The 127,721-nt window shown below is 48.8% G+C and overlaps 1 protein-coding gene and 2 pseudogenes across 1 annotated transcript; all 3 read right to left on the bottom strand.

The window, feature by feature from the left end:
- Window positions 1–4,202: 4,202 nt before the first annotated feature.
- On the bottom strand, window positions 4,203–10,586 carry LOC124109707 (protein SET-like; annotated as a pseudogene).
- Window positions 10,587–54,788: 44,202 nt separating this feature from the next.
- Window positions 54,789–60,608, bottom strand: LOC124109702 (vasodilator-stimulated phosphoprotein-like; annotated as a pseudogene).
- Window positions 60,609–64,779: 4,171 nt separating this feature from the next.
- On the bottom strand, window positions 64,780–120,704 carry Slc9a1 (solute carrier family 9 member A1). The gene is made up of 12 exons (XM_046469152.2): window positions 119,598–120,704; window positions 77,555–78,015; window positions 74,683–74,933; window positions 73,196–73,413; window positions 71,826–72,028; window positions 69,644–69,733; window positions 69,117–69,187; window positions 68,820–68,993; window positions 68,451–68,565; window positions 68,167–68,268; window positions 67,298–67,370; window positions 64,780–66,556 (listed from the first exon to the last, which is right to left on the bottom strand). The coding sequence occupies exons 1-12, from the start codon at window positions 119,932–119,934 to the stop codon at window positions 66,219–66,221; spliced, it is 2,433 nt and encodes an 810-aa protein (XP_046325108.1). The 5' UTR covers window positions 119,935–120,704; the 3' UTR covers window positions 64,780–66,218.
- Between the last annotated feature and the right edge of the window lie 7,017 nt (window positions 120,705–127,721).

The following is a 127,721-nucleotide window of genomic DNA, read 5'->3' as shown; positions in this document are numbered from 1 at the left end:
ACCGAAACCAGCTTTTAATTGTTCCCTTGAATGGAGGGGAACATTGGCTGAGGAATATCCTCATGAATTCAATTGACCTCCCAATGTTATAGAGGAGCCTTTCTCCCACATCCCCCCAAACTCCCATCTTAAGACCCTAATTGATATTGAAAAGGAACTTATTTTCTATGATAATTGATTCTTAATGACATAGGTAAGTGATTTCCTTGTCTGGACATCATTTTCCTGTTCTGTAAAATGGGAGTGAAATGGGAATCAGGTTCTTCCATTCACTCCTTCTATGACTTGAGGTAGTGGGGAGGGAGAATGGGTCCTGGAAAGAGTCTTGGTCCCTACAATGGCTCCTCCTTGGCTTTAAGACCCCAGACACAAGAGCATTCTGGGAACTGTACTTGGAACTAAACCAGAGCTTTCCACAGTCTTATTGGATTTTCAGAACATTTGCCAGGTGGTGTGTAGCACTTGCCTGTAATTCCAGCTACTCAGGAGGCTGAGGCAGAAAGATCACAGGTTTGAGGCCAGTCTGGGCAATTTGATTTCAAAATAAAAAGTAAAAGGAAAAAAGGGCTTGGGGGTATAGCTCATTGGTAGAGTACCCTGAGTTCACAAGAAAAAAAAAAGTTTTTCAGAACAATATTCTATGACACAGAAGCAACCTCTTACTTTTCAGGAGAGGAAACTCTGAAGCTCAGAGAAACAGTAATCTGTGAAGGGCCCCACAGTGGAAAGAGACTTCAGAACAGGTTTGTCTGAATCCCAGGCCCAGGCCCTACCCAGAACCTTGCCTATGAGAATGGCGGAGTAAATGTACACACAGATGGTTCTCCCCCATGGAGATCACCTTACCTCATGCCCACATGGCCAAAGTAATGGACCTTGTCATTACTGATAATTGTACCCCACCCTGCATAATTTCAATATCAACATCACCTCCTGTCTTTTCTGCTCACTTCTTGTAACACCCAACTCCAATAAATCCTTGACCCACCAGACCTTTAATCTACTGATCCTCCCACTTGGGTCTCTATTCCTCCTCTCTCTCATGACCTGACTTTCCTCCTGAACTAACTTGGAGTCCATGGACCATTGCTGTAATTACCTCCCTGCATACACCGGGAACCCCTTGCTCCCCTCTCATTAAATTGCATCCACCTGGCAAAACCACACCCTGGCTAAGCCCACACAGCTGATGGAAGCTGGAGGCCAAGGCCCTCTGACTGACCTCACTTTACCATCAGGCCCACCACTCCAGGGCGCTCCTGGCGCTGTCTGGAAAGCCTAACAGATGACCCAGTCTTTTCACTCTCCCACTATCCCAGAGGACAGGGTCGTACCTTCTCTCTCCTCAGTCCCTGGAAGTTCTGCTTACATCCTCCTCTCAGCTAATGACCTTGCTTCCTACTCCACTGAGAAAGCAGAAGCAACCTGAAGAGCATTTCCAGGCCTTTCCACACCGTTTTACCCATCTGCCTGGCTCCTCCGTGCTTCCTGTTCAGCCTCCCTCCTCCACATGGGGTGAGCCTGCTCCCTTCTCCCTGAGCCCACTGCAGGCCCTATCTTTCTCACCTGCTCAAGGGCTTCAATTCTAGCCACTTTTCCTCACTTGCTGACTGGATCACTTTAATCAGCATTGAAACAGAACTTCTGGCATCTCAAATCAAAAACCAAAACCCACAAGAAGAAAGCAAAGTGTTTCTTGACAGCCCCTCCTCCCTTCTGACAGCAACACTCCAAAAATGTCTACACACGCTGCTGCTTCCAAGGTTCCCCTGCTCCCTCTTGAACACACTTCAACACTCCACCAACACTGCTTTTGCCAAGGTCACGTTGCTAAGTCAAATCATCAAATTTCTGTTGGTTACAACTTTTTTGAGCTATATTTCACATGACATATAACCCACCATATAAAGTGTGTAACTCAGGGGTTTTTAGTGTACTCATAAAGTTGTACGACCAGCACCACAATCAGTTTTAGAACATTTCCATCACACCAAGAAGAAATGTTGTACCCTTTAGCAGCCACTCCCCATTTCCTCAGTGTCCTTAGCTCCCAGCCCCAGGCCACTGCTAATCTACCTTCTGTCTCTGTGGATTTCATATACTGGACATTTCATATAGGTGGAGTCATACAATATGTAGCCTTTTATGACTAGTTTCTTTTATTTGGCTTTAACGTTTTCAAGGTTCATTATGTTGTGGGATGTGTCAGCATTTCTTTCTTTCTTCTTCTTTTTTTTTTTTTAATTATCCGTGGTGGTAGGGATTGAACCCAGGGCTGAGAGCTAGACCCAAAGTCCCATTTTTTCCCTTTATTGTCAACTATATTCTATGACTATATGAGATACCACATTTTATTTATCCATTCATTGGTTGGTGGATATTTGGATTGTTTCCACTTTTTGGCTATTTTTGAAGAATGTGCCACTGACATTCAAGTATAAGTTTTTGTATTTATATATGGTTTTTATTTATCTTGGATATATGTTCAGGGCTAGAATTGCTGGTCATAAGGTAATTTTTTGTTTTGCCATTTGAGGAATTGCCAGAGTGTTTTCCACAACAGCTCTACTGTTTATATTCTCATCGAGAGTGCATAAGGACTCGAATTCCTCTGCATCCTCACCAGCACTTGTTGTTATCTGGCTTGTCTTTTTTTTTTTTTTTTAATGGTGTTGAGTATTGAACCCAAGGTCTTGGATATACAAAACAAGCACTTTATTAATGAGCTATACATCCAGCCTCCTCCCCAGTTTTTTTGTTTTGTTTTTTGTTTTTGTTTATTTTTTGAGATAGTCTTGCTAAATTGCCCAGGCCAGTTTTGTGTACACATTTAGTTTTATTGTAACAAAGCAACTTGTACACTTTCAACATTTAAAAGTGAGCATCATGTCAAGAGCTTTGTAATGTTTTGAACAACGAATAATAAAAAAAATTTAAAAAAAAATAAAGGTGAACATCACTTTCCTTTCCAGTGAAAACAAAAAAGAACATTAAAAATAAACAAACAAAATTACAATAGAGAATGTCAATTCCCAATAAGATCCTACAGATTCTGCTGATTCTCCCATCTAGTGGCAGAGCTCAAGTCATCATTAGGAGAGAATTTTATTTTAAAAGTGTCATCTTAAGCTGCAAGGATGTCCTTTAAGCATCACAATTAAACATGCCAAAGGAGAAGCCATATGGTCAGAATGCCCACTTAACCCACCCAACATCTCAAACCCACCCTTTGCTAACCTTCTATAACCCCATTTTTTAAAAAAATCATAGTTGTAAATGGATAGTGAGCCTTTATTTTATTTTTTTATGTGGTGCTAAGGATTGAACCCAGTGCCTCACACATGCTAGGCAAGCGCTTGCCACTGAGCTACAGCCCCAGCCTATAACCCCATTTTTTAAAGTTTTTTTTTTTTTTAAACAAGATTTAAAACAGATACATGCTGGTAAATGCTAACTGTCCATATTCACAAGGAGACACAGTGTAATAATATACAGAGAAAGGAGGAAAACGGCTAGAATTCCATGCACTATTACACAGGGGCCTAGAACCCTCCAGCCTCTGGCAGAGCGAAGAGAGAAGAAGGTTTTTCTTTTTCCCCCACAGAGCACAGTGGTGTACATTCCATACAGGCTTTTTGTTTCTGTTGTTTGTTTTTTGAGACAGAAAGGGATAAAAATGAATTTAGAACAGAAGGATGTAGCGATTTCTTTTCCCATTGTACTCTGCTCAAGGTATTCCCTCCCTCCCAATAAGTTGAGAACCATGGATTGAGAAAACAGACCTCAAGAACAGGGCCACTGAGCATAAGTGGGGCAGGGAGGGTCGGGGGGAAAGCACTAAGCAACTCAGTGAGACCATCTCTATTTTTGTTTATTTATTTATTTTGGTACCAGGGATTGAACTCAGGAACACTCGACCACTGAGCCACATCTCCAGCCCTATTTTTTTTTTTTTTTTTGTAGTTTATTTAGGGACAGGGTCTCACTGAGTTGCTTGAGGCTGGCTTTGAACTCCTTTCTCAGCCTCCCAAGCTGCTGGGATTACAGGCTTGCACAGCCACCCCGCCTGCAGAGACCCTGTCTCTAAATAAAATACCAAATAGGGCTAGGGATGTGGCTCAGTCGTCCAGTACCTGCCCCACACCCCTCAAAAAAAAAAAAAAAAAAAACATGAAAACAAAAAAGGTTGGAATCCATCCGTGTTCAGTTAGTTATCTTTCCATTTATCATCATCTTCTTCACCTTCATCCTTATTGCCTTCTTCATCAATATCTTCCAGTCCTTCTTCATTATCCATGTCAGGAACCACCGAGTAGTACTGCAATGGATTAGACCAAATATCATCTTTGATGATTTGATGTCCTCTTCTACCTCACCTGCACCTGCGTCAGGATGGTCAGTAAACCAGGTAGAGAAGCTGTCAGTTCCTGCTGCCTCTTCCTGCTGACTTTATTCTGCGTTGGACTTGAACATCAAATCCTTTCCAGATTTCCATTTGATTTCAGTGGAGTTTGAAGATGGATCGCCACTCTCATTCAGATGAAATTCTTTGGAGAGAACTTTATATTCAAAGTAAGGATTTTCATCAAAATAAAAATCTATTCTGTAACCTGATTTGATCTCTTCAAATTCTGTCACTTCAACTCTGATCAAATCATGCAACGCCGCTTCGTCTTCCTCCCCAAGCGGCGTGGACACCTGTGGATGGTTGACAAATGTTGTTACCCCCAAATTGGGGATTTTGGCGATCAATTCTGACCTCTCCTGAAAAAAATGATCGGCGGAGTTATATTTCTGTTCTACTTTCAACATCTCCTCACTGGCTTGCTCAGTAAGTCTGTCTGTTTCATTCTGTACCTCATCGATACGATCAATTGCTGCTTGTTCTTTTTCTGGGGTCTCGTCCGCCGTCGTGGTTGGAGTTGAGCTCCTTTCTACTGACTGTCCTTTTGCGCTGCTCTCTGAGGTGTGTGGGGGTGGTGACCGGCCAAGCAGGGAGGGGGGAGGGGCGGATAGGGGGCTTCCCCTTACCACCCGCACCTGCGCTCCCTCGCAGCCCTCCCTCCTTGTTTGCTAGCTCCAGCTGCCCTCGCAGCAGGGGGCGTGCAGCGTACCGGCCAGGCTGGGGCTCCTGCCTGCGGAGGGAGGCGGATGCCCGGGCTCCCTTATTGGCACTCCTGCTCACTGCTCCGCCCAGGCCAGTCTGGAACTCAAGATCCTCCTGCCTCAACCTCCCAAGTGATTACAGCTGCACTACCATGCCCATTTTATCAGTCCTTTTATTTTGTAGCCATGTTAGTGGTGTGAAATGGTATCTTACTTTTGTTCTCCCTTTCTTTTTTCCCCTTCCTTTTCTTTCTTTCCCTTTTTCTTTTCTGCTTCCTTCTTCTTCTTTTTTTTTTTTTTTTTGCAGTGCTAGGGGTTGAACCCAGGACCCTATGTCGAGCTACACTCCTAGCTCCTTACTCAATCTCTATACTGTTTGTGACGTGAGGGATCATTCCCTCTTGGAATACTTGGTTTCTAAGACCTCTCATTGTCCTGGTCGCCTCCTTTGTCCCAGTGGGTCCTCCTTATCTGTTCAACCTCTCCGCAGTGAAATACCCTAGCACGCACTCCCGGGTTCTCTTGCCTTTTCTGTCAACACCACTCCCTTGGCAACCTTGTGCAGTCTTAGTGGGCTCTCAATGCCCTCTGTGCACCAGCCAACCCCAAATTCCAGAGATCTCTCCTGGACTGTAAAGCTCATTTACTTAATTTTATTCCACATCTCTCCTTATATGTTTATCATCTTCTCAAACTTTGCATATTCAAAGCTGAATTCTTGAACTGAATTGCTGCTCCTCCCTATCAAATAAAAGGCAACTCCCAGCTTGGGGACTGAAAACTAGAAGCTGTTTTTCACTCTTTTCTCCCTCTCTTCTTTGCTGTGCTGGGAATGGAACCCAGGGTGAGCTCTACCCCTGAGCCACACTCTCAGGCCTACTCCTTTTTCTCTTGCACCCTACATTCTAGTTGGTCAGCAAGTCCTGGTGACCCTACCTTCAGAACAGACAGCATCAGACCGCATCTCACCCACATCCACCCCCCCACCCCCTCATTCCCTGTTTTCTGCCATCTCCATGGCTCAGGCCACTGCTTCTCCAGAAGGGCAGGGATTTTATCTATTTTGTTTTCAGGGTAATCCAGTGCCTGAGAAGATGTTGATGTTCAATAAATATCCATGGAAAGAACTTGAAGAAGGCAGGTAAGAGCCAGATCTTAGAGGGACATGGTAGCACCTACCTGTAATCCCAGCAGCTTGGGAGGCAGAGGCAGGAGGATCAGAAGTTCAAGGCCAACTTCAGCAATTTAGCAAGGCACTCAGCAATTTAGTGAGACCCTGTTTCTAAATAAAATATAAAAAAGAAGGGCTGGGGGTGCTGGGGTTGTAGCTCAGGTAGGGTGCTCGCCTAGCATGCAGGAGGCACTGGGTTCTATCCTTATCTGTTCAGCACCACATAAATGTAAAATAAGATATTGTGTTCACCTAAAACTTAAGAATAAATATTTTTAAAAAATATATTAAAAAAAAAGGACTGGGGGTGCGTTTGTGGCTTAGCGGTAGAGTGCTCGCCTCACATGTGTGGGGCCCTGGGTTTGATCCTCAGCACCACATAAAAATAAATAAAATAAAGGAATTGTGTCCAACTACAACTAAAAAAATAAATATTTAAAAAATACATATATATAAAAAAGAGCTGGGGATGTGGCTCAGTGGTTGAACGCCTCTGGGTTCAATCCCTGGTATGGGGGGAAAAATCATCAACAACAAAACAAGCCCAGATTTTGCAGGGAATGGTGGAGTGTGGCCTTAGGAGGGCCATTGGAAGTTCCTTCCTATTTTCCCAGCCAAGGAAGCCTGGTGTAGTAGAATCCCAGGGCTCCTGTTCTTATCCCATCTTGGCCTCTTGGGGCACTGTGACCTGGGTACAAATTACTCCCCCTTCACTGAGGCTTGGTTTCCTCATCTGCTCATCAGGGCATTATGACCTCCCTCCCTGGCTGGTGCGAAATACCTGGTGTGTGAGCAGTGTCTAGCATATAGCCAACACGGAAGGCTTTTCCTTCACAGAAACAGTGCTAATTTGGAGCAAATTTCAGACAGGAGTGCAGATTTTTGTTGTCAAAGATGTGAGATGTGGTCTGATGCTGGTGGTGGTAGGGAGGTAGAGAAGGAAGAGGGAAGAGAAATGGAGAAAGAGTAGGAGACAAGGCTCTGAGATCCGAAGGACAGGGAGAGTCCAGGCTGCCGGCAGGGATCTGAGCAGGGCCGGTTTTCCACCTCTCTTGGATTCAGATCTCCCTTTCCTCAGGGTGGTGTAAAAGCCTCTCCACCCTGGGCTCTGTTCAGCCCACCCTAAGCGATAGGGAGGCACATAGATATGACAGGTGAGTAAGGCCATTTCATGGTGAGGAAACAGGCTCAGGAAGGCACAATTTGCCTTTGGCTCCTCTTCTCTGCTCCTCCGGATGTTCAAGGGCTGTCTTGCTCCCATTCCTACCTCCTCAGGGCATACACCTGAGTGGGTGCTCTTGAGTGGGTCTCCAGCCCTTAGCCCATTCCACACCCCTTCTGTAACAATAACATCGAGATGCCTCTTTCCTGTAGTACAAGTCTTAAATTTCCAAAATGCGGAAATCAATGCCATAACCAAAATGTGAAGAAATAAAAGGAAAGTAACCTATACTGTCTCTCTCTTTTTATCCTATAAATACTCAGGCAGACTTTCGTAGATCAGCGCTTGTTGGATTCACGCTTATGAGTCACCCGGGCACCTCATTAAAATGCAGATTCTGAGCCAGCAAGGCTGGGGAAGGAGCTCAGAGTCGACTCTTCCAACCAGCTCCCTGGTGTTACCCAGCTGCTGCTCCACTGGCTGGAGGGAGAGGGCCCCGTCTGCAGAGGTGGGCGGCCCGTTGAGCCCGGGGCGCCCTGTTCCCGGCGGGATCATCCGCCCAGAGCCTACCCGTCCAGGGCCCTAGTGAAGGGCAACCGGGTCCGGGCCCGCCCTGCAGCCCAGCCTCATTCCTGGCATCAGGGCGGCGAGCGCCTCGCTGCAGAGACAGCAGTTCCCACGGGAGGAGCCCGCCCCGGGAACCGGCCTCGGGGCAGGGAGGGAAGCCCTGAACTGCCCGTCCAGCGAATTGACGTGCGAGGGGCGGGGCCTGTCAGCCCCACCCTCTTCCCTGTCCCTGCTTGGATCTGTAAAGCCCAGGTGCCTCTCCTTCCTCCTTTCCTCCCCATTCCCTCTGCCACAGTCTAGGCTAGGCACCTGCAGTGGTCAGCCCAAGAGGACCCAGCTGTTCCCTGCCATCATCCTTGCTGGTTCTGGCGAGGGCAGGGGTTCTGGGGAAGTCTTCCACCCTTGAGAGCCAGGCCAGACTGATCCTCATCCTGGTCTATTCACTAGTACAAGGTATCAGAGCTTGGAGGATGTCCCGGGACTGGATCCTGTTATGCCTGGCATGTGTCAAGAAAAGCTTGCAGGTCTCCTGGGTCTGCATCACCCAGGAAGTACAGCACTGCCCATGTGTGCACGTGGAGCTCCAAATTTCCTTCAGGATCCTTAACTCTGGATATCAGAGCTGGAAGGCTAAATCTCTCATTCTAATTTGGGGAAACTGAGACCCAGAGAGGGGAAGGGTCTTGCAGCTCACAAGCCTGATAAGGTTCTGGTCCCGCTCCTTCGGTTCTTAGATGAAGTCTCTGGGGTTTTCACAGCTCCCTCTGCTGCCTGGGACCTGGGGCCAGTGTTTGACCAGAGCCTATTTCTTTTATTTTAGTGATGGGGTGGGGGATTGAACCCAGACATCCTTTGTCACTGAGTTACATACCCAGCTCTTTTTTTTTTTTTTAAACAGGGAGAGAGAGAGAGAATTTTTTAAAATATTTATTTGTTTTTAGTTTTCAGCGGACACAACAACATCTTTGTTTGTATCTGGTGCTGAGGATCGAACCCGGGCCGCACGCATGCCTGGTGAGCGCGCTACCACTTGAGCCACATCCCCAACCCACTAATGGCCTTTCTAAGTTGCTGAGGCTGGCTTTGAACTTGTGATCCTCCTGCCTCAGCCTCTCTAATCAATGGGATTGCAGGCATGTGTCACCCTGCTTGGCTATTAGGGTCAGTGTTTGGATACAGTAAACCCCTCTCTCCCCAAGGCTTTACAAGAGGCACCAGGGCTTTACAGATCCAAGGGGTTAAGGGCAAGAGTGAGGCAAATCAAAGAGAGAGCCCAGCAGGAAAGGGAAGGAGATTTAGTGCCCTATAAAATATACTTTGCCTTTAGGTTTCATTTCCTAAAACAAAGTTGTGCCACTAAAGCAAGAAAGAGACAATGGGGACTTAATTTGGTTTTACTTTTCAATGTCTTGCTTCCTAGACAGAAGGCTCAAGCTCTGACTACAGAGTAGAGACAGAACCAGCCATGCTGGGGGCCTGTTAGAATGGCTGTCACTATTCTAAGATTGAGTTTGGCCTGTGTCAGTCCCACATGGAGATAGGAGTGTATTTGGCTCCATCATGGCCTAGCCCACAAGAGATGAAGCTCTGTCTAGGCTTGGGTGGAGATCTTTGTCATCAGGCTCAGGTTCAAGTTTATGTCCAAGGTCAGGGCTCATCCTAGGATCAGGGAACAGGGAGAAGCAGACCTTGGTCCCTGTCAGGACAGACCCAGCCCAGGATTCCTACTCCAGGAGGGTGAGTCAGGCAGCCAGTGTGGAGCCACAGCCTTAGGCTCCAGGACTGGAGCAGAGAGGCCCTGGTTGCAGTGACATCCCAGGGCCTGTGGCTCACCATGACTGGTTCTTGAGGGCAGGCTGAGGGTTGTCACTGAATCCCTCCCCATACAACTTCCCCACAGGACCCTAGGGTTGTGTGGATGCCCTCCTTTCACTTTTCTACTCAAAGGTTGCTTACGGAGGCCATTGGCACCGTAGCCAGCTCTGCCTATGGGCAGCAGGACTCAGGGATGGAGGTCAGGTTTTCTCGTGGTCTCAGGGCTCTGTGCAGGTGTGCGTGCTAGGAAACAGGTTAGCTGGACAACAGGAACTGTGAGCTCCGGAGCCCCTACCAGGGCCGATTTCCAATACCCACATCACACTGTGCCCTGGCTCTGTCCCAGCACAGTCCCCTTGTCTTCCACAGGGCCCAGAAGGGACTGGGGCCCAGTTGGCCCATGAGGTCAGGGTTCCCCCAAGGGTTCTTTGCCCTGTCCCTGTGCCTATTGGTGTGAAGGTGACTGTGTTCATGATGTGGCTTTGGCTGACATTGTGGTTGTCATGGTTGAGTCTCTTCTCAGTGATGGGAGGGGACAGTCAAGGAAGTGTTTCTGTCCCTCAAAAACAAACAGAAAACCTACCAGGTTCCCTAGTAGCATGGGGACCCTGGAAAACCTGACGTAGCCTAAGAGCCTCACCTGCTGCCACTCTGCCCTCCTGCTCCACGCAGCGGGGACCTCGCCTCGTGCCACATTCAGGAGCCGACTCTCGGGTGCCCTCACCTTGCTGTCCGAGTCCACGTGCTTCCCTGCACTGTGGCCATCTTTCAAACCCAAGTCATTCCTGAGGACAAGTCCTTCTTCTTATTAAGGGACAACCCTCGGTGGCTTCCTGGCAGTGGGAATAAAATGCCAATCCTTTCAGTTCTTTTCCCAGCTGACCTTCCCCTCATCTCCTCCTCCAGCCCCTGGCTCCTATGCACGTGCTACAGCTGGCCACCTTCTGTGCTGCAAACACAGCGAGCTTGTCCTTCCTCGGGGGTGTCAAGCCCACACCCTTCCCAGCTCTCCACCTGTCTGGTTGCTCTTCCCCCAGCCTCAGCTCAACTAGACCTTCCCTGACCCCCCTTTAGAAGGGGCTCCCTCAGTCACTCTTTACTTCGTCACTCCCATTTCTGCCTACCCTGCCAGTCCCATCCACAGTCACCTTGTTTATATGTGTTACCTTTTTATTTTTTATTTTATTTTTTTAAGAGAGAGAGAGAGAATTTTTTTAATATTTATTTTTAAGTTTTCGGTGGACACAACATCTTTGTTTGTATGTGGTGCTGAGGATTGAACCCAGGCCACACACATGCCAGGCGAGCGCGCTACCGCTTGAGCCACATCCCCAGCCCTGTGTTACCTTTTTAGGATGCAGGATCTCAAACTCCTGAGCTCAAGTGATCCTCTCACCTCAGCCTCCCAAGTGCTGGGTCTGCAGATGCCCGCTACTCATACCTGCATCACTTGTATCCCTGTCTTCCCCACCAGAATGCAAACTCCAGAGGGTGGGGACCAACAAGTGGCTGTAGAATAAATGAAAAAATGGCTATGCTTATTTACTCTTTGTCATGCCTGGGTCATTGATAACATCTTGTTTGAATGTCAGGCTTGCCGTGGCGCATGCCATTGTATCTCAGTGGCTCTGGAGGCTGAGGCAGGAGGATCTCAAGATCAAGGCCAGCCTCAGCAACTTAGTGAGTCCTTGTCTTAAAATAAAAAAACAAAAGGCTGGGGATGTGGCTCAGTGGTTAAGACCCGCTGGGTTCAATCTCCAGGAAGCCCCCTCCCCCCAAAAAAATTATGTCAAGCCTGCTTTCTGTTCTTCACTGGGGTAGAGGGGCAAGGGGCAAAGCATCTTCATTCTGGGGAGGACCAGGAAGCTGGGTTTAAGAAGCTGCTGGCACTGCTCTCCCCACTGCAGCGGCTGCTGGGTAGCCAGGAAGCCAGAGATCTAAAAACTGGTGACTTGACACCAGGTGGCTGCTGCAGAAAACCCTCATGTCACTGCGACCTTGCTGGCTGGCAAAAATGGCCAAAAGGGGTCAAGAAATAATACAAGATGAAATAGCAAAATCACAGCCACAACCAGCATTTTACAGCGCTTGCTCTATTCTCCCTATTTGTAAGGGGGAGAGCCCAGGAGCTGAGGAGGGCGCATCACTCAGCACCAAGCATCCTGCTCCCTGGAACCTAATTGGATTCCAGAGGCGCTCAGGCTGCAGAGGCGATGTCGTTGTTCCCTGGCTGACCTCCCCAGCAGGTTGAGCACACCAAGCCACAGTCCCTGCCCTGTGACATCACTACCACTGTCACCTCTCCATCAATGCCACCATCAGGAACCATCCCTGGAACCACTGTCAAGTCATTACCAGCCCGTCGCCTCCTCTACCAAAGTCAAGATCTAACTGAGCAGTCACCTTTTCCATCATTCCACAGTGTCACCATCAGAGTCACTGCCATCATTGTCATGATTACCCCCCTTAGATTCCTCTCCAGTGGCAGGAAGTGTCCAGATGGTAGTGAGGTCACTCCTTGCTTTGGTGTTCCCAGGGTAATTGCTTAATGTGATGACCATGGCCCTGAGCTTGCTAGATACCCTGCACTACTAGGGAATCTTCCTAGGCTCTGCCGAAGCTGAGGAGGGCTCTGGCTGCATGGTCCCAGAGAGCCTCTGGGAAGCCATTTTGTCCATCCCCCTGTCTCACCAATGCTTTGCCTTTATGGTGGAAAAAGCAATATTATGATTGTTCAGAGTGCTGGTGGGATAAGTCTGGATCAGCAGATGGCATCACCTCTCTGGACTACAGTTTCTTCATCTGTAAGAAGGGAACTGGAGGAGTTACCTTGTAGAGTATGGGGGATTTGAGGGTGTGTAAATGAAGAACCTGCCACAAGTCAACAAATACATGAAAAATGTTCAATATCTCTAGCAATTAGAGAAATACAAATTAAACCTACACAGTCAGAATGGCAATTATCAAGAATACAAATAACAAGCCGGGCGCGGTGGCACACACCTGTAATCCTAGCAACTCCGGAGGCTGAGACAGGAGGATCGAGAGTTCAAAGCCAGCCTCAGCAAAAGCAAGGTGCTAAGCAACTCAGTGACACCCTGTCTCTAAACAAAATACAAATAGGGCTGGGGATGTGGCTCAGTGGTTGAGTGTCCTGAGTTCAATCCCCGATTTAAAAAAAAAAATAGAATACAAGGCTGGGGATGTGGCTCAAGCGGTAGCGCGCTTGCCTGGCATGCGTGCTGCCCGGGTTCGATCCTCAGCACCACATACAAACAAAGATGTTGTGCCCGCCGAAAACTAAAAAGTAAATATTAAAAAAATTCTCTCTCTCTCTCTCTCTTAATAATAAAAAAAAAAGAATACAAGTAACAATAAATGTTGGCAAGGATTTGGGGGGAAAATGTACTTTCATACATTGCTGGTGGGGCTGCAGATTGGTGCAACCACTTTGGAAAGCAGTATGGAGATTCCTCAGAAAACTTGGAACCACCATTTGACCAAGTTATCCCACTCCTCAACATATACCCAAAGGATTTAAAATCAGCATACAACAGTGATGCGGCCACATTAATGTTGAGAGCAGCTCAATTCACAATAGCCAAACTATGGAACCAACCCAGGTGCCCTTCAATAGATGAATGGATAAAGAAAATGTGGTACATATACACAATAGAATAATAATACTCAGCCATAAAGAAAAATGAAATTATGGCTTTTTCGGGTAAATGGATGGAACTGGAGACTATCAAGCTAACTGAAGTTTGGAAAAAACCAAAGGCTGAATGTTTTCTTTGATATGCAGATACTGACACACAACAGTGGGGCAGGGGCAGGGAGGAGTGGAGGTCACCGGATTGGACAGGGGAGGGGGGTGAGGGAGGGGTATGGGAATGGGAAAGAGTAGAATGAGTGGGACATAACTTTCCAAGTGCATATGTGAACACAGGACCAGTGAAACTTCACATCCTGTACAAACACAAGAATGGGAAGTTGTACTCGTACTCGGTGTATGTGGGATATGTCAAAACACATTCAATTGTCATGTATAATTAAAACGAACAACAACAAAAGAACTTGCCAACAGTACCCAGTACCCAGGAAGCTCTCAAATGGAAGCCACTAATGTCTTGTCCTTTTTTTTTTTTGTCAATGATATAGGGTTCATATCATACCAGGCACTGTTGTTAGCACTCTACAAATTTCAATTCATTCATTTAGACCTCATAAGAGCTCTATGAGACAGGTAATGCCATTACTCCCATTTTATAGTTGTGAAAACTGAAGCACAAAGTCAACTGACTTACACAAGGTCTCATAGCTAGTTAGTGAGGGGCCAGGATTTTAACACAGGAAATGTAGCTCTAGAGCCTGAGCTCTTAACCTCATGCTATTTAGCAGCAAGTACCTCTCCCCCACCTACCCAGTGCTCTAAAAATCTTCCTTCTTTGCACAGGCCAGGTTGGAGAAGCCGCCACTCTTTTTGTCCAGCATGTGGAAAAGAGCCTCTAGAAGCCATTGCATCTAGTCCCTTGTCTCTGGACCGAAATGCCCCCATTCACCTTGTCCAGATCTCCCATCCCTCCCAGTCAGGAAGTCCTTCCTGTTGTCTGACTTGAATATGGGCTGAGGCAGCAGTTCCCAGGGAGGAACCTTGTCAGCTGGGACATCTTGTGAGAGGGGCCCCAGGAGATGTGGTGGTAGTGGCTTGAGTCTGGGCTCCTAGAGAAGGAAGTGGGGGCTTCCAGGCACCCGAGTGGGGGCACAGCTCCTGATCAGGAAGTCCTATTAGTCACTCTCATGGCCCTTTGTTTACTCACCTCAGTTTGACTAAGGGCTCTAGGGAGCCTCTCCCACCGCCCAGGCTGGCCCAGGAGGCCCTCTGCACTCTCCTTGGTCCTCATCCCGCTCCCTCCCTGTGTTCCTACCAGCTGTAAGGGTCTGAAGCTCCCCACTCCCCTTCTCCCCTCCAGTCTCCTCTTATCTCCCTTCCTCTTTCCTTGTGGGACTCCCTGGGGATCTGGCACTAGGCCTGGTAGACCCCCATGTCCCACCCCACCCCCCATCTTCTCTTCCCAACTTAGCCTCTGTCTCAGCCAAGGGCCCAAACCACAAACAAAACTGGGAGCCCCTGGACATGGAAGTCCCCACATATACAAGGGATGGGAGGGATTTTTCATTAAGTCTACATTTTCTTTCTTCTTGCTTTTTTTTTTGGTATTGGGGATTGGACCCAGGGTCTCACACAGGCTAGGCGAGTGTTCTACCACTGGGTGACATCCCACACTTTTAAAATTTCATTTTGAGACAGGGCTTCGCTAAATTACCCAGACTGGCCTGGAACTTGCAATCCTCCTGCCTCAGCCTCCCCACTCTGGGCAAGTCTAGCTTTTCCGAAAAAAAGGCCTGGCCTCCTGACCTCAGTTCATGTCAGGGCTGCCTCAGCCTCACGGCTCCCACAGGATGGCTGCGGCCTCTGCTGCAATTCCTCCTGCATGGCACTCGTCCTGTGGGGTGGCCCAGCACCCTGAGGGGCCCCTGTGGGAGAATCCGCAGTCCCCTCTGCACTGGCACCCAGGGCCCAGCACCTGAGACAACCACCATGGCGTGTGGCACATTCAGGTTGGTGCCACGGGAGGTTCACCGAGGGTCTGACTTGCTGCCTCCTCCCCCTCCTCTGCATTTTCAAGGTCACCACAGCTTTCTGAGTGGTCTGTCTCTCTCCCTCTGGTTTCCCTGCCAACCCTTTCCCACAGGGTGGTCCCTCTGCCCACGGGGCTTTTTCCCCGTGATTCATCAGCTCTTTCACATCCTTCAGTTTCAGCTCCAGTGTCTCTTTCTCAGGGACAATGTTGTGTCCTCTCCCCAGGGACAGCCCGTGACTGATCAGTGTGCGGAGGCTGAGAGGCCTGGCACCTTGCCTTAGGATGAGCCAGCTCTGAAGGGCCGTCCTAGCTTCTCATTTCTGACCCTCCCCACCCAGTGAGTGAGGCCCCTGCCCGGCGATCCCAGGCTTCCTGGACTTTCATTAGCAGCCCTTGTCCCTTTGTAACTGGTTTTGTTTATCTGTTTATATTTGTTGAGCACCTTCTATGTCCAGCATGTTATAGGCACCAACGTAGCAGAGAACGAGAGACAAGCATCCCTGCTCCGGACAAGGACACGGACATTAACTGATAATACATAACATGACATGAGGTGGTTCTCGGCCAGGTGGGCGAGGGAGAGCAGAGCCTGTCTGAGCTGAGACAGGAAACCTGTGTGGAATATTCTAGGCCGAGGAACAGCAGGTGGAAAGGGCTGTGGGGCAGGAATGTGCTTGTGAACTTGAGATACAAGGAGACTGTGTGTCTAGGGTGGAAGGAGCAAGTGGCAGGGGGGTCAGGTGGGAAGGTCACTTGTCACCCAGCCCCAGAGTTTGCATTTGATTCTGAGTGGGAGGCCCATGGGGAGCCTGAGGGAGGGTGGGGAGGAAGCTCCTCTGGGCTGTGCGGAGCGGGTGTCTGGGGCCTCATTCTCAGGACAACAAGGTCATCCTGAAAGAGGTGGCTGATGGTGTGGGGTGGAGCAGAAGCCGCGGGACTCCATGTGGAAGGGAGGTGGTGCCTGTGGACTGACTGGCATGTGCAGAAGAGAGATGTTTTGTGTTTAAGGCCTTGAATGGAATCACCATTTCTTTGTGATTCCTTGATTTCTTCCTGTTTAGGAGGGCAGGGACCTTTTCTGGTCTGGTTTAACTTCACTGAGTTTAGCCTTTTACTTGGAATACCACAGATGCTTCATGAATGTTTGTTGAATGACTGAATGAAAGATGTGGGCCCTGTGGGAATTCCAACCCTGTCTTCTAGCTTCTTGCCAATGCCTTTTCTCTCTTGCCAGGTTTTTGGAGATCGAGATACAGGAGCAGGACAAGGGCTTGGCTAGTAGCAAAACAGAGTCCATGGCCACCAAAGGTTGACAAAGAATGACTTACCAGACTCAAGTTGGAGCCAGGCCAGCCTCCAGCCCACTCTGCTGGAAGGTGGGCACATGGCCAGGCCAGCTTGGCACGGCCTCCCTGGGGAGAAAGCCGCCACCACTCACAGCCTGGCTCCCTGGAGCCCAGGGGGAGTCCAAGCTTGGAACAGCTATGCCCAAAGAGGAATGTGCCCAGGCTGTGCCCAGGGGGAGGGAATAGTCACACAGGCCTCTCTGATTTGGGGTCTCCCTCCCAGGCAATGGATGAAGGATAGGCTGGACTAGGCCAGGCAGGTTTGTTGAGCCTGGATGGGGGCCCCTGTGACCCTTTATTATGGGCCTCTTGTGTTTTCCTCCCCTATCCCTTCACCCAGCTCCTGACTACCCCTGTGTGTGTGTGTGGTCAGCTGCTCCGTATCACCAGCTCTCTGGGGGGCAGGGATGGTGCCTGTCCCCTGGCTTTACCCAGGAGGCACTGGGAACACTGCAGGAATGAATGGGGGAGGAGGGAAGGAATGAAAGCCCTTTGTCAACTGCAAGGCCTGGTGGTGGGACAGTGATAATTGTCAAATAACTACTCACTAGGCAGGCAGAGGAAGCCACACAGTAAGAGCCTCAGCCCCATGTGGCCTGGCAGGGTATAATCTGAGCAGCCTCCTCCAGCCCCACCTACCCCACCCCTCACTGCGGGATCATGAGACTTAAAAATAACAATCATCACAATAATCAAGACATCAGTTTCACCCCTACTACCTCATTTAATCTGCACAACAAAATCATGAGGTGGGAACTACCATTATTCCCATTCTAAGATTTGTAAGCGGAGGCTCAGGGAGCCTCATTAATTTGCTCAAGATAAATAATCAGTGGGTCTGAGGTCCCAGTCCACCAGAGTTAGCACTGACTCTCCTCACCCTCTCTTCTCCTTTTTTATTTATTTCTGCAGTCCCGGGGGTCAAACCCAGGGCCTCGCACACGCTAGGAAATCACTCTACCAGGGAGATATGCCCCCCCATTTAAATCTTCCCCATATTCAATCTGTCTCCCCCAGATTCCTGCTCAGCAGCTTTGAGCAGGCACTTCTCAGAGCCTCAGTTTGTCTACCTATAAAATGAACACATTGCATCCACACTGCATGAACTTGCTCCTTTGGAGTGAAGGGCTCTGAGGACGAAAGTACTGAGTGTGAACTGTCAAGAGTTGGGTAAAGCAAGGCCAAGGAGTGGAAGTCACTGCAGTATCCTGCCCGAGGCCACCTCCAGTTGGTAAGGGAGGTCTCTGACTCCCAGCCCTGGGTTCTGTTTGGGCATGGTGGGTGAGTAAGGGTGAGTATGAGTGTGATTGTGGAAGGCTGTGTGCGTATGTGTATGTGAGTGAGTGTGTGTATGAGTGTGAGAGGAGACCCTCCTCTGGGGGCCTCCTGGAAGTCAAACAAACCCCTGCTGCTTCTGATTTAAGGTTTCCAGTATATTAAATAAAAAAGTTATAAAGATTGCAGAAAACATGGTACATTTTAAATGTTTACATTTAACAAATGAATGCTTTTAACACACAAAACGCAATGCAATATAATTGTGCTATTCACAAGATAATTACAGGATTTATAGAAAATATTAATTCATAGTGCACTGTAGGAGGTGTGGCTGGGTAATGAGGCACAAATTTAGAGTTGTCTGATGAGCGGTTCTGTGCTTCTCTCCCATTGTGCATCTTTTTTTTTAAAATTTATTTTTTATTTTCCGGCGGACACAACATCTTTGTTTTGTATGTGGTGCTGAGGATTGAACCCGGGCCGCACGCATGCCAGGAGAGCGCGCTACCGCTTGAGCCATATCCCCAGCCCCCATTGTGCATCTTTGTCGCCACATGTCGCATCCTCCTTTGGGCATCCAGTGGCCTATACTGCTATCCTCCCTCTGGCCCCCTCCTTGCTTTACTAAACAACTCCCTGACCCACCTCCCCTGACTCAGCCCTCTCCTGGGCTTCTTTGCTTCTCCCTGAATCTCGGGCAGGCAGACTCTTGCCCCAGGGCCTTTGCACACATTGTCCCCTCTGCCTGAGCACTCCTCCCTCAGAGGTCCTCTTGGCTTGCTCTACCACATTGTCTGGCTTCTAGTCAAGGGTCTCTTCTCAAGAAGGCCTTCCTAGTGTCCTATTTAAAATTGCAAACCATTCCCGTCTACCCCTCCTTCCTATCTTTTTTCAGCAACTCGCCCCCCGCCCCCCCCCCCCAACATCATTTTGGTTTACCTGCTGCTTCCCTGAGCTCTGCTGGAGCGGGTGCTCCATAAACACCTGTGGGAGGAAGAGGTGACTCTGGCAATGCCAAGCTGCCCTCCAAGCGGGACGCAGTGTGGGCGCTCTTGGGTCTTGGCTGAACGGCCCTGAGGCAGCCGGGGCAGCTCTGCCAGCTCACGGGGGGGGGGGGGGGGCAGGGGGATTAGCCCCAAATCTGGGGCTGCTGACTCAGAAGCCGTGATTTCAACCAACTGGACTCCTGCCGCAGAAGTCCCCATCTTTCCCTGGGACCCGCTACTGGCCCCTGGTGGCCACGACCCCGAAGTTCGTGGGGCGCGGGGATATGGGGCAGGGAGACACACGGCCAGGGTCAGGTGCAGCGATTCCCACTCCGTCCGCCCTCACATCAGGCCTTCTGTGCACGAGGAGCTCCAGGCAGAGTCGAGGGAGGGGTCTGATCTTTATGGTTCACCTGATCAAGTCCCTGTGCGTATCTCTTTCCTTTCCTGTTCCTCCTCGAGGCTCGAGGGTCCCGTGGCTCGCCACACAGGGCTCCCCTCCAGGCCCTGGCCTCTCCCTGGAGGCCTCCCCTGCCTCTCTTCATGGGTCTTAGCTTTGCTGCGATGTCTTCTCCAGCAAGCCTGCCCGGAAGGCCCTGGCCAGGTGCCCTCTCTGGGCTCCCAAAGCTCCTAACTCCCCTCCTTCAACACTGCAGGGCAGTAGAGGTGTGTGGGGCGTCAGGCCTGGTGGGAACCATGTCTGCCCTTCACCAATCTGTCCCCTTCAGTGGACTGAGCTTCTTGCATTTGTTGTTGTTGTTGTTTGTTTTGTTTTGTTTCTGCTTTGCAATGCTGAGGATTGAACCTAGGGCTTCGCACAATCGAGGCAAGGGTTTCACCACTGAGTTATACCCTCAACCCTTTTCTCTCTCTCTCTCTCTTTTTGTGATGCTGGGGATCGAACCCAGGGCCTGTGCATGCAAGGCAAGGACTCTTCCAACTGAGCTATATCTCCAACCCCACTTTTCTCATTCTAAAAAGTTAATTAATTAATTAATTTTGTGGTGCTGGGATTGAATCCAGGGCCTTGCACTTGGCCACATCCCCAGCCCTTTTATATTTTGTTTAGAGACAGGGTCTCTCTTAAGTTGCTTAGGGCCTCACTAAATTGCTGAGGCTGGCTTTGAACATGCAGTCTTCCTGCGTCAGCCTCCTGAACCTCTGGGATTACAGGAGTGCGCCACAGCACTCAGCTTGATTTTTATTTTTGAGACAGGGTCTTGCTAAGTTACTGAGGCTGACCTCAGTAACTTTGATCCTCCTGCCTCAGCCTCCCCAGTAGCTAGAATTACAGGCATGTGCCACCATGCCTCGCATGCCTCATATCTTGTATTCACTCATTGATATTAGTTCATTCAAAAATGTTTGTTGAACACCTATTATGTCTCTTGAAACCCATTTTGAACTTTTGGGTCACAGCAGTGAAGAACACAAGCAAGGTCCCTGCCTTCAGGAAAGTCTTGTGTGGGAGATAGACACTGAACAAGCAAAGGAGGCCATGTAAACAGTAATAAGTGCTGTGAAGGGGACTGAGACAGTGTTACAAGAGGTCCAGTGCCCAGGTCAGAGAATCACAGGGTCAGGACCAGAAGCATTTGAATTTGAACTGAATGGCCCCAAGCTCAGTTGGCTCACTGTCCCTCTCTTCTGCAGAGAAAAGCTGTTGTAGTCCACTTCTCAATTGTGAGGACTTGGGAAATCTATTTCATCTCCTTGTGTCTCATTTTCTACATCTGTGAATGGTATTAAGTATTACCAGTAATTTATTTAATTTTGGCACTGGGGATTAAACCCAGGGGTGCTGAGCTGTATCTCCAGCTCTATTTATTTTTTATTTTGAGACAGAACCTCACTAAATTGCTTAGGGCCTCACCAACTTGCTGAGGCCGTCCTCAAATTTGTGATCCTCCTGCTTCTGCCTCCTGAGTTGCTGGGATTTCAGGCATGCGCCACCACACCTGGTGAGTATTACCAGACCTGTTCCAAGAAATAAATGTACTAAAGGCCTGAGCACAGAGCCTGGCATATCGTCAGTGCTCAATAAATGGAAAGAGATCGAGGGTGCAGCATAGTGGTAGAGAGCTTACCCAGCATGCGTGAGGCCCTGAGTTCAATCTCCAGCACTGAAAAAAATATAACTATGAAAGGAAAGGAGAAGACGGGGAGGAGGAGGAGACAAGACTGGACAACTGGAGAAGTGCTGGCCAGGCTCCCTTTGCCCTTGAACTTCTGGTCCCAGCCTTGTGCAAGAAGTTCCAGAAATGGCCACAAGATGACGCTTGAATCCCAGGAATGTGGGACTCAGCTAGAGCTTCTTAGAGGAAGAGCCCTGAGGAGCAGGGGCCAGAGAAGCAGGCAGGTTCCTCTGGCTAGGGGCGCGTTGGGCCGGGCTGGGCCGGGCTGGGCCGGGCTGGGCCGTGCTGGGACGTGGTCTGTTGGAAATCCAGGTGCTTCCAGGCTCTCTTCCTCCCTTCAGTTTGTCTCTAGGGCTTCCCTGTCCACGTTCACGCATCTAGCTCCTCACGCTTCCCCCCCAGCATTGGAACCCAAGCTGAGCAGACCCGGTTCCTTGAACTCCAGGCCCCTGGGCCACTTTCTCCTCCCCTTCTGGATCAGGAGCCAGGCAGGGGTTCTTAACTGAACACTTCCTACAGGCCTCACAGGGGAGATAGAGGAAATGACCCTGTTCCTGTTCTTAGATTCCTGAGGATGGGGTGAGAGGTGGAAATAGAAACTAAAAGAGAGAAATGGAGAACATGCAGGAGTTATGTGAGTCCTCCTTCCCAAGGGGCATTGGAAATGTTACCCTGGTTTCACAGATGGAGAGACCAGGCTCAGAAGCGTCACACCATGTGCCTGAACTGCCCTTCCTGTCCACATGGCTCTACTGTTCTGAGTGAGGTGTGGGCTAAATGCAGTTTATTCATAAACTCATTTAACTGCTTCAATGGAGCTCTGCAGCTCAGAGTGGGCAGCCCACAGGACAGGGCTGGGTCTGGACACTGGGGACCCCGAGGATGTATTTACTGATCCCACCTGAACAGGTTTGGGAGCAGGAAGTTGTGAGAGACTCTGTAGATTCCTTAGGGACCACGGATGACCTGCTCAATTATAATTTTCAAAAAGGTAAAATCATGACTCTCAGACAAAAACAAACTAACAAAAAATATGTCAAAGATTTTCTTGAACTCACTGATTAACAGGAATCAGCAAGATAGTAAACAATTTATTTGCATACTCTACTGAACAAAATTCCTTTGAGTGGTTATGTAAAGGAATCATTTGTATTATGATCTGCTTTCTACTTGCTGTCTCTATCCACATAAAATTATAAAGTCAGTGAAAGATGATATAGAACACGTACCCCTAAAGAATCAGCTTATTATCAAAGGTCACCTAGCAGATGCCCAGCCCCCCTCTGGAAGGACAAATAACCAGGAATTGCTGCCCCTTTCCAAGGCTTCCATATATATTCTTTTTTTAAAAAAAAAATATTTTTCTTAGTTGTATATGGACACAATGCCTTTATTTTTATGTGGTGCTGAGGATCAAACCCAGTGCCTCACATGTGCTAGCAGCAAGTGCTCTACCACTGAGCTACATCCCAAGCCCCTTGTATGTTTATTCTGTGTGTGTGTGTGTAGATGGACAATGTATTTTATTTTTATGTGGTGCTGAGGATCGAACCTGGGTCCCAGGTTCGCTAGGTGAGCGCTCTACCGCTGAGCCACAATCCCAGCCCCCACCTTCTATGTTTTTTTGACTGACCCTCAGAAGGATCAGGATGCACCTGAGCGGGCAGGTCACCTGAAGACCCGTCCCCCTTCTCCCATTCCCTATCTAGGTGACAGACTACCAATTGTGGCTGGAGCTGACTGGAATTGGTGCCCGCCAGCAGGTGGCTTTGTGGCAAATGCTCAGCCACACCAGAGGGAATCCAGGGCTGGGAGCTGTGAGGCAGGGCCCAATTTTTGACCCTTGCTGACGTCTGAGAGTCAGGTTTTATGATGGCAGGATTTCACAGGGCCTTGTCCGTTGTGAGTTCATATCCTGCCGTGCGTGCAGTTAGTCACTGACTCAGTCACTTTGATAGTTTTGTGTCCAGGCCTCAAATCCCACTCCAAGCTCTCCAGATGGGGATTTCCATGTGTCCAAGAAGCTCCTTCCCCTGGCTTGCCTGGCCTTGCTGCCCTGCCTCCCACTCAGAGCTCTGCCCTCTCTGGTCTCTCCCTGGCCCACCCAGCCTACTCCTATGTGTCCACAACCCCTGGAAACTTACCTCATCTTTTTAATTATTATTATTATTATTATTATTATTATTTGGTACTGGGGATTGAACCCAGGGACACTTAAGGACTGAGCTATATCCCCAGCCCTTTTTTATATTTTATTTAGAGTCAGGGTCTCTCTAAGTTGCTCAGGGTGACTTTGAACTGGTGATCCTCCTGCCTCAGCCTCCCAAGCCACTGGGAGAAACCCGGCTGAAACTCACCTTATCTGAGGTTGAATGAAGGGCTTTACTGTGTGTGTATTTCTGGAGATTGAACCCAGGGGTGCTCTGCCATTGAACTTCATCTCCAGTTCTTTTTTTTTTTTTTTTAATTTTGAGACAGGGTCTTGCTATGTTGCCCAGGCTGACCTTGAACTTGTTATCCTCCCACCTCAGCCTCCCAAGTTGCTTGGATTATAGGCATGCAGTGTCCTGAGGAAACCATGACAAGTCAACAAAGGCTGTTGTTGGAACAGCTGTGGCACCTAGGAAGACAGCTTTGTGGTGCAGTTGAAATTCTCTGCTGAGACACAGGAAGTACAGATCAGCAAGGGGCAAAGGGGGAAGTAAGCCACTGGGAGATTGATGGGTTCTGCATTGGGTGTCATCCTCATTCCTCTTTAGAAAGTCCATTTATGGCATGGAAGTGATGCTTATTAAGATCACTTGAATAGTTCTAGGAGGTGGGGAAACCACAGGGTATGAAGTTCATATTTCTGGAGATTTACCTGAAAGCTAGTGTGGTAGCCAGGTTCCAAGGTGGCTCCAGCCATCCCTACCTCCTGATAGTCACACCCCTGTGTGGTCTCCTGAACATTAGATAGTGTTGACCTGGACTGGGTTGTGGCTCAGTGGTAGGGACTTTGCCTGGCATGTGCAAGGCCCTGGGTCTGATTCCCAGCACCCACAAAAAATAATATTAATGCTAGTATTAATAGGACTGACCTGGGTGACCAATAAGGAGCAGCAGGAATGAAGGTACACAAATTTCTTTTCTTTTTTTAAAAATATTTGTTTTTTAGGTGTAGATGGACACAACACAATGCCTTTATTTCTATGTGGTGCTGAGGATCGAACCCGGGTCCCACCAGTCCTAGGTGAGCACTTTACCGCTGACCCACAATCCCAGCCCCAGTACATGAATCTCAAGGCTAGGTCAGAAAAGATATAGCTGTTTCAACCTATCTTAGATCACCTTTAGGGGGAACCAGCCACTATGCTGTGAGCACATACAAGCTCTATGGAGACACATGCAAGGTGAGGAAGCATAGGCCAGGACCAACACACCATGGCAGTGATCTGCCTTAGAGGCAGCCCCAGTGAAGCCTTAGATGATGGTAATCCCAACTGACAACTGTGCCTTCACGAGAGACCCTGAACCACCAGCTAAGCTGCTCCTGAATTCCTGCTCCACAGAAGCTGGGTGGGAGAATATATGCGTATTGTTTTAGGCTGCACAGTTTGGGGTAGTTGGTGCCCTAGAAAAAGATAATAAGACACTTGAGGATGACGTGCTAGACTGTCATCTCCAGAAAGTGGTCACAGAGAGCGTGGTGAGATAAGGCTGTGTGGCCCAGACTTGCCTCAGTGGACTTCAGGCCCCAACTGCCGCCATGCCTGGCCTCCCAGCTTCTTCTACATTGGGGAGAAGAGGAGGGGAAGCCATTTTGGAACCTGAGGGAAGGAGCCCAAACCACTGGGAAAAAAGCTGCTGACTTCCATATTCTCTCCCGGTGCATCCTGCTCCATCTCTTTGAGAGCTAAAATAAGTTCAGAACCCTTCTGGCCTATCCTACTGATGGTGAGAAGTTCACCTTTTCTTCTCCTGGGTAGGCCTGAGGACTCCAGTGTGTCTAACAATTCAAAGAAGGCGTCTTGGTTAGTTTTTTCCTGGAAAAGGGCAAAACTAGAAAATCTCCTCTAGATCACTGCAGGGTCCAGCCTTCCTCAAAACCAGAAATTCCAGCAGTTTCTCAGGAAATGGGATATTGTTTTTGCAAAACACCCAGGGAAGAAATGATGCAGGGATGTCCTATTTGGTAGAAAAAAAGAAGCCAGGCCATGGTGCAAGCTGTCTTTCAACTGACGAGCTACATCCTCATCATTTTAAAGTTGTGGGGTTTTGTTTGTTTGTTTGACATAGGGTCTCACTAAGTTTCCCAGGCTGTCCTCAAACTTGTGATCCTCCTGCCCCCAGAGTAGCTGGGATTACCATCTTGTGCCACCACAACCAGCTCAAGGCATCCTTCAGGAGTGCTGGGTCGGCTGTGTGCTTCCCAGGGAAGAAAGGAGGCTCCTAGACGGACCGCCATTCCCTCATGGAAAAGTAGGCTCTCCGGTTTCATGATCCTTCTTCATCTGCCTGCCTCCTAGTTTTTTGTGTGCTTTTTAGCTCACTGAACCTCCCTGCCTGCAGGTCCAAGGTGCTCAGAGACCAGGGGCCTTTCCCCCAACTCCAGGATGCGCTCTTTTCTCTCCTGAGCATCTTGACAATAGCACTGTGGTGAACGCTGTTGGGGGTGGGGTGGGGTTCAGAGACCCTCATCCTACCACTCTCACCTCCCATGACAGGAGGAAGGTTTTCTTCCCCATGTCCCACAGTCCAACATCCGGAAGGGTGAAGGAGCCAGGGAAATCCTTCCCAGTCCCAGTGGAACAGATGCATCCTCTGGGGACCCCAGGCCACTCCCTGCCCTCTACTCTTCTGATGTCCCAGCACAGACCTCACATCATGATGGCTATCAGGACCCCACCTGCCACTTCCATCCCCTGGGCCAGCTGAGGAGGGAAGTGTGGTCACTCTAGAGCCCCCTGCCAGTAGAGCTGCGGGGCCACTTGTCAGACCCCTGGGAAGGGCCAGGGAGGCGGCAGGACTCTTGAGTGTGAGTGCAGAGAAGGGCCAGGGAAGTGGTGAGGCCTGAGGGTGGCATCCAGCCAGTCTCTGGCCTCAGCAATGACTGCAGAAGAGAGGTGGAGCGGTGGCCTTCTGCATAGTCAGGACATCTCCAGAGGAGGAGGGGGGAGCCTGCCTCTCACCTGCGGGAATCTTAAGAGCCTGAGAGGAGATGAAGGAAGTAAAGCCCAGTGTGAGACACCAGGGACCCACTAACTCTGTTCCCATCTCTGCAAGCTTGCTGCAGTGAAGGTTCTTTTGGAAGCAGTGACAGAAGCCAACTCAGCTAAAAACGGATTTAGTGGAAGGATGCCAGAGGGTGTCGCAGGGAAGCTGAAGAGTCAACAGGCAGGAAGGGCAGGGACCAGAGCAGAGTGTGGCTCTGAACAGCTGGGGTTCCTGGGCTCTCCCCGTGCAGCACAGTTGGATGTGTCACTAAAGACCCCTGTCTGCGCTCCAATTTCCTGGCAGAATGTGATTGGCCCTGCTGAGTCCAGTGCCCGACACTGGTCCAATCAGCACTGGCCAAGGAAGGGGTGGAACTACAGCAATGATGGTGTCTGGGGCTGGGGCCGGTCCTAGGGCAGGAAATATTGCTGAGATTCAGGGAGGAAGAGGGTTGTTCTGTGTACCACAGGGTATCAGAGATCAGGGCACTTGGAGAGCATAGTCTTGCTTAACACAATGACGCACGTCTGTAATCCCAGCGACTGAGGCAGAGGGATTGCAAGTTCAAGGACAGCCTTGGCAATTTAACAAAACCCTGTCTCAAAAGATAAAAAGGGTTGGGGATGTAGCTCAGTGATAAAGGGCCCCAAGGCCTCAATCCATAGTACAAAAACAAACAACAACAACAAAACCCAAAACAAAACAAACAACAACAACAAAAAAAACCCAAAACATTTGTCCCTATCTCTTTCTAGAATCTTCCTGGGACTTTGAGAGTCACTCAATTCAAGAGTCTTTCTTCACTTATTCTTTCCTTGTGGACATCCTTCCCAGATTGTGGCACTCATTTAGGGATTTCAAAGTCATTTAAAATGTAGTTCAAGCCTGGTGAGGTGGCACACACCTGTAATCCCAGCCGCTCAAGAGGCTGAGGCAGGAGGATCAGAGTTCAAAGCCAGCTTCAGCAATTTAGCAAGGCCCTAAGCAACTCAGTGAGACCCTGTCTCTAAATAAGATATATATTTTTTTAAATTTTAATGTTTATTTTTTAGTTTTCAGCGGACACAACATCTTTGTATGTGGTGCTGAGGATCGAACCCGGGCCGCACGCATGCCAGGCAAGCTCGCTACCGCTTGAGCCACATCCCCAGCCCAATAAGATATTTTTTAAAAGGGCTGAGATATGGCTTAGTGGTTAAGTGCCCTTAGAGAGCATAGTCTTGCTATGCTCTCCAAGGGCACTTAACTTGCTATACCAACAAATAAATAAATAAAAGGTAGTTCAAAGACCACCTGCTTTGGAACCACCCAGGAGGTATGTTAACACAGAATCTAGGGGTCAGTTCTAGGGACCAGGCCTGGGAATCTGTATTGAAGCCTGCTCCCTGGGTGAACCTAATGGACAGCAAAGACCACAATCTGAAAGTGCTTGAGAGGTGGTCTCATCTCAGTTCCACAAGGCACCATATCTCTCTGGGAGGCCACGTCCTGGCTCCCCATCCCCTTCACCATCCCCTGACCATCTCCCTAGCCTTATCCCAGCACTCTCCATTGACCCCATGGCCCTCTCCCAGCAGGAGATGGTCCTCTCCCCTGGACACACATGTTTTGGTCTAACTCTCCTCCTGAAACCATCTTTTCTTTTTTCCCTACCTTCATTTTCTTTCTGTTTTGATTCTCTTCAACACCTATTTTTAATTTTATCATTGAAAACTCTTGTATTTACATAAACAACTCCAAACTTCTTTTTTGTAGCTAGGTGATGAATACCAAATAAGGGAATGAATTTCATCTGCTCCTAATCCAAGGGGTTATTAGTCCCGGTGCAGATGGGCCTAATGAGCATTGCACTGGGATTTCTAATTATCCTTAATGAGCTTCCAAAATTCATGGTGTGTAATAGGGTGAGGTTGATTGTTACTCAAATGGCCCCATGAATCAAGCCCCCTGGTATCCAGCCCTTCTGTAGGCCCCTCCCAAGCTGACTCTGGGTTTGGCCATGTGACTTTGACCAGTGAGATATCAGTTACCACAGGACAGCGGCTGGCAGATGCTCCTGCTTGGGGCTTGCTTTCTTGGAACCACTGTGTGGAAATCTAGCCTGGACTACTTCCTTAGGGATGAAAGTGAACTTGGAGAGGGAGCTCCACCAGCTCCCACCGACCCAGCGAACACAGCCCACCGCCATTCACTCCTCAGCTGAATGCAGCCACACAAAGAAGCCGTGGAAAAGTCAGTAGAAGAATGCAGTTGACCTAGAGAATCATGAGAAATAATAAATCATTGCTGTTTTCCACCCTAAATTTGGTGTGGTTTATTATGCATCCAGCTGATATAGGGTCACAGTGATAATCACAGAGCAGAATTTCTGTGTCATTATTCCTGCCTGATATTCTGCAGCTTTGTATTAGCTTCCATTTCCATCTGAACTACCTGAGGCAATTCACTAATAAAGAGAAAAGGTTTATTTTGGCTTACAGTTCTGGAGGTTCCAGTTCATGATCAGGTGACGCCATTGCTTTGGGCCCCAGGCAGGGTGACGCATCAACTCAGGAGCACATGGTAGAACCAAAACTGCTTACATCAGCCAGGCACAATGGCACACGCTTGTAATGCCAACAACTCAGGAGGCTGAGGGCAGCCTCAGCAACTTAGGGAGACTCTGTCTCAAAAAAAATTGAAAAAGTTCTGGATGTGGGTTAGAGATAGAGCACACCTGGGTTCAATTCCCAGTACCAAAAATCAAACAAACAAAAAATACAAAACAAACTGCTTACATCTTGAGCCTGGAGGCAGAAGAGAGAGAGGACAGGGCTGGAGTATAGCAATCCTGCTGGGGGCGAGCCCTCACTGACCTAAGGACCTCCCACTAGGCCTTGCCTCCTAAACATTCTACCTGTCCCAATAGTGCCACCATGGGGACCAAGCCTTTAACACAAGGACCTTTGGGGAACACTCACCCAAAGCATGGCAAACCTCAAATAAGCCATTAATAAATTGTTGTAATGAAGCAATCCAAAAATATAGCGGCTTAGACAAAATTGTTTATTTCTTGTATGTAGGAGGTCATGGTGGGTGGGTCAGGAGAAGAGCCCACACTCAAAATGGCTCTCCTCTGGATCCAAGGTGAGTGCTCCGGCTCGTTATCTTTCTGCCAGCATGAAGAAAGGAGAGTGAGGTCAGGACATGCAGAACCTTTTAAGGGCAGAGCCCCAGGGTGGCAACATTACTTCTATTCACGTTCTTTGCTAAAATGTGGGCACATGACTTCACCTAGTTTCAAAATGACTGGGAAGTGTAGTCACGTATCCAGCTAATTTACAGCAGTTTGCGTGTATGTCTGCGTGTATTGTTGGGAATTGGGGCCTGGGGTGCTCTACCACTGAGCTACCTCCCTAGCCCTTTAAATTGCTGAATTGCCAAGGCTGGCCCCTAATTTGTGATCCTCCTGCCTCAGACTCCTGAGTAGCTGGGATTATAACATATGCTCCTGAGCCTGACCAGCAGTTCTTTTATTAAAAGGAGAGACTATATATTGTCATGACATTTTAGGCAATAATGGACTGCAATTATTATTATTATTATTATTATTGGTGATGGGGATTAAATCTAGGGCCTTGTGCATGGGAGGCAAGCACTCTACCAGCTGAGCTCTATCCCCAGCCCAGTGGACTGCATTTATGATGGTGGCCCCATAAGATTAAATTGGAATTGAAAAATTCCTATAGCCTAGTGACTTCATACCCATTACAATGTTGCAGCATGTGGCATTATGTAGGTGTTTGTAGTGATATTGGTGTAAACACACCTACTACATTCCCAATTTTACAAAAGTATAGTACCATCTGGGTGTGGTGGTACACACCTGTAATGCCAGTGACTCTGGAGGCTGAGGCAGGATCACAAGTTCAGGGGACAGCCTCAGCAACTTAGAACCTGTCTCAAAATGAAAAATAGAAAGGGCTGGGGTTAGGGCTGAGTGATAAAGCGCCCTTGGGCTCAATCCCTATTACGACCCACCTCCCCACACAGTTGAAAGCTTTATCTTCAGAGGTCTTGAGGTAGACCGTCTTTGAAATCAATAGTTCCCTTTCTTCTTTCTGCCCTCCCATTCGGTGTGAAGTCCTCCTTCCTGGCTCAAAGATGGCTTCAGGGACTCCCAGCATCGTGCCCAGGGATAACGAAATTCTAGTAACGGCTGTTCTTTGGCAAGTGCATACCATGTGCCAGAACCATCTAACCATTTTAAATCATTCGATCTGCACGGCAACCCCATGAATAGGATACAATTATTATTTTCATTTTGCAGATAAGGAAAACGAAGTACAGAAAGGTCAGGTAACCTGCATAAGACAACACAGTCCAGCAGAGCAGGGCGGCTTTTTAGCCGGGTTTGTTATGGAGCCCTCTCTTTGCACTGCTCTGCTGTATCGTCATGGGCAGCACCCTGGGAAGGGAAGTCCAGGGCTCATCCTAAGGCACCTTTCCTTTTATTAGAGAGAAAAATCCTTCCCAGAAGCCCCAGCAGATGCCCGCTTCTGTTTCATTGGCCAGAACAAGTCACATGTCTACCTCTCACCCAATCACTGGTAGAGGGGGAGGAGCAAATCTTTGACCAGTCATTGAAACCCCACCCCAAGCCAGGTAGGTGCGTTGCCCTCTCACCTGATCAAAATGGGCTTTTTTTTTTTTTTAAATCAAGGAAGCAAATGTATTCCCCCATGGTGGAAGCCGGGGTTAGCCAGAGTCGCCAGCCCACTGGGATTAAAATAAGGTTGGCTCAGATCCCATTCCTCACTCTCCATGAGACTTCTGCAATTTCTTAGGCTTCCAATTGTGTGACTCTGGTTTTCTGCTTTGCTTGAATTCTAGCAGCTGTTCCCATTATTGCGCATGTAGGATGTAGCCATTTCTTCTCTCAGAATTTCACTGGAGATTTGTAGGTCTTAGGAAGGTGCCCAGCACACAGGTGAAGGATGTACTGGGACATCCGTGTCCTTAAACCTGGTTCCTCATTCAGCCTGCACCCGCCCCTGCAGAGCCTCGGGCTCCCATCTGCCGGCTGCTCTTCTCCTTTCCCTCCTCCCTTCAGCCTCTGCAGGCCATCTCCATGCCCTGGGGTCTTGCAGCTCTCACGTGTGATGCCAGCAGTTGAGCTCTCGCCCGCCCTCCCGCCCATTCTAAACTCAGGCTGCCTGACTGCCTTTGCCAGGCCAAAACCTACAGGGCCTTAGAACAAAAGGGCCTTTTATTTAACGAAGCAGGATCTACTCTCCTTAGGAGGAAGCTGTGGTTGTGAATAACAACTGTCTGGAATCCTCTAGGAGCACTGGAAATTCAAATTTCAGAATAAGAGGCAGTTAAAGGGGCCCTCCCTCCATGGGGCCAGTCTAGCCCTCATAGTCCCTAGGAGGGTCACAGAGAAGGACACACTCACTTTTGCAGAACCAGAGAAGATAAATCTCATGGCACTAGAAATGCATTGTCCTCCTTGAGTTTAGAATTCCTGTCCTCAAATCTGGTACCTTTGGACTCTTAGAGGGGTTACCTCGCCTGGCCAGCAGGCTGTCTACCCTAGAGGCTCAGAAGACTTAGTGATTCCTTCTACCAGCCTGGGATGAGGTTCTGAGGAGCTGAAGAGACTGGGAGGAAACTCTGTCTTCTTTTGCAGATGCTGTTAACGCTTTCTATGCTCAGGACCTGGATCGCTCCAGCCTGAGGCCCAGTCAGCCCCCACCAATGCCCTCACCCTCGGGTGCTGGCCCCAGGCACTCCCAAACCTCTTGTGCTGGGCTTTGCTCACATCAGGAGCTCCTCTTGCCCAGTGTCCTCAACAGGAGCAATCCCACAACTCTCCTGCCCTGCTCCCTCTGCCAGAATGTTTGGCCACAGGCAGAGGAGGGGCGGAGGGAGCTGAAGCTGCTCAGGTTGCTCAGGGCAGAGAGGAGGAGGGAGCCCTGGGAAAGAAAGGACAGGAGGGCACATGAGCCTGCTGTGGGGTGGCCTCAGGGCTGTTAAGAGCAGGGATGTGCCTTCTGCTCTTTTCTCTTGTGTGCTGTGTTTTGAGTAAAATCCTGCTCATGGCCACAGCTCACACTACACCTCACCCTGTAGTCTTGCACCTGTGGTTTCTCTGGGATCAGGGAGAAATATTCTCCAGTTCTCAATCTGCATTTGGGTCAACTCCAGGGCAGAAATAAAGGCAGCAGCTTCCAGAATGCAGCAGATGCAGGAACACAATCCTGAGAATACAAGCCCTGAGAGCTGGTGGAGACCTCAGTGGCCATGTGCTGGGATTGGCACCCCCCCTTATTCCATTCTCTAGGGGTGGAGCCTACAGCTGTAGCCTGGGTTACAGCTTTGGCCCCTTTCCATGCCCTGATTCTCAAAGTGTGGTCCCTGGACCAGCAGCATCAGCAGCAGCTAGACCCTTGTGAGGAATGCAAGACCTCCCTCAGACCTGTTCAATTGAGCTTCAGGGTGGAGCCCACAAGTCTGTGTTTTATCAAACCCTCAGGCGATTCTGATGCACCTGCATTCTATGCACCACTTGTCTATGCTAACTGAAGCCTGATTTTGTTCAGGTGTTGTGTAACTAAGGTGTTCCCATTATCTCTGCCAATTATTCATGTGAGAGAGACTAGTGGGTCTTGAACCTGTTCTGGTCCATGAGACAGAAGGAGGTTCTAGAAAGATTCCCACCCCTCATAACAAGAAAGACTTTTGAGGAGAAGCTCTGCCCTGTCCTCTGCCTTTGGATGCTGTCACAGGTCACATGGCAGAGGGCTTAGAAGTGAGGGCTCTATAATCAGGCTGCTGGGATATGTGTCCTAGGGTAGAGAACAAGGAGATAAATGGGACAAAATACTAATAGTAAGAGAGGCTATTATTTTTCAAGGCCTTTTCCCAGGTCAGGCCCAGTTATAAGCACCTCACAGTGTATTTTACCCTTGTAACAGTTCTGGAAGGTAGGTCTGAGAATGAAACTCAGGGCCTTGCACATTAGACAGATGAGGAAACAGACACAGACAGGTTTGAATAACATGTCCAGAGTCATACAGCTTGTTGGATTCAGTGGCACACACTTGTCATCCCAGCTACTCAGGAGTCTGATGCAGGAGGATTGCAAGTTTGAGGCCAATCTCCATAATTTACCATGACCAAAGTCTTAGAGTGTTTAGAGGCCAGGACTTGGGTCTGAGCTACGTGGACATGGCAGGCTGGTTAGAGAACTCAGCCTTTTGCTAATCATAACAGGAAGCTGTTGAAAGGTTTTGGACAGCAGGTGGCTCTGAATCTCCTTTTAAATGTTTAGGAAATGCTTTTGTTTATAGGGTTACGGATAAGCCCAGTGCACTTGTGAAGCCTCTTCTTCAGCCTCTTTTCCTGGTTTCTGAGTCATCTACGTCTTAGCAAACCCAGAGCCCTGGTGACAGGGACCAGAGTGACTCCATGGCAGATGCTGATGGGGTGAGGGAACAACAAATGCCAGTCATTCTCTAGGAAAGAAACAAATAGTGCCAAATCATAAATGGTTTATGATACCATTAAATAGAGACTAGAAAGATCATATTTGGCAACTGGAATTGTGGGTGATTTATTTAAAAACTGAATAATAATTTTTTTCTATTATTAATTTTGAAATCAGGCTTCCTGTGCTGCTCAGGCTAGCCTTGGACTCTTGGGTTCAAGTGATCCTCCTGCCTCAGCCTCCTGAGTAGCTGGGACTATAGGTGTGAACATCCAGCTAGGTGATTTCTTTTGGCATTTTTTCTTCTTCTTTTTGGTGTTGAGAATGAAACTCAATGGGCTGGGGATGTGGCTCAAACGGTAGTGCACTCGCCTGTCATGCATGTGGCCCGGGTTCGATCCTCGCACCACATACAAACAAAGATGTTGTGTCCGCCGAGAACTAAAAAATAAATATTAAAAATTCTCTCTCTCTTTAAAAAAAAAAAAAGAGAATGAAACTCAGGGACTTGTGCATTAGACAAGTGCTCACTACTGAACTACACTCCCAGTCTTAGGTGATTTTTTTAATCTAAATTTTTATATTTTCTATAGCTGACCACGTGTCATTTGCTGTATAAAAGCCAATTTTATTATTTATAAGAAAGAGGAGGGGCCCACGCAGCCCCCTCCTGGGTGGTTGGCTCCTGCGGTGCTATGGTAGCTCCAAGCTCATATCAAGAGCTGGCGCTGGAGTGCTGGTGGGGCACTGGCCACTTTCCAAGAGCTTGTATTGACCTCTGTGAACTTGAATCCCCGCTAGACGGGCCAAGGCCACACCGCTGCAGTGGCAGGCTGCAGTCCAGTCTCTCTGTCGGGCACTATGCTGCTTTTTTGGAAATTGTGCCTAATCCCCAGCTGGTCCAAAGGCGTGAGCGCCTCCTTCTGCCACGTGGAGACGGCCTCGGTTCTGCACTACACAGCTGCTGGGAGCGAGGAGTGTTAGGAAGCCTGGGGCAGGAGCTCGAAGGCTCTGAACATGCATTTCTGGCAGTGGCTTGAATCCTCGGAAACCCAGACAAGATTTGTTCTGTTTGTGGTGTCAGCCCACACAACCCGGACAGGCTTCTGCGCTGCGCATGCGTGTGGGGAGGGCGGGGACAGCCACTGAGGGCTGGAGACGCCTGAGCATTGTGGTTCGAAGCCCTGTTCTGTCCCTCGCCCCTTTAGCAAATCCCAGGGTTTTGTGAGTCTGTTTTATTAATGGTAAAATGAAAATGTGGCAGTTGTCAGGGCCAAATGGCATTATCTCTGTAGAGCTCTTAGCACAGGGTTGGGCAAATGATAGCACTTGCTCAATGATGGTTATCATCACCAATCAACAAGCATCTACTGAGCGTCCACTTTGTGCCTGGCACCGTGTTAACCACAGACCTACTGGAAGCGTCAGAGCCCAGCAACTGTATCTCCAGGTCCCAAACACCCGCCGACATAAGAATTTAGCAGAAGCAAGAAGCCAGAACTATAAGTGCCCTGAGAACAAGCACAGAAGGGCTTCGAATGGCCACAGGGTACCCTTGCTGACACCTGGTTTACAGACATCAGGGCAACATGAACCTCTTCCTACAGGCTGGCAGGGTCTGACTCTGTCAAGGTGTTGAGGGCAAAATCCCCAGGTCTGGGGTGAACAATGTCTGTTTGAACTAAGTGTGGTTTTACTATCCTTTTTTTTTTTTTTGTACGGGGGATTGAACTCAGGGGCTCTCGACCACTGAGCCACATCCCCAGCCCTGTTTTGTATTTTATTTAGAGACAGGGTTTTCCTAAATTGATTAGGGCCTCGTTAAGTTGCTGAGGCTGGCTTTGAACTCATGCTCCTCCTGCCTCAGCCTCCCTAGCCACTGAGTTTACAGGCACGTGTCACCACACCTGTCTTCCTGTTCCCTTTTGTCAGCAAAGAACTCACTCTTGAGTTATTCAGGGAGTAACTAGGCAAAGCTAATCTTTCCATCGGTGTGGTTTAGAGGTGTGCACATCCCTATTCTGGAATAGTAAAACCTACCTTACAGGAGTGTTAGAAGAATTAAATTCATAGTTACACAGAAAGGGCTTGGAACAATAACTGGCATTTAGTTAAGTGTATGATTGATATTAGCTGATTTTAATCTTTAGCTTGCATCACTTCTCTCTCTCAGCTACTTTGAACACTTTCTGTGCCTTAAATCACCATTTACAAACAGATAAACTACATTTTCACACCTCCCTTGCAATAGATCTAGCTGAAATCATTAAGTTCTGGCAAATGGAATATAAAGAAGTGTGGTAAATACAACTTCCAGGAATTTCTCTCCTGTCCTTTTCTCTTTCCTCTGGGATGAAATGAAGGCATGATGTTTGGAACTGGAGCAGCTGTTTTGGACCATGAGGTAAATGTGGAATGTGATTTGTGCACAACAAGACAGAAAAAGTCTGGTTCCCTAAAGAGTGGGGTATTATTACCCTGAACTGTATTCCTAGACATTTAAATGAGAGAAATAAATTTCTATATTGCTTATGCCCCTGCTATTTCAGGTATCCATCATTCAGGGCTGAAACAAATTCAGATTGATATAGGAGTAGTCCTTGGATCTGGATCCAGACTTGCCTAACCCTGAAGTATTACTCCCAGATTTCTCAGACTGTAGATGACAAATTACCTGAATCAAAATTATGTGGTAGGAAGCTTGTTTAAAATGCATATTCTATGCAGTGACACATACCTGTAATCTCAGCAACTAGGGAGGCTGAGACAGGAGGATCACAAGTTCAAGGTCCCTAAGCAACTTAGTGAGACCCTATCTCAAAACGTTAAAAAAAGGGGGTGCTGGGGATGTGGCTCAGTGGTTAAGTACCCCTGGGTTTAATCTCCAGTACAAAAAAAAAAAAAAAAAAGCATATTTTAGCTGGGCTTGGTGGTACACACCTGTCATCGCAGTTACTCAGGAGGCCAAGGCAGAAAGATGGCAAGTTTGAGACCAGTCTGGGAAATTTAGTGAGAACTTGTCACAAAATAGGAAATAAAAAGGACTGGGGATACTGCCACAGTCTGGCTGGGCACAAATCACGAGCCACTCAAGCAGGAACAAACTTTATTTCCAAACTCCACCAGCACACTCCCTGGGAACTCTCCCGAACGCCACCCACGAGCCTCCTCCAGGAACACACACACCAACTGGAACTCCCACCACAGGAACTTTTTTAACCAACGCGAACTCTTCAGGAATCCCCGCGAGAGCTCAACCGGAACTCAACAGGAACTCCGCGAGAACTCAAAAGTCATCATCTTAATGGCTTGTTGGCGTCACCTCTCAACCACTACTTCTGGCAAAAATGCCATGCGTCATCCCGACTCAGCTGTGGCCCTCAACAGGATACTGCTCAGTGGTAGAGTGCCCTGGGGTTCAATCCCCAGTATCATAAGTTAATTGATTAAAATAAAATAAAATGATATTCCAGGGTAACACCTTAGCTCTGCTGAATTAGATTCTCCAGATATGGAACCCAGACAGTTCTCTCTCTCTCTTTTTTCTCTTTTAGTATTTTTTAGTTGCTGATGGACCTTTATTTTTTAATTGCCTTGCATGTAGGAGGACCAGTGCCTCCCACATGCAAGGCAATTGCTCTGCCACTAAGCCCAGCCCGAACCCAAGAGTTCTCTTTTAAATAAGTTCCCACTCAGAGGGTTCTGTTGCACACTCAAGTTGAAGGGCACTCTCTGCATTTTTATTTCCTCTTACAAGTCTCAAGGAAGTCAAGAGCCCCTTCTAATCATTTGGGCCAAACAAACGCAGGAGGTATTGGGGGCTGGGAGGGCTGTGGTCCCAAGAGCCCAGGTCCTCAGGTGATCTGTACCCATGCCCTGAGCTAGGCATGGAGCAGCCCCTCCTGAGAGACCAGCTCTTTTCCTGGGGGTCCTGGGTGGTGAGGGTGACCAGCCCCATACCCTTCCCCACACACAGCTCCGCTCCAAAGCCTGCTGGAACCATCTGAGGCCTGAGTATCTAGGGCATATTGAAATGTCCTTAGGGAGCCTGGGGCAAGCCCCAGGAGACAGAGCTGGGTTCAGGATCCTGGCTTCAGTGCATTGCTGAGCCCCGCTGCGAGCCACCATCTTCTTTCTGGTAAGCTGGTAGGCTGTGGGGGGGGGGAGACCAAAAGCCCGACAAGGCACCTGGGGACCCTGCGATGAGAGCTGAGTGCTGTCTGACCTTGCCACAAAGTCAGGTGTGCCCTGCAGCAGCTGTCGTCAAGGGAAGAGGACACACATGGGTGAGGACAGAGCGCAGGCGCATCCTGAAGCCCAAGGGAGCTGCTGAGCAGGTGGCTTAGTCCCCAGAGTCCCTTCTCAGGCTTCCCAGCTGCCCCTGTCTCTACCCAACGTTCGACACTGGTCCCTAGGCCCAGCTGAACAAGGATTGAGAGCTCGGGCCTGTGCCCCGCTGACAGCGAGGGGATGCTAGCGGGAACACTCAGTGCTGGCTGGAACTCAGAGTGCTCTACGCACCTGAATATTTTGTGCTCAGATGCTGAGCAGTGCGAACCGAAGTGTCAGCTCTGTAGGTGGCCTTGGGTCTCTCCATCTCACCTCACCCTCACACCCCCATCCCAGGGGAGTGGAGCTCAGGCGCTGCCCCCTGCAGAGACAGGGAGCCACTGGTCCTCACTTGCTAGTTGCCAGGCAACCCAGGATGAGCCTTCGAGGTCATTTCTCAGACAACGCTGAGCTTCTCCACAGCCGGTGAACAGATGGTCCCGCAAGTGGCAGCCCCAGCCTGAGGTACTCGCTGTGCTGGCAGCCTGTCCGCACCACGAGAGCGAGGAGAAGGCCACCCAGGCTGCACTGTGTGGGCCATTTTTTGTAAAAAGAGAAGTGGTCTGAGGTCAGGTCCTGGGCAGCCCTGGGTAGCTCTGGGCAATGGCTGATGGTCTTGCCCAGAGGCAAGCCCTTGGAGGAGAGAGAGTGGAGGGTTGGTGACAGGTGCTGGGGAGGCGCAGCACAGTGACTATACTCACAGTGTGGGCCCGGGTTGTGAGAGAATGCCTGTCCCATGTGGCTGTTCACCAAAGGGGATCCCTCCAGAGGAGGCTCCTTTTTTTTTTTAAGTTGTAGATGGACAATACCTTTATTTTACTCATTTATTTTTATGCAGTGCTGAGGATCAAACCCAGTGCCTAACACGTGCCAGGCAAGCACTCTACCACTGAGCTGCAAACCCAGGACCCTAGAGGAGGCTCTTAATGATCAGGTGATCCTGTGGGTGCCACCGTCTTCCCATCCTCTATTTTTAGGATCTGGACAAGATTCGAGAAGGTCTTTCCAACATAGTCAGGCCTCACCTTACATCCTCCTAACTGCAATGAGACTTAAACTTTAGAACAAGACATCCAAGTTATTGATGGGAATGGTCCTGTCCCCTCGTTCTGGTTTCACAATGCTAAGCAACACTTGACTTATTCCTGGGTGAAGAACTGGTTGAACAAGGTCCTGACTCTTACCTGATTTGTGGCAGCATCAGGGTGTCCAGCATGACTTTCTTACCTTATTTGAGACACAAAGAGCCTTAATCTTCTAATAGAAATGTTAAACAGCAAGGTAGCATTTTTTTTTCCAGGACAAGGACAAATTCCCTTAAAGATTTTGCAAACGTCACATGTTCTCTTTCCCCTTGTTGCAATATGTATAATTTATCTCCTGGTATAACTTGCTTAATAGTCACAGTTTGTTAATTCCATCTGCTTCCCAAGAGGAGGACAAATTGTACGTGGTGATATCCTGGGTGCTGAGTGGCTCTCACAAGCGGCAGCTAGTCCAAACCTCAGTTAATGGGCTCAGGACCAAAGGGACCACAGAGGTGGGCACTGAGGCTCTGCTTGACCTCTACAGCATGGACTTGCCCCACCAAAGCCACCCTGGCCACCATCACCTCTGGTGGCCAAACCTGAGCCTGTGAGGCTCAGCCAGGCATCTGGAGCCTGCGTGACTACACCAAGGCCTCCCCTCATGCAGGGAAGCAGTTTGTCCATCTGCAGTAGGTCTTTATTGTAGCCGTGCATTGCTCTCCCTCTCTCCCTCTGCACCTTTGCTCATGAACTTGGCAGGGTGCACTGCATGGCCGTGCCTCCCACTGAGGACTATGCAGACATGCCCCTGGTGTCCTGACATTCACTGCTCTTCCTTTGTATCTGTTACCCAAGACTAGGTGACCTTACTGTGAAGCCAGAATTAGACTAGCAGTCAGTAGAGATAGGTAAGTCAGGTCAGGTTGGATCAAGGAGGCCAATTTGAGGGAGTTCAGAAAATTGGAGAGAGATTGAAATGTTAATGCCTTTAGAGCCCTTCCTCCACCTTCATCAAGATAACCTGCCTCTGCTCCAACCTGTTGCTAAGGTAACCTGTCCCAGGGATGGCCCCTACAGGGAGTTGTTAATTACGCCCCCTTCCTGCTTGGCCCCTCCAGCCCATCTGCTTCTCACCTTTTGGCCATCCCACCGAGCATCTCCTGGGCCTAGTCACATAGTCAGGAAGGAGAGAGACAAGGGGGAGAGAGCAGGAGAGCAAAGGAAGCCTAGGACATATAAAAAAGGTGGAACTCCCCGCTTCTTGGGATGCCAGGACACCAGCTATGACCCCCTTCTCCCTCCCAGGAGAAGTCTATGTTATCCCCTTTTAAATAAACCCTGCTTCATATGCTTGCCTCGGCGTGCTTCTCTAATGTTATACTGCAACATGTGAGGGAGAAGGCCTTGTCACCAGTAACAGGTGGTATCAACTGCATGGTGGGACACGCTGCTGCAGGCCTGGTCACAGTGTACATGGAGATGCACCATCTCATGAGGCTACTGACTGCAGAATTCAGTGTGTGCTCTGCTCCAGGGACAACTGGTGCCACCACTTCTCCCAGAATCAACATCCATGGGTCTGGGAGCCAGTGGCACAAGGTAGGAATGGCACCTACTTAATGTCCAGGGGAGAACTGTCCCCATCAAGAGGTACCATAATGATTCCTCTAAATGACACTGAGACTGTTGTCACCATTGAGAAAACAGAAAATAAAGTGCCCTTTGGTGTTGGCCCTGAGTGTTAAAGAAGGGAGGAGGAAAAGCCCTCACACCATCCAGCACAAGGCTTCTGACACCCCAGGTTCAGGGATTCCTCATGTGTCACCCAGCAGACCCCAGCTGGCTGTCCTGTGGTAAGCCACTCTTATAGACCGTGGCCGCCATTAGAAGATGGCGCCGGCTTCCACTGTGGCCTGTGATAAACAACTCCTTTTTTGGAGAGTTGGCATGCAATCCCTTCCCACCCTATGAGAGAGATCCACGTGGCAGCTTGGGATTGGTATGCGGGAGGCTTTATTAGGCTGTGCTTGGGCGCTCGGTGGGGGGGTCACTAGAAGATGATACTTGAATCAAGGCCTGAATAAACTGCTGAAAGAAGAATCCTGTGTCGTGTTTTCCCTTGCCGGCGAGGGGTCGTGACACTGTCCTATAACTTAATCCAGTTCTGATGCCAGCTACCATCAAGGAGTGTCAGATCCCACAGTTTAAGGGCTCAGCCCCACAAGGCTGCTCCCATGTCAGAGGCACTTTTATTTCTGACCAGCCAACTATAAACTGGGGTCCCCATTCCCTGCTCCTTGGGTTAGATTAATTTGCTAGGATGACTCAGAGAACTCAGGGAAACACTTACTTAATGGCCACCAGTTTATCATATTGATAAGAACGTTACAGAGGGTAGAGGTGATCTGGAGACTTCATCTGGAGCGGCTTGGAGGGTCCTGAGAGCCTGGCCCTGTGGAGCTGGGCTGGATGTGTTTGCCATCTTGGGAGTTCTCCAGACTCCACAGTTCAGGGATCTTTAGGGAGGCTTCCTCTTGACAGCATGATTGATAATTAACTCTCTCTTCAGTCCCTCTCCCCTCCCCAGAGCACGGGGGTGGGGCTGCAAGCTGCAGGTTTGTAATAATCATGGTTTGATCTTTCTGATGCCCAGCCTCCATCCGGGAGCCCACCCAGACTTATCTCTTTAGAACAAAAGATGCTCCTATCATCCAGAGAAGTTCAGGGGTTTAGGAGCTCTATATCAGGAACTGGGGGCAGAGATCAATATGTATATTGCTCATTATTGCAGACTCAGGGAGTAATCTAGAGAGAGCCGAGCAGGGGTGGCATGTGGGGTCGGGAGCATCCTTGTTCCTCCATGTCCTGTGGTGAAAGTCAATGAAGCCATTTTACCCTATAAGGGCAAACAAGCATAAAGCACCCAAGGGTTCAGATTCTTCAGGAATAAAGGTTTGAGTCATGAATTCTTTAGCTCTGGTGCTGGTTACAGGCAAAAGGAATGTAAAATAGGTTGTGCTGGAGAGAAATATGGCCCTAGGAGGACCAACAGAACCGGAAGCCCCTTCGTGGGTTGGGGGGGGGTTAAAATGGGACACTCAGAGGAGCCAGCCAGACCAGCCCAGTCCCACTTGGAGTCCCTGTGACCCTGGGTCCTTCCTTGTGGCCTCTTGTCCCTCTTTTTTCAGCCCCTGGTACCCAGGTGTCTCCAGTAGGAAAGGACAGAACTTAGTTTGATGTAAGTATAGTTTGATCTGGTCTCCTCCCTCCAGGGAACCCTCTTCCCTTGTGAGGAAGGCCCCACAGCACTTTGAGGAAGTGGTACATGGTGGTGTGACAGACTTGAGTCTGAGGCTGACCTCCTGGGTTCTTCCCAGAACACTTGCTAGGAGCATGCATATGTGTGCCCTCGTTCTCCTCCCCTTTAAAGAGGAAAAAACAGTGTCTAACTCTTAGGAGTTGGTGTCAGAAATAAATATAGAACTAAAACCATAAAGTTTCTAGAAGAAACTGGGTTCAATCCCCAGTGCAAGAAAAAAGAAAGAAAGCAAATAATAATAATAATAATAATAATAATAATAATAAAAACTGCAAACAAATAATGTAAAATTCTATTCTTCAGTTATTTGTACTGAAGTATTGAGGAGTGAAGCATACTAATATCTGCAAATTACATTAAAAATAACATGCACTGAATCAGCATGGTGGCCCAAGCCTATAATCCCAGTGACTTGGAAGGCTGAGACAAGAGGATTTCAAGTTAAGGCCAGCCTTAGCAACTTAGCAAGACTTTAAGCAACTTAGTGAGAGCCTCTCTCTCTCTCTCTCTCTCTCTCTCTCTCTCTATATATATATATATATATATATATATAATAAAAAGGGCTGGGAATGTGGCTCAGTGGTAAATTGCTGGGTTAAATTTCCAGTACCAAAAAAAAAAAAAAGAAAGAAAGAAAGAAAGAAATGAGGGCAAAGATCTATGCAAGATCCAAATTGTTAGTTTAATATGGAGCAGGAATGGCTGGAGATTTCTTATGGGAAGATATGTGACTCATCCAATTTCTTAAGTCTTATACATAGCCAGTGATATCTGCTTTCTGCTATTAATCTTTTATAGAATCCCTCCCCTTGAGTACAGGCAGGACGGATGGTTTGCTTCTAACCAATAGAATATAGCAAAGGTAGTGAGATATCTCTTCCATGATTAGGTTTTAGGGCATTATAACTTCTTTTTTGCTGCAAACTGTTCCTATTGCCTTTGTGGCTTTCACTCTGGTGAAGCAAGTGGCTGTGTTGGAGAGGTACACTTGACAGAATGAGAGGGTTGCCTCTGATCAACATCCAGCTAGGATGCTGAGACCCTCAGTCTAACAACCTTTAAGGAACTGGATTCTGCCAGTGAGTTCCACATCAACTTGGAAGTGGATCCCTTCTCAGTCGAGCCTTCAAATGAGACCCCAGCCCTGATGACAATTGCAGACTTTTTTTTTTTAATATTGTGGTTGTAAATGGACACAATATCTTTTTAAATGTATTTTTTTTAATGTGGTGCTGAGGCTTGAACCCAGTGCCTCACATGTGCAAGGCAAGCACTCTACCACTGAGCTACAGCCCCAGCCCAACAATCGAAGTCTTGTGAAAGACCTTGATGCCGAGCATCCAGCTAAGCTGACCCCAGATTCCTAACCTACAGACACTATGAGGTAATATGTGTGTGCTTTTAAGTTGTTAGGTTTGTGCTAATTTGTTCCATAGTGATAGGTCGTTAGTATAGCTAGTTATAGAACTATTTAAACATTTTAATTATTTTGGTTCGGTTTTAGAAAGTAAAAGCTTTTTTTAGAAATTTTGCCTAAAATTTCAAATATGTTCGGCACAAAGCTTTTCATATCTTCTGTTTAAAAGCTTGGTTGCAAAATATAACTCACATATAGAAGGGTGCATAGAATATGAGTGCATAGTATGATGTGTAATTATAAAATAAACATCTGTATATTCACCACCCAACTCAAGAAAAGGCAGATTGCTAGCACCACAGGAATCACTGTGAGCTCCTTTCCTCTCAAGGGTAATCATGCTTGTGTTTTTATGATAATCTCTGCCTACTGTTATAGTTTTATGGTTCTTTATAGTTCATCCATGCAATACAATATAATTTAGATTTTTCTGTTTTTGAACTTTATGTAAATAGAATCATTCCCAGTATATCTCAAGGTTTTTTTTCCCACTTAGTATTAGATTTACAACATCAATCTGTGTTGTAAAGTTCTAGCTTATTTATTTTCATTGCTGTTTAATATTCCATAGTATGATTATAAAAATTTATTTATCCATTTTACTATCAACAGGCATTTGAATTGTTGCCAGTGTGGGGCTACCCAAGTATTTCTACTCTGAATATTTTTGTACATATTGTGAATATTATGGTCCAAACTGCACACATTTCTTGGGAATTTTTCTGGTAGTGGTGTTGTTGGGTCCTAGGGCATGAATTTTTTTGTTTCAGGTTTTTGGTTGTTGTTGTTGTTGTTGTTTTTGGTACTGGGGATTAAACCCAGGGGTGCTCTACCACTGAGCTACACCCTCAGACCTTTTTATTATTGAGACAGGGTATTGCTAAATTGCTGAGGCTGACCTGGAACTTGTGATCCTCCTGTCTCAGCCTCCTGAGTGGCTGGGATGACAGTTGTGTGCCCTGTAACTGCAAGGCATGGGTTCTTACTCACTTCCCCAGGTCGCACACCAGCACTATACAGAAGTGGGTGCACCACATCCTGTCACAACTTGGTGGTGTGAGACTTTTGAATTTTACTTGCTATGTGGATAGTGGTATTTCACTGTAGTTCTTGCATTTTCCTGGAGTGAAGCACTTTTTCATATACTTATTGGTGATTTGGATTTCATTATTTGTGTGAAGTGCGGATCCTGTTTATTTGTCCATTTTTCTATTGGTGGGTTTGTTTTTTGCTTATTGATTTGTTGTAGGAGTTCTTTATTTGGGATAGGACTCCTTTATTAATTTCATGTGTTTAAGTATTATGTCATTGTATAGCCTTTTTATTTCCTTTGTGGAGTCTCTGAATTGCAATATACTTAAAGCTATCTACCTTTTCTTTTTCACATGGAGTCTCATCATGATGCCCAGGCTGGCCTTGAACCTGCTATCCTCCTGCCTCAGCCTCCTGGGATAGCAGGCATGCTCTTCCATGCTGACTACCTACCCGTGATACCTTGTTCCCTCATTTGCATGGTTAACAGTTCACATTTTTAAAAACTCAATTTGTTGAAATTCTTGGGGGTTAGAAGGACAGTGCACTCCTTGGAGAGCATTTGCATTTGTTTTTATCAGGTGCAAGGGGGCATCGCAAGGCCAGGATGATTTTAAACTAAATTCACAGTTTGAAGATTTGTAGACCATGACAGGTGATGTGAACATGGAACGCAGTTCTACATATGGATGCGACTTCTCAGGGACATGATTTTTCTTCCTGCTCTTTCTGGCAGGATGACACATTTCCTTGTAGTCCTCTCGGGCAGGAGTTGTTTTTTTTCTGGTTCACCCTTACATTGGGAATGTGACCTTTTGGGGTCTCTTAGGAGACTCCCCATCTTAAGTTCTGGACTTTGTGACACCACTGACCTGAAGTCCCTGTGTACCTGCTTAACAAATCCACACCAGGGAACAGCAGCTCTAGACCTTGGTTTTTCACTCCCATTTTCCACGGGGCGGTTAATAATTTGCTGGGTCATTAACTTGTCGGCTCTTTCCAGGAAGATGTTGGTAGGAAGATGTTTTCCAGAAACTGCATTCCCAAAGACTTATGGAGTAGGATGTTAATTGGCAAACTCATTATAATAGGTAAAAACAACTTATGTGTTCAAAGACAAAGACAGAATTAGTAAGTAAATTATGGGATCACATATGACAATTACTATGCTCATTTGCTGAAATATCTCCTCTGGCAAAGATTGCTGGAAGTCTAATCTATTCTCTCCTTCCTTTTATTTTGTTTGGCTTTAGGATTTGGGATTGAACCCAGGAGTGTTTTACCACTGTGCAACATCCCCAGCCTTTTTTATTTTTTATTTTGAGATAAGGTCCACTAAATTGCTGAGAGTCACCAAGAATGGCCTCAGAATTACAGTCCTCCTGCCTCAGTCTCCTGAGTTGCTGGGATTACATACCACCATGCCTGACATCTTTCCTTGTTTTGTATTAACAGTAGGGTTATTTAGCTGCCCACCTAGAGACTATAATTCCCAGCCTCCCTTGCAGCTGGGCGAGGCTATGTGAGAAGTTGTTTTCAATGGAGGTGAATGAAAGAGGTGGGTGTCATTTCCAAGGTGTGAGAAATAGAAAGCCCAGTGGTCCATTTTCAGAATGTAGGATTCAGCTTTAAATGTGAAATTACTGGGGATGTAAGAAAAACAGCCAAAGGGGAAATAGAACCTAGTGGTTACCAGCATTTATTACCTGAATGTGGCAGATTGAAAAGTCTATACAAACAGGAAGTGGGTGAAGGAGCCAGCCTGACCCACAGAGATACACTGAGTATATGCCAACATGTACTCACTCACAAAAGGCCCTTCCACCACAAGAGAACAAAGGGAGGTGGAGACAACTAAAGGTGCATTTCTTTGAAAAACTCAATAGGAGACAGTAAAACCTAGGCAATGTTAGGGAAGATTGTACACCCTATAGTACTCAGCCAGTGAGGAACTGGGGGAGAGACCTTGTTCCTGAGGTGATAAAATGCTGGTTGTAACATCTCTGGGTGTGCCTTCTCACCCAGACATCCGATCTTGCAAAAGCGTCAAAAAAATCTTGCTTCCATTGTACCTGATGTCTCCCAGTCCATTCTTCGGATTTGGGAGGCGAGTGTGTTTCTCACACAAGGTGTATTCTTCATGCCTGTTTCCTTCTATTAGGCTAAACATGGACAGTGCTTTGGCTGTAAAGATGAAGCTCATACCTTTGTGGATGTCAGAGCAATATTTGGAAGGAATATGGTCACTAAATGACAGCAGGAAGCATAGTGCCCCCCTGGGCCACTTAGCTCATTATAGTTACATCAGAAAAAAATTAACTTTTGTGAAATTAACTGTATTTTTTGGTATCTTGATACAGCATCTTAGCCATGTTCCCGACTAATACACACACATTTAAGGTTTCCATCTTGCAGAGATGTCCAGTTCATTGGTCCTAATTTTTAGCAACTTCCTCCAATCATCTCTTCTCTTTGGGCCTGCTCTAGACTCTATGGTTTATCCTTCTAACTACATCCTTACAAATACTTTTAACTGCTTAGCATCTCTTTCACTTCCTCTTATTTTCTCCACAAACCCCCATCTTACATGGTGCTCATACTCAAGTATCTGAGGTTTACTAAAAAAACAACAAAAAAAACCCACAGTGAGGCCAAACTGTATTTTGGTTTCACTGTTTTCAAACATCAAATAGATTCAACATGGGAAATTCTACTGCTTTCCTAATAAGTCCAATTTCCTTCCTTTCCTCTCTCTTCAGATGACTATTCCATTCCTTTTCCTCCTTCCTCTCAAATTTCTAGATTCTTCCTCCCTCTCTAGACTCATTGTCATTTGGTGACCTTGTTTTTTTTTTTTTTTCTTCTTTTAGTACTGGGCGTTGAACCCAGGGGCTCTCACTTAGCTATATCCCCAGGCCTTTTTATTTTTATTTTGAGACAGGGTCTTGCTGAGGTGCCCAGTCTGGCCTTGAACTAGCCATCCTCCTGTCTCAGCCCCCAGAGACATTGTGATTACAGTGACCACACTGTGCCCGGCTCCTTCACCCAATCTGCAAATCAGTCTGCTTCAGCACCCTCTGCGAAGCTGCCTCCACTCTCTCGAGGCTGTCTTCATTCTGAGGCTTTATGCATTTCCTGTTCCCAAAGTGTTTCCTTCTCTACCTGGCCATTTCCCAACAGCTCAAAAAATCTCCAAGATAGCCCCCCCCACCACCACCATCAAAACAAAACAGAGCCTGGGAAGGTGGTGCACACCTGTAAAACCAGCGGCTCAGAGGTTGAGGCAGGAGTATTGCCGTTCCAAGCCAGCCTCAGCTACTTAGTGAGGCCCTAAGCAACTCAGTGAGCTCTTGTCTCTAAATAAAATACAAAAAGAGCTGGGGATGTGACTTCGGGGTCAAGGGCCCTCAGTTCAATCTTCAGTACCAAAAAGAAAAAACCCACAAAAAACAACAAAAAAAAAAGAACATCTGTATTGGTTGTATAGTCTGGGATCACAGACTCTGTGGCTTCAAACAACATGAGTGTCTTGCATTGCAGTTTCTGTGGGTAAGAAGTCCAGCAGGTTTTCACTGGGTCCTCTGCTCAGTGTCTCACCAATCTGAAGTCAAGGCACCAGCCAACTCTGTGACCTCAGCTAGGGCTCAGGACCCTCCTCTATTGGTTGTTGGCAGAGTTCAGTATCCTGGCATTGTTGACCTGAGGTTTTTACTCTCTTGCTGACTGCCAAGAGGGAGTCATTCTTAACTCCTAGAGGCCACCATTTATTCTCAGCCATATGGCACTCTTCTGAACTCACAGAAGGTAAGTTTGCTCCTTAAGGCCAGCAGTAGAATCACTTTCTTTAAAGGGTTCATCTGATTAGGTTAGGCCCATCAGGAAGTCTCCCTTTTTTAAAAAAAAAATATATTTTTTAGTTGTTGATGGACCTTTATTTTTTATTTATTTATATGTGGTGCTGAGGATTGAACCCAGTGCCTCACACATGCTAGGCAAGTACTCTACCACTAAGCCACAACCCCAGCCCCAGGAAGTCTCCCTTTTGATTTATTCTAAGTCAACTCTAATTAGGGACCCTAATTATATCTGCAAAATTCACCTTTGCCATATAATGTAACCTAATCACAGTGACATGCCGCAGTCTGGCTGGGCACAAATGCCGCAGTCTGGCTGGGCACACAATCACGAGCCACCACACAGCTTGTAGATTCAAACAGCAACTCTTTATTCCCGAACTCACACCAGCCTTCTACAATCACGTTCTGGGGAAATCCACGTTCTCTGCCCAAATCCACGTTCTCTGCCCAAATCCACCTCCACTGGGCTTCTATCTCCAAAATATATTGTCTGAATCCCGTGAGAACTCAAGGGGAACTCAGGCAGCAGGATACGCCCTATTCCCAGCAGGAATAATCTTAAACCTTAAACCTGGAACCTAAACTGGGAACGCCCTAAACACGATTATCTTAAAACCGGGAACACCCTAATCTGCCTTGGTCCTTGAGCAAGGTCACGTACATTCAATGTCACTGCAACATGGGGTACGCTGGCAAGGAAATTGTCATACCTACTTGGCTAATGGCTCCCAGCAGTGACATCCCATCCTACTTACAGGTTCTAGCTCTACCCATGGGGATGGGGTTAAATGAGTCACCTACATTGAGAGGCAGAATTCTTGGGGGCCATCTTTGAACTTTGCCTACCTCAGCATCCCTTGACTCTTTCCTGCTCTAGTTCCTGTCTGGAGTCCCCTCTCCCTGACCCAGTAACCTCATCAGAGCAGTCTAGACTTGCTGCCTCCACTTCCCATGGACTCCTCTACCCACCTGTCTGGCTCCCATCCATGGAGATTGCTCTTGCCAGGTGACCCTTCTTGACAAATCCAAAAAGCACCTTCCTTTCAATTTTTTTTTCATCTTAAGAAAATATTTTTTATGGAAAATTTCAAAAGAAGTAAAATAGAATTAACAATGTAATGCTCATATCTGAACTCCAACACTCAGATTCAACAAAGTCAACAAGTAGCTAAATTTATATATATATATATATATATATATATATATATATATATATATATATATATCCCACAATTTCTTTTCCCTCTATTCTTCTGGGTTATTTTAAAGAAAATCCAAGCCAGGTGAGGTGGCACAGGCCTGTAATCCCAGTGACTTGGAAGGCTGAGGCAAGAGGATCATAAATTTGAGGCCAGTCTCAGTATCTTAGTAAGACCCTGCCTCAAAATAAAAAAATAAAAGGGCTGGGGATGTAACTCAGTGGGAGTGCCTCTGGGTTCAATCCCTAGTACCTCCCCTCTCCCCAAAAATGAATCTAGTTATTTAGCATTAGTAAATAAATTACTACTTTGGTATGAATTTCTAAAAAATAATAATGACTCTTTAAAATCTGACCATAATTCAGTTGGACTAAGGGTATAACTCTGTGTAGGGCACTTACTCAGCACACACGAGGCCTTGGGTTCAATCCCAGGATTGTCAGAAAAAAGGACCCCAGGAGATTGTAACTTTAAAATTTAGCAATGATTCTTAATATTGCCTGATATCAGGTTTCACATTTCCTTGATTACTTTATACATGACTTTTATAATGGGTTATTTGAATCAAGATCCAGATAAGAGCCATTCATTGCATTTGACTTATTTGTTCCTGAAATTTCATTTAATCCTTTCACTTTTTTTTTCCTGTCTCATCACTTAATTTTTTAAGGAAGGGAGTGATGGTTTGTGTGGAATTCCCTGCATTCTGGATTTGGCTGGTTGAATCCCTGTGGTGTCCTTTAACATGTTCCTCTGTCCACTGGGCCCTTTTCCATTGCCACCCGGCACCCCTTCTAGGCAGCATTAACACTGATCCCTTTCTCCTGACATCCTCTCCTCTCCAGGTCTAGAGGGTACCAAATCCTCCTCATTTCCTTCTGCCCTTGAAACTTGATGTTTCTGGAAGCTCTGGGTTGGGTCCCTCTTCCTTCTTTATCCATTCTCTCTGGGTCGTCCGTCTTCTCTGGTTCTGTGGCTTGAAATGCTACTTAGACCTTGAAAGACTCAGGACATTTTATCTACAGCCCTGACCTCATTCAGGCTCCTCGCTGTCTCCAAGCATCTCCACCTTGCCCTGTCCCTGAGGGGGTGCTGGGGCTCCTGCTCCCTGGTCATTCTCCCTCTCCCTCGGCTGAGTGACCCCACACACACTTAGCCATTGGAGGCAGGATCCCCAAGATTCCCTCATGCCCCAGATTCAACCCATCAGATCCCGTCATCCCTCCTCTAAGCCACAGCGTCTGCCCAGTGTGTCTCCAGCCTCCACCTGTGGCCTGGCCCCATGCCTTCTTCCCTGGACGTCTGCTCCAGGCTCCTGACTCCCCACTTTCATTCCCGGCCCCCTCAACCAATTCTCCACAGCCCAAAGTGATCCTTTAAAAGCATAAGTCAGATAATTCTTCTTCTTATGTCATCTGCATACATTATCCTTGTGCATCAAGAAGGCTGTCCTGGACCGTTGTGCTTCCTGTTCTGGACCATTCTCCTGTTTGCTTACCAAACCCTAGCCACAAAAGGCCTTCTCTTAGCTTCCCCTAAGTGCCACAGTCCTGCCCGTCCCTCTGACCAGGACATTGTCCCTAATACTCCGTGGCTGTTTCCTTATTATTCTTCAGCACCTTCTCAGGGGTCTTTCCCTCACTGCTCAGCCTATTGGTCCCCTCCTTCTCTTCTCCATTTTGACTCCTTGGTGCGCTCTGCACATCGAATGCCATTGCCCTGGTTTACTGTCCATCTTCCCCTACAGACCATGTTGGATTGACCCTTGTAGAAGCAGAGAGCTTGGGAGAATGGAACCCTACTCCAGCTGTAGGATGGGGCCAACGTCCAACCAACCAACCTCCCAAGAAAAGCCCCCAAGTAGCATCAGGACACTTCATGCTACATGGACCAGTTATTCAGGATGTCACCAGGCTGGTGGCTAGATTTTTTTAAAATCAGTTTTTAAAAATGGAGGTAAGATTTATAATAAAATGTACAGATTCTAAATATACAATTTTGACAACACTCCAACCGCCCAACAGTTACACATTCCTGTAATCCCAGTGGCTCAGAAGGCTGAGGTAGGAGGATCACAGCCTTAGCAACTTAGTGAATCCCTAAGTAACTTAGTGAAGACCCGCCCTGTCTATAAGGCCCTTGCTTAGCATCTGGATGGCCATCTTAAGTGACAGCCACCATTTTAAGGAAAAGTTTCACTTTCCCGCCCAAGGGTCTTTCTGAGAAAGGCTCACCACCCACTCCCTCCTACTAACCCCACCTGTAACCCCCTGCATTAGGACCCTCCTGGCTCTGATTTCTGAGTCTCCCCCATAAAATTCCCAGAACTCAAGCCCGTTTTGCCTCTCTCTCCTATAGGGAGATGGCCTTTATTTATCAGCTCTGACAAATAAACTCTCGTATGTATCTCTGCCTGGTCTCCATCTTTCATTTCTTGCTTATCCATCTCTCGTTCTTTGCTTTCTTTTCACTATCTCTAAATAAATACGTAAAAAAGGTTGAGGATGTGGCTCAGTGGTTAAGCACCCCTGGGTTCAAAATCTAGGACCAAAAAAAAAAAAAAAATCTAAAACACCTCCATCACCCTAGAGATTCCCTCCTGTCACCTTTCAGTCAACCCAGACCCCAGCTGTTGGTGGCTGGATTATCATACCAAGTGGCATGGTTCTGTGATGTTCCAGTCAGGCCACTTATCTTTTTTTTTTTTGGTACCAGGGCTTGAAACCAGGGGCGCTTAACCACTGAGCCACATCCCAGACCTTTTTTGAATTTTATTTAAAGTCAGGGTCTCACTGAGTTGCTCAGGGCCTCGCTCAATTGCTGAGGCTGGCTTTGAACTCTAGATCCTCCTGCCTCGGCCACCCAAGCTGCTGGGGTTAGAGATGTGCGCTACCACACCTGGCCCAGGCTGCTGATCTTGACACCATGGTTTTTGCCAATGAGACATGTTTCTAATGTCCAGTGTGCTGACTGGAATGGCCTCTGTGGTTGATGGGGAGGGAATGTTGATGCTCTTGGGTGACCTGGCCTAAAGAATGGCCCTTCTGGCTACCCAGGGACCTATGGCCCATGTCCTCCAGCAGTGCACTCTCTAATAGGAGCACCTGTCTGCTCTGGAGCAGAGATTAAGCTAATGGACATCAGACATCACACTGAATCTGCAAAAATTCAGACTCACAGCAAAGTAAGACCAGCAGGACAGGCTCAGCTCTGGGGACACGGGGGACACGGGGGTGAGGGGATGCCTGGGAGGCCTGGAAAGTCAGCCAGGAAACCCAGGGCAGGTGGCCTGCTGAGTCAGTGAGTCTTGTAGATGGGACCCCAATATAGTGTCCTCTGGGGCGCATGTCCAGCCTAGCATATAGCTCACCTCAGCCCATCCCCGAGCATGTTCTTCTGGGAATGCCTGCTGCCTGGTTTCAGAGCCACCTCTGACCTCTGTGTTCTCCTTGACCAATGTAGGGTGGCATCAGTTGTTCCCTTGGGATGTGGAAGGAGGGACAGTACCAGGGATATGACCAAAGCCACCCTCTCTCCTCACCCCTGGGCTTTCCACCTTGGAGTTAACCTGCAGTTCCTGGGCTCAAGTCTCTTGGCCCTCCTTCCTCAAGTCCCTCTCTGGGCATTCTGGGGGCTCAAGAGGTACCTTCAGCTCTGCCTCAGTGCCCCCTTCAGCCTTTCGCTTTCCCTGAGCAGAGGACAGACAGCACGCGGTGGCCCTTAGAGAAGATGTCTGGATGAGAAACTGCTTTTCTGGCCCTCATGTGACCCTTTCACCAGGCCTGTGATGTGGGCAGACATTCAAATAGCCTGTTAGGGGTGAGGAAATGAGGCTGAGTGTAAGCATGTGCCCCAGGAGCCTCAGGTTCTTCTGGCAGCTAAGCCTTAGTTTGCTTGTATATAAAATGGGCCTTTCATCTTGCGCTTTCACTGTCAGTGCAGTACCCCCTTCTCCGTTCTCCATTCTGCCCTGGGCCCCAGAAGCCAACCTTTCCAAGCTTATAGCTCTCGTAGGTTCTAGTGCCTTCCTTTGCTCCAGATGGAAAGAACTTCCGCGGCTTCTATCCCCGACCGCTTCACCAGCCTTTTTTTGGTCTCTGTCTCTCTACCTGCTCTGTAAGTTTCCCTTCATCAAACCCTTTTCAGTCACCCCCTGAGTGTGCCGTCCGTCTCTATGCAGGGCCTGGCTGCTATAATACTGAGTACAGAAAGGTCCTGGGAAGCAGAGCCTCGGTGGGACGCTGGGATTGGGCTGCTCTCACATGAATAAACTGGGCAGGCACTAATGGACCATGGTAATCTGTGGCACACAGTGTCATGGTTACTTACTTCACAACCAGCAATGGCATGAGATGATTGTTACGATGCTGGCAGATCAAGTAACTGTGGCATTTAGTCACTATGGTGACAACAGTAACTAAGAAATAGTGACAAAGACTGTGGTGTGGGCTTTGGATTGCCCTAGAAACTCACACAAAGAACAGGACAGATTGAAAGCCATGAATTCCCAGTTTAGTGTGAGATTGGAGATTCAGAAAGGCCTAGGATAGCTTGAGAAGATTTTTTTTTTTTTTTTTTTTGGTACTGGGAATTGAACCCTGGAGTGCTTTCTACCACTGAGCTACATCCCCAGCCCTTTTTATTTTGAGACAAGGTCTGGCTAAATTGCTGAAGCTGGCCTTGAATTTGCAATCTCCCTGCCTCAGGCTCCTGAATCACTAAGTGTGCCACTGCCCCTGGCGGTAGGAATCTTTGATCTCTGCCTGCCACAGGGTGGATATGGCTGAGGACTAGCTTCAGTCTGACCATAAGGATCACAGAATCAATTAAATACACAGCCCCACCAAGCTTCTTACGCCCAGAGAACAACACGCCCAGAGAACAACACCGTTTTTTTTTAAAAATATTTTTTAGTTGCAGTTTAACACAATACCTTTATTTTATTTATTTTTATATGGTTCTGAGGATCGAACCCAGGGCGAACACTCTACTGCTGAGCCACAATCCCAGCCCCAATACTGGTTAAGGAGGAGTGGGACTCTGGGACATGGGATGGAGCTGTTTGGATAGAACTTTGAACCACTGAGTCTCCCTTTCAAAGGCAGCCCCCTACCACCTTTGGTTGGAGGAAACCAGTCTTTGTGTAAAAGTCTTTCAGTGACTTCACTTGGGACATTGGACTCACCCAGGTGACTCCTAACACTTCTCCTCACCTCCAGGCTTACAATGAGAATTATATTCCAGTAGAATCCAATCAGAAAAGGACAAGGCCCACCCCCAGGAGGAGGTACTTTATGCATTCAAAGAGCTGCCAGAATCTTGCCAATTTGTACTGGCAGAGTCTGGGTAGCATCTTGGAGCGTTAGACTAAGGAAGACAAAATCTTAGAAGGGGCCAATATTGGTTGTTGTGGGTATTCTCACCAGGATCCGGAATTGTGTCAGCTTGGCCAGTCTGACTAACTGGAATCTGGATTCAATCATGGCCTAACAAAGAGGCAGAGGGGCTCGGACTTTCCTGACCAGCTGTAGAGGAAGGCTGAGGGAGATGGGAATGTGGGAATGTGCCTACTCTGCTCACGGCCCCTTTTCTAAAAGGCTCTGGGCTGGTTTTCTTCTATAGACTGGAGATAATGTAGGAGATGCCAAATGGAATTTGGCTTCTTGGTTTTCTGCCCCTAATGAGAAAAAGATCCTGTGGTGGTAGAAACCAGCTGACAACAATGAGCCAGAGACAAGAGACTTTTGATAATAAAGCCCAGGGAAGGAATAGTGATCAGTATTTTGTTATTGTTATTGTTATTTTTTTTTAAATAAAAACTGCAGATTTATTCTGCAAGGGCCCATTCTAAGAAGCTGGACGTGAAGGGGGAGATTCCTCCCCTTCCTCTCCTTCTCCTTCCCTTTCTCCCCAGGAGTAAAAATGGTCCAGACCCCCAAACTTGCCCAAATAAAAAAACAAAAAACAAATTGAGGTTTCAGAAAGTTACAGCATCTTAATTCCTCATAGAAAAGGGAAGGAGCCAGAGGAAGGCAGGTGGTTCCCTGGGGTGGGGGGAAGTACCCCAGCCTGGTGAGACATCCACCCTTAAATAGCTGCCCCAAATGGGCTAGCCTGGGAATATAGCAATTAAACATTTCCACACCCCATTTTATGAAAACCAAAGAGGAAAAAAATTTTCCCTTTCTCCCAAACCCAACTAAATATACGTGTATATATACATATACTTTTTCTTAAAAATGAAAACAGAAAAATTCGAAGACATTAGGCGTGAAAGTGAATCTAGAACAAGGGAATGTGAAATTCCCTCTTTCCTTCCTCCCTTACTTGGTACATCCCCGGAAGAGGAACCAGCCCCAAAGGGACAGCAGATGGGAAAGACCAAAGGGAGCAAGGGGTGGGGGCCTCCCCAGCTACTCAATAAGCCAGCATGGATGAGGGCAGGGCACCAGGGAAACCACACCCCCTTGAAATTTTCTAGGTGGGACCAGGAGGGGAGAAGAAGAATTCCTGTGTAGTCTTCAGTCAATTCCGTGTCAAGAAGAGGCAGGGTGACAGGTGGGGAGTATGAAAATAAGGAACGGGGTTGGGGGGTTCCTGTGGTCAGGGGGAACCCCAATTCCTCAGCTCCTGGACAAAGGCTTCAATTATCTCCTCTTTAACCTTCTGTAATTCCTTCCTCACCTCTTCCAGAAGCTCCCTTTTCACCCTCTCCAGGTCTGACTCTTCCCCATGGTTGGAGGGCTGGGCCTTGGAAGCCGTCCTGGAAGATGAGGACTTCATCCTCAGCAAGGCTGTGCTGTTCTTCTCCCAGGGTCTTGGCACAGGTTCACTCTGGGCTGGGCCTCTGGCCCCTGGCTCCTCCTGACTGGCAGATTCTTCCTTGGGTTTCTCCCCAATCTGTGTGGCTTTCCTTCTCTGGGCCAGCAAGGCAGCCATCTCCTCCATAAACCCTGGCCCTGTGCTTCAACTGTTCTCAGCTTTGGGGGCCAGCGGTCTTCCTGAGGTCTCCTGCTGCTTGTTGACTTTCCTAAGTTTGGCTCCCCAAATGGCTGCAGCCAAGCCAGGGGCTCGTGCGTCTCCTCCATTCCGTCCTTGTGCTGCAGAGAGAGGGGTCGCAGGAGATGTGCCTCCCCCTACTCCATGCCTTGAAGCCAGGACCCCCGAGGAGGGCAATCCTGGGGGTGCGGAGGGACCCGGAGGACAGGGAGGTCCTGGAGGCGGAGGTGGTCCCCCCACTGGGTGAACAGGTGGGCTTCCTGCCTTGGTGACCCATCCCTTCCTCTCCACTTGCTCGGGCTGGCTGGGCCACTGCCTTTTCTGCTGCTCCACCTCCTCCCTGGTGGAGCGTGCCCAGGCAAGGGGTGCTGAGGGTGCTGGGGGTGCTGGGGGTGCTGGGGGTGCCAGGCGTGCCGGGGGTGCCGGGGGTGCCGGTGGCCCGTCTCCTTCCAAGGCCTGTAGAGCACTGGCCCTGCCGGCAGCCAGCTGCACCACGTCTTCTTTGCTGCTGAAGTTGAGGCCCCAGACCTGGCGGGCGTCTCGCCACTGATGGAAGTTGGGGGTGGCCTGATTGTACTTGACGCCCCGGACGATGGCACAGTTGCTGACCACCTGCTGGCCGGGCTGCATCTTGCCTCCCTCCGACAACCTGGAAGGAATTGGCCGCGGGGTTGTGGTAGATCTGGACATGGCTGAAGCCTGGGGACCCGTGCCGGCAGGTAGCCACCGCTCCTTGCCATCGTCACAAAGCATCACAGTAGCTGGCTGGAACAGATAACCGTCTAGCTCTGGCTGCTCGGTGGGTGGCGGCGCGCCCACGGGCAGGGTGTTCCCGGGGCGCCCCTGGATGGAACTTCAGGGGTTCGGGTTGGCCCCAGGTTCTGCTCCGTCTTCCCCAGGGTCTGCCCCATAGAGCCTGGCTTCCTGGGGGGAACGAGGACCGCGCTCCGGTGGGTCCTCAGGTGCCCCTTCCCTCTGGTAGTTTGATTGGGGGGAGGGGATCCCTGAGACAGAAAGTGGGTGCGGCATCACCTCCCTGGCCCATCCCCCTGCAGCCGGCAGCGGCTGCAATGTTACTCTTACAATGTCCTTGAAATTCTTTTGGCTACATTTCTTTCCACAATTCCACCTGATCAGTGTTTTGGATCCATTTGGATCCGTGTGAAGACTAATTGATCATGGGTCCCTAGAATGCTAGGTGGTGGGAGGCATAGCATCTAATTTTTTTTTTTTTAACTTAAATAAGTGGAAAAACTCTACTAGATCTGGTGGGCAGGAACCTGGTTGAAGTTTTCCTGATTGGGGGGGGGGGTGTCACTACCTATTACCCAGTTTTCCAAATTCCTTGGCTGAGGGGGCCTTTGAGGAAGGACTCGGCAAGGCTGCCATAAGTGGGCACTGTGAATTCCCCCTGTCTTCTCCAGCAAGGCCTGTAGTCTCCTTGTGAAAGAGGAAAATTCTGGCTCTGAACTGATGATAACCTCTGGAGACTCAACACTCCACGTGGCCCACCAGTTAGAGGAGGCTTATGAAGGTCAAGTCTCAGCCTGAGTGCATAAACTGGGACCACAGACCCATCCTGTGTCTGGATATTAAGTGGCCAAATCCCACTGATTTCCTGACTCACAGCGGGAGCTAAAAACTGACCTTCATTGGAAAGTGCCAAATGGAAGTCACTGAATTTACCATCAAGATATCAAGCCAAAGGCAATATGCATCCCTAGTATAATTTCAGATATTAGTGCTGCCATTAAATATCCAAAAGGTAGAGACAGTCCTTCCTACCCTGATCCAGTGTAACTCACCTATTCGACTGATGTCAAAACCAGTTGGCCTTGGGATGGTGGCAGATGACTGGAGAGTTAGGAATGCTGCCAGTTGCAGCCATGCTCCCAGATGAGGAATTTTTACTGGAACAAGTCAGCCCATCCCTGGGTTTGTGTGCATCTTCGATCCCCAAATGCTCTCCTTTCCATTCCACAAAGTAAAGGTAGTTATAAATACAGGGATAGCAGTGACCTTTACTCTGACCTCAGGGCTTTGACTACTCTCTCAGTGTCTATCACAGTATAGCCCAAAGGTCATTGCTTATGTTGACACAGTTAAAAACAGTATGCTAGCCAATTACACTGATGACGTGATGGTTAATTGGGCCAAGTGAACAAGAAATTATAAACAATTTTGTAAAAACATGTTTGCCAAATGAAGGGGGATAAATCCTACAAAAAAATGGGGGTTTCCATATCAATGAAGTTTCTAGGGGATATGGTTTCTAGGGGTTCCAGACATGTCAGGATCTGTCTTCAAAAATGAGAGACAAGGGCTGGGGTTGTGGTTTGGTGGTGGAGAGCTTGCCTAGCATGTGTGAGGCACTGGGTTCGATTCTCAGCACCACATATAAATAAATAGATACTTTTTAAAAATGAGAGACAAGTTGTTGAACCTTATACTTCCCAATATAAAGAAAGAGGCAAAAGATGGGACTTTGGATTTTTGAGGCAACATATGGCACATTCGGCTGTGTTGTTTTAGCCATTTACTGGAAAACCCATAAGACTGTAAGTTCTGAGTGAGGCCTGGAGCAAGAGAAGGCTCTGAAGCAGGTGCAGGCTTCAGTGCACGCTGCCCTGTCATGTGAGTGTTATCACTGGGAAGTGACCATGGCAGAAAACGATGCCATATGGACAAGCTCCAATCCAAGACCCACGGCACAAAACCTTAGGGTTTTGGATTAAATTGTGCCCTCTCCTGCCAACAACAATTCTCCATTTTAAAAACAGCTCCTAGCTCACACTGGATGTGGTAGAGACAGAATGCCTGACTGTGGGACACCAAGTGACCCGTGCGGCCAGAACTGGAGATACTCTGCCCCACCTCATCATAACGTTGGACACACATGGTGGCACTCTGTTATTACATAGTGTAGATGAGATCGGGTCTGAGCAGGTCCGGAAGGCACAAGGAAATTGCAAGAGCAGGTGATTCAAATCCCCCTGGTGCTTCCTCTTATTGCTTTGCTGATCTTCCCTCAGTCCACACTTGGTGAAGTTGCTATGACCTGTTAGCACAAAGGAAAAGCATAGACAAGATTTCCAAATGAGTCTGCATGGCAAGCTAGCAGACAGCCTCTGCTTCACAGGCATACTCGGGGTGTCCCTGAAGGATGGGATTGAGGGGAGAGCTTCCTGGTGGCAGATCGCTGACCATGTGGATGACCTACTTCATGTAGAAGGAGAGACGATCCAAAGTACAGATCTGCACTGATTTATGAGCAGTGGCTAACAACTTAGCTGGCTGGTTGGGGGCTTGAAAGCCACAGGGCTGAGATTGATGAGGAGGAGGTGCTGGGGGAGGTCATGGATGGACTGCTTGATACAGGCGTAAGTGGTGGAACTATTTTTAACCTACTGGATGCTCTGAGAGGGCATCTTATATGGGGGAGGCTCTCTGTAATTGGATGGACAAGACGATCTATCCTGCAGAAAGAGGTCAACTTCTTTCCCTGGCTACCCTGGTTCTTCCTCAATGAGCCCACATTCACAGAAGCCATGGTGTCAGGGACAGAGGCTATGCATGGCATGGTAGGTAGAATAAGAGCTTTCCTACCAAATGTCCATACTCTAATCCTTGGAACCTGCCAATATATTACATGCTATATGACAAAGTGTGAACTCAGGTGGCGGATGGAATTAAGGTTGCTAATCAGCTGACTTTAAAAGATAGGGAGATAAGCCTGAATTATCTGAGTGAACCCAATGTAATCGAAAGGTTTTAAAATTAGGAAGAAGGAAGCAGATGAGCCAGTGTGAGAGAAATGTGAGGTGAACACTTGACCAGCCACAGTTGACTTTAAAGATGGCGGGGCCCCTCTGGAAGCAGGAAAGGGCAGGAAAACAGATCTCCACTAGAGCCTCCAGAAAGGAATGCAGACTTGCTGGCACCTTGATTTTAGACCAATAAGACCAGTTCAGATATCTGACTTCCAAGGTTGTGCTCATTTGACAGCAGTGATAATACACAGAGACTCAACGCATTTCCCTCATCAAATCTGACCTGGCAAGCGGGCAATGCTGTGTCCCAGTCGTCAACAGCAAAAGGCCAGACTAAGTTTCCTGTAAGGCACTCTCTTTCTTGGGGTTCCCAAGTCTCTTCAGTTCTGTGAAGTCAATTCTAATTTCATATATAGTAAGACATCATTTGCCTTTTTCACTGCCATTCTTTCAAGAGTATATAGTAGGCCAGGCACAGTGGTGCATGTGTGTAATCATAGCAGCTCAGGAGGCTGAGGCAGGATTGCGAGTTCAAAGCCAGCTTCAGCAACAGCGAGGCGCTAAGCAACTCAGTGAGACCTTGTCTCTAAATAAAATGCCAAAAAATGGGGGGCTGGGATGTGGCTCAGTAGGTGAGTGCTCCTGAATTCAATCCCTGATACAAAAAAAAAAAAAAAAAAAGAGAAAGAAAGAAAAATTGTATAGTAAAAGTGTGCAATGGCACACATGTGTAATCCCAGGGACTCTGGAAGCTGAGGCAGGAGGATCACAAGTTGGAGGCCAACCTCAGCAATTTAGAAACCCTCAGCAACTTCTAAAGGACTGGGGATATAGTTCAGTGAAAAACATGTCCCTTGGGCTGGAGATGTGGCTCAAGTGGTAACGTGCTTGCCTGGCATGTGCGGGGCACTGGGTTCGATCCTCAGCACCACATAAAAATAAAAAAAAAAATAAAGATGTTGTGTCCACCGAAAACTGAAAAATAAATATAAAAAAAATGTCCCTAAGTTCAAATTCCAGTGCCAATTATATGAATCTTTATTCAATTATATGAATCTTTACATATACATAAACATATATGTGTATGTATATATATATGAATATATATATGTATATATGAATCTTCCAGAGGCTACAGAGCATATACAGATGAAATGCTGAAGAATTAAGAATTTTGTTATTTGCCATTAAGCCAGACTCTGTCAAATAATGTCCCTCAACTTATCATTCTTGTTTTGAAACTTATTTTTCATGAAAAATGTTATATTTATTATATTAACCTGTTTATTCACTTAAATAAATTACTATTTTAAACTTGACTTTAAGTTCTGATCCAGCATAAATGATACATAGAGTCCCCACAAAACACCTTAGGAGCCTCAATAATTTCTGAGTGTGAAGGGCTCCTAAGATCAAAACAACTGAGAATCACTGGCCTAGAGGGAACAGCCAGCCACCTATGAGGAGGCGGATAACTAACGCCTTCCCCTCCTTCATGAAGGAGTCGTTATGCATTACTTTGTGGTAATAAATGTGTGTTCCCAATCTGGACTTGCCTTCCAGCCTTGGTGCTTCTGCCAGCACCCTCCCTTCTGGATTCCATAGCACGTCTCATTCATCACTCTGCCATCCCACACACTGCCCGCCTACCTTCATTTTATGGTGAAGGACGTCCAGCAACGGTCTCAGCCATGGACTGCACTGGTCTTACGATGAACCCTGAACTATGTGCCCTGTTGCCGGGTGCAGTAGTGCACAGCAGGGTTAGGGCACCAGCTGGGGGGTAGCAGGTTGTGAGGCTGGGTTGATCATGGAGGCAGCACATCCTTTAAGTCAGCAGCCAGGGTATGGCTTCCCCTCCCACGGATCAGATGATAGGCCCAGGGACCCAGGGGTGGATACAGGAGTGTCCCTTCTACCATTCCAACTCATTTAATGGAGGGGTTTTTGCTTTTTATCCCCTCGACTTTGTGGTTCAGAGGGTCTGGAGTCCTTAATGCCTGAATGTGGGGTGCTTCCAGGGAACACAAGTATGGTTAAAGTTGGGAGTGAGCTTGGCCAGTTGCTTAACCAAAAGGCCAAGAGGCAAGTCAACTGCACCAAATAGGATGATTAGTTTGGATTACCGGAAGGAAAACAAGTTCCTGCTACATAATCCGGTGGGGAGAGGGGACAGGAAGACTATGCCTGGATTCAGGAGATTCACCAGAAGCCTCTAATAATGATGTCAGTGGGAAACTTGGCAGCCCAATTGATATCAGAGCTGTAAGAAGTTCGGCTATGTAGGAACAAAGCTTTAGGACAGGGCTGGGATTTTGCCAAGCATATGTGAGGCCTTTGCCCCACCAAAAGAGGTTTTGGATACCCCACTAGATAAAAATTCCAGCCAGCCACAGTGCTGGTAAGAGGGACAAGGAAGCTGGTAGCAGGATATCGGAACTATTGTCTTAGGCCCCAAGACCAACTACCAAAATGGGAGCCATTACAATTCTCTGTTGTTATTTGTGCCTCTGTTGTTCTAAAGAGCCATGATGACAACTAATATGTTTAGTCTCCAAGTGAGTATGACTGAAAGATGACAAGATATGATGGTGGTGAAAATTTTTGTTTCCCCTCTTGGTGGTGAGGGTCTTTTTTCTTCCTTCCATTAAAGAAAAATTGAAGTGAAATTTATATAAAATCAACAGCTTTAAAGTGAATAGTTAAGTTGCATTTAGTACATTCACAATGTTGTACATCAATTAAAACTTTTTTTTTATGTTAAACAGAAATTCTGTAACTATAAAGCAACAGGAACTGGAGTTTTTCACCCAAAGGACAAGGGTTGAGGGACACAGGGATGACTCTGCTTGGATGTCCTGTTTCCCATCTAAATTCACTCACTCAGGTTGCCCTCCTCTCCTGTTTTCCGTTGGATTTGGCCAATGGGGGCACCATGAGGAGCAAAGAAGTCAGAACAGGTGCTCCCTGGTCCCCTCTGGCAGGGGCTGTGTTCTGCTCCCTGCAGCCACAGTTCTAGCTGGGCACACCTCCCACTCCTTCCAGAATTTCAGTTCCTCCTCTTGCCCTTTCATCTCTACAGTTTCCTGTAGAGAACCCCACTGGGTCCCATCCCTGGGACCCATAATCCTGCCCACACCCTTTGAGTGTGCCATCCATTTCCTGCTAGGACATCAGTACAAAAATGCAGTGTGGTCCCTCCCTACAGTTCTTTTGGCACTGCGTACTTTGGACTTTGTAAGTTACACTAGCTCCTGCTCCAGGCTGGGTCAGGATCTTTTCTGGACAGCTCAGGTCTGTCTTAAGGGGATCTGGGGTGTGGGCCAAGGCCCCACTGCCCTCTGGTGGTCAGTTCTTATAAATGCACCTCAGGAATCCAACCTTGGCTGAGCTATTTATGTGCACCTGAGCACGTCATCCAGGGGTCACAGGTAAGAACACAGGGCTTCAGTGACTTTCCTAGTTTAAGGACTAGGCCATAACCATGGACTACAGGGCCTATCCTTCCTTTGCTGTTACTCTGACCCAGCCGCATGAGCATTTCCCAGACCTCAGCTATTGCATATGCAGCTCTCAATTAGAATAATTGGAACCTCCCCAAGACCTTCTCCACCTGGTTACATTGGTGCCTGCATCAATCTTCCAGGATGTCACATAATCGGGAGAGTCCTCTTCATCCACCCCTCCCCAGCCTTTTATTCATGCCACACGCACTGGGATTTTCCACGGCTGTGTCAATGTTGATGAGCGCTGCTCCTCCATGCTAGGCCGAGGCCGCCCAAGGGCAAGCACATCCTGCTCATGCTGCTGTATCTCTGGGGCCTGGCGCATAGAAATGACCACACCAGCAGCTGATGGTGGCTAAGCACTTCTGTGCCAGCCTTTGAGCCAAGTACCTTAGGTCCTCCTCTCTCCTGAAATCCCTCACCCCCAGGAAGCAGCCCTGGACTCTTATCAAAAACTCACATTGATTTATTAGAATATGAAAAAGGTTCAGTTTCTTCTATACAGGCGGCAGAGCTGCAGCAGCTGTGGTGGCTTTGTACATGGTTGTCGACGTCATTTTGCATGGTGACTCCTGCTCCAGACAGCATTTGCATGGAGAGGAGATGGACAGATAGGCCGAGCACCCGTGGCCCTGTCCCCTGGGAGAGGGTGCTCTGACTATTGCACGATCCTGGGGGAGGGAGTGCAGACACCCATAGACCTGGGCCCAGCCATGGTGGCAGTGGGGGGTAGGGAGTATGTGCCTGTGAGCAAAGGCCTCTGGGGGCCTAGGACTCTGTCTATCCCAGCAGCCCCAACCAGGTGGGAGAACTTCAGGGGAGACCTTCTCCCCAGGCTGGACTCCACAGCAAGCTGAGTGGACATAAGGAGAGGTTCCTGGGGACAGGCCAAGAGCAAGACAGGCACCAGGAGGCCCCACGCCTGTGAGGCTGGAGAATCATGATAGGGTCATGGTTGGGGCCACGTCTAAAATCAGAACCTTGGTTGAGAGTCAAGAGCCCAGCAGGCAGGAGACAGGTTTTGGAGTGTAGGAGAGACATGGGAATATGAGGGGGAACTCTCTGGAGCAGGAGGAGGGGTGAGAGGGGCAGATCCCTGACTATCCAGGGGTTTTCAGATGCTCTAAAAAAAGGAGTACCTCTGTGCAAATAGAATGGTGTGTGGAAGTGTGAACAAACAACAAAAAATGGCAGCACTTTCTGAAATCCTAGACAGTTCCTCCCTAGGCAGCAGCCCCAGAAAGCCTAATGGTCCCCATCAGATGACTCCAAAGAGCCTCAGCTCCAGTCAGAGAAGCTCAGACCTTCCCCCAGCCTGCAGTTCTGAGTGAGGACAGTTCAGGTGGTGGGCCAGGGTGACATAGCTGGCAGGAGTAGGGTGGGACTGTTGATCCCTCCCCCAGCCACATGTCTGTTCCCCTGGCATCTCCTGATAAAGGAGGGCCTGGCCAAGGGCAAGGGAGGCCTCAGCTCCTTCCTTTCCTGGGTAGAACCACAGTGGAGCCAGAGGCTCTTTGGTTAGAAATGAAGATTTGTCTGAAGGAGGTGATGTAGTGGAGAGAGGAGCCTTGTGGCCTGGGAGACTAGTGGCCTTATGGTCCTGGTCTGGGTATGGGGGAGCCTGGATCTGGAGAAGGGGCGGGGCCTGCCTCACCACCCAGCAGTTCTGCCAAATGATTGGGAAGACAGTTCCAATGGGAGGGGGACGCTTCCCAGGAGGCAGGGGGAAGCCGTGCTGCTGTGGGGGCTGTGGGCCCAGCTGCCATGCGGCGGGGGAAGGGGCAAGGCCAATCCAGGTCAGGAAGGGTGAGGGGAGCCCTCAGCTCCCCCAGCCCTGCTCTGGTGGGAGAGTCTGTGGGATGGGCGCTGCCCCTGGCCCTGGTGCTACTGCCCCTTGGGGATGAAGGGCTCCCCCTCCCCAGGCTCAGGGTGGGGGCCTGGGTCACTAAGGCAGCGCTGTATCCTCTGGGAGTTGGGGCTGTCACTTGGCCCAGGGGTGAAGACATCATCAGTGCCTGGGGATGAAGGCTCTTTGGTCCGCATCATAATGACCCCGTCCTCATCCTCATCCTCCTCAGTCAACCTTGCTGGATCCCGGTTCAGCCCCAAGATCTTGCCCTTCAGCTCTTCATTCACCAGGTCCACAGACTCAGGAGACTGTGGGGAGGCAGGGTCAATGGTGATGACAGGCAAGTCGGCCTTTGGCTCGTAGGCCAGTGGGTCTGGGAACCAAGAGCAAGATACAAGGCACCGTCAGAGAGTTGCTGATCTGACAGAGAGCAGTCAGGGTAAGCTGGGAAGTTGGGCAGGAGGGAGCCGGATGGCACCCGAGGCTGGTGGTTCCTCATGAGGTGCTTTCCTGTGCTTGCACTGGGACCCACATTGGCACTCTGGTTCTGCCCCTCTGCCCTGCCCAGCATGTGCTGCACTGCAAGAAGGGCTCCCCCAGCCTGAGTTAGTAACCCCCAGAGCCCCCATGAGTGCAGCCATCCTGTTGCCTCAGAACTCTATACAGGCTGATTGACAGTTCCATCCCCAGCTTCTCTTCCCTCAGACTGTTCTTTTAGATCAGGGTCTCCCATAGTCTCTCCACAGGTCAAGAATTAAGCCTCCCTCCCAAGTCATGGCCCATCCCAGAGGCCTAGGCCTACAAAGAGTTCTGCCCTCTTCCGCCACGTGGGCTCAAGGCCTGGATCTGCTCCATCTCTTGTCACAGTCCTCACTGTGAGCGGCCTCTGGAGCATCTTTGTGTTTGCGAATAAAAGTAGGGCCATCCTGCCTGCTCCGCCCACCCCCAGCCCCGCCTGACGTAGATATAGCTGATGGCTTGGAAAGAGGCAAGGTCAGCAAGGAGGAAGCCTCTCCTCCCAACTGGCTCCCAGATGCCTGTTCCTGCTGGAACCTCAGCATCAGGAGGTGATAGTGCAAAGCGACCAGCTGAAGGCCTCTCTCTAGGCCCTTACCTGAGCCGATGCGGGCCCGTGACATGGTAGGCGAGTCCAGCTTGTGGGCCGGCACCGTCAGATAGTTGTTGATCTGACAGAGAGAGCAGTCAGGGTAAGCTGGGCAGCTGGGCAGGAGGGAGCCGGACGGCACCTGAGGCTGGTGGCTCCTCATGAGACTCCTTCCTGTGCTTGCACTAGGACCCACACTGGCACTCTGGGGGCTCTTGGGAGCTTATTCCCCTAGGTGATTCCCCTGGGAAGCCTTAAATACTCCTGCCCCTGAGGTTCCAGACCAAAAAGCCAACTTGAAAGGGAACACCTGGGCCCTGGCTGGCTCCCAGGCATCTTAAATTTGACATGTCACAACTGAACTTTGGCTCCACCTCCAACTGGTGACCAAGTCTTATTAGTTGTACTTCCTCAGTATCCTTTTTTTTTCCCCCCCCAAAGCAGGGGACTGGAGATTGAACCTAGGGGCACTTTACCACTGAGCTACACCCCCAGCCCTTTTATTTTGAGGCAGTCTTGCTAAGTTGCTGAGGCTGGTCTTGAACTTATGATCCTCCTACCTCAGCCTCCGGAGTTGCTGGGATTACAGGTGTGCACCACTGCACTGGCTTCCTTAGTGTCCTTTAAACCTACCCACTCCTCTCTCTCTCTCTCCTGCCATGGCCCCAACTCAGGCCACCCTTATGCCCTCCACATATCACTCCCCTGGGATAAAGCTCAAACCCTGACACCAGCAACAAACCCCCTCAAACTCCGCTTAGTTTCTAGAATAGGAATATTTCTTTGGAGGGATCTGGTGAAGCACTAGAATTGTGGGTACAGGAAGAACCCAGATTCTCTGAGGGAGGCAGTGGGGCCAGTTTCAGTCGGGTGCATACCTTCTGCTCCAGCTGCCGGGCCTTCTGTCTCCGGAGCAGCATCTGGTTCCAGGCCTCTTCATAGGGGTCAGCTACCAATGTGTGTCTGTTGTAGGACCGCAGCTGTAGGAGGAACTGACGTTAGGGCAGGCCCCCTGGATGTCCAGGGTTAGGGAGGCTTTGGCTACGTGCAGGACAGTGCAGGAGGCTGGGCAGAAACTCTGGAGAGGGTGCCAAGGCACATGCAGGGGAAGGCTGCAAAGGAGACCACAGGGCTGGGCTTCCCGGCTGGGGTAGGCCTTCACCCGCTGCCTGGTCTTCTGCAGGTTGTTCCTCAGGATTTTGCGAATCTCCTCCTCCTTGTCCTTGGACAATGCTGGCAGGATGCGCTCAGTAGGCAGGGACTTGGGGTGGATGTTCCTGGGACAACAGAGCATACATGAGGACCCCATTCTTGTGACCCTAGATTCTACTGGGCTGGGCCAGAAGCAGATCATGCTGGGGATGGCCTGGGTGGGTGGCCAAAGTCTCAGGCTCTTGGTGAGGCCCTGAAGATCTCACACCCTCCCTGACAGGCAACAGAGCACCACTCCCACCAGTTGGTTGCCCCAGGCTGGGCAAGATGGGTCAGTGTGTGGGTATAGACAATGCCCAGATGAGCCATTGGCACTCACTGCATGGAGACGGTGGAGACAGCAGAGGGGATCTTGCCCATGCCCCCACTTTCCACCAGCTCGATGGCCTGTTTCATCTCCATCTTGTGGTAGAAGGCAATGAGCTGGGGTTCCTTGGAGCGCTCACCAGCGATCAGACACTTCTTCACATACTTCTTATTAAATCGGTTGAGCCTGATGGGAGGAGGAGGGAGATGGATGAAGCCAGCTCTTGGGCATGGGGAGATGCCCAGGCCCCAGGAGACCCTTGCTTGCCCCTTCCCGCCCCTCCCCCACCCACCAAAGTCTGTCACCTACTTGTCCTTCCAGTGGTGGTGGCCGTAGTGGCCACAGATGTCCTCGATGCCTGTCAGAAGGTGGTCCAGGAACTGAAATGGGCCCAGGGCCAGGTCAAGCCTTACTACTGGGCTACTTCCCTACCCAGACCTCTGACCAGGCCCCCACTTTCCACCCTGCTTGCAGCCCTGCTCAGCACAGCCTGTAGTTCCAGGAGCAGCCAGGAGGTGGCAACCACCACCCACATCCTGAAGTCCAGTGGCCTGGGTATCTACTGCAAACCCTTACTCCTGGAGTCTGCCCAGCCCCTTCCTGGACCCACCTGAACCCAACACCTACAGCAGGTTTCAACTAGAGGAAGAGATGGCTTCCAGCCACTCACACCACACTTTCCCTATGGCTGAACTCTGACAGGTAGCCCCAAGGGCTGTTGGATCACTCCAGCACTGGGATAAGGGAGGAAGAGGTGAGGGCAGTGGAGGCTTAGCTGCTCCCCAGCTCCTTGAGCTTCCTCCTGCAACCCAGAGTCCAGCCCCAGCTTCTGGTACCTGTGTGTGAATCTCTTCATTAATGGAGCGCTTCGTTTCTTGCTTTTTCTTCACAGCCAACAGGTCTACCAGGGGCCGAATGGTCATGCCCTAGGGAGGCAGGTGGGTATCACACACTCCAGTTCTGCTATCCTGGCAGGGGGCTGTGGAGCATCCCACCTCCCCCAGTCTCCCTGAGATAAGGATGCCTCTGCTCTGAGGTAGGTCCTCAGTCTCCCGGGACCTAGGGTGTTAGGACTCCCCACCTCCACCCCAGCACTTAGATAAAGGCGGGTGCTTGAGGCCTGCTGCTTCCAGGAGACACAGTCAGAGGTCTGGCAGCCCACAGCCAAATGACTGGTCATCTAGCTGGGGCCTGGGTTCAAATGTGGGCTCCACCAGACTTGCTCTGCAACCAAGGAGTGAGGGATGGCAGACAGGGGGAACTGGCTGTGCTCTGCCACCCTCACAGGCTACTGGGAGGACCTAGAGATACTAGCAGTGGCTATCTGCATTGCACACTTGCCTGGTGACTATGTCTCCTAAGCATTAGCCCTTTGATACCTATAATAGCCTAAGGGGACAACAATCCTTTCTCTGCCTCCATTTTACAAATAAAGAAACTGAGGCTCAAAAGAGAATAAGCAACTTCCCAAGGTCCTACTGAAGCAATATAGGCAAGACAAACTCAGCAGGGGGCTGGGACTGTGGCTCATGGCAAAGCGCTTGCCTAGCACATGTGAAGCACTGGGTTCGGGGAGAGAGGAGAGAGAGAGAGGAGAGAGATTGCGTCCATCTATAACTAAGAAAAGATCTAAAAAACAAAATAACAACTCCAGCAGGATGGCTCCAAGAAGGGTCTTCACCCCAATGTGGCCTTCAGTGAAAATGGGCTTGGAACACCATTAGCATGTACAACTACAAAGTCAAGGTGAAACAATACTTTAGTGATAGAAGCAGGGTAAGAGCACAAAAGAGGCAACCCCCTTGCCTCTGTGTGTGTGTGTGTGTGTGTGTGTGTGTGTGTGTGTGTGTGTGTTTGGTGCTGGAGTTTGAACTCTGGGACAGGCAAGTGCTCTACCTCTGAGTTACATCCCACCCCTTTTTATTTTGAGGCAGGTTCTTGTTAAGTTACCCAGACTGGCCTGGCACCTAGGATCCTCCTGCCTCAGCCTCCCAAGTAACTGGGGTTATAGACATGTAACACCACACCCAGCCCCTCTTGCTTTTTAAAGGAGAGAAAATATACCCAGCCCCTGGTTTCCCCTGAGATTTTTTCTCTTGAGAAGACAGAGATGTGTCCCATCTAGCACTTCAAAGATCAGTGCCCAGGAAAGACAGGAGGGATGGGAAAGAAATGGAGGCCCAGACAGCATCTCACCTGCCCAAGGCCACTCAAGAGTTATGAAGCAATGTGCACTATCCCAGGCTGGGCTTCCTGGGGAATGTCACTGAAGTATACAGAAACCCCTAACAGGTTGGGCACAGTGGGGCCCACCTGTAATCCCAGCAGCTCTGCAGGCTGAGATAGGAGGATTGCAAGTTCAAACCAGACTCAGTAATTTTGACCCTAAGCAACTTAGTGAGAACCTGTCTCTGAATAAATAATAAAAAGAGCCCAGTACAAAAAAAAAAAAAGAAAAAGAAAAGAAGAAAGGAAAGAAGGAAAGAAACCCTAACCAGCACAATGGAAGGATTCTTGGGGAACATCTAGCCTAGACCCTTCACGTCACAAGTGGGGAAACAAGACAAAGATGGGAAGGTCTTTCCCAGGGTCCCACAGCAGCAGAACCAGAGTTGAATCCAGGCTTCCTCCAGTTGCCTGTGCTATGCTGCTTTTCCCACTTTATAGCTGCAGAAACCAAGATTCCAAGATGCTAACTTGCTGAAGGCTGGCGATGGGCTGGGGGTAGAATCCGACCTGGGCCTGCTGACTTGACCCCCACCCCGTCAAGTCCCTCAGTGCAGGAGGCAGCTCTCTGAACACCTTACATTCTGATTAGTCACTTCTCAATGACTCAGTGTCACAGTTTTCACCTTGCAACTGAGGAAACTAAGGCCCAAAAGGGGCAGTGGCTTGCCCAAGGCCACACGGCAAGTTAATGTTGAAGCCTGGACTGGAACCCGTGGCCCCATGTTGAGTAACACACTTTCCTCTTCCCAGAGGAAAGTCAGGGTCCCCAAGGCTGGGCCTGCTCAGCACCTGCACAAAGACGGTGAAGAAGATGACGGTGATGATGGCAGTGAGGAACAGGTCACACATGGGGAAGTGCTTCTTGTCCAGGAGGTAACCCAGGGAGAAGGCAATGGCCCCTCGCAGGCCCCCATAGGCAATGATGAACTGGTCCTTGGGGGTCAGCTTCACGATGCGGAATTTGTTGATGAACCAGGTTAGGCCCAGCACGCCTGCCAGGGAAGGGGAGAGGGGTCAGGGTGTCCCCAGCACCCCCTGGCCCTGCACCAGGGACTTCAGTGCTTACCCAGGAAGCCTCTACCACTAAGCCACCCAGCCCACTCATTTCCTGGGTCCCTCAGCCCAGGCCACTCCAAATCCCTCAATCCAAGAGCTGGATCCTTCAGGGAGTTTCCAGCTGGGTGTGGTTTAGAGACAACACAGAGGCCTCCAGTGGCTGGAGGTCAGGAGAGGGAGTGGGAAAAGATGAAACAAGGCTCATCACAAGTTGATACTTGTTAAGTATGAAGGGCACAGTGGGAATCATTATCCGATTCTCCCTACTTTTCTATGTATTTGACCACAATAAAGTATTATTTTAAAATGCAGACAGGGTCTAACCTCAGTCCATAGAACTAGAATTCCTGGAGAATGAAGATCAGGAACAATAGGGATTTAAAACAGAACCCAAGTCAATGCAACACCCAGCCAGGCTCAGGCACACAGCCCCAGCCCTTATTTCAAGGGAGGTAAGTGAGGTCCAGAGAGGGCCTAGCCACAGAGGTAAGGCACATTTGGCCCATGGGAGTGGAACCCAAGAACTCAAGGCCTGGTCCCCACAGGTGACTTGGGTCTGGCAGCGCAAGGCTGGGGAGCAGCAGACAGCCCTGTAAGTTCTTATGACATTCATGCTGTGACAACCCAACACTTGGCCCAGAGTCACAGACCTGGGTCTGAGGGCCTCAGATCCTCCTTAGAAAACCTAAAGGTTCAGAGTCAGAGTCTCAAAGACCCCTCACTCTGACTCTATTTCCAGGAGTCATTCACTCACTGTGAGCCTGGGCCCATTGTGGCACTGACATTGAAGAAAAGGAATGGGAAAATCCAGGAGCCACCCGGAGCCCCTCCAACACACACACACACACACACACACACACCCTCACACTCTGCATCTCACCACCACAGCCCAGTCCCTACTGACACACATACACATAAAAATAACACACACACCCCATAAACCACAGCCCAGCTCCTTCACACAACACCCCCCACAGCCCAGTCCCTATGAACACACACACACACACACACACTCCCCCCACTGAACCCCAGGGCCTGGCCCCTCCACACGATACACCACACACACACACTCCTTCCTCCCGTGGCCTGGGCCCATCCCTCACCCAGCACCCGGGCGATGAGGCAGAAGAGCAGGGTGCTGATGACGAAGGTCCAGTTCCAGTGGTGGGAGCCGGCCACAGTGGAGACGCCGAGGAAGATGAAGATGAGGGTCTCGCTGACGCTGCTCCACATCTTCAGGAAGTACTTAATGGTGGTGTGGGACTTGTGGGAGATGTTGGCCTCCACATAGGGGCGCATCACCACTCCAGAGGCGATGAGTCTAGAGTGGGGGGACAGTGGGGTTCAGGGGTGAGCCGCACCTTCTCAGCACCCTCTGTGGCCTAGGGCACCAGGACGAACAGGTGCCTGTTTACTCAGCAACTGTCAGGGCCAGGCCTTGCACGACTGTTCGCACTCAATCCCCGCATGAACCCTCAGGGCTGGGTACACTCTTGCAGTTTTCAGGTGAGGGATATGACTCTCCTGCCCTCGGTCACGCTGTGGCAAGCAGCAGGGCTGAGATGCATACTAGGGTCTGTCCAACTCCAAAGCCTGCACCTTCTCCCCAAGGCCACGCTGCTTCTGCCCAAGGAGAGTCACCAACACACTCCATGGTATCTTGGGTTAACTCCCAACCGTGTGTGACCTGTCCCCCTCCTCTCAATGGGTCCCCACAGGGAGCTTTGTTCTAGGCAGTAACCTGAGTCCTCCAAGCCCAGCAACCACAGTGGGCTCTGCTCCTGCTGCCCAGGCCTCCTCCCTACCACCCTGAATCTCCCTGTTCAACTAGGCCTCTGCATTTCCTTTTTTCTTTTTAAACCAGGGCTTGAACCCAGGGTCACTTAACCACGGATCTGCATCCCCAACCCTATTTTTGTTTGGAGACAAGGTCACGCTAAATTCTTAGTGTCTCACAAAGTTGCTGAGGTTGGTCTGGAACTTGTGCTCCTCCTGCCTCAGGCTCCTGAGTTGTTGGGACTCCAGACGGGCACCACCGAGCTACTTCTGTTTTTCTCCCAGGGAGCCCCTGTGCTCCTCACTGCCTCTCCACAGCTCGTTCCCTCCTTCAACATGGAGGCATCCGGACCTCCACCACTCAGGCCTGGTAAGCCCCTGACTGGGGCCACTGAGGGGAGGGGTGCATGAGAGCCTGTGTCCAGCTCCAACTATGGGACTCCCTTTGAAGACACAGGGAGGAAGCGGAGGGCTGAGACATTCCAGGAGTTTGGGCTCAGTGCTCCTGAGGGCAGCCCGGGTCTGCGCTCCTGAACCCTGGGTTAACTGGAACACAGGCTGCTCCTGCCTCATCTACTTCCAGTCAGGAATGCCCTCTCCAGCTTCCTGAATCCCACAGAGCCCACAGAAGTGCTCTTCTTCTAGGAAGCCTCTGATGACCTTGGTCATTTAAATGGCTACCAAGCAGTCCTGGAGCCTGGAGCTTGTGTCTCATGCCTGGAGGCTGGAGGCCGAGTCCTGGGGAGCTCCCTCATGACCCTGCACACTGGTGACTTTGCCTATCAAGCTCACAGCCTGCTGTGCCCAGACTCACGCCATGATCCCCGACAGGTGGAAGAGCTCGGCTGACAGGTAGGCCATATAGCTGTAGAGGAAGACGAAGAGCGGCTCGATGACCCGGATGTGGGAGGTGAATCGGGAGGTGAAGGCTGCGATGACCCCGTAGACCACGCCTACAAACACCCCGCCCAGGGCCACCACGAAGAAGCTCAGGAAGCCGAGGACGATGTCCACAATGCCCACGTGGTCATAGTTGGCAAACTCCTCAAAGAGGTGATACAGGACCTGGGGAGGACGTGCAGGCTGGTGGGCAGGAGAGCAGGGTGGGCCCACGGCTCCCTGGGGGTCCACCCGGGGTGATTCCATCCCTTGAGTGGACCATGGCCACAAGAAGCCACATGGTAGCAGAGAAACCCTAGTGCCAACCATGACTAGGGGCCAGAGGGGCCCACAGCATGCCACGCTGGTTCTGAGCCAGAGCCAATCAAACGGCCCTGCTGCTCCCTTGCTGTGTGCACAGGCCCAGCCCTCCATCTCCCTGAGCTTTAGTTTCCCATCTATAAAATGAGCTTGAAATGGGCGGCCATGAGGATTTAGTGAGTTAGTAAAGGTTAAGTGCTGAGAAGTGCCAGTTCACAGGCAGTGTTAGTGGCCACTGGTCTGGTTATGCCTTCTCCCTCACTGTTTGACCTTGCACAAATCTCACTTCTCTCTGGATTTCAGTGTCCCTTTTAGGGCAAAGCAGGGAACAGGATTTCTTTTCTTTTCGGCAGTGGGGATTGAACCCAAGGGTACTTTATACTCAATTATATCCTTTTTATATTGAGACAGGATCTTGCTAAGTTTCTGAGGCTGGCCTCAAACTGATGATCATTCTGGCTTCAGCCTTTTGAGTTGCTGAAATGACAGGCATGTGCCACTGTGCTGGCTCAGAATAGATTTCTCAAGCTCTGAATAGATACCTGGCCAGGCCATACCTGATTTGGACACTCTGGGCAAGACTGAGAAATCTCTATTAACAAGCTCCCTGGGTTCAGATGCTGTGGAATTGGAGGTTCTCTAAGGCATCAGGGAAATAGATGGCCTCTAACACTATTGTTGGATGTGTAAATGGCACTTCATACACTGTAAAGTCCTTTGAACAGTCTTTATCCTAGAGGATACTCAACAACTTCTGAGGAGGCATGCCAAGGAATGAAACTTGAGGCTCAGAGGTGAAACAACAGGCCAGAGGGCCCCAGCCCAGGAGCTGCAGGACTGGGCCCAGGACTCCTTCCCTGATGGCTGTAGGCTGATGCCTCCCCAGGAGGTTCAGCTTTGAAGTTTCACTTTCCTAGGGGCTGGCACAGAGGCTCCCAGGCCCACATGAGCCCGGTTCTATCAGTTCTAGATGGCGCTGCCAGGAACGAGCCAGAGAGTTTACAGGCCTGGTGGGAAGGGGTACAGGGCCTGAGAATCCATGAGAGGGAACTCTCCAAAGCTCTCAGCACCTGTGCAGTGTCTGGAGGCAGGAGATGTGGGACATGGGGAGTGACCTGCACAAGGGCACAGATCTGATGCCAGGCAGCTCAGGAGCAGCCTTATTGTCTGGGAAACAGGACACACACACTCATGCCCAGAGAAAGAAGGGCAGATGTTGGGTACTGGCCAGGTCTCTTGCTGCTTGGACCACAGCTGTCTGGGAGACAGGGTGGGCACCAGCAGCAGATAGGCTTGTCAGCAGGTGCACCCTAGCCCTGGGCTACCTCAGCTCACTCCTGGCCTGTAGGGACTACAGGGCTACAGGGACTAGGGTCCTCATGGTCTACCACCTGGAACAAAGGGGCGAGACATAGAGGGCAAGGTCCTCTTTACTGTCAGTGGCACACAGAAAGGCAGAGGGGCAGAGTTCCATGCTTGGGCTCTGCTCTAGACTGTGCAGACATGAGCCCTGGCTGCATCACTTATCAGTGAATGTGACCTCTCAGTGCCTGGTTCTTCATCTAGAAAAACTGGGATAATAATAGTGCCAATCTCATGGAGTTACTGTGCAGATCAGAAGAGGCAGTATACATCTAGACAGGCAGCACTTGGACCTCTATTATCACCATCTGCGGTGTTGCTTCCTGAGAGGCTGGGGGCACAGGGAGTGTGTGTGTGTTTTCCTATATGAGCAGTTCCTCTTTGAGGGGTCCAGCTTAGGAGGGGATCATGAATGTGTGCACACACATTCCTGTTTCCTGGGGTGTGAGGAAACTGGCTGGGAGTGTGTGTGAAGTTCCTGAGTTGGGTGCCTGTCCTCACTAGACCCTGGGAGAAAATCAATTTTCTTCTATCTAAGGTGAGGTCCAGAGAGGTAGTGTCACTTGCTTAAGGACACATAGCAAGCAAGAGGCTAATCCATTTCACTTATCATCTTCTGCAGGTTTGACCCTTTTCCACAATCTCTACCCCAAAACTCTGCACATAACAAATTCTAACTTAAGTAGCCTATGTAAGAGCTGAAAGGCCCCTTGGAGATGAAATGGGCCGTAAAGAGGAACCTGAGGCACAAGGAAGACAAGCACTTTAGCCAAGATCACATCAAACTATAAGGAGGGAGCACGCTGACCTCATAAAGCAAGAAATCTGGAGTGAGACAGACCTGGTTCAAGCACAAACTGGTTCTATGACATTCTAGCAAGCTATTTAACTTCTTTGAGGCTGTTTCTTCCTCTGTAAAATGAGAACGGTTCAGCTCTCCTCAGGTTGTCCTGAGGATGAAATGAGAGGATCCCTGTCAAAGTGCTCAGCATGGCGCCTGGTGCACAGCAAGCACCAAGTGACTTGGCTGTTTTTAGCATTGGTTTTAGTGGGCGGGAGAGGGACAGGCTCCTGGACCTGGATTGGGGCCTGTGCCCTGTGTGCAGCGCCCCTGGCCCCCTCACCACAGTGACGGCGTCATTGAGCAGGGACTCCCCGAAGACAAGGATGTGCAGCAGCTCATTGATGTGGATCTCCTCGAAGACGGCCAGCACGGCCACTGGGTCCACAGCCGAGATGATGCTGCCAAAGAGCAGGGTGTCGAGGAGGCCGATGTTGTTGATCTGCTCACCGCCCACCAGGCACACGGCGTACATGAGGCCGCCCAGGAAGAAGGCGTTCCACAGCGTGCCCACCACGGCGAAGATCAGGATGGTGCCCAGGTTCTCTGTGAACTGCCGCAGTGGCAGGAAGTAGCCCGCGTCCAGGATGATGGGCGGCAGCAGGAAGAGGAAGAAGACGTCTGACTGCAGGAAGGGGGGCTTCTCGCCCACGCCCTTGATCAGGCCCCCCACCAGCAGCCCCACCACGATCAGCAGGCAGCTCTCTGGGACGATGCTGGAGATGGTGGGGATCACATGGAAACCTGCGGGGGGCGAGAGAACGGGAGGCCGTGGGCTTTCGGGGGAGCCAGAACAGAAGGTTGGGGACAGGGCTGGGGACCAGGAGGGCAGCTGGCGAGAGGTGCTCAGGCTTGGTCTCAGAAGGCCGCTCTGTTAACTCTGAGCCTCGGCTTCCTGGCCTGTAGGATGGAAGGGACAATACCAGCTTCACAGGGTTGCAGTATAAAAGCAGTGACCATGTTTTCAAAGTGCTTTTCTCAGAGGATATTCCCAAGCTTTCTCTGTCACTGTCGTATAATATTAAAAAGCAGAAATTCTGCATGCCTCCAGAAGGCAGTAACAATAAATTGATTACTAAGGTGCCCTGTATCTAAGGCCATAAACTCCTTCTGAACCCATGGCATCTTTCCAGACGGAGAGGCAGACAGACATGAGCTTCACACAAAGAATAGCAATCTAACAATTCTGTCTGAGGGAAGGCGGCGAGTTCTCTGTCATGGAGATATTTAAGCCAAAGGCAAACAATAGAGGGTGAAGTGGCACATAGGAGACAGAAAAAAAGCACAGAAGAATCAAAACTTCGGTGCAGGAAGGAACTCAGGGACATTGCAGCCTGGGGTCTGCAAACCCACAGAGCACATGCAGTGAGCTCCGATCCCAGCCTTGCAGGAGGCAGGCATGCTCTCCTTCGAAGGCCAGGTGGCAGCTGGAGACAGGCTCCAAGAAGTCAGCAGGGATCGGTTAGTTTCAGCTTGTGAGATTAATCTGAGTCACTATTCTAAAGCCCAATCCTACCCATTCTAAAGATGGGAAAGCTGAGGCTCAGAAAGAAGAAGGGATTTGCTCAAAGTCACAGGGCAAATAAGTAGTGGAACCAAGAGGGAATCCAGGTCTGACCCCCAGGCTCCCATCAAACTATATTTCTGAAATTCAAGTTCTCCTAGCCTTCTGTCCCATGAAGACTCCATATGTCCCTTTGCCCGGGACCCACCAACCATTCCCCCAAGCTGGTCCTAGCAGCACATGTTACTTTTTTGTGGTCCATCTTGGGGTCCAAACCCAGATCTCAGAGGTAGTAAAAATCCCCACCAGAAAGGGCCTCTCTCAATGCCAGGCTTGTCCAGAGCTTCAAATTCCCTGAGTTATTTGGTTTTATTTGACTGTTTTGTTTTGGGGTAGGGTGGTGGGTGAAGAAGACCTGGGCATCCATCTGCATGTAGGGTCCTCTAACCCCCATGGCCCGCTTGGTCAACTGAGGGTATGACCCTCCTGTGCTCAAGGAGAAAGCTCACTCCCTCCCCTTCATAGCCAGGAACCTCTGAGCAGGCAGATTTCCTATCTGCTCATTATTATTTGCCCAGGACTGAGGACACAGTAGATGTTGAACAAATATCTGCTGATTTGAAAATGCAGAGGGCTGAGACATACCCACATGATTCCAGAGAACCTGTCTAGCCAGGCCTCTGTTCTCACTGCCCTGAGTTCCTTGGGAAGGAGTGGGAATTGAAGTCCCTGCTCCTCTCAGTCACTGAGCAGGTAATGCTAACACAGCCACAAGTCAAGGCTCAAGTGAAAACACTACCCAGGCCCAGCACCCCAGCATGGTGCCAAGTTCCCAGGAGACACTCAGAATGTGCTGGGAAAAGATATGTCTCCATCCTAGGTTGGGAGGGGACCTCAAAACTACCTTGTGCATTTTCTTCATTTCAAAACAGACCTAATCAAAAGTCATCTTTTGTGTTGAAAGTCCCCCAGTCTTTAAAGTCCACTGATAACACCCAGAGTTCAGCCAGCTGATACACAGGGGAGGGCTAGGTCACGCTGGTCCCAGTCTGTCTTGCTGTACAGGGTAAAGCCCAAATGTTCAGCACTGCCTCTGCCGACCCGTCTTGCCCTGGGTCCCCTTCCTTCTCCCTACAGTCAACCTTCCGTTTCAGCCTCGCCGAAGTCCTTGTCATTAGCCCGAATAGCCACATTCTCTTGCCTGCAGACCTCTGCCGAGTTTATTTCCTCTCTCTAGACACCTTTCCTGCACCTCCACCCCTCCTGTGTGGCTGGCACCATGTGCTGGTGACTTCTCTGCCAGAAAGCGTTCTCTGACCACCTGGCTGCCCAGGTCAGGGCAAGAGTCTTTCCCTGGCACTTTCTTCTCTCATAACTTTCAATGCAATTCACCCAGGTTCCTCTCACCCCAGCATCCACTGAAGCCAGAGAGCCCCAGCAGAAATAGTGGAGGACCATGGCACCCTACCCACAACATGTGCTGCCCTCAAGGGGAGACAGGAAGGCCTGGGGGTTGCTACAGTTGGATCTTAAATGTCCCTTAAAGGCCCATGTTTTAAAGGGTGGCACTATTGAGAGGTGGAGAAATCTTTAAGAGGTAGGGCCCAGAGGAAGCCTAGGTCATGGGGGTCTGCCCCAAAGGGGACTGTGGAACCCCCAGTCCTCTCCTTGTTTTCTATTCCCTGGCTGGTGATCGAAGTGGTTTTTCTCTGCCATGTGTTCCTGCCATGATGTCACAGGCCTAAAGCAAGGGCCAATCAATCATGGACTAAAACCTCCAAAACTGTGAGTCAAAACAAACATTTTCTCTTTATAAGTTAATTATCTCAGGTATTTCATTATAATGACAGAAAGCTGACTGATATGGGGCTTAGGGGAGTAGTTCCTGCAGGCACAGGCCAGAGACCAGCTTTCCCAGGCCAGAAGTCCTGCTCCAGCCAGCTGACCCTCCTCAAGTCTCCCAGGCTTAGCCCTAGAAGGGGAACCTACAGCTGCCTCAGGAGGAGACAGAGTCTAAAGAGACAGCCCAGGACAGGCAGATGACAGCTTCTAACTCCGCCTAGCAAAGAAAGCTCAGAAAATGCCTCTCACCCCCTGGGCCATCCATAGGTTCAATCCACAGAGCTTTCCTGGCCTAGGAAATACCAGAGAGTGAGCTGGAAGCCCACAGCTCCGGCCTGGGGCCGAGAAGGCGTGTAAACGAAGCCAAGAGCAGAAACACAGGGATGCTCATGTTCCTGGAGGTGTCCTACAACCCAGCGCTGTGCCGGGAGCTTGGCAAGTGCCATCCCACTTGGCTCTCACAACAGCCTTGTGGAGTAGGTACTGTCCCCATTTTGCAGAGGACGAAGTGGGCTCCGTGAGGTAGTGTGGCTTCCCGACGTCTGCGGGAGGAGCACCACCCCACATTTGGTATCTCAGCCCTGGAGCTGGACGCTAATTAGCCCTCTGCTGAAGCACCAGTATTCTTTCTGAACTGGGCGGGGCTGGACACTTGGGACAGTGCAGTGGCTCCTCAGGCTCTGCACCTCATAGGAAGCTCATGGGGATCGCCATGCTTTTCCAGGCCATGGGACTGCCAACCCAGGTAAATAGACAGCTGGCATTCCCACAGGACAGATGAGGAGCTGGAGCTCTGAGAGGAGGCAGGACATTCCCTGCTAGGCCACCCAGGACTGGCTCCCAGACCTCCCGACCAGGAGACAGAGCACTTTCTTCTGCGTAAGCCGGTTCCCAGGGAACTGGGGCTGGAGCCCTGTTCCTGGAGCAGCCTCCTCAGTCTTCTGTTTCGTCCTGCCTCCCAGTGACCAGCAGGAGCTCTGGGCCCTCATCAGTGCTCTGGGCCTAGGGCAGGGGCAGGGCCAGGGCCAGGCGGCGGGGGAAGTCTGGATCCACTCTTGGCTCCTGGCCCGTGATGGGCGGCACATTACTGGAAAGCCTAACAGGGCTGGGGGAGAGTGGATCCCGTCAGGAGGAGGAGGCTCCTTCAGGCTCTGAGAAGTGAGGAGCGCATGGGGGCCTGTTCTAGCTTGCTTTCTCCCAAGGCCCTGATTCCACCAATGTTCCCACTCTGCACGCCTGAAAAGTCTCCTCAAAGCACAGGAAGCTTGCTGACTCCAGGTATGGTGAAGGGGCAACAGAGAATGGCTGGGGTCCCTATAGCCTGACAAAGGCCCAGTATTGAGGCAAGATCCCAGGAGGCCAAGAAATGAGGCAAAACTTCTCTAACACTCAAACTCATGACAATGGTGACATCACCAGGATGGAATCGGGACTGGGCAGAGGCAGTTAGAATCAGATCCAGAGACATGAGAGCTGGAACGGACCTCATTTAATTCTCCATTACGTGGATAGAGAAATGGAGACTCGAAGAGAGTCAGTGACCTGTCCGTTGTCACACGACCAGTTCCACCATGAGAGCTGTGACGTTGCAAGTCCAGTGATCCATCAAAGCCACACGGCCTCCTTCCAGACATTCTGTCCTCCCAGAGCAAGGAGGTGAGAAGGTGTGGAATTCAGCATCACCCAGCCCTGGGACAAACCCTTAGTCAAGTTCAAGGCTGGCCTCCCGTTGAAGAGAAGAGGCTGATCAGGAAATATAGGTGGTAGTTTGAAAACACACACACACACACACACACACGGGCATACTGGCAGACACATCGCCAAACCTGGGTTGGCAGGGGCTCCTGGCACCTCTGCAGCTGCTCTGCCCTTCACCAGGAAAATGTTTTATCTACATCTCTCAGATCATCCTCATCTGCTTGGACTGGCACAGTGGAGCAGGCAAGGCTGCCCCAGGTCACTGTCAGTTGCCAGGGTGACCAGATACCCCAGATTCCACTTCTCACAACACTCCCCTGGCCTGGGAAGTTAGAAGGGAGTTCTGGGAAGAGGGGTCTCTGAGGCCCACCAGAGTACCAGGTCATCAGGGACCGAGGTGCAGGCTGGGGGCTCTGCCGCCCTACTTCCAGGCCTGGGGACTGCTCTGGGGCTGCAACTCGGCCAGGTCCCAAGGGATTCCTAGTTGTACAGTGATTCCATTTCTTTAACTCCCTCTTCAACTGCCCCAGCAACCAGTCTCAACTACAGCAATGAAAGATAATACCTCACAATGAAAGCTCAGCACTCTACAGTTTATAGTAGGACACACCGATATTTTTTAAATTCGTCAGCTCCTAATGCTCCAGGAGGTCTCAATTTTAAAGTAAGGAAATGAAGGCTCAGAAAAGTTAAACAACCTGCTCAGCATCACACAGGTGACTGCTGGCATCCAAAACCCAGTCAGACTGGCTCTGGAGTCTTATTAATTTAGCCACTCGCTACATTATCCCTAGATTTAGTCTTATTTTGTTTCCAAGGGAAGTGTCCACCCAGCACTAGACACACAAAGCGGTTCCCAGAAGTCCAGGGTAGCCATTTCTTTCCATGAGCCCTTCTCCAGGGACATCTCCCCCCTTCTCCCCTTCCTCTCTTGGGGTCAGGTACAGTTCTTCCACCTGTGAAGCTCACCCCACCTGAAGCTTCTAGAGTTAACTGAGCGGGGAGGGGTTAGTCTTTTCTAACAACTCTTAGGGAAGCAGGTGGGAATTATCAGACTGTTGATTCTTCCCCCACCAAGCCCGGCTGTGAGACAGGGAGAAAGATAAACTAGATTGGAAGTGACTCAGCCACTACCTCAGCAGGTTCCCAGCCAGACTTGAGAGGAGACAGACACGTGGCATTAGCCATCCTGCCCTGTGTTCCCACCTCCAGCAAATTGAGCTCCAAGTCAGGGTGTAGCCACCAACTAGTTGGGTAGTCAGTTTCCCCACCTGTGCAAAAACTGACTTCAGGGGGTGTCTGGAGCACCAGAAGAGATAATAACGGTAAAAAAAATGCCAACCAACATTGCAATTCGATGTTAGCAAAAGTGGTGACTAGGTCATCTTCTTCAAAATCTGAGAATAACATGAATATAATATGACCTATTGCTATATGGGCTATAAGCTCCCCAAGGGTGGAAACTTTCTAGTGTTATCTGGGTATCCAGCTTCTAGCATGGAGTAGGCATCAACTCTTTGTAGACTGAGATCAAACTTATTTGTTAGATATAAAGGGATGACTGTGTGCTTTCAAGAGTGCATATTGTTGTTAAAGAAAGAGTAGGTGGTGTTCCCAGAGTAGGGGCTGTTTGAATTGGGCTTTGAAGAATCAATAGAAGTATGCCTGAAGAGAAGGGTTAGTTGGCATGGTGGCACACACCTATAATCCCAGCTACTTGGGACTGAGGAAGGAGGATGATCTCAAGTTCAAGGTCAATTTGGGCAAGTTAGCAGCCCCTGTCTCAAAATAAAATTTTAAAAAGGGCTGGGGATGTAACTCAGTGGTAGAACACTTGCTTATCATGTACCAGGCTCTGGGTTCAGTTCCTAATAACACACACACACACACACACACACACACGTGGGGTGGAGGCCAGGGGAAGGGCTGGGTTGGTATCCTCTAAAAAGCCTAGCACACAGTAGCCATCACATACAAATGGATATATGTGTGATGAATTAATGAAAAACAAGGAAAGAAATCAAACAGGAAGGCAGGTTGGCTTCCCCAAGCCTTCGCCAAATCCGAACATGAGGGCTGTTGTGAAGATGAGATGAAAGGATTATTTTAAAGCACTGAGCACAATACCTGGGACACGTGTCTGGTCTCATTTGCTGTCTGTAATTGGGACGATGATGCCACCTCTAGAGTGGCTGGAAGTGTCACTGAGATCATTTAATTAGAACTCCTAGCCCACAGCAGTAACTCAACGAATAACATTTTTTTAAAAATGTAAACCCATAATGGCCACTCAGTAGCACTGCACGTGTTGTGTCCCTCTGTGAGACATACTCTCCAGCACGGGGGAGGGAGGGAGGGAGAGATGCTGAGGCAGGAATCTGGGCTGGGCCCTTTCACACCTCCTCTTGTTTTACCTTAGACACTGACCCCAGGTGACAGGTGAGAAAACTGAGGGTCAGAGAGGTGAGGTGACTTGCCCAAGGCTCCTAGCTGGGAAGGGCAGTCATAATGAGAACCCAGGGCTCCTAATTGCCAGTTCCTCGTGCCATGCTGCTGCAGTGAAAACTAAGCCTGTCAGGATCAACAGGAAGAGATTCAAGTCTGCAATATGCCTCCCCCACAGAAACAGCCATAAATAAATCTGTTCCGAGTACCTGGGCAGGAATGGCTCCCCGTCCCCAGTCAATCTCTGTGCCTTTCCCAACATTCTTCTAGAGAGTGCCTCTGTTTCTTGCTTATGTCAATTCACATTTCAGGGAGTCCTACTTAGCTAGGGAGACAGGGTCCCACCCTCCAGGAACATCAGGCCTTGATGGGGAAGAGCTAATAGGTTCCCTGAACACACAAACAGCAATGCTGGGCACCCAAGGCCTGGAGAAAAGAAGGCTGGGCTGGGGGCCAGAGCCAGGTACCCGGCTCTTTCCTTCAGTAGCTATGGACTTTGGGCAAATCCTTACGCCATTTTTCTTGTGTGCCAGCAAGTGAGAATCAAGCATTGGGCATAGAAGCACCTTGTACACTGTGAAGTGGCAGAGATGGCTGATAACAGACAAGGAAGGACAAAAGCACCATGGCAGGTCAGAGGGGGCTGGGCAGCCCCAGAATATAAGCAGAGTGAGGCAGCCAGGAGTCATCTGTGGCCTAGCAAGAGAGGCTGTTCCAGAGGACAGATTATTGTGCTCAAAGATCCCAGGGATAAGAACTTTAGCAGTGGGGACAAGCTCCCTCCCAATTTATAGTCCCTCTCTTTTTATCCTCCTGTCTCCATCAACCCTTCTACTCCAGTTACCGGAAGTTTCCCAACCCCATCTCTGAGCATACAGTGGGAAACTTCATCTTAAACTCCTGTCCTCTTCTCAAAAGACAGTCAGCCTCCTCTGGGAAGCCTTCCCTGCACCTCCAGGCTGAAGAACTGGATGCTCTGTCGTTAGCTCTCAGGTCTGTGAGGCACCAGACACACAGCTCTGGGCCCTGCAAAGGTGACACCCAGGATATGTGGTTTAAGGGAATGATGGGCACTTCCTAAAGGATGTGGGGCTAAAGCTTGGTCTCGAGGATGGGGCAAGACTGTGGACAAATGAACAGAGAGTGAACCTCAAAAGCCACCAGAGGCTGCTGGGGCCTACAGCCTGCTGGGAAATGAGGCTGGACAGAGGGAGCTGCTGGCACATGGTCCGGAAGCAGGCAGACACTACAGGACTCAAAAGTCCTACAACCTTTGGGCTGGGCCCAAGCCTGACCAAGAATGCAGTGAGGCTCTACTGCCCTGGGGCTCAAAGACCCATTTCGTAGCCCCCACTCCATCTCACTCCACACTGAGCAGCATGTTTTGAAGTCCGGGCTCTCCATGAATCCATATTGAATGAATTCCACTCTGCAGATTCTCTGCCCCCGCAGTGAGGTGGAGGATGACTCACACAGGGGGAGGGGAGGGACAGGGACCAGGACAGCAGTAAACAGCATGTGTTGACAGGAGACATAACAACAGGCAGCAACAGTGCCTGGCAAGAGAGAGGGCTTCAGCAGCCAGCAGGGAGGTTACCTGGATAGGGGAAGCTCAGGGAATGGGCTTTACTTGGGACAGGTGGGGTAGGACCTCTAGCTCCTGATGCTCAGGGCTGGACTGGGCCCCTGATAAATGACCATGTGATACGCCCTGGTTTGACTTTCAAAATGGAAATATGTTGCTTTGGTGATCTCCTATCTATCTCTCAATTCATTTTGTGGTACTGGGGCTGACCTTGAACTTTCTATCTAACGGCTTCAGCCATCCAAGTTGTTGGGATTACAGGTGTGAGCCATCACGCCTGGCTTTGCTTTGATGATTTTAAATAGAACCTGTGGTCATTTGAAAAAAAAAAAAAATTCCCCAACAATATATAAGTGCTTTTCAGTAGGAGAAATATTTCCTGGTGCTTCTCCCCCGCTTCCCTAAACTCATTATCCCAGGTTCCATGCCAATCTACACTGTTAAGTTTCAAACTTTTCTGCATCTCTAGTTTTAAAATCATGTATAGGGCTGGGGCTGGGGCTCAGTGGTAGAGCGCATCCCTAGAAGGCGTGAGGCCCTGGTTCGATCTCCAGCACCACATTAAAAAACAACAACAACAAAAACACTAAATAGGGCTGGGGTTGTGGCTCAGTGGTAGAGCATTTGCCTAGCACGTGCGAGGCCCTGGGTTCGATTCTCAGTACCATGTAACAATGAATAAATAAAATAAAGGTATTGTGTCCAACTACAACTAAAAAAATAAATATTAAAAAAAACTAAATAAATAAAATCATGTGTAAATGGAAGTTTTCACCATAGAGAAATGATAAATGTTTGAAGAGATGTTTCATCCAATTTAAACATTATACAATGTACACATTTTGAAATAATCACATGACCCCACTAATAATGTATGATTTTTTTTTTCTCTTTTTGCAGTGTTGGGGGATCAGATCTAGGGCCTCACACATGCTAGGCAAGTGCTCTCCCATGGAGTGAGATCCTCAGCTCCTAATGTATATAATTTTGATAACTATGTATCAGTTAAAAAGAACATTAAAAATTACAAGTGGGCTGGGATTGTGGCTCAGTGGTGGAGCATTCACCTAGCATGTGTGAGGCACTGGGTTAGATTCTCAGCACCACATAAAAATAAATAAAATAGGGGCTGGGGATATGGCTCAAGTGGTAGTGCGCTCGCCTGGCATGCGTGCGGCCCGGGTTCGATCCTCAGCACCACATACAAACAAAGATATTGTGTCCGCCGAGAACTAAAAACAATAAATATTTAAAAAAAAAAACAACTTAATAAATAAATAAAATAAAGACCCATCAACAACTAAAAAATATTTTTAAAAATTACATGTAAATGGTCAAACTGCTTCTGTGGGGCACAGACTGCTCTAAGCATTCGACCACAGCATCTCATTTAATTTCTCTCAACACCCCTAATTCAGTAGGTACTTTTATTCTCCCTGTTTTAAGACACACAAGGAGAAGGTCAGAGGATGGCCACTACTTGCCCCAAGGATGCACCGCCAGGGCTACACAGCACTGTTTCAGAGCCACCTGACACAATGCTGACCCTGTCCCTCCACTCTCCACCCCTGCCACCCCTGTAGAAGCTACCTCTGTAGATGCTGCCTTGCCTGCGCCATAAAAACTCAGTGGCCTTAGTGCATTGGGGCAGAAGCAGGTTTCTCACACCCCAACATCCTCCACTAGGAGCCCCGTGCAGGCCTTGCATGTGTCACTGGCAGTAAAATTTTGGCTTCTGGTGTATCTCCACTGTCACCTAACCCAATGGCACTACTGGCATTAGAAAAATCTAAATGACATTCTCAGCGAAGGGGGCCATTTTGGGCTTCCCAGATTTCAACCTTGGAGTGTGGGGGAAGTAAAAACAGAACGCCGGGGCTGGAAAAGAACATGGGTGGCCTTGGTGTGTGGCTTCCTAGTGGGGCTTGCCCTCCTGTGCCCACCTGTCATTGCCTGTCTATGCCTCTCAAGATGCTCTCAAGACATATTGGGAGTTCCAATGCCAGTTTGTCCCACACCTGAGTTGTGAGACAGGGGGAAGAAAAAGAAGAGAGGGTCCATTTCTAGAAACTTTACAGCCACAGGAAAGCTAATTTTTCTCTTCTTTTGGGTGGGGGATAGAGTATTGTGTGCAAAATGCGAATTTAGGAGAAAACTAAAATCAGGCATACAAAATACTTGTTCCCAGCGTCCTTCCAGTTGAAGTCAGTTAGCTTACACGTATTAACTCTATTACATATAACTTGAACTGCTTGAAATATCATATTTGGATAGAATGGTGGGAAATAGAGAGGTAGCAGAAAGCAGCACAAAGAATTCCTCCAATTTCTAGGACAACTACATAGAAAAAACCCCAGTGATGACATCCCATTTTTTTCTTTTCTCTTTTTCTTTTTGGTTGGCCCTGGGGATTGAACCCAGGATGCTCTCCACTGAGCCACATCCCCAGCCCTTTTTGTTTTTTATTTTGAGATAAGGTCTCGCTAAGTTGCTAAGGTCAGCCGCAAACTTGTGATTCTCCTGCCTTGGTCTCCCAAGGTACAAGGATTACAGGCATGTGCCACTGTGCCTGGCACAACATCCGATTCTCAAGTGCTATTTGGCTGAGGGTTGCATAGAAGAACAAGATTCAGATGGCATTGGTTGGGTGGGGGAAAAGGATCAGCAACCTCAGGGAGGCAACTGGACCCTTCTGTCCCTCGCAGCTCAATCCGTTTTTCGAGGTCTATTACCTGCTTTTCAGGGTCTGGAAGTGACGAAGCAGGGGTGTCAACCACTCCTCATTGTGGGCATCTTGGTGACTCTCAGAGGACAAAGTTTGGCAGACCAAGAGGATAAGGAACTTCCTGGAGGGGTGTAAAGAAGGGCATGGGAGGATCTACTTACAGGGTGGTGAAGACCCAAGGTGATTCTCATTTACCTGTCCCCAAACCTGCTCCTCCTAAATGATTCTCATTTACCTGTTCCCCAACCCTGGGATCACCCTGACTCCTTTCTGCCTTTCTCACTTCACTCCAAACATGGACAAAACGTGCTGGCCCCTCCTTCCAGATGTGTGCCCACTCGGCCTCCTTCCCATCTCCTCTGCTAAGGCCGGACCTGAGTCACGGGACCACTCGCCTAGCCCAATGCAATAGCACTATAGATCCCCTCCTGCATCCGCTCTAGACCCCAGGCTCTTGCTACACCAGCCAAGAATGAACCTTTTCAGAGGTAGGATGTACTTTTGAAAGGGAGGGATGAACCCTTCCAGAGACTTCCACCTCACACTTCAATCTCCACCCATTCCCCTGCCAGCTCTCCTGGCCTTCTTGCTTTTCCTTGAGCATATATGAGACTCCACCTCAGGACCTTTGCATTTGCTGCTCCCTCTGTCTGAAACACTCTTTGCCAGGCTCCCTCCCTCTCTTCAAGTCCCTACTCAAGGTCACCTCTTCAGGGAGGTCTTCCTTACCCTCTCTGTTCCCTCACCCTGTTTACCTTTCCTATGGCGCTCATACTTCCAGACAGTACTTGCTGACGATTCCCACCAAGAACCAAGCTGAGTGAGGGTGGGTTCAGTCCCCATCACTGATGTGTTCCTGGCACCTAGATTTGTGCCTGGTGTGCAATAAGCCCACACTTGATATCTGATGAATAGATGATTATCTCTTGCCTCATCACCATCTGAGGTTATAGTGAGGGGTCACATGAGACCACAGGTAGAAAAGCACAGAGCACGAGATCCTGTTGGGCTGAGTCACTAACATCTTGTCCCCAGAGTCCTGCAGAACTGACACGTGGCTCTACTGAGAGTCTGGCTGCACTGCACAGTGGGCTGCTTTGTCTCCCCTTCCAGACCACAGGCAGGTTCCTACCTACAAGCAAGGGGAGACCTGTGCTGTTCATCTCTGACTCTCCAGCACAGAGCACAGAGCACAGAGCACATGGTGGGGCCTGAGACTTGCTTGTTGAGCCTGCACTACTACTTGAGGGTTGAATTCCTGCTCTCTTACTCTCCAGCATTTGATGGCAGGCATGTTGGTGCTAAACTCCAGAAGAACTGGCCCTCACCATGAAGGAGGTAAGAGTCGGGGAGGCACTGTGAAGGCCTTGCAGGTAAAGCACAAGCATCCGGCAAGGCAGGACAAGGAACGGCAAGTAGAGGAAGAGGAGTTCTACCAGGAGCAAAAGGCAGCGAAAGCTGGAGAGGAAGTCATTACCTAGATGGTCAAAAAGCAGTCTTTGCTCTGGTCCTCACAACGAGCCTGGACAGTGGATAGTAGACAAGGAAACAGAAGTTCAGAGAGGTCCAGAGACCCATGATCACATGGGTAGCAGTGGAGGCAGGTCACAGTTCCAGTACTGCCGACTCCCAGTCCAGTGCTCGCCTACGGCCAGATGGTAAAAGGTCTTACATACACTGTGGGGATGCTGGGGGTGGATTTCTAATCAACCTGAAGAACCAGGCGGAATTGACCAGGCACCTCAGGGAGAGAGTCAAGGGAGATGGCACTGGCCATCCAGGCTTCTCATCCTGGGGTGGGGCAGAGCTGTCCAGCCACCCAGCCATTAAGTCTAGGCCCCAGGGATGGCTGGCACTGCCTCCTGCACGATACCTGTGGTGTGGGGAGCCTTCCCCTCCAACCTCCAGAAGCTTCCGGAGACCAGAGAGCTACATTCAGAGGGGGAATGGGCTAGGAGCAGCGATGCACACCTGTATTCCCAGCTACTCTAGGAGCTGAGGCAGGAGGATTGTAAGTTCAAAGCCAGCCTGGGCAATTTAGTGAGACCCTGTCTCAAAATAAAATTTTTTTAAAGTCTGGAGGTATAGTTCAGGGGATAGCACACTTGCCTAGCATGTACGAGGACCTGGGTTCCATCCCCAGCACCATCAAAAAAAAAAAAAAAGAAAAGGAGGGGATGGAGGAGGAGCCTGAGTTAAGCCCAGGCAGGGGATCAGGAGATCTTGGGCCTCAGTTTCTCCTGCCCCAGGGCCTTTTGAGAACCTCTCCAGCTCTGGCATCTGATGGAGGAGCTCTGCTTTCGGACAAAGCCAGGCCCCGTAACACTTACCGCCTCTGTCTCTGCCAACAAGTGCGGCATCTGGGCCCAGGACAGCGGTGGTGCCACAGCAAGACAGCAGGGCAGGGCAGGGTAAGGAACCCTGGCCTGCCAACAGGGAGCTGGCTTCGGCTCTGGTTGGAAGGTCAACCTCTCTGTGGCCTACGGCAGATCACTGTACTGTCCTGAGCTCAGTTTATTCCTCTTACACTGGGAAAAGAAATGCCCCACAGCACAGGGTCGCTGGGACACAGAAGAGGGCTGGAGAAAGCAAAAGCCAGCCACCCACCCAGAGAAGTATGGCCATCATTGACAGTTTTTTGTTTGTTTGTTTTTGTTTTTAATTTTGAAACAGATTTTGCCAAGATGCCCATCTGAGTAGCCAGGATTGCGGTGTGTATCACGGCACCCAGCTGACAGCTGTGCTTTCGAGGAAGACGCAGGGGCTGTGGGTATAACAGCAGCTCAGTGGCAGAGTGCTTACCTAGAATGTGCAAGGCCCTCAGGTGGATCCCCAACTCTGCTCTCCCCTCAAAAAAATCAAGAAAGGAGTAGATAACGGCACCTTGGATGGAAGTGGGAGGTCAAGGAGCGTCTCTGTTCTGCAGGGGGCATGGCATGCCCACCTTCCAGGGCTTGGCATACTCTGTAGCCTAGTGTGGCTGCCACCTACCTGATGGGTTCAACATAGCATGGATGGGATGCAAAAGCAGGGGGTGGCCTTCTGTTGGAGCAGAGGTCACTCTCTGCCTGGCACACACTGGGGGAGCAGCCCACCCTACAGCCAGACCCTGCTGAGGTGAGGGCCCAGGGACAGCTTCTGTTTAGGGCTGGGTATCCAGCTCTCTGAGGCCTAAGGCACAGGGACAGGGACCCCACATTCAAGCTGGGAGATGCTGAGGAAGATGGCTGGGAAGGGGGCATCCAGAAGAACCAGGAGAAAGTCAGCTCAGGGATCTGTCCAGAGTTTCAACCCAGACTCAGCTACCAGTCAGGGAAGCAGGAGGGCTCCATGGTTAAGAGGCCGCACAGGCTGTGAACCAGGCAGCCTGGTCTCCTGCCACCAATCAGCCATGGCTCCTTGGCAGGTATTCAACCTCTGACTCTCACTGTCTTCATCTGAAAGTGGGGAGGGGGGCTCAACCATTTCCATCTCAAGGGGCCGTTCTGTAATTAAAGCATGAAGAGAGATCCTACAGAATGAGAGAAAAATCTTCATCAGAGCTTCCTCTAGCAGAGGATTAATACTCAGAATACATAAAGAACTCAAAAATGTAACACCAAGCCAGGCATGTGGTGCAGGCCTGTAAACCCAGCAATTCAGGAGACTGAGGTAGGAGGATCCCAAGTTTGGGCTCAACTTCGTAAGACCTGGTCTCAAATTTAAAAAAATACAAAGTACTGGAGATATAGCTCAGCGATAAAGTGCCCCCTAGGTTCAATCCCCAGTACAAAAAAATAAAACAAAACAATACAAAACTTACCACACAAAAAAGCACCCCATCAATAAATAGGTAAATGAACTAAATAGACACTTCCCAAAAGGTGTATAAAATAGCCAACAAATATATGAAAAAAATGTTCAACATCTCTAACAATCAGGGAAATGCAAATCAAGTCTACAGTGAGATCTCATCCTATTCCAGTTAGAATGGCAATCATCAAGAATACAAATAATGATAAATGCTGGAGAGGATACAGGGGAGAGGGAACTCATACACTGCTGGTGGGACTGTAAACCAGCAGACACTGTGGAAATCAGTGTGGAGGTTTCTCAGAAAACCAGGCCTGGAACCACCATATCCAGCCACACCACTCCTCAGTATTTACCCAAAGAATTAAAAAGTCAACATACTATAGTGATACATGCACACCCAGGTTTATAGCAGCACAATTTACAACAGCCAAGTTAGAGAGCCAGCATAGAGGTCCATCAACAATGAATGGAGCCAGGCGCATGCCTGTAATCCCAGCAGTTCAGGAGGCTAAGGCAGGAGGATTGCGAGTTCAAAGCCATCCTCAGCAAAAAACGAGGCGCTAAACAACTCAGTGAGACCCTGTCTCTAAATAAACTACAAAACAGGGTTGGGGATGTGGCTCAGTGGTCGAGTGTCCTTAAATTCAATCCCCAGTACCAAAAAAAAAAACAAATAAAAAAAACAATGAATGGATAAGAAAATGTGGTATATTTACACAATGGAGCAATGAAGAATGAAACCATGTCATCTGCAGGAAAACAGATGGAATCGGAGAACATCAGATTAAGGGAAACAAGCTAGACACAGAAAGTCAAGGGTCTTATGTTTTCTCTCATATATAGAAGCTAGAGAGGAAAGAAGGATCTCATGAAAACAGAAAGGAGAACAGTGCAAGAGAGGAAGGGATTCCAGGGGAGAGATGAGAGGAGGGCAAGAGGAGAGACCAGGGAATGAAACTGACCAGATTATACTAAGTTTGTGTAAGCATGTCACAAGGAATCCCACTATAATGTGTAAGTACTATGCACCAATAATTAAACAACAACAAAAAGATAAGTCTACAAAAACAAAACAGAACAACAACAACAACAACAACAACAAAAAAGCCAAGGGCTGTTTTGAGCAACTAATAAACTTATATGCCTTAGCCAGACATAGTGGCACATGCCTATAATCCCGGCTACTCTGGAGGCTGAGGTAGGAGGATCACAAGTTCAAGGCCAGCTTCAGAAACTTAGCCAGACCCTATCTTAAAATTAAAAAATTAAAAAGGTTGGGGATGTAGATCAGTGGTAGAACACCCCTGGGTTCTGTCCCTAGTACCAGGGGGAATCGTTATGTATCTCAAGCTGGAGCCAAAGAAAGCACTCAGCCAAGGGTACTGTCTCTGCGTCCTCCCAACTCAGTCCTGCAGACAGCCTATTGGCTTCAGGACACAGCTGCCAGAGAAGTAGCCAAAGGCCAGGAGAGCCGAGTCACACACAAAGGCCCTGCAGAAGCAGAGCTTGGCACCCTGACCCTGTGATCTTGGTTTCAGACTGAGTCTCCAGGGGAAATGAGGGAAGCAGAAGCCCTTTGAGACCCATAAAACATGTTCCTTATCATCTGTAAAATCTGTAAAACTTCCTCACAGAGACTGTGAGTACAGGTCACAAGAGCTGTGGGTGTGACCAGGCTCTGTAAAAGCTGAATGCTCCCGTGCACATGCAAATTCCCTGAAGCCCTGGGCAGCAGGGTCCCTGAGGCAGGCTGGCAGCGCTGAGGTACCCATCTTCAGGTGACATCCTAAAAGTCTCCCACATGCTTCTTCCAAAGACAATCCAGCTGGCTGAGCCACCTTCCTGGGGCTCAGGGACACAGTGCATGCTGGGAGGGCCTCTCCCTGCCTCCTCTCCCCCACACTGGGGACAGTTTGTCGCTCATGCTTCTAGGAGGCAGGAGATGTACTGAGTGGATGGGAAAGCTGAGCATGCTCAGAGAAGGCTGCCCTTTAGAGGACACTGCAGAGAAGTGATGAGGACATGACCAGCAGCAGGCCTTGGTCCCAAACCAGGAGGGCGCAAGACTCATAGCCTCTCCTAGGGCAGAAGAGGGGCAGCAAGAAGGCCGGGGAAATTAGAAGAGGCAGCATCCTCCAAGACCATCCAATCTATTTCACAGATGCAAAAGTGAAGCCCAGAGAGGGTCAGGAACTTGGCCAAGGTCACACAGCAAAGTGGTAACAAAGCTGGGACTCCCACCACTCACAAGGATCTACATCAAAACTGGTTCTCAGGAAGAATTTCTATATATCTTAATCTCATGATTTTCCTCACAGCCCTCTGATTGTCAACTTCCTAATTCTCCTGCTGAAAAACTGAGGCAGGGAGTGGAAAAAGGACTTACCCCAGGCCTCACAACCTGGTCTTTCTGACTGCAGAGCCATAGTCCTCAGCCATGCTGCCAGCAGCTCTCTACCTTTTCTGTTGCTGGACCAACTGGGAAGTGTGGGGAGCAGGAAGCCAGGGTCCACTGCCAGATCTCTTTACCCCTGGCCCATGTAAGACCCAGAGCAGTATCAACAGGCCCTGGTTCTGTGTGTGCCCTGTAAGGAAAGAAGCAGGAGCTATCTAGGACCCCAGCAAAGGGGTATGGGGCCCTGTTGGCAGCACCTCTCAGGCCTGGATCTTGCCTGCAGGCCTCTGCTTAGCACCTGTGTGTACTGCCTTGGGGACACAGTGCATGTCTCTGGCCATATACCACCATGGGGGTGGGGGGAATCATCACCAGGCCTTGTGCTTTCTCTCTAAGCCTCAGCAGTGCCATGCAGCAGACATTACTGTTTCTATTTTCCAGTGGAGAAACAGGCTCAGCTTAAAGAACTTGCTCAAATGATACACAGGCAGTAAGCAACCAAACTGGTATTGGATCTCAGGAATGCTTGACTCCAGAGGCCACACTCTGTCCTCACGCCAGGCCTGGTAACTGCGAGGGAACAGGTTCAGCCTCAGGGAACAGGTTCTAGAAGAAGTCCAGGGCTGGAGGCTAGGAGCCCCTGAGTGACGAGTGGACCACAGAGGGCTAAGGGTCCCAAGCAGGGTAAGGGGCTGCCTGCCAGTCCGCCCCGCCGAAGCAAGTGCACAGAGCCCAAGAAGGAGATAAGGAAGCCTTTGTTGGCGCCTGCTTCCGCCTGGCTGGGTGCTGGCTGCTGGGCCTGCATAGGGCCCATTGTGTGATCCTGCACAGGGTGCAGAGGCAGGCTGTGCATGCCTCCCTGCGGCAGGACAGGGCAGATGCCTGGGGCAGCCAAAAATGGGGAAGCAGCCACCACTGGGCAGGAACACAGAGGATCTGGAACTTGGGCAGCTTGATCTCATCAGCTCAGCCACCCAGCTCACTTGTGAGATTGGGATGTGGGGGATAATGATAGCCCATGTTGTGGAGGGCTTCTTAGTCTTCACAACTACCCAGTGAGCTAGGCACTGTCACACCCATATCACAGATGAGGAAACTGAGGCTCAAAGAGGGGAGGTGCTTGAGGCGACCTAGCTAGTAAGTGGTGGGGCCAAGCTGGATTCAGGCCCAGGAAGTTGCTTCAAGAGCCAGTCAGCGCTGACCCTCCAGGGCATTTTCTCAACAGTTCCTCATCTGTACCTCTGGGAAAATGATCTGGGTGATGACCTTCTCAATGCTCCAAAGGTGGACAGAAGCAGGGCAGTCTCAGAATGCCCACAGGAGCAGATGAGGCCTCAGCATGGTAACCATGACAGCTTCTGGTGGTGGAACGGAAAGAACACTTCCTGAATACCAGTCCCTACGCTGCGCTGCCCTAACGCTTTCAGTAAGTGGCTTTCAGTAAGTGACATTGGGGCCTTGGGTCTGCTCAGGCATATAATGGAGAGAGGAGACTAGATAACCTCAAGTGACTCTTTTACTCTGACTTCCCAGTATTCAAGGTCATCCAGCTTCACTGCTTTCCTAGTAAATTAGTTGACCTCTCCGGACCTCAGGGGCCTCCTTTAAAATTGGTAATGTTTCCTCAGAGGTGATGAAGGCAGAGAGCCCAGGAGGAGCAGGTAAGGCCAGGGCTAAAGCATGAGGGGGTGGCGCCTCCCTCTCCCAGTGCAGGACTTTCTCATCACCACTCACTGCCACTACAACATGTGTCACTCCAGGACCTCACCCTGAGAGCAGATACCAGGGCTCTCCCGGGACCCCGCCCTGGGCCAACAGGGCACTCCCAAGCGCGCCTTGCCTGGCTCCCTGACTATCACTGCCTTGGCACTTCCATAATGGGCTGCAGCTCCAAGAGGGGGTGAGACCTGGGGCACTGGGAGCCATTTCTGCTGCCATGTACCTGGTACAGAGTACAGTGATTAAACACCGGGAGAGGAGGGCCCACCTGGGCCTGTGCTATGTAAACTTCCCTGTGCCAAATGCTTCCTGGGACAGAGCAGGTGAGTGAGGCCCAGGCCCCATCCACCCCAGTCAGGTCTATTTCCAGATTTTTTTGTTGTTGTTGTTCTTTTTAGTTATTCATAACAAAAGGATTCATTTTGACATAATTATGAAAACACAGAATATAATTTGTTCTAATTTGTTTCCAGATTCTTGACTCAGCCTCAAAAGATCTGGGAAACCTTCTCTATTCTCTTGGAGAAGCTGTGAGGGCAACGGCTCAGAATATCCAAATACTGAATCAGAAATCCAAGAAACTTCTCAAATCCAGGACTGTGGTGGTGCCTGAGAAGAAAGGAAGCAGGGCCCTAGCTTGACTTCTGGAGGGTGGGGTGCGAGCCTAGGCACAGGTTCAGGGGAATAGCGAGGACACGGAAGGTACTGAGGTCTATAGGACAGCACCCCCCTCCCCAGGAACCCACTCCTCCATCCTGCCCTCCTGCTTCTCTGCCTTCTTAGACCAGAGGGTGCTGGGCACATCTCACTGTCTGAAGCTGTAAGCACCCAGTGGCCTTAGGCAGGAACAAGGGAGGTGGAGTATGGTAGGGAGACTGGAGCCTTGGACATTTTCGTGTGTGTGTGTGTGTGTGTGTGTGTGTAAATGGGGCTGGAACCCAGGGCCTCGTGGATACTAGGCAAAGATTCTGCCACTGAGCTACATCCCCAACCTCAGACTTGAGCATTTCCTAAAGCACCCTTTCTCCCAAGCAGAATAAGAAAGGAGTGGATCAGAGACAAACTGGGGCCCGGGGCTGGGGATGTGGCTCAAGTGGTAGCGCGCTCACCTGGCATGCGTGCGGCCTGGGTTCGATCCTCAGCACCACATACAAACAAAGATGTTGTGTCCACCGAAAACTAAAAAATATTAAAAATTCTCAAAAAAAAAAAAAAGAGATAAACTGGGGCCCAAAGACTGGAGGCCTCCAGGGAACTCTCATCCAGGAGGGGGTAGCAGCACAGACTCCCAGAGTCAGAACCCCTTGGTCTAGTTCTGGTTCTATTATTTGTCAGTTTTGTGGCCTTCCGTGAGCTACTGTTTCCTCACATCTAAGACGATGGGGCTGGTTCACTTCTGAAGTCTCCTCCAAATCTGGAAGCCCATGATTTTACCTGATAACTAGTGCACATGCATTGCTTTCCAACTTGCTTTGTGTTTTCATATCCACTTAGCTCATTTAAACCTTGTGACATCTAAGGTGGGTATGGGTTCTATGACATTAATGATGAGAACAAAGCTCAAGGCATTGAGGCCCAAGAATACACACAGAGAGAGCAATACAGCCAGGACTTGCTGCCAGGTCTCTGGAAACCCAACCCTGGGTTCCACATGGAGGAAAGCCTGAGAGAGCAGCCAGCCTGGGGTGGAAGGCCCCCAGTGACTGGTTCCCAGGCTCATCCCAGCCTCTCCCTCCAGAAGCTGTTCCCTTGATGCAAATAAGGGAACTCTTTAAAAAATCAGATTTAATTTTAAAAATCAGTTTCAAAAAGAATTCGGACATAGAAATTAAAAAGTTGAGTTCACGGAAGTCAAGAGTAGAACAGTGGCTACCAGAGCCTGGAAAGGTCAGGAGAAGGGGGAGATGCCGAAAGGATGGAAATCGGGTACAGAGGTACAGACCAGAGGGGAGAAGTCCAGCGCTCCACAGCACGGGAGGGTACCTACGGTTGACAACAACTAACTAAATATTTCAAAGTAACTAGTAGAGAGGATTTTGAATGTTCCCAACACAAAGAAATGATAAGTGAGGTGCCAGGTATGCCAATTACTCTGATCAAGATATGTTGACTACATGTACTGAAATGTCACTCTGTTCCCCTAAATATGTACAATCATATGTGCCAATTAAAAATATATTTAAAAAAGAGTATGGACAACATGCTAGTTTTTATGCCAACTACTTTTTTATTATTATTATAAAGAAGTTCACACCACTGTAGAGAAAAGCCCAGTTAGACACAAACAGTAAGAGCGCTCAGCCTCAGGGGCAGGGAAATGAAAGGGATATGACTTGCTTTTTTTCTTTAATACTTACATAGTATTTGGATTGTTTTCCTCCTTTCTCTGGGGGAAAAAAAAAACCTGGGGGAAATTTTCCTGAGCACCTGCTCTGAGTCATGATTCAGTATTAAATACTTTACTATAATCGATTATCTCATTTAATTCTCACAAAAACCCTATGGAGTATAAGGATACTCGGAGCAGCTTTCTTCATAATTGTCAAAAAAGGAAGCAACTCAAATGCCTATCCACAGGAGAATGTGCCAACTGTGCCGCATTCATCTGAAGCAATATGGAACGGCAACAGAAAGAACAAGCCGCTGGTATATGCAATAACAAAGAGAAATCTCACAAATATGCCAAGCAAAAGAAGCCAGACACAAAAGAGTACCTACTGTATGATTCCATTTATATGAAGTTCAAGAACAGGTAAAACCAATTAATGATGACAGACATCAGAAGAGAGATTACTCCAGGGGAGTATGGTGTACAAACTAGGAAGGGCACCCGGGTGGTACATAGATGTCCTTTATTTTGATCTGGGTGGCAGACATGGATGTAGGCATTATAAAGTTTCTCTGAACTGCACACCAAGATTAGCACACATTGCAATATGTATGCATCTAATTAATCAAATAAATGGAAGGAAGCCTGGTATGGTGGTGCATGCCTGCAATCTCAGCAACTTGGGAGGCTGAGGCAGGAGGATCACAAGTTAGAGACCAGCTGTGGCAACTAGTAAAACCCTGACTCAAAATAAAAAATAAAAAGTGTGGTAGAGCACCTCTGAGTTTGATCCCCAGTTTAAATTAATAAATAAATGGATGGATGGATGGATGGATAGACAGATAGATAGATAGATAGAAGGGAAATTTTTAAAAAATGGGGAAGAGAATTATCTGTAGAAAAATGATACTTGGAGGTCAGATTATCAGCTTGTGGTCACAAAGCTGGCAGGTAGTGGAGCTGGGACTCAAACCAGGTCTATTGGACTCTGATGATCTTAAGTTATCAGGCTACATTGAGCCCTGACTGCCCAGAGGATGCCTTGAATCTCCCCCTGTGGCATCATGCACGCCCCTGTGGAGGCCACCTTACTCCTGGGCTCAGATGTGTGCAGCCACTTACTCCTGCAGTCAGTCAGTCACTGGCCACTGTGCTTCAGGTCCTAAGCGGAGCCAGGCTCTCCAGAAGCTCCAGCACACTGAGAGCTACCCTTTAGTCAGTGAGACCAAATGGGGGCCACAGTCAGTCCCGCACTAAAAAGCTTTGGGTATCCTGGGAGATGGGGCAGGAGGAGGGTGGCTCTGTTCCAGGAGAGGGTGCCCAGTCATGCCCACCACTCACAAGAGGCTCTGGTCACATGAATGAGATTTCAGATGTGAAAGACCAGGGCCCACAAGCCAGGTAACAGGTAAACAGTACAGCTGGCCTGGGCTTGGCTCCAACACCTGGCCAAACAGTCTGGCCTCTGGGCGACAGAGCCTCACACTTTCCATGAGGACCCCAGCTTCTGTTGACCCAGAAAAACCAGATCCTGCCAGTCAGCCTCAGCCCTCTCCCTGACCAGAGATCAAGACCAGAGGAATTAGAGGGACTCAGCCCTCAGAGCCACCTGCATCCTGCTTTGCATTCCCACCCCTGCCCAGGCTTCTCTCCCCCTTCCTTTCCCCTTCTGAAGGGAGCCACCTCCTGCTGCTTGGCACAGGTCCCCCTCTCCTGCGACATCCTCTCCACTCTCCCCCCAACTCCTACACAATCCCTGTCCCAAACCATTTCCTGCAGCTTCCCATATGACCAGTTTCTTAGGAAGGATAATTATCCATGGAGGGAGGAGGCGGAAAACTCTGAGAGCCAAGAACACGGGGAGAAAACTTTGTCTAGTCCGTTTTCCACCTGCCAGGACAGCCTCAGTCCTAATCAGGGCCAGCCACAGTCAAGCCTCCCCCTAAAACAACTGCAGTCCCCACCATCTGCAGAGTCCCGACTCCTCTGCACTGAATCTGAGACCTCCTTGATTGGTTCTAACCTAGGTTCACACTTGTCACCAACACATTCTAAGCAGCAGATTACCAAGACCTGTCTGCCACCAGGGCCCACGTTGCACTGTGCTGCGTCCCTGTGTCATTTTGACTGCCTTGTACTTTAGCTATTTACATCTGCCTCCCACACGAGTGTGAGTGCCTCGAGGCTGGGAACCACCTCCCATAGCTGCGCCTGATGCATAGTAGGTGCACAGAGGCAAGCTGGAAAGGTGGGACGCCAGGGAAAACCACCTTCCTCTCCAGAAGGAAGAACTGTTTCTGAGGGAATGGGGTGGGAGAGGAGGGCCACTTGCATCATGGCAGAAGGGCCCAGGCTGGGGTTTGAGAATGCTGAGCTCAACCCCAGCTCTGCCACCAGCTGCTGCAGCTCTTGGGCAAGTCACTTCCGCTCTGGCCTTCTGCTTCCTCCTCTGTAAGGTGAGGGGGTGGGCCACGCTCTGTCATTGTTCACCAAACATTTATGAGCCTGTTACGCACTCTCCTCGATGTGCTCATGTAACCTCCTGGGGTCCACATGGCCACAAAGGCAAAAGCCAAGACTTTTGGTTCCCAAACCCTTGTCTCTTCCATTAGGCTTTCTGGACCCTGTACCTCTTGACTCTAACATCTGATCTCTGATTCTAGTCTGCCCATCTCTGACCTCGACAACCTCAGGCCATGGCCACTAGGTTCAGCTGGGGAGAGCTGAACCAGATCCTAGAGCTCTGTAGTGCCCCATCTCTGACATGACGTATCTGACGACCATTTGCCTGCTGACCAGCCCTGAGACTGGGCAGGAGAGGGGGTGGCCAGCAAGAGTTTTGTAGAGCCTGGCACCCCAGCTAGCCATGTGTCCTTATGGCCTCACTCTCTGTCCCAGCTCCCTCTTGCCTCCTGGGGAGCAGTTCTCCTAGGCCGGTGCTCCTGCCCCGCTGTTGGCCTGGCCAGAGATATTTGGAAGCTTACTCTGCTGTCCCACAAGCCCAGGCTAAGGTGCCGGTGGGCAGGGACCTGCTTTGCTCGTAGCATGCTGCCAGTTGCACCTGCAATAGGATCCAGCTTCTGCTTTACAGGTTCTTTGAGCACTTTGATATTTTCACTGGAGCCCCAGCCAATACCTCAACTGACTTGCAGCTGGTCAGATCATGCAAGACTGCTCAAAATCCTTCAAGAGCACCTCACGGCCTCTGACATCGACTCTAACACCCAACCAGAGGCCCACAGGCCCCATATGGCCTGGCCCTGCCTTCCCCTCCACTCTCACCCCACGCTTCCCCTCTTACTCCACTCCAGCTTCCTCAAACGCACCCTTCTCAGGGGCCTAGTCTTTCAGGTGGGATCCTTCCATCTTTCAGTTATCTCCTTAGAGAGCCTTCGCTGACCATCCAAAGTAGCCCCCACCTCCCTCTCTTAGTTATCTCCTTTGGGATACTTATCACTGCCTGGTACTGTCAAGTCCATCCACTACTCCATGCCGGCACGTGAGCCCCCTGCCATCAGGGGCCTCTTCCGTCTTGCCCCTGGCTGTGTTCTCAGCATCCAGAAGAGAGTCTGGCCCTGGGAGCGAGGAAGCTGGCTGGTTGTGCTCATATTAGCCTGGGTGACCAGGAAGGCCCCTCTGAAGAGAAGACATGTGACTGACGCCTGAATGAGAACATCAGCCTGAGACAGTCTATGGACAGTATTCCAGGGTGGGGGACAAGCAAGTGCCACAGCTGCATGGAAAAGGGGGCCTGGCAAGGGACACTGTGTCAGAGGAACATGGGAAGGTTGGTGTGGTTCAGGGGAGAGAGGATAATGATGACAAAGCTGCAGGCCACATGGTCTTGGATTCCATCCCACGTCCATGAGGAAGTGTCAGAAAGGTTTTCAGCAGGGAACAGCATGTTCTGGTTTATACTTCTACAGACTCCCATCTGGCTGCCCGTGGAGCTGATGAATCCAGGCAGGAATGGAGCTGGGAAACCACTCCGGCAGCCACAGGAGTCACCATGAGATGATCATGGCATGGACAGGGACAGCAGGTGTAAAAATGCAGCACAGGGGCAAGCCTTTGACTTGCGAGGCCATGCTCTCACTGGCCCGAGGAGCCCTGGCCAAGGCCACACCCTTCTGGCTGAAGTCTGGATGCACAGCAATCCAGATGAAGCCACCTGACCAATCTTATTCTCACTGATCCCCAACTTTCCCCCTGGCCCCAGCTGGCTAGGTATCCTTCCAACTGGTCACCCACGTTGGCTGCTCTGAGACTCAGCTGCTGTTGTGACTCTCACCTGCTCAGCCCCCCTCCTTTTTTTTGTTTTGTTTTGTTTTGGTACTGGGATTGAACTCAGGGGCACTCGACCACTGAGCCACATTCCCCAGCCCAATTTTTTTTTAATCTAATTGATTTTATTTTCTTAAATACGACAGCAGAATGCATTACAATTCTTATTACACATATAGAACACAATTTTTCATATCGGTTTGTATATTTTGTATTTTATATTTTTTTACTTATTGTAAATTTTGTATTTAATTTAGAGACAGGGTCTCACTGAGTTGCTTAGCACCTTTCTTTTGCTGAGGATGGCTTTGAATTCATGATCCTCCTGCCTCAGCCTCCCAAGCCACTGGGATTACAGGCCTGCGCCACTGTGCCCAGCACCCCCCCCCCTGCTCTTATGGGATCTGGCAAGATTCCTGCACCAAGGCTTTTGCCTCTCCCAACCACATAGGGCCCATCCCTGGAGGCCTCCTGTGCTTTGAGCAGAATAGCACAGCAAACACCAAGCACTTATTATTCCCTACTTAACTTTTCCAATGTAACTACAAGCTGGCTAAAGGCAGATGTCATGCCTGCATCCTCGGGGTTGTATGAAGATGAGGCAGTGTGATGTCCCATGTGGAGCCCTCAGCACAAGGCCAGTCACTGGCAGGGACTCAGTTAGTGGCAGCTCCTTCCTCACTGCCCCCATAGAGTGACACCCATCACAACTGCTCACCACCACAAGTGTGGCTGAGCACCTTTGCCTTCTCTGCTAGCCAAGTAGGTGGGTGAGATGAGTTTGGTGGAAGGGCTGGAAATATCCCACTGGGTTTCAAAAGACCAAGGGGAATGGTTCCGCACAACCTCTGCTCTGTGCTGTTCATGTCTCTGTGCCTCTCTCCAGTTCTCTCTCTATGTGAGCTGAGCAAACTCCTACTTAACCTTCAGGACCCAGCTCAGAGCTCTGGGAAGACTCCCCTGAAGCTCCCTCCAGAACACCAGCACTCTGTGGGCCCCTGCTGCGGCACTTCACAGAACACCACAAATGATGTTTTCGTGTCGGCCTCTCCCTTGAGGCTGGGATTACATTTGTTCACCTTCCATCTTCAGCACCTTTATCAGCTCAAGTCAATGTTTGCTGAGTGTATGTCTCCATCCCCCCCAACTAAAGACCAAAATTCAGCTCAGACCCTATTTGTAGCCCCACCCCCACCACTGGTGACATTCATACTCTACTGCCCTCTGGCTCACATACTTAAACTCCACCCTCCTCTCTTCCTTTAATGCTAAAAGGCTAGTGTGGCAGCTCCAACTACTAAATCCTCACAGTGCTCAGGACTTGATGGACCTGACCACATTTGACTGGGGAAAATGAGGCTCAGAAAGGGTGACACAGCTAGTGGCAGAACCTCCTGCCCTTAACTGGCATAGCTCACCTGACACCACGGCTGGGCCTATTTTTAAAGCCATTATCTGTTTTGCACAATTGGGTGTTTTTACAGCTATACATCAGGTTGTCATATAGTAGTTACTGATTTACTCATTAAATGTTCCAGGCTTGCTACTACAGCGAGGTGGCATAATGTAACATAAACGCTATGTGGGAGATAGCACTGGACTTGGAATGAGAAGTCCTGGCTCTGGGGTCAACTGTGCTATAGTCGCCTAACCCTAATCCACCTAACCCACCTAACCCCTGGGCCTCAGCTTCCACATTTATTAAAAAAAAGGGAAAAGGGCTGGGGTGGTAGTTCAGTGGCAGAGCACTCACCTAGTGTGAATATACCTTAGGGGTATATTCATCAAAAGGATCAATATTTTTTATCCATAGCCACCTCACCTCTAGCATCACTGCATATAAAGCAGGACACCAAGAAGTCAACAACCAGGAAAACAAGCCTGCATTTCTCTTCTTCCTAATCCCAAAAGCCACCATTTATCTTGTGTTCTGGATGTGCCAAACTCTGTACTACCCATCTTACACGGGTACTCTGAATCCTTCCAACATCCCTTCCAGCTGTGTTACCCCATGTTAAGGATGATCGAATTGAGACTCAGTGAGGATAAGTGACTTGCTCAAAGTCACAATGCCAAAAGCAGTGGTACTGAGTTTGAACTCAGGTCTGTTGGGCTGCAAAGCCTGGGTTCCTAACCACCATGCTTGTGAGCATGTTTCCAAAGGTAACTGCTCTGGGACCCTTCTGTCCCAGGTAGAAGCTTCTGACCAGGCCCAGGGAGCTCTCCAAGCATCTCGCTGACACCCTAGCTATCCTTCAAGACCTATCTCAATGGTCACTTCATAAAGCTTCTTCTAATCCTCGCAGTGGCAAGATCTTTCTCCCTACTCTAAACCATAGAATCCCGCCTGCACCTCAAGTCCCATTCACTGTCTACTGCCTGACTATTCTATGTCTCTTTTGCACTCCTCAGATCAGTCCCTGAGCTCTGTAAGAAAAGGATCTGCATCTATACAGCCAGGTAGGGTGGAGTCAGTAAGGGGAGGGTGGAAAGGGTGCTTGCTCCCCCTCCCCCATCAAGCTGTAACCTCAGTCTTGGGCCCCACCCCACGCTGGCATCCTGCCTACCTGGTACAGCATCCAGATTCCTGTGGGGCCTGGCAGGGGACCCAGGAGATAGGATTTTGTTTAATGGCAAAGATACTATAAAAAGCACAGCACCCAACTTAACACTGGCTTGTGGCAGGCTCTAGGCCTGAGGGAGTCAATGGCTGAGGGAAAGCCTCTGGGCTGGCTCAGAGGTCCTGAGCCCTGCACTTGGTTCTGCTATAAGGATCAGAGTGGCCAAAGCCCAAGGGTTTCCTTGTTCCCTGATAGGTACCATCCCAGCAGGATGCTGCCTTTTTTGGAAAACCTGAGATTTGCCAATGCTTAGATACCAACATCCAGGTCAAAGACCACAACACTGCCTCTTAGTCCACTGTGTAGGTCCTACTGTCTAGAGACCCCTGAGTTAGAGAAGGCCCTGCCTCTGCCATTAGTTCATGTGTGGCCCAGGGCCAGTCCGCTCTGGGCCTTAAATGGAAAATGAAAGGACTGGTTCAAAATATCCCACTCTCCCTTTAGGCCTGGGGGCCTCAGGCTGAGAGAAGATTCTTTCTACCGCTAACCTTCTAGAGTTAGAATATTTTATACTCTCACTCCCAGAAACAAGTTAAGAACAGAGAGTGGGATCTTTGGTTCAAGAAGAAGCAGAGGCAAGTCAGTGCTTCCTGGGGTGCCCCTTCCCACCATCACCACCCCAAGTCTACCCTCCTTCTGAAGCTGTCCCTTGAATCTGCTGTCTCCAAGGAGGCTGTTCCCCTCACAGGGACTCAGAGATGTATTTGGGCCCCAGCCACTTTAAGAAAAAGAGCAGGACACCTGAGCCACACCTGGGGTGTGAGTCAACTCACCATAGCAACGCAGCCGCCCCAAGGGGTAGAGGGAAGCCAGGTACCTTCCCAGCTACACAGTGCAGGAGGAACCTGCTCATGTCTTTAATCCCCAACTCGGAAAAGGTTTTCTCTAAGGAGTCATTTGCCTTCTCTTCCCTCAGGACACAGCCTGCTTTTTCTGAGGGGCTCATTCCCCTTTCCCTGAGGGTGTTCCGCAGTCTCTCAGGCAAATACTACTCAATCCAGGATCAAGAAACACTTTGTTCAAGGGGCCATTCCAGGCCATCTTGTCCTTTATCCTTTTTCAATTTCCCACAGCACAAAAGGAAGAACTTAACCTTCAGAACCTGGGCCTACTACAGGCCTTATCTCCCTGACAAAGGCCCACATACACAATTGTGTGACTATTCTGGAGGAAGCATGACTCAAAGAAATTTAGAAATGTAGATCCCAGAAGAACAGCAGATCAGCCAGTCCCTTCTCCCATGTAGGCCAGAATCCCTTAGCAACCACTGCTGAACGATGTTCCTTTCCTCTCCTGGCCCATTCTTTAGACCATCTCCTTCCAGAAGCTTCCCTCATCTCTCCCACTCTTCTCTGACACCCCGCCCCCAGCCTGAACCACACAATTTCCTACCTGTACTTTCTCCCTTTTGTGTTGTTTTACTTCCCCCATTTCTTTAAGCCCAAGCATGAGTTGGAGTCAGACATGACCATGAACCTACACTGAAGAATTCTGTGCTTTGAAGCCAGGACTCCATGATGGCCTTGGCCTAACCTCAAAGGATGAGGCTGTGGAATTTCCCTCCAAGTGCCTCACAGTCTGCTCAGGCCCCACCAGAGCAGGGGCTCCCCTAAACTGACAGGCCTTCCTGCTGGAAAGCCCCCAGAGCTTTCTACAGTGAAATCAATAGACAGGGAAACTAAGACCCAGGGAGGCAAAATAACTGACCACAGTCACATGAAGGAAAGAGGAGGATCCAGGACTAGGTCCCAGGTCCTTAATTCCCAGCCTAGAGCTCTTTACAAGTGGCTTTATAAAAACCAAATTTGGGGCTGGGGTTGTGGCTCAGCAGTATAGAACTTGCTTACCATGTGAGAGGCCCTGGGTTCGATCCTCAGCACCTCATAAAAATAAATAAAATAAAAAGGTATTGTGTCTCACTACAACTAAAAAATAAATATTTAAAAAAAAATTGCCCCCAAGAACACACACTCACATGCTCAAATATGCATGGGGAATACCAAAAAAGATGTACAAGACAGTTAAAAGTGGTAACATCTAGGGAGTATGATAGAGGGGACAGTCAGGGAGATCAAGAGAAAGACTTACTTTTCACTTTAATTCTCCTCTATACTATTGCTGGGTTTTACTCTGCTGTTCTATTTTACATGTTTTATTTATTCATGTAAAAATAAATCTTCCAGCCAGGCACGGTGGTGCACACCAATAATCTCAGAAACTCAGAGGCTGAGGTAGGAGGATCACAAATTCAAGGCCAGCCTGGGCAATTTAGTAAGACTCTGTCTCAAAATAAAAATTAAAAAGAGCTGGGGATATAGCTCAGTGGTAGAGGGCCCCTGGGTTCCTCAAAACAAACAAATGAACAAATAAAAATCTACCATATAGACTCTGACTCTAGTCCTCTGATTACACACAAAAACACAAACACAAAGCTGGGCACAGTGTCGCACACCTATAATCCCAGTGATTCAGGAGGCTGAGACAGGAGGATTGCCATTCAAAGCTGGCCTCAGCAGTTTAGCAAGGCCCAAAGCAACTTAGCAAGACCCTGTCCCAAAATTAAAAATAAAAAGGATTAGGTATGTGGCTCAGTGGTTAAGTGCCCCTGGGTTTAATCCCCAGCCCCCCCCCCCAACAAAGGTAAGCCATAAGTAAACCTGTCTAGGAACAACTATAAATTAACAAGACTGTCTTCTTATACAGTTTATGGGCATTGGTCTCATTAATTCATGGTCACAGTGCAGTTTATGGTTTGAGGAAACTTCTCAGGAAGAGCTTAATTCAATTAGGCCTCTCAGCAGCTCCCTAAGGAAGTTCTGGTATCTCACTTTTACTTACACAGATGGAGGGCAGACTAAACAGAACTTCCTAGAGGGACCCCACCCAGCCCAAAGAGGATGCCCTTAAAGACCCTCCATTAGAGCCAGGCCCAGGAGGGAGGTGGCCACCGCAGCACCACTTAGACATCAGTTAACACCTAAAGCATCATTCTATGACTGTCACTTTTGGTTAAATTCCTGGCCTGGAAGTCAGCCTGGCGCCAGAGAGCCCCTGGACCCCTTTTCTCCCTCCTCTCAGAGCAGTCGACCTGGTTTTCTCTGTGTCCCAATCTCTGCATGGACCCTATGTCCACATGGACATCAGTCCTGTGTTCCTTCCTTCATTCACTTCCTAAATATTTGCAGTGTCCTTGCTCTGTGCCGTACACAGATAAGAAAGTGAACAAACAGGGATGGGGATGTAGGTCAGTGGTAGAGTGCTTGCCTAGCATGGTCAAGGTCCTGGGGTTCCATCCCCAGACCCTCAAAAAAAGGAAGAAAAAACAACAACAACAATTTTTAAAAATGCAGAAAGTGAACACAAAGGCTCTGTCTTCAAGGGGTTCACATTCTTATGGAATCAGATACTAAGTATAGCCTGTTTATCCAATTCCTTCCCTCCTTCTAGACCCCGCTCAAGTGCCAACTCCTACAAGAGGCCTTTCTCTTAACACCCCACCCCTCACGCACTGCTGGCTCCCTCTGAACTTTGCCTCTGCCAGGAGTCAGCCCAGCCCTCAGCACAGATCACATCTTGTCTCAACTTGTCCCTTCTTGTATAGTCCTAAACTGACTGGAAGCTCCTACTGAGCAGGGCCTGGGTTTCACTCTTCTTAGTTCCTAGTGGCCACACGCTAATGCTTGCTTGCTGATTACAGCTGCCATGCCTCTTCGAACCTGCTTCTTGGCTGTTCGGTCCTAGTTGGCCAGCACAAAGACAGGGTCTTCCTGAGCTTTACCTGGCCCACAGCAAGTGCTGTGTAAGTATTAGCTAATATTGTTTTGGTGAATTTGTGGGATTCGCCTCACAGCTGTGATGTCACACGTCCGTCTTCCATGCCCTGATTTCAAAAAGGCTCAGAACTGTGTGGAAGGCCCAGTCCAGCTTACAGGTAAGAATCCTCCAAGAGCCTAGGAAGGAAAAAAAAAACTCTCTCCACCCTGAATCATTGTCAGAGCTACTTAAGGACATACTGTTGCAAAAAGATCTTGCTGCGATAATCTGGGAAACTCCAGATTTGTAGCAAATTGTATTAGAATTCATGGTTCAGGTCTAGGGTCTAATAACCCCCCAAACTGGTCCTGCATGTTGGATGAGCTTTAGGGGAAAGGAAATGAAATCAGCATGATTCTAGGGAATGGGGACAGCCCACTGATCCAGACCCAACCCAAAACTTAGTTCAGTTAAAATTAGATTAGCCCATAAGATTAAAAATACCCACATATAATCACAGGCTGCCTTAAAGTATCAGTTGATGTTTATTGGCATCTAAAGAGACGGTTTGGCCCAGTGCGGTGTGTGCAGACAACCTTGGGGAGACAAGTCTGACTCAGACATTTGCAGGGGGAGTGAGCATTGCGAGAAGCGGCCCACACAGGCGATGGATGACTCAGGAATAACCTAGGTCTCAGCTTTGCTGAGCATGGCTTCTCTGCCTGCCTCAGAAGGAAAGGGGGAGAGTGGGGAAGGCAGGTAACGGGAGGAGGGGGGAAGGAGGCAGGCCATCCAGCTGTGCACAGGCTGCATTCCCAAAGCAGCCTGAGGCCCTTAGTTCCATGTCCCTGTCACTCCTGTGTGTTCAGGAATACCACTACTTTTTTTTTTTTTTAATATTTAATATTAATTAAATTAATATTTTTTTAATATTATTTTTTAGTTTTCGGTGGACACAGCATCTTTATTTTATTTTTTATGTGGTGCTGAGGATTGAACCCAGTGCCCCGCGCATGCCAGGCGAGCACACTACCGCTTAAGCCACATCCCCAGCCCCCATTACTTCTGAGATAGAAAATTTCTTCACTGTGGGACTTGGAGTAGGTCACAATTTTTTCCCCCAAATCCAAGAAGCAATCAACAGAAAACTGACAAACCTGCAAGCCTCTAGAATGATTACAGGAAAAATTAAATTTCTATACTGAAAGGGTCTTGAAATCAGGGCATTACGATAAAAAGAACATGAGCTGCAAAGTCATACATATCTGGACTTAAACCCCAATATTTTCTAGCTGTGCAAGTACCTGACACAATCTCTGAAACAGCTCAATAAATGGTAGCTAATGTAATTAACAAATATTTAACAAGCTGGGCGAGGCTGCACGCACCTGTAGTCTCAGCTAGTTGGGAGGCTGAGATGGTAAGATGGATCACCTGAGCACAGGAGTTTGACATCAGCCTGGGCAACATAGCAAGGCTGTCTCAAAATTTTTTTTTTCTTAAGCAAATACTTAACAAAAATATTACAAATTAGGAGAGAGGAGCTCAGAGAAGTTATATCTTGCCTAAGATCACACAGCAGGGCAGCAAAGAGCTAAGATCAGGGCTAGAGGTGTAGCTCAGTGGTAAAGCACAGGCTTAGCATATACGAGGCCCAGGGTTCAAGCCCTAGCACCACAAAAAAAAAAAAAAAAGGGGGGGGGGCACAGTGGCACAAGGCTGTAATTCCAGCAACTTGGGAGGCTGTGGCAGGAGGATCACAAGTTCAAAGCCAGCCTCAGCAACTTAGAGAGGCCCCAAGCAACTCAGAGAGACCATGTCTCTAAGAAAAAAAAAAAAAAATTTTAAGGGTGGGGGTAGCTGGGGATGTGGCTCAGTGGTTAAAGCCTCTGGATTCAAACCCTGGTACCAAAAAAAAAAAAAAAAAGTCAGATCCCTTGCTTCTCACCCCCTCCAAACTCCCCACTTCCATTTAGAAAGTTTTTCACTGTAACTTACTTCCCTGCATCTCCTGTCTCTTCTGGAAAGCCTACAACATGTGGAGGGAAAGTAAAAGCCATCCACTTATAAAGTCTCCTGTTTCACAAACAAGGGCTATGAGAACGACTGTTCCATGTGACTGCAGCCCCCACACTCCTTCACAAAAATGCAGTGCACTTGCTGCTGATCCAGCCAGGACTCCAGACCACCCAACCCCTTCAGTTCTTTCCTCCCACAGGAGAAACTGGTGTCCCTCCTGACAACCGTGCAGGCTACCAATGTGGGTATGTCTGGTCATCTACTTTCTTCAAAGTTCCCCTGGACTGGGTGCATGCCTATAATATCAGCAACCTGGGAGGCCAAGGCAGAAGAATCCCAAGTTCAAGGCCAACCTCAGCAACTTAGGCCATAAATAACTTGGTGAGACTCTGTCTCAAAATAAAAAATGAGAGCTAGGGATATAGATCAGAGGCAAAGTATTCCTGAGTCCAATCCACTGGAAGGAAGGAAGGAAGGAAGGAGAAGAGAAGAGAAGAGAGAGAAGAGAGTGAGTCAGAGTGCTTCCTCAGCAGCTCAGGAAGCTGAGACAAGAGAATGGCAAGTTCAAAGCTAGCCTCTGCAACTTAGCAAGGCTGTAAGCAACTTAGTAAGACCCTGTCGCAAAATAAGAAATAAAAGGGGCTGGAGTTGTGGCTCAGTGGTTAAGCACCCTTGGGTTCAATCCCTGGTACCAAAAAAAAAAAAAAAGGCCCCTTTGGATCTCTGGTTCCCCTGGATTCCTCCCCCACCTCTGTTTTTTTCTTTTTTTCTTTTTTTGGGTAGTGTTGGGGATTGAAACCAGGAGCACTCTACCACTAAGTTAGTTATATCCCCAATCCTTTTTATTTCTTATTTTTTTTAATATTTATTTTTTAGTTATTGTTGGATACAATATCTTTAATTAATTTATTTATTTTTATATGGTGCTGAGGATCAAACCCAGGGCCTCACCTGTGCTAGGAGAGTGCTCTACCACTGAGCCACAACCCCAGCCCCTTATTTCTTATTTTGAGACAGGGTCTCACTAAATTGCCCAGACTGTCTTCACACAGTTGCCATCCTCCTGACTCAGCCTCCTGAGTAACTGAGATTACAGGCAGGAGCCACTATGCCCGGCCCCCTAGATCCTTACAATAACCCAGCATGTTAGCCAGGGAGGAAAAAGGATAAGGCCTTAGGTGAAATATCTAGGGATTGTGTCTTTTGCAAGTTACTTGCTAAGTGACATCAAGCAGGTCACAGTCCAAGACTGATTCCTGAGATGTAAAAAAAAAAATTAAATCCTGTACATGCAAGGGTTTTGGAAACAAATTATAGCACTAATGGGAATGGCTACTCCTCCTGCCTTGTAGGGCTAAAGAAAGTTGTGCCACCTGCTCCCAACACAAAGGCTCCCTCTCAGGGGATCATGCTGGGCCCTGAGGGTAACCAAGAGCAGCCCAGTACTGTTCCTGCTTAGGGATAAGAGGTCATAGTCATAAGATTCCCCCCCCCTTCAATACATACACACAGCTTTATGACTTCCCTGCCTAAGAAGGGAAGAAACAAGCACTGGTTAGACAGCTAAGAGGCTACCAGCAGAAAGGTAGCAGGCAGGGTCTTCATCAAGAACCTGACCACATGATTTGTGCATATCCACAACAAATTCAGTGACAGAGGACAGGCCCAAAGCCAGGTGCAAAACACCTATAGCTTTCTCAGGCAGGGAGAGAGTTCCCACTGTGGACCTCTGCCCACACCATAGAGGGAGCCCTACGGTCCCCAAGTGCAGGTGCTTTGGGCTGGGTACCACTCGGCACAGGGCCATGTACATCTGCTGAGAGCAATGTGAGAGGCAGGCCGCAGCTGCACCCCTCCAGGAGGCTGTGCCAATACTCGAACAGAAAATAAACAGCAGTTCAGCATCACTGAAGTTAACCCCTGAGCTGTTTCCTCATCTGCCAAACAGAGAGAGCCTTTATCTCCTAGAATTTTAGTAGGAATTAAATGAGATTACTCTTACAAAGTGCCTGACACTACTCTGCAGATACTCAATAAATGGTAATTATTATTAAAAACAACCCCCACCCCCAACGGGGGAGATGTCACAGGACAGGCTAGGCCTAATGCCAAAGCTGTGGATAAACAATAAGGGAGAAGGGTTCGGAGGAGAAAGGGAAAGCAATTGCTGCAGGCTACAGTGGGCTGGCAAGACCTCCCCAAAGGGGACTGCTATAGTTTGAATCTTAAATGTCCCCTAAGGGGCCATATGTTAAAGGTCCCAGAGTAGTGATATTGGGATGCCGTGGAAACTTTAAGAAAGTATAGGGCCTAGTGGGGATCTTTAGGTCACTGGGAGTGTGCCCTTGAAGGGGGACTGTGGGACCTCTGCCCTCATTTCCTTTTTTTTTTTTTTTTTTTTTTTGGTACTGAGGATCCTCAGCACGTTTTTTGTTGTTGTTGTTGTTTTTTAAGAGAGAGAGAGAGAGAATTTTAATATTTATTTTTTGGTTTTCAGCAGACACAACATCTAGTATGTGGTGCTGAGGATCGAACCCGGGCCGCACGCATGCCAGGCGAGCGCGCTGCCACTTGAGCCACATCCCCAGCCCCCCAGCACGATTTTATTTTTTATTTTGAGATAGTTCCATTAAGTTGCTTAGGGCCTTGCCAAACTGCTGAGGCTGCCCTCAAACCTGCGATCCCCCTGCCTCAGTCTCCCAAGCTACTGGCATTACAGGAGTGCACCACCGCACCTGGTCCTCTTCTCCTTTTTTTTTTTTTTTTTTTGGTGGTGCTGGGGATTAAATCCAGGGCCTTGTGCCATACGAGGCAGGCACTCTCCCAACTGAGCTATATCCCCAGTCCCCGCTTTTCCTTCTTGACTATGAGGTAGGCAGTATTCATGCCACGATGTGCTGCCTCACCATAGGCCGAAAGCAACAAGGCCAACCAATCATGTATTGGAACCTCCAAAACCATGAGTTAAAGTCAAAACTTTTCTCTTTATAAGTTGATTATCTCAGTTATTTTGATATGGTGACAGAAAGTTAATTAACACAGGAAGGAAGCTTGTGAAAGTCACTATAGTGAACTAGGCAACCTCAAATCTATCTCCACCTCAGTCTTAGAAAGTGGAAACAGCACCTTCACCTCATTGATTCAAGAAATGATGTGCATGAACCCCACAGTCCACAGTCACCAAGAGACAGTGGCAGGGGTAGACAGCCCAGGGTTTCTGACCACATCTTCCCTTTATACCAGACCTGGATAAGCTCGGCTGGCTGAGACAGAGGAAAGGCAAACCTCACGGGTGCTCAGCTGAATGAAGTCCAGGCCATCTGCCCAAGCAAGGCTCTCCCGGTGCCCCGGTACTCCTGAAGACATGCATCCTGCCTGATCCTTTCCTCCCAAGCCTCAGCTGATCTCCCTCCCACCATGTTTTTTTGTTTGTTTGTTTTTTAGTTGTTGATGGATCTTTATTTTATTTATTTATATGTGGTGCTGAGAATCAAACCCAGTGCCTCACACATGCTAGGCAAATGCTCTTCCACTGAGCTACAGCCCCAGCCCATCCCTCCCACCACCTTGCAGCCAGGCAGTTGTTTTCCCAAAGAGAAAAAAGATGCCTCTTCCTTTATACTGAGTCTTGTCTGGGTTTTGTTTTGTTTGTGCTGGGGATTAAATACAGTGGTGCTTTACCACCTAGCTACCTCCCTACATCTTGAGGCAGGGTCTTGCTAAATTTCTGCTGCTGGCCTCGAAGTCAGCATCTTCCTGCCTCAGCCTGCCAAGTTGCTGGGATTACAGTTGCTGGACTTCTTGAACAACTTCAAGGTGACCTTCAAGCTGTTTCTTCCTCTCTCTTTTTTCGAAGTGGGAGAGGCAAGCTCTAGCCTCATTTTTACTGGAAACCAGTTGCTGGACCTGATATCTATGCATGTGAAGTGGGCAACAATGACCTTATTTCCCCTGTGCACAGACTTCTTCTAAGGAGGAAATGACAGCATATATTTTACAAAGACCAAAACCAAAAATGCTATAAGATATAAAGGTACAAAAGAAGCCTTTTTTGTCCCTGTTCAGAAGACAAGATGAATACCTGCTTTATGGGCTTCTGGGCTTCTGCCAGGAGTTCCAGGTCAGGAATATGGACAAACAACACAGCGGGTGCTGCCAGTGGTGAGCTGGGTGAGGCTCTCCCTCAGAACAGCACTGCCTAGGAGTCAGGTGAACTGGGACAAAGCAGAATTCATGCAGGAGCCAAACCACAGTATGGGAAGCAGGTGGAGAATGGCCCTTAAGGCTTAGGGACATTCTCACACTTCTCCCAATACTCTAAATCTTCCTTGTGCCACCAGCCCCTCCCCATCAAGAAAAAACCAGAATCCCTGACTATCCTAGAGATTTTTTTAAAAAGGCCCAGAGAAGGAAATGATTTGCCTAATGTCACCCCTTGAGTCCAAGTTAGTAGAGAATCCATAGGCATCTATTACTCTAGAATGGCAGCTCTGACCCTGCCCCTCCCACACCAGCCTCTGCAAGAAGGCTCCTTGAGGCTCTGCTCTGAGATTAGGATAGGAAGGAAAACTGCACACAGCACTTTCCATTCTTAAAGGAGGGGTACCTTGCAAGGGAGGCAGCTGCCAAAGCTGACAGAATGAGGACTTCAACCTAACTCCTGCCCACGCTGGGGTGTTGAGAGAATAGAGAATAGGTAAGACCCTGAAATAAGGTCCCAGGTATCTGACAGTGCAGAGAGCACGGCGTCAGCCCACTAGTCCTATTCCCCAAGGCAGTTGGTACCATCTCCCCTCCTCCCAGGGCCAGCTCTGGAAGACAGTTTAAAGGAAAGAATAGTCAGCTGGACACACCCAAAACCTTGAAACCTTAAGGAAAAAAATCCAGTGGCAACCTAGGATTAAGAGATTTGTGATCCTCTTGCCTTGCAGGAAGACTGTAAAGGGCAGGGTCATGTCTGCCTTATGTGGTTAAAATATTACAAGGGGCAGCTGCTGCTCACTGAGCCCTCCCTGTGTGTACAAAGTCAGTTTTATGTGGATTAATTAATGTCATCATCACATCAGTAGCACTATAGCTAGACAGCATTATTTCCTTTTTTTTTTTTTTTTTTTTTGTGGTGCTGCAGATGGAACCCAGGGCCTTGGACATGCTAGGCAAGTGCTCTATCACTGAGCTACACCCCCAGCCTTTATTTCCCATTTTATGCATGGGGAAACTGAGGCTCAGACAGCATAAGTGGCAGAGTGGTAGCTGAATTCTACAATGCAACCTCAACTCTAACCTCAATTCTACAATACAAAGGTAAAGGGGGAAAAAAGAGGTGGGGGTCTGAACAGGAACCCTTCAGATCTTCTGGCCACCTTTCCCTCCACTCTCTTCCCCAGATGGCCAGATGCTAGTGCTCTTATTTTCAGAGGCAGGGGGGAAAAAAATGCATTCCAAGCCAAAGACACAGACTTTTGGAACTGCAAAGGAGATCATATCCACCCTCCTCATTTTACAATGGGAAAACTGAGGCCCAAGGTTAAGTGACTTTGCCAGGATTTCACAGTGAGGGGAATGGCAGAAATGTCAGATCTAGAAAGGGTCATAAAGATCAACTGCCTGGTGTGGAAGCATGACTGGCCCAAGGTCACAAAGGGAAGATGGATGAGAAGCTGGGTTTCCGGACTTCAAGACTGATATCCTTGCCACAGCACCATCTCTGCTCTCCAGCTGCCCAGAGTCCTGGGCCCAGCACTCTGGTGGTGACAAAGCAGGCCAGACCCAGCCTGACCCTATTAGGTCAAGCCACGTCAGGCCTGCAGGCAGAAACTTTAGACTGCCTAGAGTGGAATCTCTGTGGTCATACTGTTGTCCCAGCAGCAGGCACTGAAACCCTCAGTGTAAGTGCCAGTCCCTAATGCCCCATACAATGCCAGGTGTAGTTGGAAGGTGAGGGAATTAGAGGGAGGAAGCAATTTATAGATAGCATTTGTGAGGTCTCTTCCTGGTCTCACACAAGCAAATGACATACCATGGTCACTTTAGTGTCTTACAACAAATTCAAACACAAGGTTTAATGCCTCAATTGATATGTTCAAACAGCAGTTAAGATTCTTGCCCATTGCACAAGTGAATCCTGCAGAAAAAGGCCCATGCTCTTCAAGGTCATGAATTTATGTCAGAATCAGTACACATGGTTCCCCTTGTCCAGTCCTTGATTTTTTCCAGGAAGCTGGCTACCATCAGAGTATAGGTGCTGATGGCCCAGCTCCATGACCAGGCCCCACCACTGTGACTGGCTCAGCACCAAAGCCCTGCACCAGGAAACCAGCTCCCGGATCTATCAAAACAGAGGCACCAGTTCATTCCTGCAGCACGTCCCAGAGCCTGCCTCACACCAGCCTGGCATCAGCTCTCAGCTCCTGCATGTCCTTGGGATAGCTGGGAGGCTTCCTGCCAAGTCTCAAAACTCCCCAAGCCCAATAAAAATCAGGCAAAGAGGGGAGCAGAGTCCCAGGACCTCATGTCTTCCACAGCTAGCTGGGAAGCAAAGGCAGCTTGCAAAGCCCCCTCAGACATCTCTTCCAGGAATTTCTGGGCTACGCAGGCTCTGGGGAGTTCCACCAATCACCCAGCAGAACAGGGTGCTCAAGCTGGGCAGTGAGCCCAATTCTCCAGGAGGGACCTTTCAAAGTCTCTTCAGATCAGAACACCCCTAACCCTTCTCCCTATGCCTCTCCTATAAATAAGTGGCCAATATCAGCCCAGGCAGCACCTTGAGCAGAACCAGATACCAACCTGGGGTAAGCTGAGATCAGACCAAGCTTCAGCCTCCTCCACTCTTACCACCCCCAAACAGCCTTCAGAAATTCTCATTAACTGTATAAAGGATGGCATTGCTGCCACCAGAAACTATCAGGTAACATCCTGGGGATCAAGGAAGGGGAGACTACGGGAACCCCTTATGTTCCTTGCACCCACGTCTCTGCTATACCCAAACTCCTCAGATAGGCCAAGTAGAAATATACTCCATCCTGGGACACCCTCCAGTGAAGCAGGTAATAAATTGTACTGGATGCTGTTGACAGAGCAAAAAGTGTCACTTGCTAGAAGACACTTCTCTATGTCTCACACATAGCTGGATGCCTGGCTCTGGGTCTGGCTTATTCAGAGGAGACCTGCCAGGTCTGGAAGCCTTGCTGAAGATACCTAGTATCAAAAGTGTCCCATCCTTGAATCCTGCTCTCTCTCCCATGCACAATGGAGGTTCCAATCTTTTTTTTTTTTTAAATATTTATTTTTTAGTTATAGGTGGACACCATATCTTTATTTTATTTTTATGTGGTGCTGAGGATCGAACCCAGTGCCTCATGCGTGGTAAGCGAGTGCTCTACCTCTGAGCCACAATCCCAGCCCAGAGGTTCCAATCTTGACAGGCCTCAGAACAGAGGCCACAGAGCTGGAGTTTGAGAAAAACCAAGATGGCAGGGTGCAGGCTCCTGCTTTATAGGAGTAGTTCAGACCTGTAAATCCTGGGCAGCCTCAAATGGTAAGAGATGGGGCAAGAAGCTCACTTGTCTGGTGGCAGTGGCAGCGACAGTAGCATCAAGCAAATTGGACTTACCTATCTTCATAAGGCAGGCCAGCAGGATCCACAGAGAGATCTCGAAGGGTGTGCGAACATGTGGGTAGTCAATGCCCAGGACTGGAAAGGCCTTTCGCGGCTTCATGCCATGTTCGGTGACAGAATGGTTAACAGGGCGGCTCTCTGGATGGGGTGCCTCTGGTGGGGCAGTGGTGACATCCCCAATTGAGCGTTCCTGTGGTGGCTCAGACCCTCCGATGGTGCTGGCATGGCTCCTGAGAACAGGTAGTAGCCCCACCAAGGCCACCGCCACCAGCAAGGAGGGGAAGATCCGAAGCGAAGAGGGTCCCCAGAAACCAGACCACAAAAGCATCATGCTGCTCCCTCAGCCCAGAAGGCCTCGATCCTTAGTAAAGTGAGAATAAGACCTGGAGCATGGGTTGCAGGGAGGAAAGAGACTGGAGCAGTCTCTAGGAAAAGTTCATGTTTTAGAGAAGTATTTTCGTGGAAGCAGTCTTCTTGAGGGTGGAGAGAGGCGGGGTTTGCAACTGGACTCCGAACTGTGGGAAGAGGGACAAGGACCTAGAAGGGACCACAGAAGACCAAAAGGTCTGGAACTCCGGGCCAGGGAGAGGGGAATGGGAGGGACTGCACCCTAGGGAATAAGGAAGGGACAGGATAGGCTGGACCCCGGGCAAGGGAAAGGAAGAGGAAAGGAACTGGGGACCTTTGGCTGAGGAAAGTGACTGAGGCGCTGAGACTAGAGGAAGGGGTAGGGAACCTGAGCTAAAGGAAGAGGAGGAAGGGGGGGAGACCAGGGAAAGGAGACAGAGGACTGGAAGCCCAGCCCGCGAGAAAAAGAGTGAAGCGGGAAAGCGGCCGGAGCTTCTCCACCCAGGGGAGGGCCGGGGTCCAGGAGCACCGGGCTGAGATTCCGGGGGAAATGGAGGGAGGCGGAAGGAGGAGGCAGGCGGCCTGGCGGGAAGGTGCCTCGGCGCGGGCTGGGGTGGGCTCGCTGTGGGCCAGCAGCAACACGCCCCTCCTTGCGACCCCGGCGCGTCGCTGTGCTCCGCCCCGGCCCAGTTGCAGTTCTTCCACGGCTGGCTCCAGCTCTAGCCCCGACCTCAGCCCCGGCGGCAGCGGACTGATGCCCGGCTAAGCCGGGCGCTGCAATTTATAGGCACCAGCGAGCAGCCGGCGCGCAGGCTAGAGGGACCTGTCAGCGCCGGCTCGGCGCAGCGGCCCCTGTCGCCGAGGGAGGAAGCATCACGTAGGAAGAGGAAGCCAAGTCAGATGGGGAAAAAAAAAAAAAAAAAGTTCAGAACCCACAAATTCTAACAGGGGCAAAATTCCGTTCTGTTTATAAAGATCTTTCACATCTACATCCGCAGTCTTATGAAGGCTTCCCAATGACACTGTGAAGGATACATTATCTTATGTATCTAGTTACTATGTGACCTTGAGCAAGTTATTTAGGTCTGTTTCACAGTTTTCTAACCAGTTAAGGACATACTACTGAAATGGTGGAATCATTAGAAAGCCTTTAAAATATATATATATATATATATATATATATATATATATATATATATATATATATATATATATACCATTACTAGCCAGGAGTGGTGGAACACATCTGTAACCCCAGCCACTCAGATGACCAAGGCAGGAAGATTGCAAATTGAACGCCAGCCTCAGCAATTTAGTGCGGCCCTGTCTCAAAATAAATAAATAAAAAGGGATGGAGATGTGATCAATGGTAGAGCACGCCTGGGTTCAATTCCCAGTAAACACACACACACACACACACACACACACACACTACCAAATACCATTAATTACCTAGGATCTACCTTGGGAGATTTAAGTTCAATTGTTCCACCGTGGTGCCCCAGCAAGTGAATTTTTTCAAAATTTCTAATATACAACTAGGGTGAGAAGTTTTGAAATAACTGAATTGCTGTCCTCTATTATAGGAGAGTAAATTAAGGTAAAGAGAGTCAAAGTGGGGCTGGGGCTGTAGCTCAGTGGCAGAGTGCTTGCCTGACATGTTTGAGGCACTTGGTTCCATCCTTAGCACTGCATAAAAATAAACAAATAAAATAAAGGCATGCTGTCCATACACAAATACAAAAAAAAAAATTAAAAAAGAAAGAAAGTCCAAGTGACTAGCTCAAGATCACAGAGTAATCTCAGAGGGGCTCAGTGCAGTTTAATAAATATTTTCTGGGCTTCTTAGCCAGGGTTTGTGCTGGATTCTAGCAACACAAAAGATAAGACATGAGGCAATAATGACTGGGCCAGGGCACAATGCGGACACAGCAAGGGCTTCTGAGTTGATAACGTTCAATTTCTTTACTGAGTTACCAAGGTTACAGAGAGGTAGTTGTTTTGTGATAACTCATGGAGCACTCATAGCGCACTTTTCTCTAGCTATGTTATCCTTCCACACAAAGGTATATTAAAATAACAGTAGAGGGCTGGGGATGTGGCTCAAGCAGTAGCGCGCTCGCCTGGCATGCGTGCGACCCGGGTTCGATCCTCAGCACCACATACAAATAAAATAACAGTAGAGTGAGAAGGTGGTAAGCACATTAGACTGGGTTCTCTGTACCTCACATTTTTCAGACATAGTTTCAACCATCTGGAAGATGACAACAAGCAGGAAGCATATTCAAAGAAAGCCAAGAGTAGATGTGTCGTATGGAAGCAGATGAAAAAATATCAGCTATAATGGAAGTAACCAAAGAGAGGAATAATGTTTAGTTCAAGGATCAGAATAATGACAATATTGCTGAGCATGGTGGTGCATGCCTGTAATTCCAGTGGCTCTGGAGACTGAGGCAGGAAGATCACAAGTTCAAAGCCAGTCTCAGCAACTTAGTAAGGCCCTGTCTATAAGTAAATAAATAAATAAAGGGCTGTGGATGTGGCTCAATGGTTAAGTACCTCTGGTCTCAATCCCCAGTACCAAAACAAGAAGAAGAAGAACAACAAGAACAACAACAATATTGCCTCAAAATTGTTCGGCCTTTGATAGTTTACAACCATTCAACCAGGTTTATCAATGATCCAAATCCTGTTGCATAGTCAGGGTCAGTGCATAGTAGTGATGATTCTCATCCCCATTCTACAAATGAAAAACCAAGACTCAGAGGCACAAAGCCATTTTCCCAAGGTCACACAGCAATTAGGAAGCTGATCTAGGCCTCTAATGTCTGAGTCCACTGTTCTTTCAAAACACCACAGGTTCAGGTTAGAATAAAGAGGAGAGGGAAAGGGAACGATAATAAAAGGACTTTCCAGAGGTGCCCTGGGGCCAGAACCCTGAGACCTGCAGTTCTTTCCAGTCTGGGGGTGATTTTCATTGGTGCACTCTTATCATCCAGTCTCTTGGTTCTCTTGTTCTCCAATCCTCATTGAGTGCTTGGGGGCCAGCCTGGGAGGTAGCAGATCCCCAGAGAACAAGGAAATGTCACCCTTGAGATCCATGGTCTGGAGAAGGTTGTAAAAATATGATAATACCAGGAAATGGTTCTTGGGAGAAACCACCTGAGATAACCTGTGGCTAGGGCCTATCCCCAGGGTGGCGGAAGGGGCTGCCTAATAAAGACACATTAAGCACATTGTCTGGGTTCAAATTCCAGCACCACAACTCCCTAAATGCAGAGTAAATCAGTCTCTGTTCCATAGTTTCTTTCTTCCTAATGGGGGGCAGCAGTAGTACCAACTGGTGATGCTGTGGTGAGGGTATTAACCAATGAACACGCAGTCGCTTTTGAGCAGCATCCAGCAAGCTCCAGGAATATTTGCCATCATTACCTTTGTTTGCAAGTATGGAGGGCCTGGATTGCATACTTTTTTGTGGGGGTGAGGTACTGGGGATTTAACCCAGGGACAATTTACCACTGAGCTACATCCCCAGTCCTTTTTATTTTATTTATTTATTTTTTTTATTTTGAGACAGGTTAAGTTGCTGAGAGTTTCTTTGAGTTGCTGAAGCTGATCTCCAATTTGCAATCCTCCTGCCTCAGCCTCCCAAATCTCTGGGATTATAGGCATGCGCCACTGCACCCAGCCGAATTTAACACTTTGAAGTAAATTATACGGCCTCTCAGCATCACCAGTTGCTGTGTGTGCGCGCGGAGGACCGAGCTAGCTCGCAATAAACACCTCTTTTCTGTTTAAAAAAAAAAAAAAAAAAAGAAGTAAATTATACTGTTGTGTACTGTTTGTGTTAAATGAATTACATTGTTTAAAGTAGTTAGTTAAAATACACAGGAGACTGGGAATGTAACCAAGGGTAGAATACTTGCCTAGCATGCATGGAGCCCTGGGTTTGATCCCTGGCACCAAAATAAAATAAGAAACAAAATCACTGCAATATTTGTGACCTTTTTAAGCATATCCTCACATTATTAATTAATTAATTAATTAATTAATTAATTAATTAATTTTGGTACCAGAGATTGAACCAGAGGTACTTAACCATTGAGCCACATCCTCAGCCCATTTTGTTTTTTTATTTTGAGACAGGGTCTCACTAAGTTGCTGAGGCTGGCTGGAATTAGACATGCACCACCGTGCCTAGCCAAGCATAGTCTTACTTTTAAACCATTCCATGCCCACACTGTTCTTGACTCGGAGAGGCCATGTCTCTGCAGATTCTTCCTCCTGCTGGGATCTAGGACAGCCTCAGGATTCCTAGCCCTGAGCACCATCAACCCCTGAATAGGCCATGTCTGTTCCCCAAGCCCCTCATTGAATTCTTTTGTTACCAAACCCAGGTTCAGAGGCTCATTCCCATGGAAAAATCAATGTCTAAGACACAAGTAGCCAAGAAATGGAGAAGAAGGAGCTTTGCTCACAAATCAGCTTCCCAATTCCAGGGAGTTGAAGGATTCCAGAACTAAGAGAGGAATGATAAGGGAGAGGGAGAAGGTTGGTAAAGGGGACTAGGTGGAGCCCTTACAGGAATTTGGGTGCCACCACTTGTCATTCCTTTCATGGCCTGGTGTTTCTGATCATGATGGCTGATAAGTGTCTTTAACCTTTAAGTGGGGGGCAGGAGGTTGGGGTGGGGGCAGTTGTCAAGTCTAGGTCAAGTTAACCCTATATTATAGTTTTGGACAAAACATATCTCAAATAAATAAACATGTTTATGTGCAGTGCTGAGTAGAATCTGACCCAAAGGTTAAGGCAACAAAGGAGACAGACACAATAGCAAGACAGAGAGGCCAAGTCTCCCCATCCCATTCCAGTCAGCCATTGGACATCTGCAGGCCCAAGTGAAGGGTCAATGTTTTTGGAGCCGGGGATATAGCTCAGTTGGTAGAGTGCTTGCCTCACATGCAGAAGGCCCTGGGTTCAATCCCCAAGCATCACAGAGGAAAAAAAAAAAAAAGAGTCAATGTTTTCAACAAAAGCAGCCTGCAGGTCCCTGAAGAGTAACCTAGACAACTGTTGTCATAACCCATACGTCAGAGGGGTGTCTGCAGCAAAGTTAGTGGGAGACTAATAATGTATTGCCTCGTCATGCATCCTCCAAAATTAGTGATTTTAAAAGTCAGTTAGAAGCAAGAAAAGCTACAGGGTCTATTTAGTTTTTTCCTTGGTAACATTTCACTAAAAGGACTGAGAATTTTATGAAATTGCTATAGCTATGATATCAACAGACATATGCCCAATAATGCATGGCACTGAGAAAGGATCCACTAGGTCATACATTTTTTTAAAAAAAATTTCAACAGCTGGGACTTGCATATGCTAGGCAAGGAGTCTAGGGCTGAGCCATATCTCCATCCCCCAACTTGGTCACTTAATAACTGTGCATCATGGGCATATCTTGTCTGATTTCTGTCCCTCAGTTTGTTCAGGTATAAAAAAGTGGGTGGGGGGGCTGAGGTTGTGGCTCAGTGGTAGAACAGTTGCCTCGCACGTGTGAGGAACTGGGTTCTTTCCTCAGCAACACATAAAAATAAATAAGCAAAATAAAGGTACTGTGACCATCTACAACTAGAAAAATACTAAAAAAAAAAAAAAAAAAAAAAGTGGGTGGGGTCATGCTACCAGCCTTGTAAATTTACTACAAGGATTAAAAGGTCAATGTATGGGGCTGGGGCTGGGGCTGGGGCTGGGGCTCAGTGGTAGAGCACCTGCCTCGCACGTGTAAGGAACTGGGTTCCATTCTCAGCACCACATAAAAATAAATAAAATTGCCGCAGTCCGGCTGCAGCAAAATAACCGGGGAGTGAAGAGCAACTTGTGTAGATTGATACAGCAGGAGTAGGAGCCGTTTATTGTAGGACAGGAGGGGTATTTATATATTTCACACAGCTTATCTAATTAACATAAACTTGATACAGCAGTCAACCAATAAGGAATCTCCACACTTAATGGTTCGCTGGCGTTACTTCACAAACCACTCCCTCTGGCAAAATGCCAGGCGCCATCCAGACTTGTTTACAGACTCTAACATAAAATATTGGGCTGGGGTTGTGGCTCAGTGGTAGAATGCTTGCCTAGCATGTGTGAGGCACTGGGTTCAATTCTCAGCACCATATGTATATAAATAGTAAGTAAGTAAATAAATAGAATAAAGATATTGTGTCTATCTAAAACAAAAAAAAATATTTAAAAGAAAAATAAAGGTCAACGTATGACAAGCACATTTCCTGGCACATAATCAGTGCCCAGTAACTGAGTTCATTTCCTTCTTTCTTTTGTCATAATGTCACAGGTTCACAAGTTCTTCTACCAATCTTCCCTTCACTCACTGGGCTCCAACCAAATCACTTCTGCCTCTGTGCTAGTTCTCAAACATTTGTTAAACACACTTCTGCTCCAGGGTCTTAACACTTGCTATTCCTTCTGCCTAGAACAGTGTACCCCAGAGAGCTAAGAAGGAAGCTTACTCCCTTCCTCTTTCAAGACCAGCCAGGTGTGGTGGTGTGGGCCATAATCTCAAATCCTGAGAAGGCTGAGGTAGGAGGACTGCAAGTTTGAGGCCAGCCTGGTAAACTGAGCAAGGCCCTGTCTGAAAAGAAAAAATAGGAAGGGCTGGGAGTGTGGTTCAGTAGTTAAGCAGCCCTGGATTCAGTCCCCAGTATCAAAACAAACAAACAAATAAAACCCAACAACATCATATATGTTATTATATATGTTTCTCACATATGGTATAATTTACTTATTTATTTATTTTTGTGGTACTAGGTACTAGGGTTTGAACTCAGGGGCATTCTACTACTGAGCTACATCCCCAGCCCTTTTTAATTTTTATTTTGAGACAGATCTTGCTAAATTGCTGAGGCTGGCTTTGAACTTGCAATCCTCCTGCCTCCGCTTCCCAAGTTGCTAGGGATTTCCAGTGTATGCCACCTCACCCAGCTGGAGAGGTTAGGATTTAATGTTCTGAGAAGACAGATCCAGAACCTGCACTTTTATTAAGTACCCCCAAAAGATTCTGATGCAGACAATTTGTAATCCACACTTTGGAAATCTCTGGCCTACACCATTAAAGTGAACTTGTAATCATTCCCACCCCTACCCCACCCTCCAGGAAAAACGTTTTTTTTTTTTTTTTTTTTTTTCAATACTAAAAATTGAACTTAGGGACTCTTTACTATCCCCTGAGTAAAGGTGTGCACCCCACCCCTGGCATGGCTTTAAACCTTTCACACCTTTTGCCCTACAAACTTTTTCCTAATTACTTTAAGAAACTTTCAAAGAATAAAGATATTATAATAAACACACAAATCTTCAACCTTCAGAATTATCAGCTATTATATTTGCTTTCAATATATTTTCCTTTTGTGTTTGACAAATGTTAGTGCTGTTTTACCAAAATTTAAAATCCTTTGAACCATCAGTGACATTTTCTCTCCTTTCCTCCAACCCCCAGGCAACCTCTTTCATGAGTATTATATATCATTTTGACACTTTAACACACATTTCTTCACCCACATCCCTCTCTAGCAAGGCCCACAACTTAAAATGTGCCTCCTCCGATTCTCTTGAATGGTCTGACTGGGCTTTCACCCCGATATCTATATCTACATGGCTCTCTGACATCACCAGTGACCTCATTTTGTTCAATCAAATGGTAACTTAGTCCTCTTTTTAGTCAGCTTTTCAAATAATGGAGGCAGACTGCTTTATTAA

This window comes from Marmota monax, unplaced genomic scaffold (assembly GCF_021218885.2).
Source record: "Marmota monax isolate L192 unplaced genomic scaffold, Marmota_monax_Labrador192_F-V1.1 WCK01_AAM20220418_F8-fsc00008, whole genome shotgun sequence".
NCBI classification, from domain to species: domain Eukaryota; kingdom Metazoa; phylum Chordata; class Mammalia; order Rodentia; family Sciuridae; genus Marmota; species Marmota monax.
Note: the sequence above shows the minus strand (reverse complement) of the source record. Positions and strands in the feature narration are given on the sequence as shown.

Coding starts and splice junctions, on each gene's coding strand:
- Slc9a1 (XM_046469152.2), bottom strand. CDS start 119,934: ATGATGCTTTTGTGGTCTGGTTTCTGGGGACCCTCTTCGCTTCGGATC. Junction 68,566..68,819: donor GTCTCCACCGTCTCCATGCA/GTGAGTGCCAAT, acceptor CTGTTGTCCCAG/GAACATCCACCCCAAGTCCC. Junction 67,371..68,166: donor CCCGGCAGCTGGAGCAGAAG/GTATGCACCCGA, acceptor TCTCTCTGTCAG/ATCAACAACTATCTGACGGT.